General features: G+C 43.6%; 1 protein-coding gene across 1 annotated transcript; it reads right to left on the bottom strand.

Moving 5' to 3' along the window:
* Nucleotides 1-20,457: 20,457 nt before the first annotated feature.
* On the bottom strand, nt 20,458-100,864 carry ELOVL5 (ELOVL fatty acid elongase 5). The gene is made up of 8 exons (XM_036316487.1): nt 100,714-100,864; nt 46,819-46,884; nt 43,444-43,631; nt 28,937-29,014; nt 27,693-27,864; nt 25,623-25,747; nt 23,167-23,301; nt 20,458-22,308 (listed from the first exon to the last, which is right to left on the bottom strand). Exons 2-8 carry the CDS (start codon nt 46,874-46,876, stop codon nt 22,165-22,167), a joined length of 900 nt encoding a protein of 299 aa, XP_036172380.1. The 5' UTR covers nt 46,877-46,884; nt 100,714-100,864; the 3' UTR covers nt 20,458-22,164.
* Between the last annotated feature and the right edge of the window lie 32,261 nt (nt 100,865-133,125).

The following is a 133,125-nucleotide window of genomic DNA, read 5'->3' as shown; positions in this document are numbered from 1 at the left end:
GGGGAATCCTCAGCCCGACCTGTGCCCTCTCACAGTCCGGGACCCCTTGGGGGGATGCCTGAGAGGAGGCAGAGAGGGTCCGGCCACCACCACTGTGCTCGCCAGCCGTGAGCCCGGCTTCTGGCTAAGCAACGGAGTGCACTGACCACCAGGGGCAGCTCATGCATTGAGCATCTGCCCCCTTGTGGTCATTGCGTGTCATAGCAACCAGTCATTCCACCATTTGGCCAATTGCATATTAGCTTTTTATTATATAGGACTAGAGGCCCAGTGCACAAAAATTTGTGCACTCGGGGGGGAGGGGGATCCCTCAGCCCGGCCTGTGCCCTCTTGCAGTTTGGGACCCCTCAGGAGATAACGACCTGCTGGCTTAGGCCTGCTCCCAGGTGGCAGAGGGCAGGCCCAATCCCTAGGTGCAGCCCCTGGTCGGGCTCAGAGCAGGGCCGATTATGGGGTTGGGGCACCGTCCCCTGTCAAACTCAAGGCAGGGTCGATGGGGAGGTTGTGGCACCACCCCCTGTCATGCACAGAGCAGGGCCGATCAGGGGGTTGGAGTGCCGCCACTCTCACACTCAGGGCAGGGCCGATGGGGAGGTTATGGCTCTACCCCGTCACACACAGAGCAGGGCCCGTGGTGGTGGTGGTGGGGGGGGGTAGGGGCGCCACACCCTGTCACACACAGAGCAGGGCCGATCAGGGGGTTGGGGCGCCGCACCCTGTCACACACAGAGCCACAGGGCGATCAGGGGGTTGGGGAGCTCCCCCATTAGGCACAGAGCAGGGCCGATCAGGGGGTTGGGGTGCGTTTCCCTGTCACGAACAGAGCAGGGCGGATAGGGAGGTTGTGGCCCCACCCCTTGTCACACACAGAGCCGCAGGGCGATCAGGGGGTTTGTGCACTGCCCCCTGTCATGCTGATCCCGGTGCCGGGAGGCCTTGCGGCTCCGCTGATCCCAGTGCTGGGAGGCATATTACCCTTTTACTATATAGGGTAGAGGCCTGGTGCATGGGTGGGTGCTGGCTGGTTTGCCCTAAGGGTGTCCTGGATCAGGGTGGGGGTCCCCACTGGGGTGCCTGGCCAGCCTGGATGAGGGAATGATGGCTGTTTGCAGCTGGTCACACACCCTTCAGGGTGGGGGTCCCCACTGGGGTGCTGGCCAGTCTGGGTGAGGGGCTGAGGGCTGTTTTCAGGCTGGGGGTGACTGAAGCTCCCAACCGCTCCTTTTTTTCTTTTTTTTTCTGGGCCAGCTTTAGCTTTGAGGCTTGGCTCCAGCTCTTAGGCCTCTGCTGCTGAAAGTAGGTTTCTGGCCTTTGCTTACAATGTTGCGATCCTGCTGGCTGAAACCCGGCGGACTAAAGCAGGTTTCTGGGGTTTTGTTTAGCTTCTATATTTGTTACATAGTTGCTTAGAGTTGCAGCTCAGAGGCCTGCAGCGGCAGGCGGGGAACGTTGGAGTCCTCCGTCACTGAAGCAAGCAAGCCTCATGTTAGTTTCAAGCTGCCTGGCTGCCGGCCGCCATCTTGGCTGGCAGTTAATTTACATATTGCCCTGATTAGCCAATGGGAAGGGTAGCGGTCATACGCCAATTACCATGTTTCTCTTTTATTAGATAGGAGGATTAGTAGCTCCCTGGGACTTTTGCCAGGAAACCATGGTCTGTACAGTATCAAAGATCAGTATGTTTTCTGAGCCCCATATGTGGAAAATGCAAGCACACTCTTTGCGAGTCAATGGGCTGGTCCTGTTATTTTTTAAGAGGAAGGAAGTGAGCATAGGAGCAGCTGGTGAGTCAGGACATGGGGTGTGGTGCCGGCCTGCTGTTGGGTAACAACGTGAACTTGACAAGCCCTTGCCCTCTCTGGAGTTTCCCATTCTTGTTTGCAAAATGAGACCTGTAGATCACCAGGCTGCATCCCGACAGACTGAAAGTCTGCAACTTCTCAGCTCCTAGAAACATCAAGAAGGGATGCCTGGATAAATCTTTGCTAACGGAAAACAAAACAAAGGAAATAAAGAAGGATGTTTAAGATTTTTTTTTTAAAAAAAGAGCTTTTAGAAGTCAAGAATAGTCTTAAAGGGAAAGATATCTTAATGAGTATGGAGGATGGGAAATATGGGATTGTATTAGTTTCCTCTGGCTGCCTTAACAAAATACCACAAACATGGTGGCTTTAAAAAAAAAAAAAAAAAGTGGTATCTTAAGTTCTGGAGGTCAGAGGTCCAACATGGGTCTCATTGGGCTCAACCAAGGTGTCGGCAGCCGAATTCACTCTGAGGCTCCAGGGGAGAATCCACTTTCTTGCCTTTTCCAATTTCTTTTCTTCAAAAAAAATTTTTATTGTTTAATTTTAGCAAGAAAGGGAAAGAGTGAGTGTGTGAGAGAGGAAATTCAGTTTGTTGTTCCACTTATTCGTGCATTCACTGGCTGCTTCTTGTATGTGCCCTGACCAGGGATTGAACCCAGAACCTCAGTGTATCAGGACGAAGCTCTAACCAACTGAGCTACCCAACCAAGAACGCCTTTTCCAATTTCTAATGGCTCCACACATTCCTTGGCTCACGGTTCCCTTCCTCCACTTTAAAAACCAGTAACATTGCATCTCACTGACCTTTCTTCCCTGTCATGTCTACCTCTCTGACCACAGCTGGGAAAGGTCCTCCCCCCCTTTTAAAAAAAAATTCTCACCAAAGATATTTTTTCCTTTGATTTTTTAGAGACAGTGGAAGGGAGGGAAGAACAAAGAGAGAGAGAAACATTGATGTGAGAGAGACACATCAATTGGTTGCCTCCTGCAAGAGGCTGGAATCTGCAACCCAAGTACATGCCCTTGACCAGGAATTGAACCCATGACCCTTCGGTGCGTAGGCCTATGCTCTAACCATTGCTCAATGGTTATGGCACTCCTCCCTTTTCAAAAAAATCCTTATTGTTGAAAGATTACATATGCCCCATTTTTTCACCCATTAACCCCTTCTAGCCCACCCCTGCCTCCCGCCCCAGGCCTTCAGCATCCTATTGTCTGTCCATTTGTGTGCATATATGCATACAAATTCTTTGTTTGATCTCTTCCTACCCACCTACCCTTCCCTGCCTTCCCTCTGAGGTTCCACAGTCTGTTCCATGCTTCTGTCTCTGGATCTATTTTGTTTATCAGTTTATTTTGTTCATTAGATTCTACATATGAGTGAGATCATGTGATACTTGTCTTTCTCTGACTGGCTTATTTCGCTTAGCATAATGCTCTCCAGGTCCCTCCATGCTGTTGCAAATGGTGAGAGTTCTTTCTTTTTTACAGCAGCGTAGTATTCCATTGTGGAAAGGTACCACAGCTCTTTTATCCACTCACCTGCTGATGGGCACCTGGTCTGTTTCCAAATCTTAGCTATTGTAAATTGCACTGCTAGGTCCTCCCTTTTTAGGGAAGCATGTGATTAGGTTGGGGCCACCCAAATAATCCAGGATTACTCCCCCCTCTCAAAGGCCTTCATTTACCACATCTGCAGGGTCCCCCTTTGCCATGTAAAGTAGCATATTTACAAATATGGGGATAACAATGGGAGTGGGGGCATCATCCTGCCACCATATGATGAGCTCTGTTGTTAAAAGAAGTGCAGGTGTGGAGAAACTAAAGGATGTGATGAAAAATTGAAATTAGCTGTAATAATTCGTGAGGTACAAGGAGGTAGAGAGGGTGGATCTGAAAAAAAAATCTAAGAAAGGAGATAAGTTACAGCAAAAATAGCACAACACTAGTTAATAGTGCGAGAAGCACATGGATCCTTTGCAAAGAGCAGAGCTTACTAGGGTGTTGTTTTGTTTTGTTTTTTTGGTTGTTTTTCTGTTATATATCAGACCATCTCAAAAACGAAACTAAAAATTTAACACACGCCATTTAAAAAGCAAGATTGTATTAGCATTGACTAAGTTGGTCCTGTAGGGCCTCGCTTGACGTTCCGGGGTGGAAGGTGGTGGTGGGAGCCGGATTCCTTGCAGAGCCCCAGAAAATGTTCGCAGGATTTGGCAGGAACCTGGTGAAGGGAGGGCAGCCTCGCCTTTGTTTGGTGGCTCCTGGTTAAAGAACAAAAAGGACTGGGCATTTGCGTCCTTGCCGAGAGTGGGCTTGGGTCCAGGGGAGGCCGGAGCATCAGTCCCAGGGCCAGTAACACGGAAGAACCTGACCCAGGTACAGGGATCCAAGCGAAGGTGCACACTGAGCTGTCGCAGCCTCGGCAGGCTCTTGGCATTTTGGACCAGATCATGCTTTGCCGGGGGGAGCTGTCCCACGCATTGTAGACAGGTTAGCAGCATCCCTGCCTCTTCCCACCTGATGCCAGTAGCACCCCTTCCCCCTGTTGTGACAAACAGAATGTCCCGAGGCATTGTCGAATGTCCCCTGAGGGGGAAATCGTCCCAGTTGAAAACCGCTGGTATAGACAGAGAACAGGTGAGGGGAAGCCGTGAGCCAGCAGGTGGAGCCCAGGAGCCTGGAGAGAGACTCAGCTGCAAGGGCAGGGCAGGAGGGACCCTTTTATGGGCCTTTTGCTGGAGCTCTGGGCTGGCAGGGAGCCAGCAGGATGGGCAGGCCCGTTTGCATGTTGGTCTCTAACTTGGCTGTGGCAGCCTCCAGGTCAGCAGAGCTCAGGTACAGTTTGTTCAGGGGTTGCACCCTGTCTATTGCCCGTTTGTTATGCAAGGCTTCAGAAGGCAGCTCACCTGGGTAGGTGATACGCTTGTTTGCAGGATAAACAGCTTGGGTCCTATATCTTGTTCCACTTCATCTAGGTTAACTGCCAGTGCTGAACACTGCTTTGTAGAGGGGGGAGGAAAGGACTGTGGAGACAAGCCTCCACAGGCCGATACAGGCCGGTGTGTACAAATTAGACAAAGTGCACTCCTGGTGGATGAATTAGAAAAGGTGTCCCTGCCGGTGGGGTTCAGGGGGGTGTGGTCGGGTGCAGGGCTAGGAGAGCAGAGGGCACTCACCTGCAGCTCTGGCCCCGCTCAGCCGGGCGCTCTGAGCACCTGTCGAGCTCACGGGGGCGGTCACACTGCATCTCGCACATCTCGGGAGACAGAGGTTTGCACATGCAAACCTTGGGGTCAGAGGTGCCACTGGAGAGCCCTAGCTAGGAGAGGCCCTCAACTTTCTCACCAGCAAAGTTTCCATGTCAATACAACACGTGGTCAGAAACAAAGGCAACAGGTTCTGTAGGAATGAGTAAAGGGTGGCTTAGCATATTCTAAGGGAGGAAGAGGCAAAATGGTGCTGTTTCCAGCACTGATGGCCCCAGCTGGGCCTCCAGTTTAGGACATGCTGCTCCCCAAGGCAAATCCTGATTTGCTGCGTGCATTCCCGTGGACTCCCTTCGGTGACCCGGGAACACCAGCAATGCTGACCCTCTTCCTAGGTGGCCTGGCTGTCATCCTGCCAAGGACAGAGAATGAGATTCCAAATCAAGAAAACTCATGAGGCTCTGGCCCCAGCTCAGTTGGTTAGAGTGTTGTCCTGATGTGCAAAGGTTTACGGTTCCATCTCCCGTCAGGGCACATACAAGAATCAACCAATGAATGCATAAATAAGTGGAACAACAAGTCAATCTCTCACTCTCTCTTTCTCTCAAAAATCAATAAGACAAACAAACAACCACTCTCACTAAGTGCAGGTGTCCCCTGTTAAAGATGAGACCTTGAAGCAGCGGGCCCGCCCCTGGCATTTGCAGGCCTGGGCAAGAGTATGAATGGAGGCCCACATACCTGATGTCCAATATCTAAGTACAATTTCTTCATCCTTGTACTTGGGTAAATATATCTTCATAGCAACAAAGCTGGGGGGAAAAAGTGAAACCTATGGCTTTATGTAACTGAAAAGTTGGCAAAAAATTTTAAATAGCTGGATTTCACTATTATTGTATATTTGTGTGTGTTCTGTTAACTGGCTGACATGTTTAAATGAGCAATGAAATAAATACATATGCAATTCATGTATAATTATTTACTTATCCATAAAATTAATGTTCCTTGTTTTAATTTCAGCAAAATCACTGCTTATGTTGTTATATTTTCACATAAATTGGGTCCTATTGATGTTAAGGCCAAACAAGATTACCTTTCTTAAGTCTTAGTTTTATTTTTTTAAATTTCAGTTTGGAGAAATATTACCCTATAGAGGCAGCCGTAGTTGAAATTATCAATAAAATTCTTAAAGTAAAACTTTAATTTGGGGAAATGGACCATGAATTTTATATATCAAACATTGTAATTGGATCTCATAGGCTATATTGCCATCACAGACACTTACAAATATTTTCATTTCATCCTAAATCACTATCATGTATATCATGATCTTCAAAATCTCTTCAAACTATATATTTTTAAAAAATCTAGATCCACATAGTATTGTAATGAGATGATGTAATGCTTCACGCATATTATGTGTGCACCTACACATACAAACATTTAAGAGAACCATGAGCCCTGGCCAGTGCAGCTCAGTTGGTTGGACATCATCCTGTGCACCGAAAGGTTGCTGGTTCGATTCCTAGTCAGGGCACATCTCTGGGTTTTGGGCTTGATCCCTGGTCGGGTGGGGTGGGGGAGCCTGCAGGAGGCAGCCAATCCATGTTTTGCTCTTACATTGATGTTTCTCTCTCTCTCCCCCTCTCCCTCCCTCTCTCTCAAAAATTCAATTTAAAAAATTTAAAAATCTGACAAAAGAAAAAAAAGAGTAACATGAACTGTTGTGAATACTGTGCTAATTCATGAGTAATTCCAGGCCATACATTGGAACTTGGAGAGAAACCAGAATCTATTGCCTGCAGGCTATGGGAGAGGAGGTTTTGGAGCGCTAATTCTCTCTCCTCCCTCCCAGGAGCTTCAGCTGCCACAGCCTCCTCCCTCTCCAAGGAGGTGTCTGTACCTCACGTCAGCTCCAGCACACCCTACACACCTTGGTTCACACCTTTGTTAGCTTTGTTTGGAGAACACAGGGCAAAAGGCAGAGGAGTCCTTGGGACCTGAATGATGTTAGTCACTGCCGATGGACAGATACTCAGGGCTGCAAGCTGCATGTGCCCCAGGGCCTTCTAAAGTGGACCCAGGACCCCTGTCCCGTCTGCAGCCAGTTCTGCACTGTTGGTCAAATAAGCATGTAAATAGTACGTAGTTTGTGGGTGAATAGTGCCTCCCAACAGATATGCCCACATCCTAATCCCCAGAACCTGTGCATGTGACCCTGTTTGGGAAAGGGGTCTTTGCAATTATGTTACATTAGGAATCTTGAGTTAAGGTCATTCTGGATTATTCGGGTGGGCCTGGAATACAATGGCAAGTGTCCTTATAAGAGATAGAGGAGAGACAAAGCGAGAAGTGGAGAAGGCCGTGGGAACGTGGAGGCAGAGAGTGGAGTTCTGCAGCCGCAAGCAAAGGAATGCAGGCAGCCCTGGAAGCTGGAAGAGGCAAGGAAGGATTCTCCCCTAGAGCAGTGATGGCAAACCTTTTGAGCTCGGCGTGTCAGCATTTTGAAAAACCCTAACTTAACTCTGGTGCCGTGTCACATATAGAAATTTTTTGATCTTTGCAACCATAGTAAAACAAAGACTTGTATTTTTGATATTTATTTTATATATTTAAATGCCATTTAAAAAACAAAAATCAACCAAAAAAATGAGTTCGCATGTCACCTCTGACACGCATGTCATAGGTTCGCCATCACTGCCCTAGAGCCTTCGGAGGGAGCATTGCCTGCCAACACCTTGACTTCAGACTTCTGGTCCCCTAACTGTGACAGAATCCATTTCTGTTGCTTTAAGCCACCAAATTTGGGGTAATTTGTTATGGCAGCCTTGGGAAACCAGGGCTAATTACAATATTTACTAATAATGTTAAGCACTTTTTGAACTTGACTATGTGCCAGGCACTCTGCTAAGCCCTTTTGATAAGTAGTATCTCATTTAAACCTCACAACAGCCTCATGAGATAGGTGCTGTTCTTATCCTCATTTCACAGATGAGCAAAGTGTGGTTCAAACAAGCCAAGTCGCTTACCCATGGCCATGACTAGGAAGCTGGGATCTGAACCCAGGTCGGCCTGATTCGATCTCCTTTAAGCACCAGAGGCCTCCTGCCCAATCATACACCCAGCTCCACAGAGACCAACCCCGTGTTGGTGGATTCTAGCTGACTGTTACATGTTCTTTGTCCCTTACTTAAAAGGGGGCCCAATTCTTTCAGCAGCCTCTCTCCTGGTCCTTAGAAGTTTCCCACCACCTCTGAAGTGAGATAAGTTACAACCGGCCATTCCTCTGACTGACTCAGTAGGTCCTGGGAACACGTTTCTGTCAGAAGGAACATGTTAGGCACACGCAATCACACATGCTTCTTCGCATCTGCTCCACCTCTGGGTCATTCCGTTTTATTTGCAGATGTTGCCAAGATAAGTCAGAAATCTGGAGAAACTGTGTCCTTGGGGAAGGGCAGCGGTCAGGATGGGGTTTTTTTTCTGCGGATTTTGAATTTGTGTGAAGGCTAGCTCACTGTCCTGGGAGAAAGAGTTAGACGGAAAAGTTTGTTTTCCCAAGTCTTAAAATTCGTTTTCTGAGCTCACTATGTTATCAGAACATCAACTGGACGCTGGCGATGGCCTTCTCTCTTGGAGATTAGAAGGGCTTGGTCTACTTATTTATTTATAATCATATATATATATATATATATATATATATATATATATATATATTATTGATTTCAGAGAGGAAGGGAGAGGGAGAGATAGAAACATCAATGATAAGAGAGAATCATTGATCAGCTGCCTCTTGCATGCCCCACACTGGGGATTAAGCTTGCAACCCAGACATGTGCCCCGACTGGAACCTCCTGGTTCCAACCACTGAGCCACGCCACCTGGCTTTTTATTTATGCACCCGGTGCATGATATTCATGCACAGATAGGGTCCCTAGGCCTGGCTGGTGATCAGGGCCCATCCGAGCCTCCTGGCTGCCAACCGCAGCCTTCCTTCATTCTGGGCCACCCCCTGGTGGTCAGTGCATGTCATAGCGAGTGATTGAACTCCCAGTCTCCTGGTCGGGGACATTTTGCATATTAGCCTTTTACATATAATTTTCCCCCTATAATTTTACATATAGATTCCCCCCCCCCCCAATTACAGTTGACATTCAATATTATAATTGTTGCAGGTGTATAGTATAGTGGTTAGACATTATATAACTTAGAAGTGCTCTCCCATAAGTCTAGTGCCCACCTGGCACCAACCATAGTTATTACAATATTATTGACAATATTCCCCATGTTGTACTTTACATGCTGTGACTATTCTGTACCTTCTTAATCTAGAAGGGCTTGTTCTTACCTGCTGACAAGCCCAAAAACTCTGTGTGGGGTGAGGGACTAGGTCTGGATGTATTGGTTACTTTTATTTTTCTAGCCTTTATTTCCTTTCTTTCAAACAAAATCTACCCCATTTTACAGGTGGAAACATTGAGCCTTGGTGAATCGGAAGGATTTTCTTCAGGAGAACTCGCCGGGCAGACTTCATTGCGAGTACTGTGCCTGCCTCTCAAAGCACCAGTCCATTGAGTGGAAACCAGGGCTGTTACACAATGAGTTTGGAGGCTAATTTTAAAGCAAGTCACATGTCCCTCCTGTTGCTCTGACCCAAATATGACACAGGAATTCGAAGTTGCTCGCAAAGAAGTCCAGAATCAGTCAGGAGGCCCTACAGGGCAATTCGGTTGATTACAGGACTGCAAGCCTCGTTTTTCAGCCACCGCGAGGCTGCTTCACTCGGGACTCCTTTGCTGGTCCAGTTGGGGCACTGCCTGTGAGGCCTGGGACTGACCTGGGGGCATTGTTCTCTGTCCCCAGGTTTCCAGAGCAGTAAGGAGATGGGGATCTAACCTTGCTCACAAAGAGGGCTTTGTACTGTGCTGGCCAATGACAGTTAGCAAGGTTTGAAACCAGGACCAAAGCATCCTCTTTTCTCTTCAGGGGCTGATGGTGAAGGTGCAGGACAGCGGGCTGCTGCCAATCCTCAAGGCAGCCCAGGGCTGAGAAGGCTTAGTGCAGGCAGAAGGCGCTGGCCTCGGAAAGTGGAAGTTTGCCCCGATTTCGCTGCTTCCTGTCCAAGGCTCCTGTCCACAGTCCAGGGGCCCTGGGAGCTCCCCCGCCTCATTTCTCACCAAAGCCTGCTTCTGGAATCTTTCACTCACTTCAAGGAGAACGGACAAACTTCTCTTCCTGGGAGCCTTCACATCTTGAAGACTTAAAGGAAAAGTAATGGTTCTCTGTGCATGTTCAGATGCCAGCGAAGTTAGGTGAGAGGGGTGGGACCCACTCTGGGGGGCAAGGATGCCAGGGGGTGGGCAGGAAAGTCCGGGGAAAGCAGGCTGGGCATTTCAGAAAGAGGCAGAATCATAGAAAGAGGCCTAGTGGCGGATGAGGGGAGCACTGTGAGTTAAGGAGGCAGCAAGCAGAAAAACCTGAACTGAAAACTCATGTTGGAAGTTATCTGCTTTTTCCCTCAAGTAAAAGATTCAAGAAAAGGAAGTATGTATGCAAAACACATTTATACTTCCAGCCATCCAGCCGCCATCCATTCATCCATTATCCATCCATCCACCCAAATGAAATTTTAATTATCATATTCCTGGTACCAGAGAGAGAGAGCCAGGAACAAGACATCTAACGTTTCTCTGTGCATAGAACCATGGAACTTTCTATTTGACTAGTGAGTGAGGCTAACAAAGAAATATATAACGTCATGTGCCTGTTAGTTTTCTGAAAAAGAAAAAGAAAGAAAGAAAGAAAGAAACAGGGTAAGGAGATAAGAGAGTAGATGAAAGTGAAAGGCCGTTGGGGTGGGGAGAGTGTCTGGATGAGGTGATTAGGAAAGACTTCCCAAGCAGGGCTAACAGATTTAGCAAATAAAAATACGGTACCCAGGTAAATTTGAGTTTCAGATAAACGACGAGTACATATTCAGTATAGGTGTGTCCCATGCAATATTTGGGACATACATGTACTAAAAACAATCACCTGACTGAAATGCAAATAGAACTGGGTGTTCTGATCTGATCTTGTGGCTCCTGTGGGGCTCCCCCTCCTCCTGGGAACAAGACGCAGAGTGTTCCAGGAGAGGAAGCCGAAAGTGCAAAGCTTCCCAGGCAGGAACGAGCTTGGCTTGTTCAGGAAGAGCCCTGAGTGGCTGGACGAGAGGGAGGGGAGATGGCATAGATATGGCCCCACAGAGGTGGGTAGTGGCTAGATCACGTGAGGCTCCGGGACAGTGTTGAGAGTTTGCCTTTTATTCTGCCCTGTGGAACTTTGAGGCACACCTTCTGCACTACAACCACTCATTTCCATGAATATTCCAGTTTAGTATTGGTTCCCCCAAAGCAGATACCAGAATTTAGGATGGGCGAGTAGGTGCCCCTGCCCTGGGGGGATGTGAACTGTGTTTCCTTTAAAGTCACCTGACCTTCCTTACCTCCTTCCATCTGATTCACTGTTATCTTCAGTTTTCCTAGCACTGGATAGAGCCTTTTTCACTGTACCAGAAGAAATGAGCTTACAATGCTACTGCGAGAGGAGACTGAGGGATTCAAATTCTTACTAGTGTGTAAATGACTACCAGGAAGTATTTTCAAAGTGAGGAAGAAGAGAGCATGTAGGTCAAGGAAAGATGGGACAATAAAAAAGGGAAATTTGGGGTGCTGATGTCAAGTGCTGGCAACTGGAGCAGTTTGCCTAGTTGTGACCCTAAAGCTGAATGTTGGCTAAATAGAAAACCGGTTCTCCCCCTTTTCTGTGTTGAGATGGCCAGGAATCTCTCATGGAAGAGAGATTCAGAACCAGGCTGGCTGCAAACTGATACTGCCAGATGGCAGAGCAGTCAAAATATTTAGCTGCAAAGCCCACACTGTGTTTGGGAAAAGGCTGAACGTGCATTCCCACCGCAGACCTTAGTGGGCTCCTGTCTGATGATGTTTCCTGGCTCCTCTGCCATTGCCTCAGTGACTCACAGAGTGACTCACAGCTCGTCTCCAGCAGTTTGCTCCTGGCAAGGATATATCTATCAGAACCAGCCTGCCCCCAGCTTTCTAGTAAAAGATCCCCTACGTTGAAAAGAGTTTTGACTGTATTTCTGAGAGAACGGCCCTGCCTTACTTTCCATGCAATGTGGGGTTCTTTGGACCCAATACTAATCCCGTGAGGTGAACAGAAAAGCAGCTATGCCCTCTGTTATAGGTGGGGGAACTGACTGTGAGGGGGATGTCTCACCCAGGTTCCAAGGGGCAGAGCATGAACTTGGACCTTTGACTTGTTACTTCATTTCAAAATTATTTGCCCGGCCGGCGTGGCTCAGTGGTTGAGTGTCGGCCTATGAGCCAGGAGGTCATGGTTTGATTCCCAGTCAGGGCACATGCCCGGGTTTTGGGCTCGATCTTCAGTGTGGGGCATGCAAGTGGCAGCCAATCAATGATTCTCTCTCATCATTGATGTTTCTATCTCTCTCCCTCTCCCTTTTTTCAGACATATATGAATATATTTTAACAGATTGGGCAAAAATGTGGTATGAATGGATTGATAACTTGCTTTTCCATGTAACGGTGTTTTCATGACCACTTTCTCACATCAGCAAAAGTTTTCACGGCATGTTTGATCCACAGCATACTATCTGTTATCCCCTAGAGTGCCGGGGAGCACTATTGCGCTCCTCCTGCAGTGTCCAGTTCTAAGTCTGCTTTTATTAGTGATGATGATATTGCTAAATATGTCAATTCTTGCTGTGAAGATGATGATTTTGTGGAAGATATTGAATATGTAACTTCATTTACTTGCGATTCATAATTTTTTTCCTAAACTGCTGTAAAATCAGCAAAAATGCCTTGGCAATTTTAGCCTAGTTCCTAGGATATTGGTTGGCATTCAAAGGGTTAACCTAACTGTAAGAGGCCAAAGGGAAAGGCCGCACACATTTGAGACATTTCAGGAAGCACTGACTCAAGCAGAGGCCCAAGTCATGTTCCATGAGGAGACGAGGCCAGGGTGCTGATGGGAAAGGGAAGGGGAATAACCATATCAGTAGAAGGCAGGCATTTCTATAGCTGCAGATAAGCCAACACGGTGACGCTAATCCTAAAGAATGTTTTACATTTTCCTGTCCAGTAGTCATCAGTCCAATAGTCAAAATATCTGCGTTCATGTTATCCCTGCAAACCCTGTCCGAAGGTTATTTTGCTGTTTTGAACATTCCAACATTTTCAGGCCTAAGACGTGCAAGGCGGTTCCTCGGGCCGGCAGCTCTGGCTCTGTTACCAAGTGGCTCCGTGTATATTATTGTTCACATACCCTATGAATGATGTGCCCAATGTACTTCACCCACTGGGACTTTCTAGTTGTTACCAGTGTTTAAATGGTAAATATCACCACACCAGGCGGGCTTTGTGATGCTTCTGCTAAGGGAGTTGTCTGGGCCTTGGTTTGAGGAAAATTAAAAGTTGGGGAAGAAACAGAGAAAGTGCATGGGCACGAGTCTGACTATTGTCTGTGGAAGGGAGAGAAGTGAGGCTGCGATTTCAAGTGTCTCCTCTGTGAAGGTCGCTTGCTCCCACTGTGCTCTCATTCCGTTCCTCTCCCTGGGCTTCCATGCTATTCCTCATCGCCTCGCATCCCCCCGCAGCTCCAGCTCCTCTCCACCGGGCCTCGCTTTCCCCGGCAATCCTCCCATTCCTGTCCCTGCTTGGGGACCCACCTTTCAGCATCTTTCTGTGTCTCGACTCAGTGTCTGAAAAGTTATTCCTAAGAGCAGCGAACGAAGAATCCTTGTCACTGCTCAGCCTGTGGGTACACTGCACACCCAGCTCTAACTGCCCTGGGAAGTGGAAGTTCAAAGTCATTAATGGTGGTGTGACCGCTGGGTTTCTTTAATTTTTTTGCTGGACTAAGCTACTGTTCCCCCTATTCCCTCCTCATCAGGCATCATCAGTCTCAGTTCTAATAACAACTTAGAAAAAGTTGGGATGATCATTATCCCCAGGCTATAATTCCAGAAACAAATATGAGAGGTCATAAAATCAACTGAGCGCCTTAAAGAAAAATGTCTGATTTGTTGCAGGATTCCAAGAATGGTTCCCGATGTGGTTCTTCACTTTCACAATGATTTCCGTCTTCCGTTCTAAATCCGAATGGCACAGAGCAGCAGAATTTATACACTGTTCATCAGAGAACAGACAGCTCGTTAATCCTTAACATGGGTGGGATTTCACTGCTCACCATCATACCCTCCATTCCGAAATATACCTGGGTCCGCTTTTCTGAGACGACTAAGATGTCTTATTGATGCACTCAGGGCTACTGAAAAATTGCCCTCCTTGTGTGTGACCATGTTACAGCTTCCCCCTCCAAGAGAGGGTTCATGGAACATCTACACTCATCTCATGCTCATTCACTCACAAATTCATGTTCAAAATATTTGAGACTTTCCTATGTGCCAGGCAAGAGAAAAAGCCCTTGTCTTCCAGGAGGGAGACAAATAAACAAATATTTAACAATTCAAATGTTACAAAGAAAAATAAAGCGAAGTAAAATGGAGTGTGTGTGTGTGTGTGTGTGTGTGTGTGTGTGTGTGTGTTGGGGCGGGGGAGCGATTTGGGGGTGATGTTTTCGATCTGGTAGTTAGGTGGGGTGTAAGTGGGGAACACCATCTGGGGAGGAGCAGCAGGACAGAGGCCTCTAGATGGGAAGGGCCCCAGGAGCCGTCCAGCAGAGGCGAGGGCGGCTGAATGCACTGAGCGAGCGAGGGACAGGGAGGTAGACCTGAGGGGCCCTGGGGCCAGCTGCGGGAGGGCGATGGGTCATGGAAAGATGCAGGACATTATTTGCAGTGAAGCAATTATCTAGAGGTGACTCCAAGGCAGAGGGAAGCTAGTGGCCCCAAGGGGTCCATGCCCTTTCCCGCGTACCCCTCATGACAAGCTGGAAGTATTTAGGGCTTCTGGGGTGAGTCTCTGGGTCCTGCAAAATGGTCACACAGCTGCAGGCCCCCCTCTTGGCGGTTTTACAATTCGGATGAGCTGTTCTGGCTTCCTAGGTCTACTAGGAGGAGACTTTTAATGGAAGCTGACTTTATTCTTGGTATACACAACCTCACATCACCATCAACTGTGACGTGGGGATCATAATTCCTTTTGCGTTCCCCCTGTAGACCATGAGATCTGTATGTATTTTCTCCAATCCCAGAGAACCATGCTGAGTTTTAGGTGAGGAAACTTGACAAGGTCATATTGTGCTGTAGTCAGATTGGGCCGCAGTAATGAGGTACCATAGACTAGTGGCTTATAAAGCATGGACATTTATTTCTCACAATTCTGGCTGAATCTGAGATCAGGTGCCAGCATGCCCGGGTCCTGGTGGGGGTCTCTTCCAGGTTGCAGGCGGCTGACTCCTCATTGAATCCTCACGTGGCACAAAGCAGCGATCGCAAGCTCCTGTGACTCTTATAAGGACTCTACTCCCATTCACCAAGAGCTCCACCCTCATGACCTCCTCTAACCCTAATTACCTCCCCCAAGCCCATCTTTTAATATCATCACACTGGGGGGCAGGGTTTCAACATATAAATTTGAAGGGGACGTGAACATTCGGTACAGGACACATGGTTATTAAGTGATGGTGGGATTTAAACTCAGATCTAACTGGCTGGAAAGCCTGTTTTTCTTACTCTGCACCACAGTGCATAATCCTTCCTGAGTACTTCCGTTCATTCATCAAAACATTTATGGATCAGCTGCTGTGTGTTTCACACTGTGCCGGGCACACATTAGGGATGCGACACAAATAAGAGACAGTTCCTGCCCTCAAGTGTCTTAGAACCGAGTGGGCTGCCTGGAGTCCTACTACATCTCCCAGAATGGAGTGAGGTCATAGTGCAGACACACCCTCCCAACACACACACCGTTTTAGACTTTCTGGAGATTTGCCTTATTCTCATGGAAGAACCTTGCCAGCTGCCAGGCAGGGTGTGCCATCGCCACGCATGAACAGCATCCATTGACCTACTTGCCCTCGGGTGACATTGGTGCTACCATTCACAGTCGAATTTCACTTACATTTGGATCCTTGATTGTCACTTTAAAAAATCATCAGACATAACCCTATGATGACAAGTTAACATGACAGGTTATTAATGTACAAGCCTGCCCGTCACGCATGGGCAATGCAATCGAGGGCAGCAGCAATGGCCAAGTCCCTGAGTGCCCACACAGTCGCCAGAGCCAAGTGCAGGACCCACTCATGCCATGGCGAGGGGCTGTCCCTCGGGTGGAAAACAGTCTCTACATAGCTTCCCGGTGACTTTCTGGAGAAGATGTGACACTTCTAATATCTTACTCAGTTCAAAAAGATGAACTAGCAACTTAAACACATACGTAAAAATTCCACTGTCCTTCCTTATGCCTCAGAATAATCACTAAGATTATTCTCAGTGTCAGTATCCTGGTTGTTTCCTTCAGAATAGTTCCTAGAATTTATAATTATTTTGTTTGTCTTTCAGAATGAGGTTATCTTTTCATCATTGTTTCCCCAGCAACAGTTTACCAGGACTCCTAGGGCAGAGGGCCGGAGCGCTATGTGAACGGTACAGTGAGCGGCCAGGTGGGTCAACCCTTGGACACGTGGCCTTCCACATGACTGGCAACCTTAGCATTTCATGAGGGAGTACGGTTGGTGGAATCGGGCCTTGATGGTTTGCTACAAATAGGCACTTGTCGGATCGGAAACATTGTCAAGGGGAAAGCATACAATTTGTCTTGATTAAAACACTGTCAAATTCATCGATCAGGGAAATCCACATCTATGCCCATTTTTTAGGGTGTTTTATGTTTTCCCTTCTTCGATAAATTTATTGGGGTGACATTGGTTAATACGGTCATACAGGATTCAGGAGTGGGCTTCTATGTTACAAGATCTGTATATTGCACCGTGTGCCCACCACCCAAAGTCAAATCATCTCCTGTCACCATGTATCAGGACCCCTTTCACCCCTCTGGCAACCACCACACTGCTGTTTGTGTTCACGAGTTTCATATGAATGAAATCATATGGTTTTTAGCTTTTTCTGACTAACATTTCACTTAGCATAATGCTCTCAAGGTCCATCCATGTTGTTGCAAATGGCAGTATTTTGTCCTTATGACTGAGCAGTATTCCACTGTGTAGAGCCCATTATGTGAACAAGAATGCCAGTGGTGATATGTGTTAACAACAGGGCTCCAAGTTTTCAGACTTCAAATGCCATGTCTGGTGAGGACGGATTTTCAGAAGGGCCGAGACCCCCTTTGCATCTGCCCGTCAGACAGAGGATTCCCATCGATTCATAACTCAGACGTGAGCCCCACGTCTTGGCACAGTCACCTTCCTGCTCCTCCTTAGCAGGAGGGTATTTGGGCAGGAGGCGTCGCTAAGGATGAGTCTGTGAGGCATAATTACTACTTCCCCCGTGGACTCTGAGCAACATTCTCCTCGTTTCATCAATGAGAACACCCGAATTTCACCCTCTTCCTCTTCACCTCACTTTAAAAAAAAGCAGTTTCCCCATACACTCAATAGTTCAGGGACACGTGCTCGCACTGACTCAGCCTTCAGCACATTGACTCATGCCTGCAATGCTGTTTCCCAAGCAACCTTCTGTCACCAACTACTGAACCCAGACTGGCTTTGCAGGCTCAGATTAAGTCCACGCCTTCACAGAGCTCTTCTCCGTACTTTGCTAGAAGAGTTCTCTCTCCTGGGCCCTTATAGTTGGTTTCTGTCCATCGCATGGCACTCGCCACAAACCATCCGGTGCTGAAGGTGCCTGTGGGCATGTTTGATCCCAATGTAGCAAAGCTCCTGCGGGGCTGAAGCCATTTCTCACAGACCCCGGTTTGCTCCCTACACTTGGCTCAGTCCTTGGTACCAAGAGCTCTCCCAGGGGAGCAGGCACATTCTTCAAAGGTCTGGTCAACTCAAGAACATATATGGGCAACAGAGGGGACAGTAAGCCCCGTTCGAGAGAGTCTGGATGATCTGGGAAAGGGGATATCTGTGTGACTAGACCTCTGCCACCAGAACATCATCAGTGACTGGGTTCCACTCTGCTTGTTCCTGCAGCTTCCAGTTGGGAGCCCAACACGTCTCCCAGGACCTTGGACCACAAGCCTGGTACAGGCATCCCACATAAACTATGGCAAAAATCAGCCCAGGAACCTTCTCCCCTTGGGTGAGTGCCATAAGTAGGTTGGAAGAAAGAGAAGAGCTCCTAAGAATGTCAAGGATGACAAAAATGCATTTTAAATGTTCGGAATGAGAACTAGTGGCTGGTGAGAACAAACAAAGGCAAACACGATCATCCCCCCATCAGACCCTCTTCTCCAAATAAAGAGTGTAGAGAACAGCCAGGTTAGCATCTGAAGTCTCAGGCTGATGAGGGGACAGTAGGAGACATCTGTTTGAAATGAGTTCAGAGGAAACACATCCAGACATGGAAACAACCTGTGGGTGGCGGCTGTATCACTGTCGGAAGTCGGGGAGAAATAACGAAGAGAAGACCAGGGACTGAAGACACCACCCTGTTTTCCAAAGGGGAAATGAAGTAGATTCCGGGCACTCCAGAATGGTGAGTTAATGGTAAACTCTGGCCAAATCTGGAATATAGATGGCAAGCATTTGGACTCCTAACGATTGCTGGTTTCTTTCCAACTCCTGATTCAACAAAGAAAGTGTCACACCAAGCTAACTTCCTTCCCTTTCTGATAGGATTGCTGGAGCAACCAGCCAAGGAAATACCAGTAAAATGCTAGCTGAGAGTGTAGAGACCAGTGAGGTGGATCGAACAGAACTCAATCGTGAAGGTAACAGATTACACTTCAATAGTTTACTCTGTGCTAGAGGAGGTTCCAAGGGTTTTTTGTATCCTTTATCTATTTAATCCTCTATGATGTAGGTAATAACATTATTCTCATTTGGTTGACGAGAACACAGCGGCAAAGTAAAAGCAACGGGTCTCAAGGTCATGCAGGTAGGATTCCAAAACCAGGCAATGTGACCCCCAAGTCCTGCCTCTCACATCAGGCAATCCTGCCTTTCCACATGAATGGCAAGGCTGATAAGGAGGGGAAATGGGAACATCCCTTTTCCATACAGGTGAGCGAACGTGCCCTCTCACTTCCACACAGGAGAGGGGAGAGTGTGGGCACACATCTTGCCTTGCTCTGCCCTCTTACCCACTCACTTCTCTGAGGGGAGGAGGGCGATGTTCTGATTGCCAAGACTGGGCGAGGCCACTGAGCACACTCTCTCGGCACAGTAAGGTCATCAGGGCAGAATTTGACTACAAGGGGAGCTTGTAGTTTAAGTGCGTAAATTCCAGGGCTGATAGTCCAAGTATTTTCATTACCAGTTCATCACCAGACCAGCAATGAGAAGAGAGGCAGGCCATGAACCACCGGTGTGGCTGGCCCAGCCCTGGTAAGCTTATGTAAACAGGGCTATGAGCCAGGGTAGTTAGCCCTATTGTGATCTCATCTTCATCAATCCAGTCGTCTCAGTAAGAGATGAGCTATTTTGATTTCCACTAGTTTGACTTCTATGTCCTGTTTTTTCCATTTGTTCTGGACTTAGGGGAAAGACAGGATATGATTAATCATCACCAGCAAACCTCCAACTGTCCTTTGTACTTTTCAGATAATATCCCAAATACCAGATGCAGTTTCTGATGACATTTTAACCAGTTAACTGCCACGCGTCCAAAACAGAAACCATCCTGCTGGCGTCTATAGACGCTTATGGCGTACAAAGGGTTAACGGTGATATTGACAACTAAAAGGCACTCAGAAGTCCGGGTCAAGCCTACACAGGAGGCTGTGTGGTATGAAGCGGATGGAAGGAAGAGGGGCCCCTCATGTCATCACTCCCATGGTGGACATGGATGGACCCGGAAGTCCACAGTGGGGTGGGCTGGGAGGGGCCAAGATCTGGGACAAGAAATGGTCTTTGGCAAAGAAAGTGATACAGCTTTGGGACCAGGGGCCTCAGTACTTTAGAGTAGGGGTCAGCAAACCAGGTATACTGTCTGGCTCTTTACACTAAAGACATGCTCTGGTCTCGACTTAGGAAAGTAACTTTAACAGCCTGGAGAGTGAGAGAGGGAGTGGGAAGAGAAGGAAGAAAGGAAAAAGGAGTATTCTTAGAGCCAGGACCTTTGTGGGAAAAGGCAGAAAAAGGAATTAGGGAGGAACCACCACCATGCCTTTCTGTGTGGAGATCCCTCCTCCTGTGAGCTGGGCAACGTAACCTTTCACACCAAATTACTGACATCTGTCTGCGTGAGTTCTGCGAAGGTGAAGAGAGTGGATTTCCCCCCAGTCTTTCATAATTGGCAGCATAGAAACAATGTAGAACACAAGCACAGGTAATCAAAAATGTTTTAATGATTAATGTTCGGACCTTTTGCAACAGTGTGGGAATATCCAGATGAGCTAAGCACACTTTGACAGCACACTACCGAATGTTATAGTTTCTGTTTGAAATATGTAAAGACTTTTGCAAACTAGTACCTAGGAAGACACACATTTACAAATATACACGTTCTAGATTTGATCAGGTAAATGTAAACAGATGCTGTGACTCCTTCCAAACAGAAAACCCACAAGACTAATAAGAGAACCACCTGGCTCCCTAAAATACGAATGTGCAAAATTAAAGCATGATATTTACATAAATACCAAACCAACAATTCGTTTATACATTGTCAATGACTTTCTAAGATGGTCACGAGTGGTTCAAGGAATATTTTTTCCTCCAATGGAAAAGGTATTCAAAGACTGACTTCCAACACTTTAAAATGACACACACAATAGTCCGTATCTGTTTGACCACTGCCTCCTCACAGGTGTGAGACATGACTTTACAAGGTACTCTATTCTTTTTAAACAAGCGGTTCTGAACAAACCTTTAGATTCTAAGCAGAAAACACGACAGGTGCTGTTAGATTTACATTAAACAAATGATCTCTGTCCAATTTCCCAGCTCTCTTATGCTACAGCTATCTCTTTAATTTTACCTTACATTTTTCTTTTTTTATGGAAGGTCCTCCCCCCCCCCACCCTTTATTAATTTTGGTAAGCGAGGCACATTTTAAAAGGAAGTTTGTGTCAAAACAGATAGCAGTACAGAAATCAATCTTTGTCTGGACCCTGGCAACCATGGCTCATCTGTGGGAGTCTGTCACATGTTACACAATCAGTCCTCCCACTTGAAAAGTTGATCTCCTCTCTCTCACGAGTGGAAAAAGCAAAATGGGCTCTGTTTCCCGTATAAAAACACTTAGCACTTCAGAAATGACACACGGCCTACTCATCCTACACACTTCCTAAAATCTTGAAGATAAAGAATATATATTTAAGTTTCATCAAGACTGCTTTAGAGCTCCCCCCTTTTTACATTATTAATAGTGGCACTCAAAATAAAAAAATAAGATCTGTTAAAAAGTTAAACTGACTGTTCCACTAGATTTGAGTCTGCCTGATTTAAAGCCAGTATTACAAAACCGAAGGTGCCATCACCTGAAAATGTGTCACACGCTAATTTCATAAACCATGGTCTTTGATTTTTCTAATCAGAGCTATTGAAAATGAATCAAAACTTGAAACGTATCCTAATTCAAACTAGTAAGCTTTGGGCCCTGCTTTTTAAATTTTAAGGCATGTGTGTTTCTCTACTGTAACATTGTACAAATTTACAATCACATGCATGATCTACAGTAAAAATAAAAACACAACAGTTTGGATTACAGTGTTTTCAAATTGTGACTCACAATTCAGCACCTATCATGTTATAACTAATAAGGCAACAGCAGTGTCGTCTACTACAATAACACTCCCTCCGCGCCATGGCGGGGGGTCGGTGAGAGCCCAGAAATGTTAAAAATCTTATGCCTACTTGTCTAAATCTGAATACATTTCCTAGGGGTTTTGAAGTGATGAAAGAGGTCCTACATGAATCACACTATTGTAGGCCGGACTAGTTACAGCAGCTGTTAACGAGCATCGGGCACAACTCATACTGTGCTTACAATCAGACGACTTGGTTGGGAGGTTTGCAACTCTTCCACCTCAATCCTTCCGTTGCTTCCTCGGCTTCACATTGTTTTCCAGGGATGAAAAGTTGTTGGTGTGTCCGTTGGCGGCGGCCAGGGACCCATTCTGGTGGTCCTTCAGGTGCTCTTTCCGCCGGGAGGATCCCTGCTTGTTGTAAGTCTGAAAGACACAGGGCAGATAGCAGCACACGGCCGTGCTATGCGAGGGTGGCGCCCGAACACTAACCTAGTTTCCCTGCAGGTATGTGTGAATCAAGGTACAGGGGAGCACAGGGAAGAGGAATCGTGGCTGAGCTGCCAGGTGGCTGCGAGACACGACCACGTGCTACCGCCCGAGCATCTGTGGCCTCTGTCCTTGCTCCTGACCGCCTGTGCCTGCTCTGGAACAGATACTGCCTACAGGAGCGGGAGCACACGTCATCCAGGGGTGATGGAGGCAGGGGAACCAGCAGTGGCTGCAAAGTGGTCAGACTCCACCGGAGATAATCTGCCCTAAGTGGACCCCTCTGTGAGCAAGAACCTGCATTACATCATGCCCTTGGAAATGAGCTGAGCTCCAAACGAGAAGTGGATGTGCAAGAAAACTGGGACAAAGGGCAGATTTCTATCTATAGCTGATGGACTGTAATGGAAATTTCTTTGGACATTTAATTTAGCTGTGAGGTTCAGAGCAGCGGGGCTGTGAGACTTCTGGCTGAAAATCACCTACCACGTGTCTGCCGCAGGTCTTAAGGGAAGCGACACAGGAACCTGCTGAACAGTTTTGCTTTTCCATATAAATCCCAAACCTCCCTTGCCCAAAACCTAGAACTCGGGAAGTCCGGAACAGATTTAGCATCTTTTACATTAGCAGGGACCCTCCCCTCCCAAAGGCAGGGGCTGCCCTGCCACTGTGACTAAGTTAGTGCCCACTGCCCGGCACACAGCAGGGCATCTACCCGCCCCCCTGAGATGGACAGACAACGGCCTCTGTTGATAAAGCCCCACAGCCCAACTGCCACCGAGGAGGGAGACGTACCTGAATGTAGAAGTTTGTGAAGAGAGTAATCAGGGAAATCATGTATCCGATTTGGAAATATAACCAGCCAAGAGGGAACGAACATGGCCAGATGACCCCGCAGGTGGTCTGTATGATTGTCAGCACAAACTGAATCTGGGGGAAAGAGAGGACACAGTGAGCCTCGGGCACAGCCGTGGACAAGGAGCCATGCCAGACTGGCTCCCTACCCTGCACCCCCCACTTGTGAATTACACTCATCTACCTTTCTGTAGGGACCACCAACACGAAGCAGACACTAAACTCATCCCACACTATTTATCTTTCTGTCTTATGTGCATTCTTCCTCCCCTCCAAGCTACTTAAACCACCTTTCCTGAAATTCAGGGAATAGTTAACAATACTGTCTTGTGCATTTGAAAGTTGCTCAGAGTACTTCTTAAAGTTCTCATCACAAGAAAAAACTCCTGTAACTACACGAGGATGTTAACTGAACATACTATGGTGATCATTTCATAAAACACACATATTATCAAATCATTATGCTGTACACCAAGCATGTCAAACTCGTGGCCCGTGGACCGCATGTCTCGTTTATTTGGCCTGTGTTAGCCTTTGAGTTTCACATGCTTGCTGTACACCTTTAACTTATACAATATTTTATGTCTCAATGAAGCTGGAGACAAAAAGAAAATGTTAAAACAATAACCACCACCAAAATACACACTGAAACTTCAGGGACATAGTAGAGAGAGATGCAAGTTGTTTTTTTTAGGGAGGAAGGGAGTGGGGCGCATGTGTAAAGGGAACCAGTGATGTCACTGCAGAATGTCCAATCCTGCTGGACACGTTCCCTATTCCTTGTCTCTGTTCCCTTTAAGTTTGGTGAAGGCTGACAAGTAGATTTAAACTCTTATCAGGATATAATGCGAAGTCCATAGAATGTTTTTGATGAGTAAGTCTTGAAAAGCATGTAGAAGTGCTTGGGAAACCGAGGCAAGGGTGTTAAAATAAAGTGTGGCTGCTGGAGGAAGCATCTTCAGGAAGAATAATACAGAGGGCGGGGCTCTGCCTGCTGGATTTGGGGCCCAGCTACCAGTGTTCCTAAATAAAAAACTGGTTTCTTCTTTTTCTTCTTCTCCTTTTTAAGGTAAGGACTCTAGGTTGAGTCATAACTAGGAGAAGTGCTCAAAATAAACCTGGGCAAACTGGGTTCGACCTTCTGCCCCAAAGGGCAGAGCCTCCTAGGAGACCAACTTCCCCGGTCGGTTCTTTTAAATTCTGCTCCTGCGGACCTGCAGCTGTGTGGTGCACGCCAATCTCCTCCTCGCTGCTCTTCCAGTGTAATGAGAAAGTGAAGGAACAATTATCCTTCCTGGGGTGGGGGTGCGGGTGGGGGTGGGGGTGAGGAAAAGCTCACAAGGACTGTAGAGCCGCCAGCAGGAAGTGATAATGAAATGCCACACACATCAGCAGCTCAGCTCTCTGAGTTGTTTTCCCAGATTGTTATTTTTAAATTTTGAAAAATCTCTATCAACTTGGAGGGATCTGAACCCGCTTGGTTTCTTTAGAGAACTGTGTTAACAGGCAGGGCCAGGTCCAGGGTTTAACATCCCCCGTCTCCCCGCCCCCCATTGGCTAGTTTGGGCCTATTGCTTCAGGGCCCTTTCCTGCAAAATGGGGATAACATGAGATCAGGCTACCAGAACAATTCATGTCAAACTGCGTGCTTATACTTAGCACGGGTGCCCGACATCGTCGATTCCACAAATGTCAGTATCATTAGTAGCGATCGTATTAATGATGCGTTTGTGGAAGAATTCACGAGGGGAGAGGAATAGGGGTCTATAAGATACTGACAACTAGGGAAGCTTAAGGAAAGGATGGTGAGAAATCAGCAGCAGGTGTGGACAGCTGCTGGTGTCCCGGGCACAGCGAACCCTGGGAGGGCTTCAGAGCACAGCGGGTGTCATTCTCACCCCCAGGCGCTCCATCACCCAGGAGCTGAGAAATCACCGCATCTACCTTAGCAAATATCCTCGCTGCCTACTAAGCTACAAGCTCCCTAGACTCATGCCACTCCACGGCTCCTTCTCAGACTCCTGGGAACACAGGCAGATAGCTTTCACTTTGGACTCTGGATTATAGTTAGAAGACCTAGACAGACACACATATGCACACATGCTTTGTGCACAAACCAAGAACAATGACTGAACTTGAAGTCAGAAAATTAGCTTCTAGTCCTCGTTCTGCAACTCAACGAGCTGTACACCCAAGGGCACCATTGCACCATCGATTAAAATGAAGAAAATTCCCCGCTCTGCCCACTTTTAATTGGAACAAATGAGAAAGGGTGGGAAAGGCATAGTGTGGGTGCTAGTAAACAACAATCACGCCAGGAAGGCAGCAAGAGCACCCCCAGGAAGAGCTCTGTGACCCCCGCAGTGACTGCTGGGGACAGAGGCTGAGTCACTCACCAGCTGCCCCTGAGTGATGTACTTCTTCCACCAGAGGTACGGACGCATGGAAGGGACAGAAGACAGACCGTAGTATGAGTACATGAGGACGTGGATGAAGCTGTTAAGTGTGGCACCAAAATAAGCTGCAGGGACAGAGAGGGTTTGGAGAGGAGGATGCATCAGTGTTTTATACATAACAAGTAATAAAATAAAACCCAAGATTCTTTTTAAATCTGAAAATCAGAGGATTCTGAACAGGGGCCAGCAAACACTGCAGCAGCACTACTCAGGCGTGTGATCGGAATTCAATTTCCACGTGGCCGGGCAGCCATCAGGTGCTCCAAGCCCAGGCTCAGCTGTAGCTTCCAGGTGGGCATCTAACACAGCCGCCACGACAGCACCTGCCCTGCTCCGGCACCTAAAGGCTGTGCCGCCGGAGCCTCACCCATGACTGAGGCAGCTGCTTCTCTCTGCAAGCACAGGCCTCAGGCTGCTGTGCGGAAGGCTTGGGAAGACAGCGATGGGCGCTGTGCTCAGAGCTGGCTGTCCCTGCACATGGCTGAGCGTTGGAGAGGCCTTTGAAGTCGCTTCCTAATTAGTCTCCAGGACTGCAGTACTGAGGCCATATATTTTTATTGCTAATACAGATAAGAGTCCAGTCCTTAGAGATGAAAGGCCCGCCTTTATCATGATTTTTAATTTCCAGTAGGATTTACAAGTTTTTGTTTTGTTTTGTTTTGTTTTGAAGACTCTCTGTCCTCCGCCTCCTCCACAGCAGGCAACCGTCTGGTTTTTCCCGTGCAGTCGGAGGTGAACAAAGCTGGGGTCAGGGAATGAGTCTGTACCCCTGGCTATGACAGCACCTGGCTATGTGACCCTGGACAAGTCACATCCATTCTCTGGTTGTTTCTCATGGGCCAGCTTAAAATCTGTCATCCTATAAGTTCTTGGAAAATGTAAAACACTGTTCAAAGGTAATGAGGTGCTGTTTCTGTGAGAAAGTTGTCAGTTAATCCTCAGCCATAAAGTATCAATGGTGAGAAAAGAAACAAGACTAGTGAGGGTCCTGCACCAACCCTCCTACCGGCTCGGTTTTCTCTTCAGCTGAAAGGAGCTGTACGTGGGAAGTCCTGTCTAGTTCTAAAATTCTGTGACTGTGTGAATCTTGGTGGGCCGACTGAATTAAAGGCAGTGCTATCCCAGGAGAAAAAAAAATATATGAGAATCGGCTTAAAGGTTCCAGTCAAATCTGTCAGTGATGAATAACAGGAATTTTGATCGGGACATTTGTGAGAACTCCCACGCTGAGCCTGAAGGTGACACCTTACTCTTTGACGGTAACAGCGGAGTTCCGATCACAAGCTTTCCAAAGCCACCCACATCCACATCCTGCTCAAAGTGTTTCATGGAACGTGAGGGTCATGACATTAGAATATGTGCGGATTCCCTGATGCAACGCATAGCAAAAGCTCTATTTCATAATTAGCCTGTTCTCTGGCGCTCACTCCAAGGTGTGACTGCATCTTCCGGGCCTGCCCGCCAGTCCAACATCTTCCACGTGGCAGAGAAGTATTAGAAATAGCCTGGATGCCGAAACCGGTTTGGCTCAGTGGATAGAGCGTTGGCCTGCGGACTGAAAGGTCCCAGGTTCGATTCCGGTCAAGGGCATGTACCTGGGTTGCGGGCATATCCCCAGTAGGAGATGTGCAGGAGGTGGCTGATTGATGTTTCTCTCCCATCGATGTTTCTAACTCTCAAAAAAAAAAAAAAAAAAAAAGAAATAGCCTGGAACTGCCGCCCTCATGGCAGAGAACACTGTCCCTGTTTCTTAACATGCCCCGGGCTGGGGATTTACTATTTCACTCCTCCTACCCAAATCAGCACAGACCCTTCACTCAACTAGGAAAAGGTCATGGCTGCGTGCTGAGCGCATGGGCCACACAGACTCTCATTAGAAGCATCCCGGACACAACACGCCAGTGCTTGACCTAGAAATCTACGGAAATGGCTCCTTGCCTACGAGCCTTCATTTCAGTTCGGAGTTTTTGCTCACACCTGTCCCCCAAGCCCCCTCCACGTGAGACTCACAGTGGCCACAGGGGACCCAGTTCATCACGAACCACCAGATGTTCAGCATGGAGGCGTGGTGGTAGACGTGCAGGACCGTGATCTGGTGGTTGTTCTTGCGCAGGATGAAGAAGAAGGTGTCCATGAACTCGATGAGTTTGGAGAAGTAGTACCACCAGAGGACACGGATGATCTAGGACGGTGGTCAGCAAACTCATTAGTCAACAGAGCCAAATATCAACAGTACGACGAATGAAATTTCTTTTGAGAGCCAAATTTTTTAAACTTAAACTATATAGGTAGGTACATTGTTATGAACTTAATTAGGGTACTCCTAAGGCTTAGGAAGAGCCACACTCAAGGGGCCAAAGAGCTGCGTGTGGCTCGCGAGCCGTAGTTTGCCGACCACGGATCTAGGAGGAAGGGCATCCATGTTTCTCTGGGACATCTCCTCTGACACCTTTCCCGACACCCCAGAGCCCCATGCTGCCTCGAAGAAGCCCGAGCCCCCTGCTGGCCCCTGCAGACCGTTGGTTAAAGCCACTTGCTGGTTGCTCAGAAGTGGCTTTATAACCAAAGAGCACGGTGTGGGGAGGTTTGAAGTAACAGCAGGGAAGGTTTTAAAAGGCCCACTGACACCCTTCAAGACTAAAAAACAGGGGGCTTCATAGTTCGAAACACTGGAGTTGGCCTGTCTTCTTTGGAGCCTGCAGAGCCATCGGGACAGAAAAGCCACCTGAGAGGGACTCCTGACTTCAGGGGCTGGCGTGGGGCGGTGACAGGACATGAGGCCAAGAAAAAAAGGAACTGGAACTTCAGTGTCAGGTCCCCGCCCACCTGAATGTGTCACGAGGTGCTCTAAGGAGATGGCCGCCCCTGCAGAGGTCGCTCCAGCCTTTTATGTCAGAACAAACGCAGGGAGGGAGTCAGAATCTGACGGCCGCCACGCAGAGGACGCTCAGAGGAACAAACATTACTCTATGATCCCATTTACATAAATGATGCATAACTATGGGTAAATGCATGCATTTTCCACCTGGAAACTGTTAATAGGACTTACTTTTGCAGAGAAGGAAACTTTAGTTTTCATTTTATACCTTTACATGTTGTTCAAATTTCATTATTATGTGTACATACTGCTTTTTAAGGTTCTCTTAAAAACGTCAACAGGGATGACCCGGACAGTGAGGTTATAAGCCGTTTTGTCTTTTGTGCAATTTTTTAAATTTAAAAAAACAATTTAAAATAAAAAAGAGGGACAGTACCTTCATATCTGCTTCACCCGCGCTGCGTGTACCCTGACAGAAGAAGTTGTAATTGCCTTCCCATACTCCTGTCACCAACTACAAAAAAAAGAAGAAGAAAAACCAATTACCAACACTATCAGAACATTAGAGCCCTGATCAATGAAAGTTCATTAGTTTCAGAATCACTGAAAATTGACCTTGGGCTGGCTGAGGCAAGTTTGCTCTGAGCAAAACACATAATGACAGGGGAGTGTGAATAAAGCTTAAGTTGAAATGACTTGAGCCTCAGTTTCACAAGGGATGGACCGGGTGACAGAAGGAGGAGTGCACCTGGGAGCACTCCTGGCTGCAGTTTTCCAAGCTGCTTCTTTCCAAGCTGACTTCCTCCAGATTCCTTGATTCCTGAGGCCATCACAGCAGCCTGCCAATTCCCAGGCCTCCACAAACCCAACTGCAGGCTCCCAGCCCTGCCCCCAGTGCCTCAGGGTACATCACTACACAGCCTTTTCCTCAGCCACTGCTTCTTAAACCTGTGTCCAACCAGAGTCACTTCAAGGGCATATTACCACACAGATCACTGGCAGGGTTTCTGATCCAGCAGCAGGCCACCTGGGGTGGGCTCTCAGAATTCTTATTTCTAACAAATGCTCACACTTCGGGGAACCACTGCTATAAGTCTAGGGTCATTTAGTCCAGCCTCATCATTGTTGAGGCCGTGTCATCTTCTGGATCCATGCATTAGACCTCTACAGGCTGAGGAAGCTGTGCCCATTCCTCAGAATTCACCTGCCGCAGAGTGGGAAAGAACCCCAGAATTGGGGTGCAAGCTCTAGGTTGCAGCTCACTTTGGGGGCCTCAGTGTCCTCATGTGCACATAGTAAGGACACCTGGCCTAGAAGAGACCCACAGACCCACTCCAACGTTCCAGAGGAAAGGTCTGATTTGACCACCCTGTGCATGTCCACTACTACGTTCTAGACCAGGGGTGGGCAAACTTTTTGACTCGAGGGCCACAATGGGTTCTTAAACTGGACCGGAGGGCCGGAACAAAAGCATGGATGGAGTGTTTGTATGAACTAATATAAATTCAAAGTAAACATCATTACATAAAAGGGTATGGTCTTTTTTTTTTTTTTTTTTTTTTTAGTTTTATTCATTTCAAACGGGCCGGATCCGGCCCACGGGCCGTAGTTTGCCCACGGTTGCTCTAGACAAACACTCTCAAGGTGCTATTCTTTGTCCAGGTAAACTGTAGGTCCCTGCTTCCTTCTAAAGGCTAGGGCAACCTCGAATGTTCCTGGTGATGGTGTTGCTGGTGGCCAGTTGGCACCAGATGGGGAGAAATTTGAGGTGGCCTGCCTTGTGCCTGATCTCATCCCAGTGTCCAACCCAAAGACTGGCCCTGGTGCTCTAGGTGCGTTCCCCAGTCCGGCTGCATAAGCACCGCATGGGAACATATAAGACACGCAAATTCTTGAGCCCACTCCAGACCTTCAGAACGAAAAGTCTGGGGATGGACCATCAAGGCAGGGCCTCCAAGTCCTGGATCACAGAACCTTTCAGAATCTAATATTGTGGTTTACAAAGTGTGGTCCCAAATCAGCAGCAGCAGCAGCGTCACCCAGGAATTTGTTAGAAATCACAAGCCCCACACCACACTTCTCACTGAGTCAGAAGTTTCTGGGTGTGAAGCCCAGCGGTGCGACAACAGGTTGGTTGCTTTCCGAGTGATTGGATGCAGGTAGAGGGTAAGAACCACTAGCCGGAAGCTGTAGTTCCCATTCTAGCTTCATAACTGGATCACCTGGGGAGCTTGTAAGAAGTGCTAACGTCTAGCCTCCTCCAGACCATTAAACCAGAGTCTTGAGGAGCCTTTTACAAAGCTCTCAAGGTAATTCTGATGTGTAACTAGGAGTGGTAACCACTGATTTCGAGCTCCTTAACTTCAAATAAGAAATGACTCGCATCCCAGTGCCTTGAGAAAGATAGAACTGAGAACACAGGACTCCAGAGCCTCCCCCATGCCCCTATCTTTGAGCAGAGTTTAACTGGGGGAGCAGCTCCCCCAGGGAACAAAGGATTGCAAGGGTCTAAAGACACATTGCTAAACCTTCCCCAGTCAGAGCTCAGAAGTAATTCTGGCAGTGGGTGTAGCCACTGAACCCCCTGCTTAGAACCTGACTGTTCCATTCACTTCCTTTTCATTGCTTCCTTCTACTTTGTCATCTTCTATACATAAAAAGCATTAAGAGTTAACACAGTTTTCCATGGACAAAGGTCAACCAGACTTAGAGTACAGGAGGGGAAGCATCATTCTATGATGGAAGCACGGGGATCATAAGGCAGAAGAAGAGTGCCAGGGCCAGGTGGGCAACCTTCTTCATCCAGGAGGCCCAGGACCAGCTAGTCCTTGGTTGTTTTTATTGTAAAAAGACAAGGTTGGACTAAATATCTCTAAAGGTTCCGTTCTAATTTTCTACAGTCTCTCTGTTAAAATTTCTTCATCTGATCTTTCTTCATCTGAAAGACCAGCACCCACAAGGTAATTTATTAGAAGGTATATTATCTTTTTGGTCTTATACAACTCTCTAAAGTTATGGCCAGATAAGCATACTACATGCAGACCTATCAGAAGTCCCAGGAATCAAGATAAAAAGCCCGAGTCCAAAGTGCAGTTGGGAGAAGTCTTACAACTAAGGATAGAAAGGAGAAGCCACATCAAGACTGACAGGAGGGGCAGAGGCATCGAACGGTTGGACTCACACCCACGTGTGGTGGATAAAAATCAGGAGGGATATCTTGACTGCAGAGCCCCCCCCCCCCCCAGAGGAGCAAGGGGTCCCAGTCCCACAACAGCCTCCCCTCTGCCCCATCCCAAGTTTCCAGAGCTGGAAAGAGAAGTCCCCATAACTTTGGGATGTAAAAACCAGCAGGGATTGAGGCTGAGTGAGATGGAAGGCTTCTGGAGTCCCAGGCCGTTCCTCTTAAAGGGCCTGCTCATGGGCTTACTCAGACTCACTCCCTCTGAGCTCCAGCTCTGGGGGGCAGCTTGAAAGGAACTGGAGACAGACAGGGAGGAAGTGAATTGTCTGGCTTCAGGGTGAGAAGCAGAGGGGCAGCTTTCTCCCAGACAGAAGTGCAGACAGAGGCCATTGTTCTTTTGAGCTGGCAGGCAGGCACCATTTCTGAGTCTCCCACCTGGCTTACACTGTTTGCCCACCCTGGTGATTCCCTGAAACCCCACCCACCCAAGCTGTTTCCAGTGGCTTTTCCATACAAATGGCATGTCTTGGCTCATGCTTCAGATTTTCCTAAAATCTCTCAAACACGCATCTGGCCTTGGCGTGTCCAGTACCTCTCGCTAAGTGGCCACAGGCCCAGCACTAGCAGCAGCCAGCCTTGATTTGCAGCTAGGCCTCTCCTGGACACCACCTCCAAGTCCAGCACAAGTAGCAGCCATCTGCAGGACCCATGGCATGCTCTTGCTTGAGCACGCCCATGCCTTGTATCTCTGTTCTTTTTCTCCTAGACTCTAAGGTACCCCACAAGATTTGCAATCGGGAGAGCAGTGGGCAACAGCACCTCATCCAAGCTTACTCCCTGAACCTATCTCCAAAGCCCCCTTTGCTCTCTCTCTCTCTCCTATTGCTTCTTCTATCTTAACAACTTCTTCCCCATAATCCCATTGACACCCCGACCTCAAGCGTGGGCACAAGTCGAGGCGTCTGTTAACTTGAGCAGAAGGCACTCTCTGTCACATGCCTCCTTTCTCTTAAAATGTCCTTCACAAGGAATCCAGGTGGGATTGCCTCGACTCTAAGCTAATTAACCTAAAATCCCATTTGCTCCCCTCATAAATGACAACAAAATAAATCTGCCTAAAACACCTGTTAGAGGCTAAAAAACTCAAAATTAGGTCTTGGGTGATGAACTTCCCAATACTGAGAAGCATAACACAAGTACACAAACCAGAAGCTGCTCACCGCCGAGCCCACCACACATCTACCTCAGAGGATCCTGCAGGCACTCTGCCAGACTTCACTGCAACACTCCCTGGACCGATCACCGCTGCCACTCAACCCAGAGAATTCTGTGTTTAAAACCCTCTGGTGACTCGTCACTGACTTCAGAATGAAACCCTAAATCCTAGGCACAGTATTCAGAAATACACATTCTTCCACAGTGATCCTCCATGCTAATCCTTCTCCCTGGCCAACAGCAGGCCGCACCCACCTCTGTCCTCCAAGCCCACCACCTCTCCTTAGCCATTGCACACGACCAAGGGGAAGAGCACAGATGTGGGCACTAGCCAGAACAAGGCTAACTCCTCGTTGATCCGTTTAGCTGGGTGATCTGGGGAAGGTATTTTAATCTCTTTGGGCCTCAGTTTCCTCACTGTTCAAATAGCATAAAAATAATACTCCTGCCTCTTAAGGCTGGGAAATTAAGGAGATGGAGTGAGCAATGCTTCTCTTATCCCACCTGGAATGCAGGGTAAGCACAATCAATGTAAGCAACGACCATTCCTTTCTTCCTTTCAGCTGGGATGCTCTCTGCAACCACGTACCCCATCTCCAGCTCTAAAAATCCCGTCTACCCTTCAAAGTTCGGTTAAAACTATTTTCTTCATGGCTGCTCCCTTCAGCGCTCCAGCCTGCTGTCCATTCTTCCTCCAAGCTCACTCTGCGTGACTCGTACCTACTTGCTCACATGCTCCCTTTTAAGCCCTAGTTCATGGGTCTGTTTGAAGCAGCTTGCAAGAGCTCAGCAGTGCCTGTGGCTCCCGCCTCCATGGAATCCAGCGCGGGCACTTGTACAGAGGTGCCCAACAAGTCATTAGCGGGACTACTGACAGCAGCTTAAGGTACTGCTCTTGTCCTCCAGATCCAGGTCTGATGTTTTATTTGTAGGGGGAAAAAAAGGCTTTGTTTTTGCTTTTCAAATGGAGGAACTGGAATACAAGAAAGTATCTCAATGAGGTTTGAACGTGACATTTATCTGAATTCTGTTCACAAGATGAAAAGCAGTCTTCAAGAAATATATTGGTGGCATGAAAAGTTCAATTCTGAAATATCCGGGGCTTCAGAAGGGTTAGAATAGCAACACACGAGGACCAGCACCTGAATTAAATTTTACTAATCTAAGAGTCTCAGAGCATCCTCCATAAAGCGGCCAGTATCAGCATCCTCTCCCCCCATTCCCGTCAGAAGGAAACCACACAGTTCTGTGCTTTAAGACCCTGTGGTGACTCATGACTGTGAGTAACAGACCCCAGAGGCTTTCCAAGCAAAGTCCTGGCCTTCCCTCCAGCCCTGCAAGGAGACAATGCTCTAGTCAACATCTCATCTTTCCCTCCAGGGCTCAGGCCGGGCTTCTTTCCAAAGAGCTGCCTTGGTCAGTCCCTGGAAATTCACCGCAGGGGGAGAGGGCCAGGAGGCTGCACAAAGGTGAGGCTTCTGGGAATCAGGTCGGAAGAGGGCAGGACTGTACTCCCATGAAGGAGGCCACAAGGAGCAGCTCCCACTACCTGCCCAGGTCAACTGGACACTGCTGAGCACTCCAGGGGAGCACCACACTCTACCTGGCTTCTCCCAGGTAACTGAGATACAGCAGCATCGCACAAACCACATCTGCTCTCTCCTTCCTCAGAGTAAAGCCAGCGTGAATCAGGCCATAAGCATGCGAAGAGTTACGATTAACGCCCAGCGAGAAGCTTTCTTCTCTCTTTGTGAGACAAACTCAACAACCAAAGATGGTTTCCTGCACCTTCTCAATTAAAGAAAAAGTTAGGCGGGTGCCACAGCTGGGTCTGGGATGACACAGTTCATGAAGTGAGTCATTTCTACTGCTGCCATTTGACTTTTCTCAACTGACACCACATTTAACCACAAAGGAGGTATAACCTTTAGCATGATATCCATTTCTATGGTACCTTCCGGAATGCTACAAAAGCAGCTCCAGGAACAAGGTCATTTGAAACACTTAAAAAATAAGCAGAAAAATGTCATCCTGGGTGGCCCTTCTCAGTCATTCACCCCAAGATGTCAGAGCAGCAAGATAACTCTCCTTTGGTGAGAACGGCTTGATGAGCTGTGTGGTGATTATCCCCTGTGCAGAAACGCAATGAGAGGTAACGAGACAGAGACAAGCCACACTGGCATGCGAATGTATCGAGGGACATTTCTAAGCAATACCACCAAGTGTGTGGGGTTGATAATTTCACAACCTGGCTTCTAGGTGAACTTCCAAGTGTGTATTTTTAGACCTAGTAGAAGCGCATGTTCTTCATAAGGAAACAGGCGAGAGAAGGGTGGCCTGAAGTTATACAGCTTCATGGAAGCACTCCTGGGACCAGCACCCAGGAATCCTGATTTTCAGCACAGATGTTCCTAGCTCCCTTGCCCTTCTCTGAGTGTGAACCCTTAGTGGGCACAGTGGGGCTACTCCACCCGTGAATAATTCTGTGGAAAAGTAGCCCTTTAGCTGCATCTTTATCTTCAGCAGATGCTTGGTTTAAAATTAACCATCAGCTCCTCCAAAATTAAATGTACCTGTTCCCTCCAGTGTTTAGCTGGCCAATCTCGGCAGTGCCGTTACGGAAGAGGGTCGGGTCAAAGCATGTGGTTTTGAATTTCAAACCGTTCATGTCCGGAGCATAAGGATGCGCATTAAGATAACTTTACACCCGTGACCTCCAAGTGTTTCACTCCCCTTATGACGGGGAACACCACTGGGTTAAAGCTGAATGGAATACTCTTGGTTAAGTCATAAGGAGAGGCTCTGTACACTAGAGAATTCTTTAGAACAAAGCACAAAGAAACAGCTTGTCCTCAAGCCCAACCTGGAACAGGTATGTCTGGCATCTCTCCCTGAACTCCAGGCCGGGTCCTCTTTGCTGGCAGTTCTTTTCTTTCTGCTCGGGCCTCCTGAGAGGTGGTTTCAGGCAGGTTGCTTCCACATACCCGGCAAGAAGCACTTATTTTATATTTCACGGGGGTGGTAGTGGCTGGGGAGAGAAAAACCTCAAGCGAGATTTAGCTTTTTGAGGCAGTGCTGCCCAATGGTTTGGATGCCAGGTCCACCCGGGCGCTTTCTCTCTGCAGAAAGGGGGTGATGATAGTGCGATGAACATTAAATGAGTTAGCCCAGCACCTGGCATGAGGCAGGCTCTATAGAAGTCTCTGCTATGAATCTAACCAAATGATAGCAAAATAGCTTCCAACACTCAACAGCCCATGACTAGGTCTGAAGTGGGGCTGCTCCTACTGTGTCCAGAAGCCCCAGCCAGAGCATCCTTTGCATAGAGAGAGACCTCCAGCCCAATGACTGGCTTTCAGCCTTGTTTTGCTTCAGCTGAGGGTTTGCAGATGATGTGCTCCTGTTATACCAGCTGCACAGCCGTGTTAACACAGGTTTGCAGGGTCAGTTTAGAGGAGTCCGGCCGGGCTTTGGACAAACCCCAGCTGCCTCTCTACTGGAAGGCATTCCTGTCTCTTCCCCCGGGTGTGAGGGGTGAGGAGAAGGCCGTGTGGGCCGCATCCTTCTCTCCATTTTCCCCGCTGAATGGCATTCCCTCAGGGCAGGGCCAGGTACACGAAGGGGCAAGCAACTGTGGAGTCTGCCACTCCCTGAGAGGGTTCTTTCTGAGCAAGGAATTTCAGCTGTTAAGGGAACTGAAGAGTGGGAAGCATTTCAGGCAATGCTCAGGCCTCGTAAGTATTCATCTCACCAGATGTTTCAACTTTTCTGTACCTCTCTTAAATGGGAAAAAGCAGAATAATAAATATCTTTTCAAAGGATTTTGGCAAACAAAATACAACTTTTTTTTATAAAACTCAATAATCAATTGCAAGGTCTCTTAAGTGTTTTTCCAAATGTCATTTTCCCACAATAAGGTATCTATTTTAGGAAAGCCTGAAGGGAAAGAAAAACAAGACTGTTTAGAATATAATGTTTCCAAAGCAACTGCTCTGTGGTTCTATGGAGGATGCTCAAAGCCAGAGCCCTGGGGGGAACTCCTGTCAGGTGCCTGGGGAGCTACCCCCACAGTATCCACCCCCCAGTTAGAGAGGCCAGAAAGCACAGGCAGAACACTCATCCCCTCAAATGCTCAGCTTCTTTCATCTTCCCAGTAATGCAGCATCAGAGATCTTCAAAAGAATCCTGGAAAACACTGACGTCTGGTCCTAGCAAGGCGGCAAAAGGAACAAAAGCAAAACCAAACCCCCCGCTATTAACACAAACACAGAAATGCTACATGAATCACCGAAAACGCCACCGGCACTGATGCCTAATTACAAGGTGATGCTTTTTCCCCCAAAAAAATTATTCTGTAAAGAGGAAGTTAGTCCTTTTACTGGTTCACAGGTTGACACTCAACCACTGAGCCATGCCGGCTGGCTGGTTAGTCCTTTTAAAATCTTTCTTTTATTTGGGAAGACACATTTACCTGATATGACCCCAGCAATTGCTAGCCTGAGATGCTTAACAGGATGCCCAACAAACCATTCTACTTTTTTTTAAATGGTAAAGAAATTTAATGTAGATTTAATATTAATTCCCAGAGGCATGGCATCACAGACATAGCTGAAAGAAACCTTTTTAAAGAATATTTTTAAAAGCAATATAGCAAATGGTTCAGTTTGGAGATCACTGTCTTACATCTCTATCATGGAGAAAAACAACAACAATGTTTCATGTTATAGTATGAAAAAAGAATGAGCAATGAACTTTTAGAAAGAAAATATAGTCATTGAAACTAAAAATTAATGAAATAACAGATCAGACAGTTGAAAGTATGAGTGAATTAGAAGAATGCAGAAGAGAGATAGAAAGCTACAAAAAACAAAACAAAAGAGAGGGCATGTGGAGTCTGAGACTGTCCCACACGTGTCTAATGGAGCCCGAGGAGGCACTGGAGATGGAGGGAGAAAGGTGGTCAAGGAGAAGATGCCGAGTACTTTCTCAAATTAATGAAACAAATTCTCAGATTTCAGGCGCACAGTCCCGAATGAGGTAAATAAAAATGGATGACTAAGTGCACTATTTTATTTTTAAATGCAATTTTAAAATACCTGGAAAGAAAACGATGACCTACAAATGTACAAAAATGGAATACATCTTCAGAGTGCTCAGGAAAAACAGACTTAGAATTCTACACCCTGCTAAAATACTGCTCAAGCATAAATACAAATAAAATGATGTCAAATAGAAACTCATAGAATGTATCCTTTACAGAAAAGAACTATTTCAAAAGGCAACTAAACCTCAAAGAATGGATTTCACAGATCAATAGTGAGAGAAAAAAAATCAGTAAGCATTGATTGTGATAATGATGATTGATTAGGACCTTAGGAAAAGGTGGAACTAAACACTTGCTAACAATAAAATGGAGGATGGGGAATCAGAGAATAACTTTTCTAAGCTCCTTGTATTATTTAGGAAAATAGAAATAATCACTTTAGACTCTAATAATTTAAGAATGGATGTTAAGGCCTGACAAGTAGCTTAATGGTTAGAGCATTGGCCCGCATACCACAGGGTCGCAGGTTCCATTCCTGGTCAAGGGCATGTACCTGGGTTGTAGGTTTGATGCCTAGCACCAGTTGGGGTGCATGCCGGAGGCAAACCGATGGATGTCTCTCTATTTCTCTCTCTTTCCTCTCTGTCTGTCTCTTCCCCCTCCCTTTCACTCTCTCTCTAAAAAAAAAAAAAAGAATCAATGGAAAAATATCCTCAGTGAGGATTAACAAAAAATAAAAAATATGGGTAACTAATAGAATTAGAGCGAATAACTTTTAAATCGGTAAAATGAAAAAATATATGAAATTCAAAAAAATGCAAACAAAAAAGGACAAAGAAAATATGTACACACACACACACACACACAAAGATACAAATTATTCCAAATAACTAACATGCTACATGAAAATGGATTAAATTTCCCCACTAAAAGACAGAGACTGTCAGATTGGGTCATTAAACTCTTATATGAGTATCTGGTAAAAACAGAAAAAAACACAATCACATGTGCACAAGGAGACATATCCAAGGATATTCAACATAATTATTAATTGGAAACCTTATGTCCATAAAAAAAAAATCACACAGATAAAATGGTAAAAGGAATTCTAACACTGAAATAACACAGAGAAGTTAAACCAAATATATTAACCTTAAAATTCAACATGGATTCATCTCAAAATATGTCAGCTGAAAAAAGTTATTTGAAAAAGAGTATAAACAGTATACCATTTATGTAAATTTAAAAAACTGTCTCAGAATATACTATATATTATCATGTATACATACATATAGAGTAAGATCATCAAAATATATCCAGAGAAGAAACATATGAACTTTAGAAGAAAGTTAAATGTATTTTGTAATGTTTTCTTTTACAGACAAAAAATTCAAAACAGTAAGAAAATGTTAATATTTGTTAGGTGCATAGATATCATTTATGTGATTTTATTTTCCATATTTTAAAGTAGTTCCAAAATTACAAGTGAATGTGAAAATTGCAAAAGGAAAGAAAGAATAAGTTTTGGATCTGTGCCAATCTAAATACATAGCTGTCAATCACTGTTTTAAAATTACACTTTAAATGTCTGAATGTGTGTGTGTCAGAGAATTCTCTCCCACTACTCATAGCATACACTTCTAACTGCAAGGGAATAAACACATATAAATACTAAAAAAATAATCTTATTTGTAATCTGTGATTTGTCTTTGTGAGATAAAGTAAAACTGTGGTTCTGGCATTTGCTTTCCTCCATCCTAATGCGTAGGACACATTGGGTGGACCAGACCAACAAGAGAAGAAAAGATGCGGAATGAACATTGTCAGGACAGTCATCCGGTAAGCCCGTGATCTGTGTGAGAGGAGGCACATCCACCAGAACCCTTTAATGGAAAAAAAAAGTGTCACGTTCCTTGGGAATGGGGAAGCAAACTACGCTGAAAAACCATGCCTGTAGCTAAGTCCCCTCACAGCTTCACAGAGGAACCAATCCTTGAATCGAGTCCTCAAAAATGAGACAGAGGCTGTCAAACCGAGGTGGGCCTAGGTCAGAAAGGAGGAGAGCATTTTTAAGCGGTAGGGACCAAAGAATGAAAGAGCCTGGTGCTGGAGGGGGCAGGGGCAGTCGAGTAGTGCTGGGCCTAACGGGCAGGTTATGAATGCTCAGTGGTTCCTCCTAAGGAGAGGTTAGCAGGCAGTTCTCTCGGTTCAAAGTCATGTGGGCTGTGCAATACTAACCCCAGCAGCGACTGAAGAGTCGCAGGATCAGTGCAGGGAGCAGGCTGAGCAGGGACTATAACAAATCAAGCACTTAGATCCCCTCTGCTTAGTGGTGATGCTGAGGCAAAGAGAAGACAGCAGACACACCAAAATGGTTCCACATCAGGACAGAGCAGCTGCCTAAGTGGGAACCTCATGGTTGATATGTGCACACAAAGGAGTCAGAAGCTGCTCAGACAGCTTGCTGGGTGGGCCAAGGGAAATGCAAGTCCCGCCCCGTAATTTGGAAAAGCCACAGTTTCGCATTGGGTAGGTGGGGATTCCCAATCTGGGGTTTGGGACAAGGGGAAAGACAAGTAGATAGTTAAAAAAACAAACAAACAAAAACAGTGGGGCATTTATTCAGAGGAAATATGCCCTGACTCTAGAAAGGAACACAAGATTTTTCTGTTTGCTACAGGGGGACTTTTACAAAGCTGAGTTAATGCAAACTAAGTTGTTTCTCTTTTATAACTTCAAATTTTATTTCTGAATAAGAAATAAGATCACCATTGATTGTATCTTAGACAACCCAAGTAAAAGCTAAAAGGCTTGCATAAAGTCCTATACTTTCAATCTAAAACGTCTCACTGTTCAAATATACTTCTAATCAGGGATCTATGACCTCTTTCCTGGAAATAAACACCAAATTCATGAGATAAGTAAAAGTAATGCCACGACTCTCTTCTTAATTTTCTTCCTAACAAATGCATAAACTATGAACAAGTCTACTTTCTTTCTACATTTGAAACTGTTACTCGATGTTAAAACTGTCATGTATTTACTTTCTTCTAGCAATTTTACAGTTTCTGTGATTACCAACCATTTCCTTCTTATCTCTTTTCTGTCAAGATTTCTCCTGGTCTGCTTCAGTTAAGACAACTTTTTTTTATCTTAACCTAGAACTTGCAAAGGCAGCTGTGAATTCACGCCACAGGATTAAATAAACAAAAATATCAATGACTAAACATTTATTTTTCAAATTCTTTGCAGACCCAAATATGTAGATAAGCATGAGGGTGAAGATTAACAGTCATGACCATGTCAATTGTGTGACCACAGGCAAACAACTCTAACTCTTGAGATATTTCTCTGAAACCAGGGCCCGCTGGGCTCCACGACCGCCTCAGCTGGTTCTGTTCTGCAGCTCCCTGGCTGCCCTCCTGCTTTAGTCCCTAGAATATAAGTGCTAAGTACAAAAAGAAAAACCGGTAGCGAAAATGAAACTAAAAATCTTGACAAACGATTTGTTACCATGCTATTTCTGATGAGATTATGTCAGTGCAGAGGGGGGAAAAAGCCAAGTGTAACTATCGTTTAAAAGTTGGAGTACCAGGGCTTATTTCAAACTCAGGCATATCTGACCTGGGTACAGTTTATAGTCTTAATTTGATTTAAGGAATTATTGCCCCCCCCCCTTAGCTATGACTTCTCAATGTATTTTAAATTGTGAGTTCAATTGTTATTTCCCGTCTCTGTATATTGCTTAAATCTCTATAGTCAATGCACAGGCACTGCTCAATGCCTTCTATTGTGCTCATAAAGCTGTCAGAAGAAAATCTATACTTATTAAATGCTTTCACTCATTTATACAAAGCAGCAATTTATGCAGCACTTCCCCCATCTCTTCACCAGGAAATGATCTGTTTAAGAGAGGTTACATGATGAAGCTGCTGCTGTATCTTAGGGTCAGAGAAACATTCAAGGCATCAGGTGCTTAAGTTCTATAAGACTTAATAATCTTACATATTTTTTTTCTCTAGACCACTGCTATATGTAATAGGAAACTCTATAAGAGCTTTCTTAATGAAATAGCTCTAGCATCTATCAATTATGAGAAAGTCAACGGTTCATTCTAAAAAACCTGCCAGCTGGCTGCGGTTTTGTCCCTTGGACACACAGAGTTGGGCACAGTGCTGGGCCCAAGAGTCCCTCCTGTGCACTGGCCCTGCCTCCAGTCCTGCCATCTCCCTCTTGCAGGCTAATTATACTGTCTTTGTTCTAGAATAGGACAGAAACAAAGCAAAAGAGGAGTTGTAAGCATTTGACAGAGTCAAGCATAAAAGTAATGATACGTAGCATCTAGTGTTGTGGTTACAAAATCGTTACCATGGCTTATGAAATACGTGTGGGAGAACAAGACACAGACCTCCCACAGCTACAATACCTCTGATGATCAAATGCAATGTTTCCCAATAGCTTATACACCCATATCCATCCTCATACACAGCCAGCCACACACAGACAGGGAGCCATCACAGCCTGAGGCTGACACAAATTTATTCTTTCTTTAAACACTAATTTTAAGATTTGTATTCAGCACTCCCCTTCCTTCTCCCCTTTATCTTATTCACTACTCCGTGGAGAATTAAAGCCACAATAAAAGGTCAAAAATCTGAACAGGACTGCTTAAAAGTGTCTGTTTGGGGTATGGCTTAATTCTCCATCTCAGAGATGTAGCCATAATTCTGTGTTATAAGACACTTGTGTTGTAAGCCTGAAAAGTGTAGTCCTTCCCCTAAAATTGTGCTTACTACTGGAGGGCAGTCCGCCCGACCTCCTCAGCTTTTAAAGGCTGTATTACTATACTTTGCAAAATAGGAAGGACATAGTATCGATTCTGGTTTGTCTTTCATTTTTATTTAAGCTACATTTGACTTTGAGATCATCAATGTGGTCTCCAACATTCCAGTTATATAGAAGAAATAATTAGGTCTGAACATATGCAAACCACTCAAACCTTAACACAGATCTCCTATCCACTCTTCTTAGCTTTTAAAAAATAATTTGTCAAATCTCAAACCTATTTACAGTTATCAGATCAGGATAGATGCTGACTTACCACAAACACAACCAAACACTGCTAACACCCACTTCCTTCCTCCCCACCTCTAAACAAGAACCATCTATTAAATACTTATAATAAAGTGCTCACAGATCTGTTTTTCACGTTTTGTTCATTTTCCACTCTTTATTCTGCTCGCATAAGAGTATTTCTGAAATATTTATTTTACTTCTAAATATAATACAAAACATGAGAATCAATAGCAAAGGCTTCTATTTTACATATTCCAGAGGGCAAACAACGCTGGCATTTTGAAATATCAATTTTCAAACACACTCAAAGTATATTAATGTACTTGCTCTCCGAGTTCCCCTACCACCTTCTTCATTTAGGAACACAACTCAGGATAGCAACATGAGCAGAGTTAAGTGAGAGAAAGCCCGTGAACCTCGGACCTACCTCACAGAACATATAGAGCGACAGCAAGGTGAGCCCAAGGTTATACACCACTAAAATCCTTCGGCAAGCGAGCGGCTGCCTGTTCTTCATGTATTTGGGCCCCAGCCATACAATTAGTAAGTATATGGTGGAGCAGATGAAAGTAGGTATATAATTGTCCAGAAGAAACCATCCTTTTACTCTGGTATCTGGAAAATAATAAAGGAACAGTAGTTAGTGATCACCACAACCTTTTTCAAATATATAAAAAAAAAATCTCTAACCACAACTGTATAATAGTTTCCTAATACTAATGTTCCTATTGCCAACAGAGCAACAAGAGGAAGCGTTGAGTTTTCGGTCTATGTCATCCAAGATGAAGCTCCCTGGTACACGTTCTGAACAACAATGTGTATATTACTCATGATTTTTGCTAAGTAAAATAATAATTTAAAAAATCCTTTCCAAAAAAGCCTTAAAAAAAAAAAGAGAGAAAGCTAAATTTTCCATTAACTGGATTTATCAACCAGGTTTGTTAAATTATGCATGGGGTAATGAAACCCTAGACACGGCAGTCTTTGAACTCCCAAGTCCTCCATCTCAGCCAAGAGTCAGCAAGCCCTCCCAGCATGCAGACTGAGAGGCAATGTGCCACTTAGCCAGCTTAATGACAGCCACTGATTCGACAGGCAGCATCTGCTGGGAGCGCAGCGGTCACCAGCACAGGGCACGGTGATTTTTTTAAAGTGAGGGTGAAGCAGCAATGACCAGTAAGTGACTATTTAAGGTAATAAGGAACCACGTGAGGAGTAGAGGCTTGAGAAGACCTACATGGTTTCCAGGGAGCTACTTAGTCTAGGAAAGAACTCCCTTGCTCCCACCCCATTTCCTAGGCAGGAATGAGGAGGAAAAGAAAATTAGCTCTAAGTAGCTGCCGGCAGCAATGTGATAACCTTCTCCTGGGATGGGAGTCAACTCCCTGGCAGCCAGATCCCCTAGCTGCTATCCGTCTACTGCAGTGGTTCTCAACCTTCCTAACGCCGCGACCCTTTAATACAGTGCCTCATGTTGTGGTGACCCCCAATTTCATTGTTACAAATTGAACATAATTAAAGCATAGTGATTAATCACAAAAACAATATGTAATTCTATATGTGTTTTCCGATGGTCTTAGGCGACCCCTGTGAAAGGGTCATTCGACCCCCAGGTTGAGAACCGCTGGTCTACTGCAAGATTCAATTTCTTCTTCTGGCCGACACCCAGGAAGCCACCTCTGCAGCCTGTTCCCCTCCGTAGCCTGCCCTGGCGAGCCCCCAAATCCTGTGGCTTCTCCTAGGCCCCCCTCGTCTGGAGCTCAGAAGCACACGAAGGTTTCACATCCTGGATCCTCTGAGTCACGGCAGCTAAAAGAGACAGCCTCTGTCCCTTCTCTACCTCCTGGCTGGACACCTTGCCTTTTCTCTGGTGCTTTTTCCCTTGACCTCATGGGACAAGCCTATGTGTACTGGGAGGACCTGTCAGCCTGCTCTCTTGCAGATACCTAAGTTTTCCCCCAGGCTTCCTGGCTTTCCTCCTTGGCGTCAGAGGGAGAGAGCCTCTCCCCTCTCCCACTAGTTGGGCTAGTGCGGTAGAAGGTGTTACCACCAGTTCTGTAGAATTGGTGGTTCTCAGAAGTCCGTCAGGGAAGTGGCCGGCCCCAGTGAGCTCAGCAAGGGGATTCTTAACACCTTTGTTTTCAGCTGTCAATTCTGAGAAAACAAGTTCCCACTTAGCAACTAACAGATGTTTGCATGTGAGTTATGTTTCAAAACACAAAAAGGATACACACAGAAATCTCCCATTTCCTTTTGCTTGAAGTTCTGTCTACACCTTGCTTTTTAAGTTTTATAACAGATCTTCATCTTTCCATATTAGCCAAGTATCCAACCTCCTTCCATAAAGCCTAGTACTTCCCGGGCAGCTGGGACCTAGCTAATCATGGTCATCCTCACCCACTCTCTGGTGACAGGTGCAGACATGGGCATGTGAAGCAGAGATGGCCACTGAGCTTTGATAAGATGACAGCTGGTGAGGGGCTCTGGGAAGGGTTTCCTTGTTCGTAAACCCATGCAGATGAGATTTCTTCCTCCTCTGCAGCCATCCCACCACAACGGGTGGGGGACCTGTTCTGAGGACAGAGCTGCTGCTGTACTGAGGATGCAAAGTAGAAAATGACAAGAACAGGGATTGCTTAACAGCATTCAGCCCCTGAAATAACTCAGGAGTTGACCTTGTAATGCAAGCTAGTAAGTTTTATTATTGTTTCAGCGAGTGAAAATGGAATTTTGGAGTCCCGTAAAGCTGAAGTGGGGCATTGTCCCAACACAAGCATACAGATGGATCTAACTTTCTTTTCCACGGGCTGCACACAAATGTATTTATATTTAACCTGTCCCCTATGAATGGGCATCTAGGTCATTTCAGTTTTGACAAGCAATGCCTTAAGGAGCATCCTGATGTTCATCTTTGCATAATTGATCAAGATTAGTTGTAGGATAAATTCTTAGGAGTCAAACAGTTGAGTCAAAGGGCATGTGCATTGTAGTTCCAACAGAAGACACAGCGACCCTCCAGAGAGGTTACACCAACTTAGGCTCGCTCTCCACATCCTCACTGTCACAAATGGCATCACACACGATTTCATCTCTGCCTTACGAATAAACTGCTGCTTTCTCCTGAGTTTTAAAAATCATGAGTGAAACCCAGAATCTTTTAAAAGATCTGTTTTAAAATTGCAGTTTCCCTGTAAATTATTTCTGTGAACCTAAAAAGTTCCTTCTTTATAGGTCAGACCCTGAGAAACATTTTTGATGACATTAAAGGAAGGCAATCAAGGAGCTGATTTACTTCCTAAGAGATAATAAAAGATGAAGAGATGGTAAAATGTGAGTGCATGTGTATTTATTTCCTTGTTGACGTGACACAATGTGGAAGGACATTAAAAAGCCCTGACAATGGTCAAAGGGAAAGAGTTTTAAACTGCTAGTGCAATAGTGCATTTTGGAAGCCAGTTTCAGCTGGAGACTCCTAAGAATTGAGGAAAACATACAGGTGATAATGGTGAAATCTTGGCATTTTCAGGCTACAAGCCTGATAGCATAATTTGATTTCTTGCTAAAACAAGCAGAGGGTCACAGGAGCTGTGTCTCTGCTCCAGCAGCCGGAACGTGGCCCCATTTCAGTAACCATCAGAGGACTTCTCCAAGCCCCTTGTTACCCAGGACAAGGCGTTAGTCTTATCATAGAACATGCTAATGTTTTCTAGAATATCATCACACAATATTTGCAAGTGGCTATATCCAGGAAGGGGGTGGAGGGTAGGGAGAGGAAAGGAAGCAAAACCAAAAACCACCTTACCTCGGGGGCCTAGCAATGCCTTGAAATAGGTGCTAAGTGATGCATCAAAATGTTCCATTTTAAAACCTATTAAGAAAAAAAAAAGACATTGATTAAGCTCTACTCAAAATGCTTTTTACGTAGTATATTTCCTAAGAGAACAAATTTTCCAAGAATATGCTATACACAAGGTTAAATTCCCTATGTGAAAATATTTCTTTTAATCTCACAGAAGTAACTTATCTGCTAGTTCTAATTTGAAAATGAAAACGAAAGACACAGTCCCGTGAATTCACTTTAGAAGTGCCAGTCTAAACTTCTCTCAGTCCCATAAAAACACCACGTGAAGCTGAAATCTCAGTGGGGAGGAGTGAAATGGGAGGGGATGGTGGCAGACAGGAGGGGATCCCATGAGGCAAGAACAAGGCAGAGCCAAGAGGACAAAGACAGGAAGTGCTGTATCAAAGGAAGGAATGCCACAGTGAAAAGGTGGTTTTCTCTGCTTGTTACTTTTATTTATTTTTTTAATGCTTCATTCATGCCCACAGTAAAAAATTCTAATATTAAAAATGAAAAGAGGTCCCAGCTGGTTTGGCTCAGTGGATAGAGCCTCGGCCTGAGGACTAAAGGGTCCCAGGTTCGATTCTGGTCAAGGGCACATGCCTGGGTTTCGGGCTAGATCCCCAGTGGGGGGTGTGCAGGAGGCAGCTGATCAAGGATGCCCTCTCATCATTGATGTTTCTGACTCTCTCTCTCCCCCTCTCCCTTCCTCTCTGAAATCAATAAAAATATTTTTTTTTAAAAAGTACAAGTGAAAGATAAATACCACATGATCTCACTCATTTGTGGAATATAAAGAACATTATAAACTGTTGAATAAAAATAGAGGCAAAGAAGCATTGAACAGACTGTCAGACTATAGCGAGAAGGTAGGGGAGGGTTGGGGGGCGGTAAGAAATCAACCGAAGGACTTGTGTGCATGCATATAGGCACAACCATCAGAAGCAAGACACTGGGGGGGTGGGGAGGGGCGGTTAGGGGAGGCGGGGGAAGGTCAATGGGGGAAAAAAAGGAGACATATGTACTACTATTTGTAAGATCTTAAACAATAAAATAAAATTTAAAAAAGGTACAAACAAGAGAATGAATAAATGGAACAAAAAAAATGTATGTGGATAGGCTATCTTTAAAAAAATAAAAATAAAAATGAAAAGAGGTGGTAAAAAAAATCTTATCACTTCCCTCCAACCACAATCCCTGAAGCCCCAATACCAGGAGAAACCTAATGGTGAGATTTTTGGGTATACTTCCCAAGATTTTTCTCTTTTGCACACAAAAGAGGCCATACTAAATGGGTGTTTTTACAACTGTGGATTGTAGATATAGATCATATATTAGTAGATGATCAAGTTAACTTAGTATTAAAAATAATGATAATGAAAGTGAGAATGAATACTGTTTCATAAATCTTTAATGTTATTGTATCATATTTATAAGTAGGACGTACTCAGCTGTGATGTAAAATATATTCTTAATGGGGGCGGGGTGTCACAGAAAAAAAGAAGCTTAGAAAAATACTGTTATACCAAGAAGTATATACAGTAAATCCTCACTTAACATCCTCAATATGAACTATGGCAAAATGAAACCAATTTTACCATGCCTGGGTTTTGATAAAAACAAGAGTTAAGTTCTCATGGCATCTCATCAACATTATAACGAAATTATGTTATTTGAGGACCTGCTGTATATATTACTTGCTTGTTTTCACTTAATAAAACATCTTGAGGATAGTACCAAATCAATAGTTACGTCTCTAACTCCACCTTCCAAGATTTCATAAATCCCTTATTTCCCCCTTATTCATTTCCCCCTTATTCAAGATTGACATTTATAGGGCAGCTAGGCAACTTTTTATACACAAATGGTCTAGATTTCCTATATTAACTATAGGAGACATACATTTTCAACTTTCCTGGCCATTACTCTTATAGAAATAACCACAAACATTTTACCTTCCAAGAGCAAAGGCAAACATCAGTTTTATTAACCCAGCTGTTAATCATTTAATGCTACCTCTCTTCCTTGGCTTGCCACGCTGGAGCATATGTGTTCTTTGGCTAATGTGAGGTTACCTAATGGGCTCTCTCCAGCCCGGCTGTGAGATAAGAGATAGGCGAAGCCATCAACGACACTGCAAGAAGTAGCTACCAGGGTGCTGGTCCGGACGTCTGTCCAGCCCCGGAGGGGACTCAGGGAGGTGACTCACTGTCTCTGTCCATGGCTAGAAACCAAGAAGTCACCACAGAGCCAGCGGTTAGGTATACCACCTTTGTCCCTCAATAGTTACACACTGGGTCACTCGGTCACTTCCGACATTTAAAAAATAAACAGCTCTTTAACATACTGTATTCCTAAGACCATTCTTATCCTGAGCCACGTTCCTCCCTCAGACTGAACCTCTTCAGGGGACAAAAATTCTAGAGCATCTTAAGAAGAATCTGTTAAACTTCACATTTCCTCAGCAGAATTTTTTTTTTTTAAATATATTTTATTGATTTTTTACAGAGAGGAAGGGAGAGAGATAGAGAATCAGAAACATCGATGGGAGAGAAACATCGATCAGCTGCCTCCTGCACATCCCCTACTGGGGATGTGCCCACAACCCAGGTACATGCCCTTGACCGGAATCGAACCCGGGACCCTTCAGTCCGCAGGCCGATGCTCTATCCACTGAGCCAAACCGGTTTTGGCAGCAGAATTTTTCTTAAAACTGTTTCCATGCTTAAATAAGAAATGTTTTATCTATTAAAGGCTGCTTAACCTTATCTATGTTTTCATAATCTATTGAAAATCATCTAGAAAATGCAAGTTTTGGAAGACAACCATCATGTTTTTGTGCAATTGAACTCACTCTGACACAATTTAACTTCGTCTGAGATGGAGTAGGCCCTGCACCTCAATCGAAAGCAAATAGAGGGACTGCTCAAGGAGGAAAGAGGCCATACACGCCATGACTATTGGAAGAACTAACTGCTGATGGACAAGCTGATGGACAGACTCACCCCCTTCTAAGACATTTCAAAGCTGGACCCTGCTATGACTGGATGGGTACACCGCTTACTGGTGGGCCTAACACCCGGGTACTCGGCATGAAGGAGCTGAGAGCAGGCATACCAGGCTGCCGATGATGAAGTGGTTCAGAGCTGGCCTCTCCTCAGACAATCTGGGTTTGAAACTTATTTTCCCACTTACTAGCGATGTGACTTTGGACACGTCATTTAACCTCCTATCATAAAACGGGAGAATTAGTAGTTGCCTCTTAAGGTTAAGAAGGTCAAATAGTGTCCTTAGGCAGTGCCTGGCGTGCAGGAAGCCCACGGTAAAGGCTTCTTACTGTGTGTTTGCCACAGGCTCAACTCCATGATGAATACTGCCCACTACCTGTGGGCACCGGGTTCCTCTGCAGGGGCACTGTTGGCACTCTGTCCCTGGCCCGTCCATGAAATACCACCAGCAAGCCCCAGTTGTTGTGATAACCACCATGTCCACTTCAAGTCCTATCACCCCCAGGAGCACAGCAACAAAGGTGGAGGCGTGCTAACACCTTGGGAGACAGTCTCTAAACAGGAAAGGCGGGGCTAAAATTAGCATGCTAATTAGATACACACATACCAAACACCTACGGCGTACAAGATTGCCAAACCGGAAGAAACACAAAGGAGCATGCCTGGAGACCTCGAACAAACAAGCCGTTCAGGACGCTGTGAGCCAAACACAAAATCCAGTTTGCTAAAGAGTAGCTGTTAGAATGATGCGCACTGAAACAAGCTGCGTATACACCTTTGATACCAAGCTGTAAAAATAAGGTTCACATAACAGTATCCTGGGAGCTAGCACCCGGAAGATCCCTGACAAGGGCAGTCAGGGGCTCATGACGATTTTTAACTAAGAGGCCTTTCAGAGAGCTCTTAGTGGCCAGTTTTGGTTTCCACGCAAGGAAGAAACAGGAAAGCTGGAAACAGGAGCACAGGAATATTTTCAAATGATAGGAAACAGACCGGTAGCGTGGAGTTGGGGAGGAGGGAAAAACATGAGTAGGCTTAAAAATAAAAAAAAAGGCCCCTAAGAAAGTGGTACAAATGACCTGTCATTACCAGGACAATGCCCAGGACAAAGTTGAACTTGAGAAACTAGGCTAACATCACGGCAACAGAAAAACAGCTTGATGAAACATATGGCGAAATTTCAGTCCCAGTGAACTGAACCCAGCAGCAGGCTGCCACAGTGTGGAACTCGGTACTTGGAGGCACTGAAGAATTCTGCTACAACCATCTGTCCTGAATAATCCGGATCTAAACCGGTCTCGAGCAGAGGCCCATGGAAGTGGTAGGTGCAGGAGACTCCTGTCTTGCTCAGACGGAACATCTCCACACAAAAGCACACTCGAGGGGTGGGCGTCAGCAGCAGCACATCTGTCTCACACTGCGTTTCTCTCCGCTGGAGAAGGCTTCTCTCAGGCTTGCAGAACTTTTCACAAACTTGGGAGCACATAAAATAGCTAGTGATCCTGGCCAGTGTGGCTCGGTGGTGAGTGTTGACCCATGAACCAAGAGGTTCGATTCCTGGTCAGGGCACAGGCCAGGGGTTGGGGCTGGACCCCCAGTAGGGGGCGTGCATGAGGCAGCCGATTAATGTTTCTCTCTCATCCTTGATGTTTTTCTCTCTCTCTCCCTTATCCGTCCTCTCTCTAAAAATTAATAAAAAATATATTTTAAAAAAGTCTAGTGAAAGTCTCTGAAAAGACATGAGTGGGAAATATAGTTTTCAGAGAGAGTCGCTGAAAGTCTGCGTTGAAAGGAAGGAGGAAGCCCAGAGCTGGGCTTACTGAGCAGCAGAGTCCTGATCCATGGCTCACAGGCCTGCTTCTGTGCCGGGCTCCGCCGTGTTAAAGGTTTTCCCCAAACTGTGCTCCTACCACGCCCACAACCAGCATGCGCTATAACCTCCTCAGACAGGTTTGTTTTTACACAAGTCACCAAGAGACACCGGCACCAAAGGTTTTCTTCCATCCTTTACTCCACACAATGTCATTTTTGTCTAGCCAGCTACACGTTTCCCACCCCTCGCTCCCGGGTGCACGTTTCTTCATTCACATCACACACTTCCTGGGTGCCTCCTATGTGCCAGGTGCCTTACGAAGGCCCCGAGGGAACAAAAGTCCAGGCTGGGGTGGAAACACACACATACAAAAGGTTATGTAACGTAACTGATGGCGAGAAGAAATAAAGCAGGCTGAGGGGATGGGCTCACAGAGTGGGAATTGCAGTTAGGGAAGGTGACCACAGAGCAGGGACCTGATGCAGAGCACGAGCACCTATCAAGAGAGAGACAGGTGGGTGGCATGGTCCCAAGGTCAGGGTTGCTTGGCATGTTCAAGGACCCCAGGCCAGGCCAGGGGTAGAGGGCAGGCAGCAACTCGGAGAGGCCTGTCCTCCACTCCCTGCCCGGTGCCCCGACCTCGCTCAGAGGTGGTTCACAGATAGCAAGCACGCTGCGTGACTTGCAGAGAGCATGTGGCCACAGGCTGGGAACAGAAGACTGCCAACCCTTAACTGCTCACTGCCACCATCCCCTCTTGCTCCGGCTGCAGACTGCCTGACAGCACTGTGCCCTTTTCCTTCTCGTCTCCCTCGCTGAGCCTATCTGCTGTGCCACAGGCACAGCACAAAAGGTGTCAGCAAATGAATTCTTCACTGCCGGACTGGCCCGGCCCGCCCCGCTGGGTAAACGGGCACTTGCTGAGCGGCCTGTGGGCCGAGCAGCCTGAGGGCCGAGCCACACTGTTTTGTACTTTTCTAAAGGAATGGGGGAGGCACAGGGCCCTGCGAAACCCTTGATACTTTGCCTGTTGGTCTGGAATCATGGGAACAGCATGACCCACTTTGCACAAAATGTCAACCGCACTCCCAGGCCTGCAGCCTGCCTGCCTGCTACAGTGCCCATCTCCCAAGCTGCACGGGGACCAGTGACATCACTTCTCAATAACCTGCGTCACTCTCCAGGCAGCTCGGTGACCTGGGTCAAGTGGGAACACAGCTGCTCTGTGCAACGGTACTAGCAAGGACCAAGCCCAGGAGCTGGGACCATGGAAGAGGAGCTGTGGTCTGAAATGCAGCAAAAGAATAAGCCATTCTCTGATCTGGCTGGTTCCCCACATGCAGACAGGAGCAGGGGTGGTCAGCCCCTCCCAGGAACCAGATCATGCTGACACCAAGCCACGCATGGCGTCCCCACCTCTTTAGCCGGGAGTCTCTGACACCCACTCAACCTATGGGGCTTCCCGGCACTGCAGGCGGTGACAGGGAGTAATAGGATCCATTAAAAAAAGCCCTAATCACAACAGTATCCAAAAGCTATTAACTCACTAGTTCAAGGGCGACACACAGAAAATGATGACTATGAAAACAGGATAAGGGTAGAAAACAGAGGCAGGTAAGTAAATTAGAATTGATTTTAAAGGATTCCTCTTTTATGTACATTTTTCAAAAGCCACTTCACACTATCAAATTCAGGAGTGCTTTGGTAACCATGCAACTGCGTTATAATTGTGCCTCACTGTAAGTCTCTCACTAAGAAAAGCCACTCATTGGGGCCGGTCATTCCCTATATTAGAAGAGAATATGGGCGAGAGTTCAACATGCGGTCACCTAAAGCACGTATTAGTACAGGTGCTAGGAACTTGCCCCGGACACAGAACTAAGTGTTTTAGGGCTGAGGTGAGCATCAGGCCTCCAGTCAAAAGAAACACTGGAACTACCATAGCAAAGATACAGAGACCTGGAAATACTGACGCAAGCAGAACACAAAAGGGCAAAAACCGAATCCCCGAAGAGAGCAGTGCTCATGCGGAAAATCCATCTGTCTATTAGTTAGCTCTCTTCGGGAGTGGCTTGCCCAGGTGAATCATCCGCATGAGGTTAAGCAAGCATTAATGTTCACTTTGATCCAATATCAAACGGAGTCTGCTGGAGGCTTGTGGGGGAAAAGACACTATAATAAGCTTTACAGCTCTCCCCTCCCCCTTCCTTTCCATTTGGCTCCCAAAAGGGACAACAAAATGTGAGAGGACTGGGGGCAGGCACCAAAGGAAGAAGGTTGCTGGGCTTAATGAGAGATGGTGTAGTCAGTTGCTTCCATCACAATTCTCTAGATGAAGTTGAGAATTATTATTATTTAAAATCTTTATTGCTGAAAGTATTACATTTGTCCCCTTCCCTACCCCCCTCCCCCGGCCCCCCACTGGTCCCTTCTAGCCCACCTCTGCCCTCTTCCCCAGGCCTTCACCACCCTATTGTCTGTGTCCATGGGTTATGCATATATGCATAAGTTCTTTGGTAGATCTCATCCCACCTACTCACCCACCCCTGCCTGCCTTCCCTCTGAGATTCCACAGCCTGTTCCATTCCTCTATGTCTCTGGATCTATTTTGTTCAGCAGTTTATTTTGTTCATTAGATTCCACATAAGAGTGAGAGCATGTGATACTTGTCTTTTTCTGGCTGGTTTATTTTGCTTAGCATAATACTCTCCAGGTCCCTCCATGCCATCTCAAAGGTTAAGAGATTTTTTTTTTTTTTTTTTTTTACTGCTGCATAATATTCCATGGTGTAAATGTACCACAGCTTTTTTATCCACTCATCTACTGATGGGCACTTGAAGTTGAGAATTATGACGGGAGCAACATATGAAGTTATCTGCCTTGATAAAAATGCAATAGACTTACAAGTCCAGAAAGCACAAAGAGTATCAAACAAGAGGGCCCAAAGAGGCCCACACCAAGACACATCATAATTAAAATGCCAAGAGTTAAAGACAAAGAGAGAATCTTGAAAGCAAGAGGAAAGTAGTTCCCTACAAGGGAGTGCCCATACATGTCAGCTGATTTCTCAACAGAAACTTTGCAGGCCAGAAGGGAGTGGCAAGAAAAATTCAAAGTGATGAATAGCAAGGACCTACACAACCAAGATTACTCTACCCAGCAAAGCTACCATTCAGAATTGAAGGTCAGATAAAGAGCTTCACAGACAGAAAAAGCTAAAGGAGTTCATCATCACCAAACCAGCATTACATGAAATATTGAAGGGTATTCTTTAAGAAGAGGAAGAAGAAGAAAAAAAAAAGATAAAAAACATGAACAACAAAATGGGAATAAATACACACCTATCAACAATTGAATCTACAAATCAAAATAAATGAACAAGAAATCTAATGTACAAAATAAACTGATGAATAAAATAGAATCAGAGGCATGGAAACATGGAACAGACTGATAAATCTCAGAGGGAAGAGGGTTGGGGGGGGGGGGCGGGAAGAGATTAACTAAAAATCTTACATGCATGTATGCATAACCTATGGACCCAGACAATAGAGTGGTGAAGGTCTGAGGAAGGGTGGGAACTAGGTGGAGGAGGTCAATGGGGGCAGGGAAATGGGGGACATCTGTAATATGCTCAACAACAAAGATTTGAAATAAATAAATAAATAAAAAATACAAAAAATGCTAATGCTAATCATTCTGGCCATTTATACCTGGAGCAGGAGAAAGCTACTTGGCAAATGAAAAGGACTGGGATCTTGAGGCAAATCTGCTTTAAAGAATATCAAGATTAAAAAATAATTATGATAGTAAAGAAAATTAATTTCCTAAACCCACAACTAGGCTATTTGCTGACTCCAAAGCTGAGGGTTAGAGACCTTTAGGTTCTTCTTGCTGCTAAGGCGGTGGTAGAAGGGAGCAGTCAGTTTGCATTGAGAGCCTCCTTCCTGTGCAATCAGTCAAGTCACGTTGCTTTTGGTTTAAAAATGTGTTTACTGCAGACGTGTACCTACTGTTTAGCATAACTTCCTCATCACATCCTCTTTTATGAGTGTATGTTTTGAATTGTCACAGTTCATCTAAAGATAAGTCAGCTGAGCTGGCCTTGCAAGTCACAAGAGGTCAGGATGAAAGTTCCCTCCCTTTTCTGTTTTCTCCGACCATCCATCCTTTTCAACAGTCAGCTTGTGTTAAGCAGGCATGGGAACATTCTCCAGACTGGCTGCCAATAACACAAAAAATTAAATGGCACTTTAACTTGGCAGTCACAACACTGCTCAAATTTAAAAAGGTTTTACTGGGTTGGAGAAAATCAGCTCAAGGATGAGAGAAAATGTTAAAATATAAAACACTGTCCTAAAGACCGTAAGGGAAACATCTAGGGCTGACACACGTTTAGCTATGAAAGTACATTGACAACAGAATCCCTTTAGAATGTCGGCATTTAACCCAAGGGCTCCAGATTAAATCTTGGGTGGAGCGAAGTACCTGCCACGTCAACAGTGGTATGGTCATTCTGACACTCCGGAAATCTAGCCTTATTTTTTCCCCTCATAGAATTCTCATACTTGCTAGCCTCCATTCTAAGGCCATAACAAACTCTTGTTAATAACGATTCCCTGATAAGAGTCATTTTTTCCTGCATAGATCATATATGTAGAGAAAGAACACAGCCCTATTTGGGGCCTTAGATAAGTAACTGCAAAATTTGGGCACCGATAAGCACTATAAGCACTATAACGCACTGCTACAGGATAGCTCCAAGGTCAAAGGAGGCTGACCAACCTCATTCTGGTATAATGAACATTGGGGGGAAATTTTTTAAAATGTTGCAGCAAAAATAAGATTAGACAAGGTCAGAAGATAAGCCCCCACCTCCCACTCCTTGGTTGCATCAGTTAATTAAAAAGTCCTCCACGCTAGCAATCTGGAACTCTAACAATGATATTCTACTCCTGCCTGTGACATAATCCGTAAAGGCATTTTACAAGGTGAAAGAAACACCAAAAGAATAACACACACACACCCTTTAAACATTCAAAAGTATGCTTTATGCTTTCCCTACTCAAAGAGAGGAAGATATATTTTTCTACTTTGGAAGGTAATACATAAATATATGTGGTCTAAGAAACTCAGACGTAGATAATTTTTCAGCAGCACGAAGAGGCAGAGTAACATGATCTTAGGACTGTATTCTTGGGGAATTCTCACAGCTAAAGAACAGAATGTACCATCAAATTCAAAATTCTTCCTCCAGTTCTGAGCAGGGGGAGATAAGGACCCCGCACCCCCATTCACTTAACCAGCAAGCATTTGGAGAGGGGCCCACTGTAGAAAACTGCTCTCGTAGAATTTCATTGCCTTAAAGATGACGACCTAATTTTCATCTGAAACAAGAACGAGAAGCAGTAATGACTTTGCTCAGTTGAAGCACACTGTATTTGGAGAAAAAACAATGTTAATCCACATACAGAATGCTCTTTGCAGGTGGATGAAGGCCAGTTCGCCGCAGATGGACTTAGATCTCAGCTCTCACAAACAGCCTGCTGACAGTAACTAATTAATCCCTCAAGGCTGCAGTGAGACAAGGCAAAAGGTCCACCAAGTGCTGGGATCGTGTCATCCCCTTGACTTGTTTTATTTCTATGCTCCCAAACATCCTCAGAGTCACTGCCCTTCACTCTACCAGTCCTGTGAAAGGCAGCGAGTGACCACCAAATTAACAAAGACCTTATGAGTGCCTACTATGTGCCAGGCTATATACTGTTCATTAGGAAAGCAACAATGACAGGGACAGACATCTCTGCCCCACCTAAAGCAGTAGAAGCAGTGTGCAAAGACACCTGTGGGTCATTCTCTTTTGGGTAGCAGTGGTTAGGAGCACAAGCTCTAGAGCCTGACAGGTTCAAATCCCTGGTCCACAACTTACTGCATGTGTAACAACCTCAGGAAGTTACTTCGCCTTTTCCTGCCCTAATTTACTCATCTGCAAAATAAGTACCCGTAATGAAGTACCTTCCTCGTGTGATTAAATGAGTTGATGTATGTCAAATACTTAGAATAGTGCATGGCACATAATAATTGCTGCAAACATATTTATTTCTATAACTATCATCATTGCAAAGGTCTTTGGCATTGACCAGCTTCACATCCAGTGATTATGAAAGTTTTTTGCTAAGCATTAATCTGAGTTCACTGCAAAATCCACGGGCAATGAAACTTGCCCACACCCACACCTCACAGCTGTTATTCTCCACTTTGGATGGAATCACATAGTGATACTTGTGAATCAGGGATTTTTAAGAGTCACTAGATACATTGCTCTAGAACAGTGATTTTCCTATATATATTTAAAATATAAAAAAATATATTTCCTATCAAAAAACATGTTACCACATATAACCAGCTATTTTGTGTTGGCTGTTGTCATTTTTAATTTCACAATCCAGGGAAAAGAGGTCAGTGCCCCTGGCTAAATAGTTGGGTATTACATGTTTTAAAATTCTTGGGGCACATCGGTTGAAAATCAGTACTCTAGAACGTGAAGGGGATGCTGGTCATTGACTTCTTTGTGAGTAGAAGAGAAGATCAGTATTCATACCAGGACAGTTACCTGATCCGCCTTTTTTATACTCCCGGCACCTAACATATAGTACAGTGATGGCAAACCTATGACACCCGTGTCAGAGGTGACATGCGAACTCATTTTTTTGGTTGATTTTTCTTTGTTAAATGGCATTTAAATATATAAATTAAATATCAAAAATATAAATCTTTGTTTTACTATGGTTGCAAATATTAAAAAATTTCTGTATGTGACACGGCACCAGAGTTAAGTTAGGGTTTTTCAAAATGCTGACATGCCAAGCTCAAAAGGTTCACCATCACTGATATAGTAGATGCCTAATGAGTTTATTCACTTACTGCAGTCAGAGAGGTGGCCAAGTTGACAAAGGTCACAGAGCGTGGGTAGAGACAAAGTTTGAGCCCAGGTCTCCTACCCTATGACCTACCATTCTTAAAATACCCCATTTGTGGCTTTCCAAGAAAGAAAGCATCTTCACACAGTTATTATTAGGAGGATAGTGACAATATGTATTAGTAGTGTTTGAGTTCATATAGCTTATTTTGGGGGGGCAGGGGGCGCCCTTGACTGGAATCGAACCCAGGACCCTTTGGTCTGCAGGCCGCCACTCTATCCATTGAGCCAAACTGGCTAAGCCGAGTTCATACAGCTTTAACCATGAGAGTAAGATACAGAAGTAACTTAATTTTAAATGACACTATCAAGGTAAAAAAGAGAAAGCTCGATTGCATTCACCTATGATGCTTGGTAATAGAGGCCTTAGAAATTAAGACCTACATGGGAAGACGGCGGAAAAGGGTGGCAATCCTCCTTGGCCTCATTTTCTCATGCCCATCATCACTTCCATTATCTCCATCACTGATAAAATTATAGGCTTATTTTTTAAGTGTCATAATTATCAGTTATGCTGTAATTATCTGCTCATTTGTTCACAATCCCCATTAAGCTCTAAGCAATTCTTCTAGGGCAAAACCTCTGATGTTCCCATTTGTATCTCCACAGAGCCGGGATCCAGGCCTGGCAGAGTGCCAATTACTGGTTGGAACCACGAATGAGTGAGTGTAAGAATGCATGCCTTCGTGCCTTTTAGTTCCGTATCTGTCAGCAACTCAAATCACCGAGGTGCTTCAAACAACAGATTTCTAGAAATTCTGATTCAACAGCCTGAAGCCTGAGACGTTCGTCTTTTTGCAAAGTTCCTTGGGTAAAGGAGATGAGCGGCCTTCTTTGGGAACCACTGCTGTAGATGTAAATTTCACTTTGGGACTCAAATAAATTCCCCTGCAGCTCTTGAAGTTATGTCACTTGGACAGTAATCATATACTGATAGCACTACACTCCCAGAGTCTAGACTGGGATGGTGGTCAAAGATAAAACATTTCATTCCTACAAATTCGGTTATAATTCCATTTGTGTTAACGCCACTATCATTTCCTGTCAAACCATCTCTCAAGCTGAAATGCAGCCCCATTAAGTTAGAGACCAGTTCTCCTATCTATCAGGCAACATGTTACACCATACATACCATGTATAACCAGTATGCATTAAGCACTGCAAGCTCTTTCTCCACTCTGGAATGTTGTTGGAAAGAATACCATGTCACAGCAGGAGAGATCCCTAACCTGCCACTTCCAAAACCAGGTGTCAGTGGCCACGTTTGCAACAGCTGAGGGAGGGCGGGGAACATATCTGTCTTGTTCCCTGTAATCCCCAGCAGCTGTTCTTAGTCACAGAAGGAATTTAGTTAAATCATATGAATTGTGTGGTGTGGGGTGCCAGCGAGAGGCTGTCACTTCCAGAAATCGTGGCACACACTTGGCCACAGCCAACTGTACTCCTTGGAAGGAGATAAAGCGCGCAATGGGCAGAAATCTGGACACTGGCTGAGATGTGCATTCTGGCTCAAGCTCTGTTATCATCAGTTCCAAACTGAGCCACTTTCTATTAGCTTCACTACCTGGATTGGAGGATCAAGGTTTCAGCTGAATTTGGTGTCTGTGGAAGCCAGCCTCTAAGCTGGTCCCCAGTGATTCTCTCCTAAACTGAACCAGGGTTGCGTGAGCAACCAACAGAATACAGCAAATGATGGAATCTCACTTCTGGGATCAGGTTATATAAGACATTGTGACTTGCATCTTGGTCAGCAGTATGTTTCTCTGTTCTTAGATCATGGGCTCTGGGGGAAGCCAGCTGCCCCGTTGTGATCGGCCCTATGCCAATGACCACCTGAGTGAGCCTGGAAGCAGGTCCTTTGGTGCAGTCTGCTTCAGGTGACCTCGGCCACAACTGTAACCTCAACGAAGACTCTGAGCCAGAACCACCCGGCAAAACCTCTCTGGACTTTCTGACCCCCAGAACTTGTGTGAGATAATAAATGTTTACTGTTTTAAGCTGCTAAAATTTTGCAGTAATCTGTTACTCAGCCATGGATTACAGACTTAGAAACTAATGAGGTCAGTGAGGGTGGGGAGAGAGGTTCTTAAAACTCAAGTTTCAGAAACTAAGATGGCAGCATAGGTAAACACCGGGAAATTGCCGCCTCACACAACAATTGAAAATTACCGCAAAGGGCAGAGCAAACATCATCCAGAACAACAGGAAGGCTGGCTGAGTGTAAATTCTACAACTAGAAGGAAAGAAAAGCACGCTGAGAGCCAGAGGAGCTGCAGAGGTGAAGTGCAGAGGTACAAGTGCAGAGGTACGGCCGGCTAGCGCGCGAGTAAAGGGGGTGGCACCTGAGGACGCGGCTGTCTTTTTGAATCACAAGCTCCCCACTGCTCTGAACTCCGGTTCCGGGAAGTCTCTGGGGACCCAGGACTCATACGGGGAGAAGCTGGTCTGTCCAGCAGCGGGCGAACTTGAAGGCGGCTTTCCCTCAGAGGTGCTTGCAGCAATTAGCGGGTCACTGAGACCCGCGACTCCGGGCGGAGAATCAGCCATAGCTCCTTGATCCGCCCTTTGATTCCCTGAGACCCCGCCCCACCCAGGCTGCGGCAGAGGCTTTTGCATGTGAATGTACCTAACTGCAGCGAGCCAGGCAGACCCAGAACTTCCAAGAGAAGGCCCAAGGCCCCGCAGCGGCTTGCATTGCTTCACAGCTGAGCCTCTTCGTGGCTCCTGCTGTGTGGCCTCAGGCAGAGGCTGAATTAGCACCTCCTTAGATCCAGGAGCCACTGTACCCAGTGGTCAGAGGGGGACCATCCAGATTGCAACTCCTCAGATCCATAAGGGACACACTCAGGGAGCAGACTCAGTGAGCACCAAAGCCCCACTGAAGCAAGTCTTGCCCCAGAAGGGTGTCTTTAGCACAGAAGTTCTCCCACTTTAGACACAGCTGATTCTCACAGCCAATTGGCCTGGAGGTCAATTCCTCCCGGTGATCCTACAACAACCAAGGCACCAAGAGTGCACCAAGAGTGTCCACCCCAGGTAAGTGGGGAGGCTGAGCTACTGGGCCCTACAGGACACCTGGCGCGCAGGGCCACTCTATCAACACAGGGAAGCTGCCAAAATGCGGAGACAAAGAAACAGGTCACAAATGGCAGAAATGGAGGAAAGCAAACGATTAGATATAGAGTTCAAGGCCACGTTTATAAGGTTTTTCAAGAATTTTATGGAAACCGCCGATAAATTTAATGAATCCCTCAATAAGTATAGTGAGACCATGGAGGACATGAAAAAGGACCAACTAGAAATTAAGCATACACTGACTGAAATAAAGAATAATTTACAGAGATCCAGCAGCAGACAAGAGGATCCCAAAAATCAAGTCAAAGATTTGAAATACAAAGAAACAAAAAATACCCAACCGAAAAAGAAAAAAGAAAAGAGATTCCAAAAATATGAAGATAGTGTAAGGAACCTCTGGGACAACTTCAAGCGTACCAACATCAGAATTATAGGGGTACCAGAAGGAGAGAGAGGGCAAGATATTGAAAACCTTTTTGAAGAAATAATGACAGAAAACTTCCCCTACCTGGTGAAAGAAATGGACTTACAAGTCCAGGAAGCACAGAGAACCCCAAACAAAAGGAATCCAAAGAGGACCACACCAAGACACATCATAATTAAAATGCCAAGAGCAAAAGATAAAGAGAGAATCTTAAAAGCAGCAAGAGAAAGACAGTCAGTTACCTACAAGGGAGTACCCATACGACTGTCAGCTGATTTCTCAACAGAAACCATGCAGGCCAGAAGAGAGTGGCAAGAAATATTCAAAGTGATGAATAGCAAGAACCTGCAACCAAGATTACTTTATCCAGCAAAGCTATCATTCAGAATAGAAGGTCAGATAAAGAGCTTCACGGATAAGAAAAAGCTAAAGGAGTTCATCACCACCAAACCAGCATTATATGAAATGCTGAAAGGTATTCTTTAAGAAGAGGAAGAAGAAAAAGGAACTCTTACCATTTGCCACAGCATGGATGGAACTGGAGAGCGGATAAATACCACATGATCTCACTCATTTGTGGAATATAATGAACAACATAAGCTGATGAACAAGGACTGATCCAGAGACGGAGAGGCATTGATTGGACTGTCGGGACTTGGAGGGAAGGTAGGGGAGGGTGGGGGTAAGGGGGAAAGATCAACCAAAGGACTTATATGCAAGCATATAGGCCTAATCAATGGACATGGACAACGGGGGGGTGAGGGCATGAGCGGGGGTGTGTGGGGGGGTAGAGGGTAACGTGGGGACAAGGACACATATGTAATATCTTAATCAATAAAAAATATATTAAAAAAAAAAAAAAAACTCAAGTTTCCTTTCTCTTGCTAGCTTTCCTTTTGGTTACTTACACATAATCAAGACACCAATTAGAAGCATGGCCCTAAAAAAATAAATGTTCCCCTTTTGATTTCATTGAAACTGAGAAAGAAATAAAAAGGCCTGTTATCTAAAGTATAGAATTTGGTTATAAAACCAATACAACACATTACCAGCCTGAAGCTTAACAAACAAGGGAGCTAACATTTATTATCTATTGTATACCTAGCTTTTCAAAGGCTCAATAAGGAATTATCCTCATTTTATAGTTGAGGAAACTGAAGTTGAGATTTTAAGTAACTTGGTCAAACAAACAAATGGATCCATTTAGTTACCCGCAGGTTTATATGACATATAACCCAACCGTCTTGGTTTATTGGAATTTGGGAGTTTCCCAGGCTGTAAAAAATCAAGGAAAATAAAAAATCAGGAAAGTCCCGGGGACACTGGTTACCCTACTACAGTGATGGCGAACCTATGACACGTGTGTCAGAGGTGACACACGAACTCATTTTTTTGGTTGATTTTTCTTTGTTAAATGGCATATAAATATGTAAAATAAATATCAAAAATATAAGTCTTTGTTTTACTATGGTTGCAAATATCAAAAAATTTCTATATATGACACGGCACCAGAGTTAAGTTAGGGTTTTTCAAAATGCTGACACGCCGAGCTCAGAAGGTTCGCCATCACTGTCCTACTATGTCCAAATATTGTGCTCTTTAAAAGTCACCACATAGTTGATTTTTTTTTTTTTTTTACCACACAGTTGATTTTATTTAAAGCACATTTTAAAGCTATCATTTTGGCAGTTTATAATCTGCAATCAATTTTGAAATGTCACCTATGAAAATGAAAACCACAAGCTTTTCTAGTCTTTATCTCACAAATATCCAAGAAAAACTTTTTTGGTTTTTCTGTGAAAGAGCAAAACAATTGCTGTTGTTATGACACAAACTAGCATGGAAATTTTTCAGTGTAAGAATTTCTGCAAACTTCTGTTTCAAAACAGCGATCCAGTGACAAAGCACTGACAGGTACGCCCCCTGGGCCTCCACTGCTGGCCCGCCCAGCACAGCTGGCTCCAGGGCTGTGGCTGGTAGGGTGGGTTCCCCGCAGAACTGCACACCAGGTCAGGGGCTCCGGCAGGAGGGGCAGACAGGTGCACAATCTTCTCTTCTACAGAAGCCCTGAGACAGCCAGCTAAAGCTACCGGGATCTCCAACATTAGCGGGCGGGCACAAGTGGCCTTCATACCTGCTAGGTTAGGAGGACCAACTATCAGCAAGTTGGCACAGCCCAGATAGCTCTGGCCCTTTGTCTTTTAAAAAGATGCACACAATACCCATCAAGATGGTGATAATCATGAGGACAGACAATAACAACTGCTGGCAAGGATATAGAGCAGCAGTTCTTGGCCTGTGGGTCGTGACCCCTTTGGGGGTCGAATGACCTTTTCACAGGGGTCGCCTAAGAAAACACATATATAATTACATATTGTTTTTGTGATTAATCACTATGCTTTAATTATGTTCAATTTGTAACAATGAAAATACATCCTGCATATCAGATATTGACATTATGATTCATAACAGTAGCAAAATTACAGTTATGAAGTAGCAACGAAAATAATTTTATGGTTGGGTCACAACATGAGGAACTGTATTAAAGGGTCGCGGAATGAGGAAGGTTGAGAACCACTGATATAGAGGGATTGGAATGCTCATACATTGCTGGTGGGATTGCCAAATGGTACACGTAGCACGGAAAACAGTTTGGTGGGTCCTCAAAAGGTGAAAACAAAGCTGGAGGGTGGCAGTGGAAAAGGGTATAGGAGGGATAAATAGTGATGGGGAAAAATAAGCTTTGCAAAAAGAACAGAGCTACCATATGACCCATCAATTCTACTCCTAGGTATACTAGAATACCCAAGAGAAATGAAAACGTATGTCCACATAAAACCGCACACAAATATTCATAGTGGCATCATTTATAATAGCCAAAAAATGGAAACGACCCAACTACCCATTAACTGATGGATGAATAAACAAAATGTAGTACATCCATGCAATAGAATGTTATTCAGCCACAAAAAGGAATGAAGTATGGGTACATGCTACAACATGCACGAACCTTGAAAAGATTATGCTAAGTAAAAGAAGCCAGTCACAAAAAGCACATATTGTATGATTCCATTTATATGAAATATCCATTACAGGCTGATTCACACAGACAGCAAGTACATTAGTGGTTGCCCAGGGTTGGGGGGAGGGGCGATGGAAGTAACTACTGACGTGTATGGAATTTTTGAGGCAATGAAAGTGTTCTGAAATTAGATTCACTTAAAAAATTTAAAAATAAACTTTAAAAATGGAAAGGCTTTAAAATATTGCATGCTCGAGCCCACTTTTAGAAATCCTTACACTAAGAAGATAAAAAGCAGATGTGCATTAAATTGACCTATAAGATTATCATTGGTGGTACAACAGCTGAAAAATGGTGAGGGGGGAAAGGCACCTTTAAATAGCTATCTAAGAGTCATCTGCTGAAATAGATCATGGTACAGACATACACTTAAATATTATACTATCATTAAAGTTTTTGGGCATTTATTCCAGAGAAATGTTCACACAAACACTTGCACACAAATGTTCATAGCAGCTTTATTTCTAATAGTCCCAAACTGCAAACAACCAAAAATGTTCACCAACAGTGATGACTTAACTGTGGTACATGCATACCACAGAACATTGCTCAGCAATGAAAAGGAACACACTACTATACACTTAACAACATGGATGAATCTCCTGAGAATTATGCTGAGTGAAAGCCAACCCATTTATATAACACTAGAGGCCTGGTGCATGGATTCATGCACATTGAAAGGAAATTAATTAGAAGAAATATTTTAGAGGCCAGGGAGGTACCGTGGGAGGTTGGCTCCTGGCATGTCCGACCTGACTCGCCCAGTCCTGATCAGCTGGATGCTAGCAGCAAGCTAACCTACTGGTGGAAGTGTCTGCCCCCTTCATGGTCAGCGGCATTATAGCGACTGGTTGAACAGTCGAATAACAATTGGACACTTAGCATATTAGGCTTTTATTATATAGGATAACATTTTTGAAAAGATAAAATTATAGAGATGGAGAAGAGATTAGTGTTTGCCAGGGTTAACGATGGTATGAAGGCAGGAGGAAAGTGGATGTGGCTATATACGGGCACATGGGATGATAGAACACTGTATCTTGTATCTCGGCTATAACAATGTCCACATTCTAGTTGCGATATCAAACTGCGGTCTGCAGAATGTTACCATCAGGAGAATCTGGGCAAGGGTGCTAGAAATTTCTGTATTTTTTCTCACTACTGCTTATGAATCTAGAATTATCTCAAAATGAAAAGTTACATTTAAAAAAAACTACAGCCCTGACCGGTTTGGCTCAGTGGATAGAGTATCAGCCTGTGGATTGAGGGGTCCCGGGTTCGATTCCAGTCAAGGGCGTGTACCTTGGTTGCAGGCACGTCACCAGTGGGGGGGGGGGGGGTGCAGGAGGCAGCTGATCGATGTTTCTCTCTCATCAATGTTTCTAACTCTCTATCCCTCTCCCTTCCTCTCTGTAAAAAATCAATAAAATTTATTTAAAAAAACAAACTACAAAATTGAGAAACTCAAATCAATGAACACGAATAAGCCTTTGATTTTTAAAAAATTCAACTACCAGCCCCTCCTCCCCGTGACCCAATGATACATGGTTGTGATTTGGGGGCATCTGTAAATACCTGTAAAGGAAGCAGGTTGGGGCTGGAAAGGAACAATCTGAGCTATGACTCCATTCATGAAACATTAACCCTTCATTCACCTGCATGTTGGTGTTTTCACTGCTTACATTTTCCTAGCCGTCTAATTAGCTTCCCAGTAAACAGTTATTCAGACTAGTCAACCAATGGGGAATACTGTTTTGATCTATTTAATGTTCTGATTCACTTCAAGGGATCATATATCTTACACAGGCCAGTCTTCATAGAGCAAGAAAATCATTAAATATATCAAATAACATCTTCCTGAATAAAATTTGATCTTTGATGATTTGGAGACATTTCGGGATCTTGAAGGGTTTCAGCATCAGAATTATGAACGCCAAGTCCTGTTTTACAGAATTGTGGATAAGTAGGCATAGATAATTAAGATAAATCTGTAAATCTGTGTTTCTATGCTCTAAATCTTAAGTTCTTGCAATCAGTTATTCCCTTGCCACTTTCCATTCACATAAATGACATGTAGAAAACTTTAGGTAAATAGTATTGGGTTGTGAGGTTTGAGTTTTTTTTTGTTTTTTTTAAAATATATTTTATTGATTTTTCACAGAGAGGAAGGGAGAGAGATAGAGAGAGTTAGAAACATCGATGAGAGAGAAACATGGATCAGCTGCCTCTTGCACATCCCCCACCGGGGATGTGCCCGCAACCCAGGTACATGCCCTTGACCGGAATCGAACCCGGGACCTCTCAGTCCACAGGCTGACGCTCTATCCACTGAGCCAAACCGGTTTCGGCGAGATTTTTTTTTTATTGAATTTATTGGGGTTGACATTGGTTAATAAAATTATGTAGGCTTCATGTGTACAATTCTATAATACATCATCTGTATATTGCATTGTGTTTACAAGATGTTTTTGATAATAAAAATATTAATAAAAGCTGTCTGCACTATGAAATATAAAAACGGTGCTTTCTTCTATCCTTTGGATCATTTTCTTGTCAATCCGCTGGGACAAACACACACAGCAGTTGAAGCAGCACTTTTATGATATGGAGGAGCCCTGTCATTATGCGACCCACAGTTTACTGGGGTGAGCCATGTGTCTGAGCCACGGTGCTCTGCAGTGGCCTTTGCTGCCTGTCAGCATAAAGGAGCCCCTCCACTCCCACAGCGCTCCAGGCGACAGTGGACACTTTCCAGAAAAGGCTGAGATGACGACTTCTGTAACCCTCGCTGGAAATGGCCCAGCAAGATTAGATCTCTTCCTAGCAATGCTTTTCTTCTTTTCATCAAGTGCTATTTTCAACAAATGTACCCACTGTGTTTAACTCCCCTGACACTACTAAAAGTGAAATACAGTGAATTAGGCCCTAAGGTGATTACATTTTAGTGGAACTGCAAGTATTTTAGCAAGTCATAGTAATGTAACTGAATATTCTGACTGGCAAATAACAAGATTTTCCCTTCATTTCAATTCTCCCCAAGTACCAATATTCAACTCCAAGCTGTCAGGAAAGCCATTTGCCGCAACAAAGTAAAGAAAGGGAAGCCAGTGATCAAATTAACATGAAGCCAATTAGCTGCCTACCTACAGCCAGAACACCAAGGGAGAGACAGGTCCCAAAAAGAAAATGCAGGACACAGTTCAGGAGACAAAAAGAAAATTAGCTATTTGTGTACAGACCTTATAAACGTTCTTTCTTGGAGAAGTCAATCAGGGGAAAATCTTAGGGAAAAGAGTTAGGTTGTAAATGGCACATATCATTGTTTAACAACATGCTTTTACTGAGCAAAAAGTGTGTTTAAGGCATTTGGTAGGTCATCATCCAGATGGAATCCATTTTTTTTAAATAATTTTTTTAATGTTACTTATTGATTTGGGAGAGAGGAAGAGAGAGAAACATCAATTTTTGTTGTTCCACTCATTCCTTGGTTGATTCTTATTTGTACGGGAATTGAGCCCACAACCCTGGCATATCAGGACAACACTCTAACCCATTGAGCCATCCAGCCAGGGTCAGAATCCATATTTTTAGCTCATTTCAAAACATAGAATGCAGCACAAATCCATAACAGCTCAACACACATCCCCCCTCTGAAAGGTAAGAATATTTTATTGGTGGGGGAGGGAGACAGATACAAAATGACACACTTTGATTTGGAAAAGCTTCCTATGCAGAAGCAAAATGAAAACAACTACTTGAAGAAAATTAATGTGACTACATGTTTAAACTGTATTATGTTTTTTCCAGAGATTCTTTTTCATCTACATGGACCATTAATATATATGCCACCAGGTGGGAGAAGGGAAGGGAGAGTGTCTTAAGTCAGCTCAAGCTGCTATACCAAAATACCATGGACTGGGTGGTTTCAACAGAAATTTATTTCTCACAGTTTCGGAGGCTGGGAAGTCCAAGATAAGGTGCCAACAGATTCAGTTCCTGGTGAGGGCTCTCTTCCTGACTTGCAGACAGCCACCTTCTTGCTGTATCCTCAACCTCATGAGGTGAAGAGAGGGGGCTCTGGTCTCTTCCTCCTCCTAGAAGGACACTAATCCTGTCATGGGAGCCCCATTTTCATGACCTTTTCTAAGCCTAATTGCCTCTCAAAGGCCTCACCTCCAAATACCATCACACTGGGGTCAGGGTTTCAACATATGAATGTGGGGATGTACAAACATTCGGTCCATAACAGAGAGGTAGTTCTCCATTTAAGAGATAAAGGGAATGACTCACTGTGTATAGTCTAGAGCAGTGGTCGGCAAACTCATTAGTCAACAGAGTCAAATATCAACAGTACAACGATTGAAATTTCTTTTGAGAGCCAAATTTTTTAAACTTAAACTATATAGGTAGGTACAGTGTTATTAACTTAATTAGGGTACTCCTAAGGCTTAGGAAGAGCCACACTCAAGGGGCCAAAGAGCTGCATGTGGCTCGAGAGCCGCAGTTTGCCGACCACGGGTCTAGAGAAAAGTGCTATTTTTTAAAAACTTTGTCTGTTAAGTGAATCATTTTCATTCATTCACTCAAATTATCAAAATACATAATCTCTACTTTACAAAAGGGTTGTGTTTCCAGATGTTACTGTGTAAAGTAGTCATCTGGCCTTTGGAAAATTCTATTTTCTACTCTGTTTTCTATAGAAATTGTTATATTAGTTCTTAACCTCTTGGGGATTCTACACTAATTATAAAAATCTCTATCCCCAAATGACAAAGAGGCCGGATTAAAACTGACATTTAGAGTCCCTAAATCCTAGAGCCCCTCAGTCCTCAAATTAAGAACTATATCTACATGTGGTTGCTAGATATCCAGGTGAGCCCTAAACTACTTAATTCATAATGAAGTAGTACCTATAGGATTACAGATTCTCATTCTTTATACAAGAAAACAGAATCTACTCTATGTATAATTTGGGCTACACTCCCCTGGGCTCTGACAGAACTCTGTAACATGATCTTTGGTATGCTGCTCAACCTGTACAGACCTCAGTTTCCTGATCTGTAATCATGTGCATAATAACGCCTACACCATATGGGGTTGTGGTGAAGATAAATGAGCGCTCTGACACACCTACCACAATGCATAAGCACCTCAATTCATGGCAGCTCTTTTTCAAATTATCATCAGCAAATATCAGCAACTGTTTGTGGTTTAACCCACTGTGGTAGGCACTGGGGCACTGAAAATCCACAAGACAGAGTCTAGCAAGAGAGAGAGAAGTGATAAATGACTACAACAAAGTGAGGTGCCTTGACAAAGTATGTACAGGGAAAATGGGGGATAAAAAAATAAGTCTTTTTTTACATAGAGACATAGTAACGTTTGAGTTAAGGCTGGCCGGGGGGGCGGGATGGACGGGAGAGAAAAATGATGCTGGAGAAGTGGGTAAGGGCTCTAGTGTTTGATTTTAAACAGGGGAGGGGGCTGAGAGTGGGGTGTGGGGTTGGAGAGAAGGTGTGAACCAGATCAAGTCAGAGAACTACTGCAACAGCCCACATGCAGGATGGAGAACATCTTTAAGGCCATGGCAGGGGAGGGGTGGGCCAGGTGAGGGACAGAAGGAAGTCCAGGCTCCTGGCTTCTCACTCTGCACCCTGGATGGGGTGCTATTTGATGAATCAGGGAGCACAGGGGCAAGCGGGCTGGAATAAGGGAACAAGGAAAGTCCCGACTGTCTAGAAACGAACTGTTCTGCTATTAATCTTATCAATCATAGATCAGTTACACAGTTTCATATATGCCTGTTGGGTTAGGAGGTAGGCCATATATTTTGAACTAGAGGCCTGGTGCCTCGGCCTGGCCTGCGGGATTGGGCCAAAACCAGCTCTCGGACATCCCCCAAGGGGTCCCGGATTACAAGAGGGCTCAGGCCAGGCCGAGGCACCCCATCAGTGCATGATCGGGGCCAGGGAGGGATGTGGGAGGGTGGCCAGCCGGGGAACGGCCGCGGGAAGGCTCCAGGGTGTGTCCAGCCCATCTTGCTCAGTCCCAATCGGCCAAACCCAAGGAGCAAGCTAAACCTACTGGTCAGAGCATCTGCCCCCTGGTGGTCAGTGCATGTCATAGCGAGCAGTTGAGCAGCCTTAGCATATTAGCATATTATGCTTTGATTGGTTGAATGGACAAACAGATGACCAGACACTTAGCATATTAGGCTTTTATTATATAGGATTATTGGAGGGCAAATTAGTGAAAATTCACTGTATTGATATGCTCACTTATAGGGGGACATTTGTTAAATATAAGAAGTTCAAGCCTAAGCTGGGCCATAAGCCACATATTTATTTAGGACTTAGTAGTATATAATCTTGTTGTCCTAAGAAAACATGAAGCCAGCTATGCTCTACCATGAATTACAAACTTGGAGAGGTTGAATTATTACAAATTCCTATTTCCCTTCACTAAATGGGCTGCTAATGACTGAGTGCTACAGGGAAGCTTTCCAAAGTCATTCTATCAGATTAATATCTCTCCAAGAGACTATAATAACCATTTAGAACCTCAGCTAACCCATTTTAAATGATGTTTTTAAAATTTCAAAACCTTTTCTTTGAAGATCATAATGGTTATAATAACTAGCACCCAGTCCTTACTATGTGCCAGTAGTCTTTCTGCTATAAATTTACAAGGATAACTTGCTTAATCCTCATGCCAGTCCTGCTACACATCCCGTTTTCACACAGAAGTACACTGAGGCAGAGAGCAACTAAATCACTTACCCAAAGTCACACCAATGGCATGCAGAGCGACCCAGAGCCTGCTCCTTAAACCACTACACCTACTTGCCTCCCCACGTTACCATAAAATTTTTAAAAAGATGTCTTTTACAAAAAAATCTAGAATGTAGATAAAAGTTTCATTTAAAAAAATTTTTTTTTTAATTTCGAAGAGAAAGGGAGAGGGAAAAAAAGATAGAAACATCAATGATGAGAGGGAATCATTGGTGAGCTGCCTCCTGCATGCCCCCTACTGGGGATTGAACCTGCAACCCAGACATGTGCCCTAACCAGGAATCAAACCATGACTTCCTGGTTCATAGGTTGATACTCAACCACTGAACCACACAGGCTGGGCTGTGAGTTTCATTTTAAAGTAAAAACAAAAAGCAACCGGGAATGTGGCAGAATCCACGTTCCCCTTCTACCATGTACAAGCAGAGTGATCCTGGGCAAGTTAAGCTGTGAAAGCCTCAGTCTCCCCCTCACCTGGAATATTCCTCACCTTGAAATGGGAATGACAATAATTTGAGTTCTGGAGCAATAGTTATAGAAATGCTTTAATTATTCCCCCATTACTAGTCATTTAATCTCATTTTACTATCCTATATAATACAAGGGTAATATGCAAATTGACCCTAACAACCGTTCTGGAACGACCAGAACAACCGCTTGACCAGTCACTATGAGGCGCACTGACCACCTCTTGGTCACATTCCCCGGCCGGCAGGCTCCCATTGCCCGATGGCAAACGGGGAACTGGGGGTGGGTGGCAGGGGATGCAGGTGGCGCCAGGCCAAGGCCCCCTGCCCTGCTGGTCGCCCCACACACAGATGGCAACCTGCAGCAGGGCGGGGCTGGCGAGCAGGTGGGAACAGCTGACCTCTTGGTCCCTCCCCCTGGTTGGCAGGCTCTGATCACCCGATGGTGAACAGGGAAACTGGTTGGTGGCGGGGGGGGGAGGGGAGGGCAAGGCTGGCTGCAGGCAGCTGGAGAAGATGGCCCTAATCTTAGGCCAGGCCTAGGGACTGTACCCGCGCATGAATTTCATGCACTGGGCCTCTAGATCTTAAATAATACTGCAATGAACATCTTCGCATACAAAACTTTAGCTGTGTATTAAATTATTTCTTTGGGTGAGAGTCCCAGACACTGGGCAATTAGGTGAAAGGATGTTAATATATACTGCAATATTTCCTTCCACAACATTTTTACCTACTAATGTTCCCAACAGCAGGGTCTACACCAGCAACAAATATAACTGCACCCTGCCCAGGATTATGTAATCTCATGAAGAAGAAAAAAAATGTTTTCCACTAATTTAGTTTAATATAAAATGCTCTATAAGTATATTAAAAATATAAATCATGCAGGAATCCCAATTGCTGAATAAATAAACATTGAATATATAGACTGAAAATTTGTATAAATAAGGGGTTAATTTTCAAAATTTATAAAGAACTCATACAATTCAACACCAAAAAAATAAAACAATCCAATTAAAAAATGGGCATAAGACCTGAATAGACATTTCTCCAAAGAGGATATACAAATATGGCCAATGGAAAAGATGCTCAATGTCACTAATCATTAGGGAGATGCAAATTAAAACCACAGTGAGGTATCACCTCACACTTGTCAGAATGGTTATCATCAATAAATCAACAAGAGTTTGCAAGGATGTAAATTACACAAAAAAATTAAAAGTAGAACTGCCTTATGACCCAGCAATTCTACTTCAAGAAATCCAAAACACTAATTTGAAAAGATATATGTATCCCTATGTTCATTTTAGCATTATTTATAACAGCCAATATGTGGAAGCAACCCACGTGCCTATCAATAGACTATTGGATAAGGAAGTTGTGGTACATATATACAATGGAATATAACTCATCCATAAAAAAAGGAATGGAATCTTACCATTTTCCACAACAGCAATGGACCTAGAGCAGTGACGGCGAACCTTTTGAGCTCGGCGTGTCAGGATTTTGAAAAACCCTAACTTAACTCTGGTGCCGTGTCATATATAGAAATTTTTTGATATTTGCAACCATAGTAAAACAAAGACTTATATTTTTGATATTTATTTTACATATTTAAATGCCATTTAACAAAGAAAAATCAACCAAAAAAATGAGTTCGCGTGTCACCTCTGACACGCGTGTCATAGGTTCGCCATCACTGGCCTAGAGGGTATTATGCTAAGTGAAATAAGTCAGAGAAAGACAAATACCATATGGTTTCACTTGTATGTAGAAGTTGGGGGGTTAGGGGAGTAGGTGAAAAAGGTGAAGGGATTGAGAAGTACAGACTGGTAGTTACAAAACAGTCACAGGGGTGTAAAGTTCAGCATTGGGAATACAGTCAATGATACGATAATAACTATGTGTGGTGTCAGGTGCGTACTTGAATTTTGGGAGTGGATCACTTTGTAAATTATGTAACTGTCTAACCACTATGCTACACACCTGAAACTAATATAAAATAATTTTCAATGTCAACTGTAATTGAAAAATAAAATTATGAAGAAAATAAAATTTATATAAACAAAATCCATTTGTGGCTAATGCATGGAACAGAAAAATGAGTAATAAATTCTGTGTATCTTCCACTTTCTAAAGGATTAATTTATGAATATAGGCTGGTCTTTGTTAACTTATCACTTATATTAAGAGTATTTCTTTCACTCGGGTTATTAATACAGGTATTCCCCACTTTTAAAAAGTTTGCGTTCTGCCATTTGGCTTTAAAGTAGATCTATTTCACTAGCTGGGAGAAATCTGAAGAGGAGTTACATTTTTATGAAGAAAAGTAAAGTGAAAATAGTGTTCAGGTTTGTTTTGCAGCGAAAGGAACCACACTCAGCATCTCAGCATCAAGGCGCAGCAGCTTTGCTCTGTCTGTGAGCATCTGTGCTGTGTCTCAATTCACTTTGTGCATCTGTTAGCAAGATGTGTCCTGAGGCATCAGTGAAGCCTAAGAGAGCTCGTAAGGGTGTTATGTTCAGCATAAAACAGGACATAATTAAGTGTTTCCATGATGGTGAATGAAATAAAGACATTGTGTGTGCACTGAATTTTGGGTCTGGGAACCAATTTTTTTTTTCCATGTAAATCAGTGATTGCTTCTTTGCTTCACACCATCTCAGCCTACCAAAGGTTTCATAGGAATGCTCCACTTTCGGATATCAAGGGAAACCTACAAATGGGATGGCCTGCATTCCACAAAAATCCCCCAACCAAAGAACTAAGTTTAGATACCAACTTTTAAATACTCAACAGAAGCATTACGTTTTACATAAATAATAATGGTCCTTGAGAGCAAGTATGGATTTTCAAATGCACAGTTCAAGCATTTGCTAAGTACCTATTTTGTCTAGGGTCATGGGCTGTTTTTAAAACACTGAATCGACAAACCCAACCACAAACAAGCCCTGTAAAAGTAAATTCAATTCTATTAAAAGAGGCTCAGAAAACCAACCTTAAAAATACACAAATGTTTTATGAATTTTAGAACTTGAAGAAGACTCAGTTGTTGTTTTTTAACTGTGTACATAATATTTTGCAGAAGATAGGTCAGTTTTGCCAGTCAGTAGCCGAGTCAGCCACATTTGGTTCATGTCATTAGTATAATTGTCAGTAAAGCATCATAAAGCAGCCTGATTTTTCCAATCCCACATGGAGGCACTGAGTGAGCCACTAGAAAAATATCTGACTTGTTCACAGAGAAATTTTATATGTATTTCACAGGTCACACAAATGAGAAATCCCAGAGTCCCCTTGCCTGCACTTTCCAGCTCAGTGACGTAGGACTCAGCAGCTTCACTTTAGAATCAACCAACTCCCACTTGGGTCATAAAACTCTTCATGATGACAAGTGGCCCACTGTCCATGAATTAAGTCACACAGAAAGGAACCAGTAGCACAAGGTTGGGCCACACTGGGATAAGCTACCCAAGGCCTAATAGGATAAAATGGCATTAACTCTGGCCTAACGGTTCCAGCATCAAACAAATCTCGCATCGTTACACAGCAGAATGCCTCACTAATGAGTTAAGAGGATTTCATTGTGAAACCATGGTATTCGTCCTTTACAGAGTCCCCAGCTTCAAGATAACCTCATTCAAAATAGAAAACACAACAATGATAATAATCATAACAACAACTAACATTGAACACTTAGTATGTGCTAAGCATCATATTATGTACTCACATACACTACTTATTCTTCTTGGAAACCCTGTAAAGGGTTATTTTTTCCACTTCATGGAGGAAATAAAGGCTCACATACTAGAAGTTACTGCAGACAATCACTCAGCCTGTACTCGGGGATTCAAACCCTGGCTGTCTGGCCCCAAACCCGGGGCTCTTAGTTGCCTCTTGTAGTGAAATTACACTAAGTTTAACTTTGCTAGGAAGATAAAAAAAAGTGAATCAAACTAGCAACCTACAAATACCTGTAATACACTTCGGGTTCCTAAGTAATAATCTCAGGTTTCCTGAGGAACAAGTTATGCCCCCAGCAACCTAACACCAAGACAATGCGCGTACAACATAGAGTGTCAGTGAGTCAATGGTTACCAGTGGTTACAGTGCCTATGTGACACACACGTGACTTGGTTTTTCTTCCCCTTTCAAATGAATCATTACACAGACTTTGGTGTCCTGTAGACAGCATAAATGAGGCCATATTAATTCTCAGGTAGCAGGCCTGCTAAGAAATTGACATAAAAGCAAATAACAGTGATAAAGTGATTTCAGTGAGGCTGTGACTGAAAAAAACCTCAGTGGGAAACTTCCAGTTTGCGTGTACTGGAGGATAACATGATATGGGATGAGAACTATGTCTACTGTGGCCAGCACCGGTCAGTTTCCAGAGCCAGGATAGAGTAATGAGTTTGCCCATACCCCCTGAAACCATGGATATGCAGCATATAATAAAATCAGCCACAGGTCTGTCTGTCTCTCTCAATATTAACTATATAATTTTATATAATTAAAAATACACAATTTAAAAAAACATGGGTAGGTAGAGTTAATATATAATTGGCCTCTGGTAATGAGCTGGGATAACTATCTAGTCTAGATCAAAACAAAAAGATGAGGAATGAGCTATCATAAAAAATAAGAATTTCTCCATCTCCAAAAAGGATCACAATGGAGAATACATTCGCTTGAGGTCGAGCTTAAGGCAGAACTTTCAGAAATATGCAAAGGCTAGAAAAGGCCTGTGGCTCACTGCCTAAATAAGTCCCACTCCTGTTCAATAACTGGAAGATCAGATTAACCTGAGGCCAAGGACCTTTTTGGACACTGATAACCCTATTCCACGTAGACTGAAAAAGGTAGAAAAGCACTGTGTTAAAGGTCAGCGACTCTCCTGACTTTGCCCCACCCTCCAGGCCTACTTTCCAATGCAGCGGTTCTCAACCTTCCTAATGCCGCGACCCTTTAATAGAGTTCCTCATGTTGTGGTGACCCCCAACCATAAAATTATTTTCGTTGCTACTTCATAACTGTAATGTTGCTACTGTTATGAATCGTAATGTAAATATCTGATATGCAGGATGTATTTTCATTGTTACAAATTGAACATAATTAAAGCATAGTGATTAATCACAAAAACAATATGTAATTTTATATGTGTTTTCCGATGGTCTTAGGCAACCCCTGTGAAAGGGTCGTTCGACCCCCAAAGGGGTCACAACCCACAGGTTGAGAACCGCTGTTCTAATGTGAAAATCCTACCCTATGGTTAGGTTCTTTCAGGTAGGTCAACTCACAACTTATCTTCCAAAATGCCATTTGTTCCACACTCTGTTCCAACTCCTCATGTTTAGATGTCCTATCCAAGGGCAATTTATGGATAAATATGGCATAGTGAACCATTTGGATATTATTCTTTAAAACACAAATTGTAGGTTATGATACCCATTCCTGTATCACAAGTCAAATTATGAGACATATCCAAATGCTGTTTATGTTGTCAATATCTTATCTATCATTTATGAGAAATTATGAAGATTATGAGCCATCTGTAGATATTTTGGCATGCCAACCACTTACAAGCACTCTTCGGATGGAGTGGACCGGACCTGAGAGAGTCTGTAATTGTCTAATGTAATTGGAATCACATATACATAGTGTGGACAAAAAAGGAGTTCTATGGAAGGGAACCTCACAAGGTGACCTAATACATTTCTAACTGGGCAGGCCATGGTGAGTAGTCATGCCCCAAGCATGACTTCCTTAGTAACAGGTTTCTTTGCCTTAAGCAAACCCTGTCCATTGTTCCTGTGCATCTAGATGGTTGATGCGACTTTGAAATAACCACCCTCAAGAGCAAATAAAACTCTCATAAAAATTCTTTACAGGTTTGGTCGTTATTTCTGTTGACAACAGAGTTACCAATACCACAATAGCACCCAGTAAAAGTGAGGGAGAGCCAAAAGGGCGAGGGCTGTGGAGGGAGGGAGAGATGTGGAGCTGGGACATCCAGAGGCTACTCCAGAGAAGCGGGGCTTGAACTGACACTAAAAGTCTAGTGGAAAGGGGGAGGCCAAGGAATGCAGGAAGGTATCCCAGTTCCTCGGAGTGGAGGTGGGAGTGGGCTGCCGTGCTCTGTGAAGAACTGAGATCCTGGGCGGGTGGGCCTGTGAAATGTTTCAAATTCTCGCTTAACTTTATCAAGAAACCATATAATCGATTGGCACATGATTACCACTCCGCTTTCACTAGAAAACCAAGTCAGCAATGATTTGAAGCACAATAAAATACGCGAAAGCTCTGCAAATATTTGCTAAATGAATTGCTTCTGAGCAGTGACCAGGGAAGACTTTGCACGAGTGACATGTGGCCAGGTGATTAAGGATTTTGCAAGGCGGAATGTTGATGAGCATTTCAAGCTGAAGGCACAGCATGAAAAAAGGCTTGAAGGCATGAAAGGATACAGCAGGGAACCAGAGCAATGCAGTCATCTCTTAGTCTGCTGATGCTATCTCCCGAGCACCTTATAAATATCCACTTCTTCCTACCACCATCCCAGACCAGGGCACCATTTTCTTTCACATGGGCTCCCAGCTGGCTTTCCAGCAGCCACTCTTGTCCCCTCCTAGGTATCTCTATACTGCACCAGAGTGATCTTTCTATACCCACCAGAAGTGATTGGGCCACTTCTGCCTGAAGTCTTTCAACTGTGTTCTCTTACTCTCTGGATACAACCTAAAATCCCTTACTTGGCCTAGAACCCCTTTCGTACACTGGCTCGTACTTGCTTCCAGCCTCCCTGGAAGCCTGGTCTGTCCATCTGCAGTGGGCAGCTATGGGTGACCCTGATCTACAAACAGAACAGATGGGCTCATGTGGGCTTCCGGTGGGCTCATGTTTCCACATGCAAACTCTAACGTGAGAACCCCAATTTACCCCATGTTGAAATAGGACATTCCTCCACCTCTCAATACAAGTTCCTCCCCTCCCACTCACTCCTCCTCCCCAAGTCCCTCCTGGCAGTCAATTTGCTCTTGGAGATACCAGCACCAGATCCAGACCTTTACTGCCCTACTCTCCCAGCTCTGGCTCCTGGGGATGTTTCCCTGCTCAGACTAGACCTCCTGGTCAACCATGTCACAAATACTCCACCTCTGTGGAGTCTTGGTCTAAGGTAAATACAGCTGGATGAAGTTTTGCTGAGATTCAGGCTGCCAATATGAATGCCTTAAAACTCCCTCTCCTTAAAATGTCACGTCACTTTCTATATGCTACAACTCAGTGAACCTTGAAAACATTGCACTAAGTGGAAGAAACCAAATACAAAAGTTACATACTGTATACTTCTATTGACATGAAACATGCAGAATAGGCAAATACACAGACAGAAAGATTAGTGGTTGCCTGGAGGCTGCAGGGGAGAGGAGGACAGAGAGTAACTGGGAATGGGCACAGTGTGATGAAAATGTTTTGGAATTAGAAGCAATAGAAGCAATCCACAACATTGTGGATGAACTAAGTGTCACTGAATTGACCACTTTGAAATACATTTTATATCATGTGACTTTCACTTCAAAACAATTCAAACACTCTTTAAAAAGTCAACCCTTCCCTCCCAGTTCAGAGAGTAGCTTTCCATTCTCCCACTCTGAAACGTTTCCCCATTTATCTCTCTAGCCCCCCAGCTGTGTAAGGCCAACGAAATCATTTGGTCTGGGCCTGCCAAGGCATTAGAGGTGAGTAATTTAGATGTTTGACTAAATATAGCAGGCTAACTTCTAAGTTGATAATTTTGTATGGCCTGTGAATGATGGTATAAATATCCAAATGGCCCTTGGAAGAAAAAACGTTCCCCACCCCTGCTAGGATGTTTTTTTTCTGCTGAAAAATCTGTTCAAATCTCCCCAGCCTAAAATATCTTCCCTTAATCCTGTTTTCCCCTCGAATCTCATCTAGAACTGTCTCAAGCGCTATGTCATAAAAAGCAGTCAATATCAACAGCCTCCACATTTCCAGCTCCAATATTCCTTTCTAGTTCCATTTCTGGCGATAAGCTGAAATCTAGAGATAGTGAAACCTACCTGCTACACTTCTAAAATTGAGAGATTCTTGTAAAAATGAATGGATGAACCTGCATGAAATTCAGGCCAAGAATGAGACGGGCATGAGTCTTTTAGACACTGCCAGAAACCCTTAGGGCTGCAGTATCCAATAACTGGGACAGGAGCCACATGAGGCTAATTGAAATGTAAATTAATTAAAATTAAACTAAAGCTCAGTTCCTCAGTTGCACAAACCACATTTCAAGTGCTCAGTAACTACCTATGGCCAGTGACTATTATATTTGACAGGGCAAAATATGTCCTAAAGAAAAATCTCAGTATCTAGAAACACAGTAGCTCAGTGCGTATTAGAACCTGAGATCCTAAACATCTTGACAGAATTCCCTATAGTGAACCAAAGGGGAGTATTTACTAATCCCTAAAGCACAGCTCTATATGATCAGACATTATACAAAAAAGGCCAGAGGAATCTTTTTGTAACATATCTATATATATATAAAAGCCTAAGCAACTGACTGATGAATGACCGGTTGACCGGTCACTATGACGCACACTGACCACCAGAGGGCAGATGCTCAACGCAGGAGCTGCCCCCTGCTGGTTAGTGCACTCCCACAGTCAACCTCCCATGGCCGACTGGCCCCATGGCCCTGATCGGGGCAGCCAGCCAACCTCCCACAGCCCCAATCCTTGATCGCCAGCCAGGCCAAGGGACTCCACCCGTGCACGAATTCGTGCACTGGGCCTCTAGTGAAATGATAAAGGTTAAATAGTTAAATAGAACAAGGCAGAGAGTGGGACAGGATGCAGCAAATTTTTATTAAAGCAAAGCACTGCCCAAAATCAACAATAAAAAAAGGTCAAGGAGTATTTACCAAACAGGCATGAACAAAAAAGGAAGCAGCTATTTTTAAAACTATTCTTAAGAACAGCCAATCTGAAGGCCCAAATAGTAAAATGGATAGCCAGCAAAGAGAATGGGATAAATAAAAAAAAATAAAATGAACATCTAAAATGCTGTTTATGCTACTCCAAGACCTCAGTCTGGTACTCACTCCTTTCTGGTTTGCATTTTTATTTTATAAACAGACCACTACAGTCCTCCAACAGAACATCCACGCAAGCAACCAGTGTTGTTAGAAGTCATGAGTTTACTCTTAAATGTCATCCTACCTATGCAGGGGACCCTGCAGATAACACGTACTTGATAAAATGGCAAAACCAGCCACCTGATGAAGTCCAAGTATGAAGGTGGCATTTAGAGATCCTGTGGCATAAATCAAAAATTTCGTCAGGTAGAAGGACACAGAAGGCAATAGCTGCTAAAGAAGAAGAAGAAAGATCTTTTCACAGCTAAGCAGAATGGTGATCCTTATTTAAAAATACAATAAATAGGATCTGGTTAGAACAGAGGTTCTTAAAGTGCAGCCTTAACAACCGAGAGTCCTTGGACTGTTTTCAGAGGTTCCATAAGATCAACACTATTTTTGTAATACTACTAAGAGATTCCTTTTCCAGTATCATCGCTCTCATCATTGTAAAGTGTCCCAGGGGCTACATGGTGTGTGATCTCAAAAGACTGAATGCAGAAGCGGATGTGAGGATCCAACAGTCTTTCATTAAGCCAGATACATAATAGATTGTCCAAAATGTCAATGCCTGTTTTCACGAATTCTTTTTTGTTTTAGAAAATATATTTTTCATAAACATATAGGTTGTGTTATCATATAATGGGCTAATTATTATTTTTAGATGTATTATCATTAAAATTTTTTATTTTAAAATAATGTAAACGTAATTTTTAATAGAGTAGAAATACCAATCCACATAAACAAAAGCTGAGGCTCTCAATTTTTGGTAAAAAGTTTGAGAGCTGCTGCATTAAAAAAAAAGATTATGTACAGAATTCTTCCCCTCCATAGGGTTTTACTTCTAAAAATACATTATAAATTTAGCTTCCCAACTTAAAGGCAAATATCCCAAACATATTAGTACTTCAAAAAGAGAGCGTCTTGATACTTAACTTTAGGAGTTAAATTTAACTTGGAGTATAGAGTATAAAAAATGAACACTTAAATCCTTGAAATACGTTGATATACAGTCATTTTTGAAAGCAAGGTAACAATAACAAACAAAACTTAGAAGAAGTATTTTACTCTATGAAATACTTAAGTTCTTCCAGGTTCCCCCACAAACTCAACTTATATGTAGTATGTTATTACGAGAAACTCAACACTGATGAAACAGGTTGAGCTGTGTTCACATGACTATATGAACATAAAAACTCCGAAAGCTCCTTTAGCCAAAGCATGATACTCCCCTCTTCCCAAATGAGGCTACTCCTCGTGGAAACATTTAATCGCCAAAAACTAAAATTTTAAGCCATACATAATGAGAGACACAAGTTTCCTGTGGCTAACTCACACTAGGTAGAGCTTCAGAGAAAATGTATTCCCTCATCAAACCTACACAAAAGCTGAAGTGCTTGCTTACTTATACACAGAGAAAGAGAACACTAGCTCAGATCAAGTCAAAAATGCATATTCCTGATTTCAACTTGCCACAACAAAGCACCTCTTAGAAACCACACTTTCCATTTGCCGTCGATCACCTCAGCTGTCCAATTTTCATCAGGTCCCAGTCTCTCTGACTCATTTTGCTAATTAGCAATGTGTGAAAAGTTTCTTAAAAATTCCTAAGGTAGCCTCCCCCGATGCAAAGCCAGCTTCCCCTGCAGGCTGCAGCCCCAGCCACTATCTACACCTCCTTCCTTCCTCTAAATGGGGTGTCTGCTGCTGGTGTGGCCCTGACACTGCACAGGAATACCATCACCAGAAGGAAAGCAGAGGAAGAAAAGCAGGTCAGCAAAAGTGACAGCGAAAGACACAGACAGAAGGAATATGAATACAAGAGAAAGAAAATTACATGATACTCCCTCCTCCTCCCAAATAACTGAGTGACATTTCACCTCTCCGAGTATGACTGCCATCGTTTTGAAGCTAATTCCTTTGAAAGAGAGCAGTGTCAGTGAGAACACATCCTGTGAAGCTTAACATGTACTCACTATAAAGCTACGTTACACAGGCCCGTCTGTCAGGGAGACTCTCGATGCTTTCAAACCAGAGCTCAGAGCACTCACCTTGTGGTCACAGACAGAGCAGGTATCTGCAGGGTTCTCTCTACAAACAGTAGAGTTGAAATATAATAATGGGCACTGACGTACAGGGCTAACACCTCCTCCCTCTCCTTCTAACATGGCTTAATCGTGTGGCACTCAGTTTATGCGTTCTGGATGTTTGGGGGGGCTTTGTCTTACAGCAGTGGTTCTCAACCTTCTGGCCCTTTAAATACAGTTCCTCATGTTGTGACCCAACCATAAAATTATTTTCGTTGCTACTTCATAACTGTAATGTTCTACTGTTATGAATCATAATGCAAATATCTGATATGCAGGATGGTCTTAAGCGACCCCTGTGAAAGGGTCGTTCGACCGCCAAAGGGGTCGTGACCCACAGGTTGAGAACCGCTGTCTTACAGGGCTACTGATTTATGTAAATGACAACCCAGAATTCTGCACACATGAATCTTATTTTAATCAAATCAAAGGGAAGGGAGAACAGAAAGTTAGCTGGTCAAGTTAGAATGAATGGGATCTCTTGTTTCAGTCTTATTTCCTTGCCTGGAGAAGGAAATACAAGCAACTCATTGAAACTGAAAGTGAATTTCACGTGTAGTTTATGGAAATCATGACTTTATTAGTATTAATCATACCTCATATCTCTACTGGCTTTAAAATTATTTAAAGTATATTCCGTATAGTCTTCATTAAAAAATCTTTTCAAACCCAGCCGAGTGACTCAGTTGATTGAGCATCGTTCTGTACACCGAAAGGTTGCTGGTTCGATTCTGGTTCAGGGGCAGGGGTTCGATCTCCACTTGGGCCGCGAACAGAAGGTACAATGTTTCTCTCTCACAGCTCATTAGCTCTCTTTTTCTCTCTCTCTACCTTTCCTTCTCTCCCTCCTTTTAAGCATGTCCTCAGGTGAGAATTAAAATAGAAAAAAAAAAACTCTTTTCACTTGTAAGTTTCAACAATGCCATCCAGTAAAAGGGCAGTGACTAAAGAAAGATAAACATCACACACTGACAATGTGGTGCCACAGGGAAAAAAAAATCTCTCAAGTCATTACATTCAACACAGTTGCTTTGAAATGGTTTCTCTCCCATTTCTCAAGAATTAAGGCTAGAATTTCAATCATTACAACCAGGTTTATTATGAAGAACAAAGGAATTCAGAAACCAAGAACTTCCAGGATGTAACCATGTCTAAAACAAGTCTATATATAGTTTGATGGCAAGTTGGTATGTTAAAAACAGATGTGGAAGTGTTATAGCAAACAGCATCCATTTCCCTTTTCCCAGCACAAGCCAAGTTTTGCTTAAGGCTCCATCCCCTCTGACTCACTGGGTGAGACCTGACAGTGTCAGGACTGAGAGGGAGGGGCATACGACCCTGAGTGGCCGGCTGGGTGACAGAGAACATCAGAGGCAGACAGCTTCTGGGAACAGGACCTGAAACACAAGATAAAATATGCAAAGGAGGGACGGGGTTACAGAATTATGTTATTTAGTTTATTTAAATATGCTAGTTATTTATTTAGTATTATTCATTAAAATAATTTTTAAGGGTATACAGAATTTGCCCTGGTCAGATAGTGCATTTGATTAGAGTGTTGTCTCAATATACCAAGGTTTCAGGTTTGATCTCTGGTCATGGCACATACAAGAAACAATCAATGAATGCATAAATAAGTGGAACAACAAAATCAATGTTTCTCAAAAATCAATCAATAAATGAATTTCTTTTTTTTAAAAAGGGTATACATAATTCAAATGGCAGCAAAGGTAATTTAGGTAAAACACTAGGAAAAACTTCTTAATATTAAGGACTGTGGCATCTTGTATTCCTAATAAGGGTTGCTGAGGCTTTTTGCTGGAGAAATTTGAAGGGTATAGCTACTTCATGAGCAATGACACCTGATCCCGTATCTCCAATCCCAATCTCAAAGGCCCATTTCTATCTGATCTCTCTCCACCTACATACATTTAAGTCCTCCTGAACTCAAACTCAACAAGTCAAAATCTGAATTCAGCACACTCCCTTCACAACCTTCTCTTCCTTCTGGCTCCCTTATTTCTGTGACTAACCCCACAGCCTTCCCAGGAATCCAGTCCTGAAAGCACGCATGCTCCATCTCTCGCTCTGTACTGGACACGGGGCCACCGAGGTTTCAGGTCCTGTTGATGGTGCTCCAGTGTCAGTGGCCCCCAATTCTACCTCCACCCAACCCTCTCCAGTCTCATCCTCATCACCTCTTTCCCAGAATTGTCTTCTAGGGACTTCTTGGTCTCCAGAACTTCCTCCTATCCAATCCAACTCATAAATGATCTGTCATATTGATGTCTCAAAGCACAGCTCTCACTCACTCTGCAAACAAATACTGACCACTGCATGAGTTCTCTAAGGCTGCTCTAACAAATTACCACAAACCAGTGGCTGAAAACAACACCTTTACCTTACTTTCAGATCAGAATTCCCAAACGAGTGTCGCTGGACTAAAATCGAGATGCCAGCAGGGCTGCGCTCCTATTTGCAGGCTCTACAGGAAAATCTCTTCCTTGCCTTTTCTGGAGGCTGCCTGCTTTTCTTGGTTTATGGCCCCTCTGTCCATCTTCAAAGTCAGCAACACTGGGCCACTCTCTTCATGCTGCCTTCTTTCTAGTCTCTTCTGCCTCCCTCTTCCACATTTCAGGACCCTGGAGATCACACTGAGCCTACCTGGATAATCCAAGATGCTCTCCCTTCAGTAGCATTATCTTCCTTGACACACCCTAGTGCTTAGGGTGCTCCAACTGCAGAACTCAGGAGCACCAAACCAGCTGGGCTTCTCCCCCACATCCATTCTCACACAGCCTGCTCGATCTAGCAGGCCTCTCCACGCTCCTGTCCAGATTATACATACTTATCCTTTAAGGCCCAGAGCCAGCGCCACCCACCCTCAGGATCTTCTGCCTTCTCTGAATGCCCACAATGCCCTGTTCCCCCAAACTGGCACATTTAACAGCAACAAGGTAAGAATTTAGGCAGAAAAATGGTTTCTGGTGCTGCTCTATAGCCATCTGTGAGAGCCTGGGCAAGCCACTTCACATCTCAGCCTTGGTCTCATCATCTGTTGAGTGAAAAGGCTGACCAATTGCTAAAATCTTCCCCCAGGTCTTAAACTCTCTGAAATTGAGATGACTTTTAATCACTTCCTTTGATCCCCGAAAGCAACTACGCAGCCAAGGCCACTTTCAAGTCAACTAATAAATGCTCTCCCTTCCTAATGGATCTTCCCTGCCTCCAGTCTTGTCTTGCTTCCCACCCCCTAAAAAGCATCTTTCTAGGTTACTCCCCTCCTCAAAACCAGTTAAAGGCTCTTAGGAAAATGTCCAAAGTCCTCAATGTGACCCCTAGGACCCACAGGATCAGGGTCTGTTTCCTCCTTTGATTTTCCTCATTGACTTTCTCACGGTTCCTCACATACTCCTTCCACCCCCCAGCTACCTGCCCCCTTCACCTCAGAGCTTTTCCTTGAACTCTCCTCTTTCCACCAGATTCCTGCTTATTCTCCAGGCAACCTTTCCTGACCTCCCAATCTGATTTAGGCGTGCTTCCGTGGCAACTGGACTTCTGCAGCTCTGTCCTCCAACGTCCACGTGGGTGGTGGGTGGTGGGTGGTGGGTGGAACTGTTAGCAACAACTGGTGGCTGATGCCCAAATTCTGTAACAGGACTTTTCAGTTGCCCACAACCACCCAGAATCAAGATGAGATTTCCCAGCCTTTTTTTGCAGCTCCATGTTTAAGCCCCGGCCAAGGAGACATAAAGAATTGTATGGGGCAGTTTCTGGGAACTTCCCCTAAGAGAAAACACGAGTCAATTCTCTGCCCTTTGTACTTTCTTTGCCTCTTCCTCTCACCTGCCGCCTGGAGGATGGCACTGCACTCTAAACCTGCCATACATTGAGCTAGAAGGAGCCTAAGGTTGGTCATACCAGCTCTGGACCTTCCACCATCCCCACCCCAGCCTTTTATAGGAGATAGAAACTTCAACCTTGTTTTAAGATCCCATTATTGGAGCCACTATTACACCAATAATTACCTGTTGGCTCAAGTACATATCTCACCTCTTCAACTGGATTACAATCTCTTTGCCAATAGTTGTAATGTCCCTGCAAGATCCATGCTCCTTAGCAGAGAGCGCACACAGAAACCCTTAACAGTGAGTGAATGTGAATGATCAATGAATTAGTGACCACGTGTCTAATGAAGCGAGTAGGTAGACTCTGTCCAACCTATATGGTCTGTTTCCAACTGGGCTTAATGTTGTGGCTAACCAAAATATCATGGAAAAGTTCACGCTTTTCCTTGCTTGGGCACAGTGCTACCAGTGTGGTGAACTACTGGCATATTCTACCTGAATGCTCTACAAGGAAATATGCAAATAAGCGCCTTTAAAATAAAAGCATGAGTCATCTCTGCTCCTGGGCATGTGGGATGTCTAGCAATGTGCATAGCCTGAAGGCTGTTGCTGCTCTACTCTGGAGGGGAGAATGGCAACACTGGGCAGGGAAGCTGGCCCTCCAGAGTCCCGGGCTCAGGTGGACTCCCCATTCATGAAATATTATATAGTCTCAGGCTATCAAGGTACACTCACCTTCACAGAGCCATTAGCACAGATTACTGAATGGATTACACTTGAATGGTACATATTTAGAGAGATATACATGCAAATAATTGCTAGGTATCTACTATATGCCAAATGGTATATAGGAACCGACAATACAGAGATTAACATGGCAGACACCGACAAAGAGAAAAGCACTAGTCATTCTCACTTTAAGAAGGATGAAACTGAGGCACAAGGTTAGGTATTGAACCAGGCTACATAAGTAGGAAGGGGAAGAACATCTAATTCGGTCTGAAGGATCAAAGGTCCTAGGATGTGAGTGTTCGACCATGAAGAACAGGACTTTTCCCATTAAGTTTGCTTTGCTTTTGTGTTTTTGTTTTTGGTGGGAGCAACTGGTGAGGAAGCATCCAAATATGTGTGGAATAGATATGGGAGCAGACAAGGTACATTTGGGGAAATAAAGTCTGTGGTGTGCTCAGAGTTAAAAGTGCAGGCGGGAAAGTGGCAAGAAATGAAGCTGGATCAAGGATGGCCCCAAAGAGAGAGTAAATGAAGTTTACAGGGTGGAGTGAAATGATCCTATTAACATGTCAGAAGACCACTGTGATGACAGATTAGGGACCAGAACACAGGGAAACAGAAGGGTGCCAGGGAGAAACTGCTATCTTCAAGGGACTGATTTGCCTCTAGGGGCAGACAGAGGAAGGGGAAGGGGGTGACAGAGAGGGACGGAGAAGCCTGAATGGACAAAAGTGGTGCGTGCCGGTGGAGGGAGTGGGAGAAGGATGTGGCTGATGGGAGGGAGAAGGACCCGAGTACTGCTGCTGGCTTGAAGGCTTGGGAAAACTGGTGGATGGTGGTGCTCCTGACCATGTTGGCCAACAGGAGAAAGAGATTTGCAGGGCATCCAGGTGACCCTCACTGATGGAAGTTATGAGACTGGAGTTTAAAGGAAAGAAGTGTTAGAAATAAATCTCTGAGATGGATAATGGGTGGGCGGATACCTGAATTCAACTAGGTCACCCACTGAAATCGGTCTTCCACATAAACAAATGGAAGAATATACCATGTTCATGGATTGGAAGAATCAACATCATTAAAATGTCCATACTACCCAAAGCAATCTATAGGTTCAATGCAATCCTCATTAAAATACCAATGGCATACTTCAAAGACCTAGAACAAACTCTCCAAAAATTCATCTGGAATCAAAAAAGATCCCGAATAGCTGCAGCAATCCTGAGAAAGAACAAAGTTGGAGGGATCACAATACCAGATATCAAGCTGTAGTACAAAGCCACTGTTCTCAAAACTGCCTGGTACTGGCACAAAAACAGACATATAAACCAATGGAACAGAACAGAGAACCCAGAGATCGACCCACGCCATTATGCTCAATTAATAGTAATATTTGACAAAGGAGGCAAGAGCATACAATGGAGTCAATACAGTCTCTTCAATAAATGGCGATGGGAAAATTGGACGGATACATGCAAAAAAATGAAACTAGACCACCAACTTACACCATACACAAAAATAAACTCAAAATGGATAAAGGACTTAACGTAAGACGGGAAACCATAAAAATCCTAAAAGAAGCCATAGGCAGCAAAATAGCAGACATATGTCATAGCAATTTCTTTACTGATACATCTCCTAGGGCCGCATGCGGCTCTTTGGCCCCTTGAGTGTGGCTCTTCCTAAACCTTAGGAGTACCCTAATTAAGTTAGTAACAATGTACCTACCTATATAGTTTAAGTTTAAAAAATTTGGCTCTCAAAAGAAATTTCAATCATTGTACTGTTGATATTTGGCTCTGTTGACTAATGAGTTTGCCGACCACTGTCCTAGGGCAATAGAAACTAAGGAGAAAATAAACAAACGGGACTACATCAAAATATAAAAGCTTCTGCACAGTGAAAGAAACCATCATCAAAACAAGAAAACCCACTGCATAGGAGAACAAATTTGCCAATATCATCTCCGATAAGGGTTTAATCTCCAACATTTATAGGGAACTCATACAACAAAAAGAAGATAAACAATCTAATCAAAAAATGGGCAAAGGACCTAAGTAGACACTTTTCAAAAGAAGACATACAGAAGGCCATGAGACATATGAAAACATGCTTAAAGTCACTAATCATCGGAGAGATGCAAATCAAAACAACGAGGTGCCATCTCACACCTGTCAAAATGGCTATCATCAACAAATCAACAGATGACAAGTGGCGGAGAAAATGCAGAGAAAAAGGAACCCTCTTGCTCTGCTGGTGGGAATGCAGACTGGTGCAGCCACTGTGGAAAACAGTATGGTGTTTCCTCAAAAAATTAAAAATAGCCCTAGCTGGTTTGGCTCAGTAGATAGTGTGTCAGCCTGCAGACTGAAGGGTCCCAGGTTTGATTCCAGTCCAGGGCACATAACCGGGTTGCGGGCTCAATCTCCAGTAGGGGGCATGCAGGAGGTAGCCAATCAATGATTCTCTCTCATCATCGATGTTTCTCTCTCTTCCCTCTCTCTCTCTCTCCCTCTTCCTTCCTCTCTGAAATCAATAAAAATATATTTTAAAAAATTAAAAATAGAACTTCCATTTGACGCAGTAATCCCACTTCTAGGAATATATCCCAAGAAAACAGAAACACCAATCAGAAAGGATATATGCACTCCTATGTTCATAGCAGCACAATTACAATAGCTAAGATTTGGAAACAGCCTAAGTGCCCATCAGCTGATGAGTGGATTAGAAAACTCTGGTACATCTACACAATGGAATACTATGCTGCTGTAAAAAAAAAAAAATTATTACCATTTGCAACAGCATGGATGGAACTGGAGAGCATTATGCTATGTGAAATAAGCCAGTCAGAGAAAGATAAATATCACATGATCTCACTCATTTGTGGAATATAATGAACAACATAAACTGATGAACAAAAATAGAACCAGAGTCTTAGAAGCACTGAACAGACTGTCCAACCTATGAGGGAAGGTGGGGGTTGAGGGGGTAAGAGATCAACCAAAGGACTTGTATGCATGCATATGAACATAACCAATGGACACAGACAGGTGGGGTTGGAGGGTGAGAGTATGTGCTGGCGGGGGAGGGGGGTGGCCGGGGAGTGGTCAATGGGGGAAAAAGAAGATCTATGTAATACTTTAAACAATAAAGAATTTAAACTTTTTTAAAAAGGAAAGAAATTGGTCTTCCAACAGTACCTTGAATACTATTCAACTAAATCTTAAATTCTGGAAAGCCCTTTAAAATATACCAGTCCAATCCACCTCCCCCCAATCACCCCCCCCTCCGAAAAAGAGAAAAAAATTTAAAATTAAAAAAAAAAAGATAGAAAATAAATTAAAAGAGAAAAAAATAAAATATGCCAGTCCTATTTCTTAAAAAGATGAGAAACTCAAGCATGCAGCTCTGTGCCAGGGCTCAGTGAAAATCACGTTCCTCACTGTGCAATGCACTCATCTTACTTTGGGGTCACTGAGCCTATTCCAAACCACATTTCCTTGCCAAGTAAACAAAAAAGAGCTGCTCTGAAAATGAAGCACAGTATTTATAGCATCCTCTTGGGGACAGGGAAGTCCTGAGATACTATCTTGCAGGGGCCCTGTTCTTTGGAGAAACCCTGACCTGTTTCACAGGGCAGCCACCTTCTTGGTTGAAGCAAACTTGTAGAGAAGACAGTCAATGTGAAAGCACTGGCCATAGGCTTCAAGATCCCAAGCATGCCTCTACCGGGTCCCTTCAAGACCTGAAAGAGGCTGAGCTCCACTTCAATCATAGTCCTGGCATTAAATTAGACCGGAATTACAAATAGCTGGGAGAGAAACATTTAAGAGGTGTTTAAGCAACATCTTCTGCTATATGCAGTTAGTAATTCTTATCTGATTGCCATCTCTTAGCTGATGTGATTACCTGAATATTCAAAATAAATTATCATGTTCTCCAGGCTCACTCATACAAAATATACAAAGGCAGTGTTGTTGCCTTGGTAGAAATTAAAAGAGGGTGGAGAAACATAAATTCAAACCTGTGGAATATAAATAAGGTATGTGACATAAAAACACATTTATTTTTTTAAACTGAATCTAAATACCTACATTTTATAAATGTTGTTTGAGTGTGGGGGTGAGTGAGGAGAGGGAGAGGCAGAGTTAAATGTATTTAAAAAAAAAAAAAAAAAAAAAGCCTGCTACACCATGGCATTTTTTAAAAATATTTTTTTATTTATTTCAGAAATTAAGGGAGAGGGAGAGAGAGATAGAAACATCAATGATGAGAGAGAATCACTGATCGGCTGCCTCCTGCACGCCCCACACTGGGGATCTAGCTGGCAACCCGGGCATGTGCCTGACAGGGAATCGAACCACAACCTCGAGGTTCATAGATCAACTCTCAACCACTGAGCCATGCCAGCAAGGCTACACTGTGGCATTTTTAAAAGCAAGCACAATCTAATAATCATTTATTCATCTATTCCCTAGAGTGTATCTATAGAAGTTGTTTTATCACCTGTCATATTCCATGTTAATATGTAAGCCATTCTGTGCATTTTGTGATTCTCTTATTTCAGGAATTATGGTATTCACAGCCAACATAATGCTGTCAGACCTAGTGACCACACCCAGATATATAATAAAGACGTGCTTAACAGAGTCTAATAACCCAAGAGAACTGAAGGTGGTGGAAAACATGTCTATCTTCAGTCTGAACAAGTGGCCCTTAGTGGGACCTGTGTCAGATGACCTAGTAGATGTTTTCAAAATATACATGACTTACACCTCCACCCAAGGGAAATCAGACGGTCAGACAGAGGCTCCCTGGAGGATTTGGGTGCCCATCCCTCCCAGGCCACACCTTTGAGATCTTACCACTCTGTAAATCAAACCCAGGCGAGGCCAGGTAAAGAAACCGATGCCAGATGTCCTTGGCCAGTCATGCTAGTCCAGCCAATTGGCAACTGTGCTTTGAACACTGATTTCTTACACCAATAATTATAGAGCTCTTCTGCGTTTGCACTTCTGATTATATCAAAAGGGCAAAATCTCTAAAAATGGAGTCAGGAAAAAAACAAAAAGGTCACCTTTTCAAGGACTGATCATAAAGGTTATTCCCCTATTAGCTTACTTTTCCCTAATGGTTAGTTACTGTCAAAAGTTCTATATTGAATATATTGTCAACATCCAGAATGTAATGATAAGTAAGAAGCTCAGCTTTGTTTCCTCCAGCTGTGTATCAAGAGCTGCAAATGCAAAGATTACTATTTAGGTCCAACCGCGTGCAGCATGCCAAGGTGGTAACGAGCAGACTGCAGGCAGCCTGCCTGAGTTTGAATCCTGACTCTGCTACCTGCTGGCTGTGGAGCCTTAAACAAGTCACTTAACTTTCTGTGCCTTATAGTTTCCTCATCTGCAAAACTGAGGTACCGACCTCAGGGGGTTTGTGAGGCCAAAATAAATATACATAGAGGGCCTTAGAAAAATGCCCGGTATGTGGTATTGAGCAACTGTATTATTCAGTACCCACAGATCAGCCTCATTCTTCTCATAAATTGCAAAGTATTCCACTGCCCAGCTGTAGTGTAATTTACTCTTCTGAAGGACATTTACTCTACTCTTTTGATCTTTTGCTGTTATGGACAATGCTTCAGTGAACATCTTATACAATAGAGGGGTCTCTTTACCATGATCATCAAATTAAGTCAGTTCCCTAGATAACTTTCATGTGTAATACTGATGGTTTGAATACCCTCCATAGTAGGCACAGGTAAAATCACTTCCAAGTTCTACAGAGAAGTCTCAAACAGGTGGAATAACTCCTTGCCAGAGCCAACAGAGCCAGAGGTGGCAGATTAGGAACCCTATCCAGATGTGTAGCCACTAACCTGAAAGGTACTTTCTTCAACCTGCTTCCTACAGCTTTGCTTAAATAAATAAATTTTAAAAAAGCACAGTAGATGCTCTTATCAATGAACCTCAGATCCGCAGAAGAGATAAATATTCAGAATTTTCATAAAAAGTAAACTCAAATTTTTACAGAGGCATGTATCAGCTCACAAATTGGGCAGACGGAGATGTCAAATTTAAGTATTTAAGTAATTTAAATATTAAAGTAATTTCTTTCTTCTGCCAAAGACTGAAGCAGAGGTGCCCTGAACACTACCCATAGGGACAAACACCACACTGCCAACCCCCCAGGGAAACAAATTAATAATTATTGAATTTGGTATCATGAGAACTATTCTTTGGGGAAAGAAAAATTCATAACAATTACTTCGTAGTACTGTTTGCTGGGCCAAGAAAAAAGGGGAATAGGTAATCTGGGGGTCAGAATAACTCATAAAATAAAGGCCAGTTCTCCAACATGACTTTATGAGGTCTGTTTAGTATGGGCTTATGAAAGATTCTTTCTGACAGGGGGAAGTTGTTGACAACGGGGAAAGGAAAGGGCAAGGTAGAACTTCATAGAGATGGAACCTGTAACTGGCATGTGCTAACAGTAGGGTGCTGACGCAGTATAAGGATTATCGTTAGAAATTGCAGTTATGTTTCAAGAAATGGTTATTCCCCTAACAGAGAAAAGGTGACAGTACCAGCACTAAAAATCCGAAAAGAACTATTTCCTAAATCTCAGTTAGCAAGACTAAACACATTACACACAGCTGTACTTCAAACAATAATGGTGGGGGGGGGAGGACGAGGAAGGGTGGGAATTGTGTTTTTTGAACACTCACCATGCACGAATATTTTAACCAAGGCACACAAGTCTAAAAGTGAATGCCTACAAATCAAATAAAAATTTTCCCATGGACAAACATGCTAGCGGGAGGCCAGTAGGAACCAAATAGTTTAGTAATAATAAAATGTATGGATTGAAATTGGGGTTGGGGGCATGGATGGATGGATGGATGGATGGGAGTTCCTATTACAGTAACTCAAAATGAGGCCAGGTTATCTTCCTAAACAAGTCACTTTGCTCGGCCAAAACATCTCCCGAGGTTATGTTTAACCACTTAAAGAGAAAACTGTAGTGATTCTGACATCTACCTTTCTAAGACCTAAGTGATCTCAACGTTCAGTCCCTATCCTTGGTCAAACTGAAACAAAGGATTTGATTTGTTCTTGGCAAAGGGAAAAGAAAAAATTTACTTCTGAAAGGGCCTTGGAAGTCACGTTGGTTTAAATCTTGTATTTTTAAAGAAAAAGAGGCCAATGCCCAGAGTTGATTTTCTTATGGTTGGTGGCAAGTTGGAACAAGAAACCATGGCAGCTAGGTTCTATACAAGGGAGAGGCATCCTACCTTAAACAACCAGGCCTTCCAAAATTCTCACATTACTTGAGTTGCAATCAAAAAAGAAATGTGCATGTGCTTTCTTACAATCCTGTAGCATGAGGCAACGTTTATTTTAACACCTATTATGTGAGCTGAGGTAACCTAGCTGATGGAAGGAGCCCAGAAGACTTGGTTCTTACTCGTGGATCCACCAGCAACTGGCTGTGTGAGCTTTAGCAATACTGGGACCTGCCTTTTCTCACTAGTGATACTTCATTAGAAGGTGGAAAGCATCCTAGTTACAGTAATATTAAAATGTGGAAAATGCTTGTAGTGATTTGAAGATGCACTGATTATAAGTGCATCTCTACCCAGATATGCTAAAACATGAAAAACTGTCTGAAAATGAATGAAATGTGGTGGAAACATGTACTTGCAGAAGGGCAACAACAAAAAGGTAGCCAACAGAGGCTGCAAAGAGGAGGAATTGAGACTCAAGAGGAAGAAATGATTTGTGTGGACATGTATCTGGACTGTTAGGATATTTCCACCTAATTACAAAGCTTCCTCATCCTCCCTTTATGATACCATGTGTCTTCTACCACCCAATCTTAAGAGTGCCCTTCCTCTTGTTGGCCCTGAAATCCAACTGGTCTCCAGGTCACACAGACCTTATCCAAGCAACAAGCTAGTTCAATTAGCTCTCTCCAGTCTGTGTTCATGGCCATGGCTCAAAGTGGGGCTTCATCAGAGCCTCCCAGCGGGCTAGGAGATATGACAACCTGGCTGGAATGCTTTGTGACCTTGGGCAAGTGTCTCTGAGCCTCCATTTCCTCACCTGTAAAGTGGAAATGCTCATAGTAACAATCATTAGTCATTGAGACAAATCCATGTAAACAGTGCTCAGTGCTGGGTCTGACACATAATAATAGCTCAATAAAAGTTAACCATTATTATTATCACCAACAACTTGCCTTTCTAATTTTTTCTTCCATTTCTGCCCTCTCTATCAGTTTCTGCCAACTGGACTACCTGCCTTTTGCTCAATAATTCTACACTTGTTTACTCTCCAAACTCCCTCTCTCAAAGAATGCCTGTCCTCTATCTCTAGACGTAAGATTCCTCTATGAAATGTAAGCCTAAATTCAAATGTTGGCTCAATTCTATTTAGTTTGATCCAATTGTTTCTTTACTACTAACATTCTTTGAGGCCTTTACTGCCACCGCTGTGGCTCACTTCTCCCATGTCCACACAGGCCCTTCCTTAAGATGTAATAGCAGCCAGGTAGATGAGGTGATATGTTTTTTTTATTATTGATTTCAAAGAGGAAGGGAGAGAAAACCATCAATGATGAGAGAGAATCATTGATTGGCTGCCTCCTGCATGCTCCCCACTGGAGGGGATCAAGCCCGCAACCCAGGCATGTGCCCTTGGCCAGAATCAAACCTGGGACTCTTTAGTCTGCAGGCCCACACTATCCACTGAGCCAAAACGCCTAGGGCGAGGTGATATTTAAATCCACTTCCTCAGTTCTGGGATGGAGCCCAGGTTATCATATTTATCTTGCTCTAGTTATTAACTTCTTCAGGTAAACATGGTGTAAGTCAATCACCTATAGGCCAAGGACCTTCTTTGAAAGTGGAAGGTAGTTCCCACATGAGAACATGGTAACAGGAGGGTCTAAACTGTTGTTGGAAGTCATCTTGCAAAATCAGACTATGAATATAACAACACTGGAGAACACTACAGAGTAACAAGAACAAGTTCTGCCTTAGGACTTTTTGGGTCAGGTGCTCATTTAAGCCCATCTGAGTTGGGTTGTCTGTCTCCTGCACAAAAAGCACCCTAACCAATTCTAGAGTACGAGGCACTGATGTTTCTAATGTGGATAGCTCTGTCATAAAGCTTTATCAGGTATAATTAGACAAGTCCTCCAGTAATCTGCTACCGACCTCCTTTCAGCCCAAGGTGCAGATTAGGTATGGGTATAAAAGGATTAAAGTGTAAGCTAATTCAGAAAGCCCTTTGAAGTCTTTCAACTTTGTATACAACCTCTCCTGCAATCAATCAATCTCTCTCTCTCTCTCTCTCTCTCTCTCTCTCTCTCTCTCTCTCTCTCACACACACACACACACACACACACACACACACACACACAACACACACACACACACCATATTCAGTAACTGACAAGTTAATGAATAAAAAGAATGAATAAAATATGGGCTAAAAGGAAGGGAATAGATTTTAGGCAGATCTGAATGATGACAAATTGTTAATCTTGGATGGCTTGAAGATGGTCCTTTAAATATGGGGTTAGATTTGTAAGTTACAGAGTAACAGAGTTACATAAATGGCACATAGTTCACTGAACAAATTCTAGGAGTGCAAGGATAGACAAAGGAGCAGGTAGGTATAATGAGAGAGAGAGAGAGAGAGAGAGAGAGAGAGAGAGAGAGAGAGAGAGAGAGGAGGGAGAGAGAGAGAGATGAATTTGGAAAAATCACTTGGCACTTCTAGGCCTTAGTTCTCATTCTTTAAGGTAAGGATAACACTTTTAACAGGATGGCATAAGAATTATGTATGGAAAACAACTATTTAAAGGACGGTACTCACACCAAAATTATCTAAAACTGAATGTATGTAAAGACTTAGTTATGGGTAACTAATGGAAAGATGCTCCCATCAGGAACAGAAGAGTTGGTAGGCAACAGAGGAGGAACCCAAATTCAAAATAATTACAAAATTTCTCAGGGGAGAGGAAGAATGTGGTGGAATAAGAAAGAAGTAAAACCATTACTCGCACTCTTTACCGTCTACTTAGGCATCAGAGTTACCCTAAAGGAAGGTTACCAGGTTTACCTTGATTTGTATAATTCAAGTGGGAAATAAGACACCCAAGGACTGATATGCTCACCTACAGCAGCAAGAGGGCAACCAGTAATTATGCCGAGAGCGAACCAGGTGGTGATGAAAAAAAACGATCCCTGAAAAGTCCTTGCAAATGTCAAACATCCAAAAATCAAGGTCTCTAATAAAAAACAAAAACTCTACTCATCCCAGGGAATGAGATAACTTACCTCATTTTCAAAAGTGACTTCATAGGGATACTGAAATTTGTGTTCATGAAAACCTAGTTTTGAATATTCTCCCAGTTATTTGAGATTCTCGGATATCATTGTTGGCCACATCCCCTAAACCTCACTTCCCCTTCCCCAAGAAGAAGAAAAAAAAATGGAGAAGGAAACACTTGGCAGACCCATGTTAGGCTCTTTCACTTGTATCATCTCTTGAAATCAACAATTCTGTAACATGACACCCCATTTAGAGACAGACAAGGAAACTGAATTGGGGATGAGGACAGTCTGAAGTTATGAGGTATTTTTCTTAAAAACCTGACAAACTTCTCAGCAAAGTTCTACTCTATATTCTGTAAAATTAGTCATTGTAACCATCAACAACATTTTCCCTTTTTCCGTTAGAAATGGAAAAGAAAAGGAAATGCAAGAGAAAACACTACAGAAAAATTCCTGGCAACAAGCTATGACCTGGGGGTAGGAATCTCAAAGGGACACGAGTGAGGTTTCTCTTTCAAGTGTGGAGCTTTCCTGGAGAATCCGAGGCAGCGAGGCCGCGGCAAGCTGACCACAGAGTGATCCACCTCCCCCGCTACCACAGATGGAAAGTAAAAGTGATCCTCCACAGGCATGGCGTGCAGAGCCGACCGCGTGCGTATCTGTAGATTCTGCACCAAATGCTGTTGGCTGGGACGTTCAGGAAAAACAAGTGCAAACCAACAGGTTATCTACCAAGCGATTAGGGGAACAGTTACAACGCCTAACAAGCAACACCAGCTCTTCCGTACAACCCTATACAGCACTTCCTGCCACGGATCCCGCTATTAAAGAATTAAGGCTGCTTGCTCCGCACCATTCTCCCGCCGGCTCCCCAGCCCAGCTCACACGTCGTGCACTGTATTCATCCATATGCACCCCCAGGCCAAAGTTGGCCAACTGCATTCTTTAAATTTGCAATCAAGAAGCTGGAAGATAAGCTGAACAACGACCGTGAGGAGGGGAAACCACCACCCTTAAAGTGCAATAAATAGCACAGAACGGATGCAGGATACAATCTGAAAGAACAACTCTTGCTCCAGGCATGACTCCCTCCACCCCAAGGCGGGTGGGTGGACTCGGGGAGTCCCGGGGAGCAAGAGGGTGAGTCTTACTCACAAGGAAACTGTAAAAGAGCACTTTTCCTTACAATTCGCAATAGACGTTACGCAAGGGCTTCCCCCAGCCCAGAGCCACTCCCGCCACCCTCTTCGCCGCCCGCTCCCGCCTCTCCAGCACCCCAACTCCTTAAAGGGCCGCCGGGTACCTCTCGAGTCCCCGCCCCCTCGCATTCGCACTGGCCTCATCCCTCCCCGAATTATCTGGTTTTAATAAACACCAAAGTGGTCCGGGGCTAACAGGCTCCCCCCCACCCCCCGGGGAGGTGGGGGCAGAGGCAAGACAGGAGAGTCCCCTGCACTGGCACTGCCCGCTCAGCGCGGGGCGAAGGCGGGCACGCCCTGGGTCTCGGTGCCGATCAGACTAGCGATCCCCGATCCTTGAAGACTCTCCGAACTTACCCAGGTTTTGTTCTTCCCAAAGAAAGCTCTCTCTTTCAGAAGGCGCCTCCCTGGACCTCCCTCCCGCGAGTTCATCCCGACCCGGCGGGCGGATCGGAGCGCACCAGCCCATCCATCCCGCCTCCGGGCTGGGCACCGTGTGTGCTCCCGCGGCGCCTCTAAGTGTACAAAACTACCCGCCTGCTGCTTCCACACGCGGAGCCGGTGAGCCAGAAGCACGGTGGAACCCCCCGAGGCGCCCGCACAGCTCTCCCCGCGCCCGCCGTCCGTCCTGGGGGGCCGGCCTGGGGCCCCCGGAGCTGGCCGGGCTGGCGGGCGCGGGCCACCCGGGCGCCTAAGCCTCCCCGGCGGAGCGCGGGCCGCGCCGGCAGCTGTCGCTCCGCACGAGGTTCAGGACCTAACGGCGGTTCGCAGCCTTCTCGTCCCGGCCACAAGCTCGCGCGAGTGTCATGGCCGAGAGGCGGCCCCAGGCGAAGTTTCCTGGCGCTGTCGGCTTACCTCTCCGCTCCAGGCGCCACAGCAGCTCGGAGAAGCGGCGAGGAGGCGGCGGGAGCGGCCGTGGCCAGCCGGAGCCGAGGACGACGTGGGACGGAGGCACCGCTCGCCCAGCACAGCGGCGATGGGAAGAGGAAGGCGCCGGGTAGCTACAATCAGAACGTGGGCTGACCGTGACGTCACAATGGCGCGGCCAGCCAATCGGAGCCCGGAGGCTGAATCAAGCGCTATGATGTCATGCGGCCCCGGAGCCAATCGCGAGACAATAGAACTTTCGTGATTGTAAATTCGAGACTCGCCCCCAGTGGGGAGCCCAGGCCCCGGTCGGTCCCCTTTGGTTCACGTGTCTCTAGGCAATTTTATCCCTTTTCTTCCTAATAAGCCTGCGTGGGACGCAGAGCCTGCGCAATAGCGGCTGTGAGGTTCCCGATGCCCTGAACTCTGATTCACTCCATGCCAGGCATGGTCGTGCGGTTGCGTTTGGGCGACAGAAACCCCCTCTCGTAGCCTTCCCTGGTACGGTTCTGAAAGGGATCTAGCTCTCCTTGGTTTTAGCTAAAAGGGTTAAATGCCTGCGGAGACCTCCGCAAGTAAGGTCTGCAGTTGAACAAGATAAGACAATAACAAAAACCACTCAGAACTGGTGTTTATAGCTTCACTCCCTTATGGATAGATTTACCCTGGTTTTTCTCAGGGATTCTGATGCCGTTTCTACGCCAGAAATTATTCCAAAGATTTGTAAAAGGAAGAACCGTGGTGGACTAAGTGACATCTTTTCAGCTATAGAAAGTTAAGCACTTAAGACAAAATGCTTTGTGCTCAGGGCACAAATAGGAGACCCTTGCTGTTTTTCATTGATATTTGGATAATTTGAGGTTTTTATCATCCTTGTATCCCACACTTTCGCCATATTAAGTCCCAGAAATAAGAGTCTTTCTCCTTGTGCCCTCTTGCTACATTTCTACTACTCCATGTAGTTGGATCCAACTTAGTTAAGCATTTAATGTAGAAAAAAATAATTTTATTTTTACATTTACAAGGTAATGTTTATCATGTGCCAGCTGTGTTTCAGGCCCTGGGCCTTTGCAGTAGGAAAGCAGTTGTACAAACTATATACAAATCAGATCATTTAAACATACACAAATGAGATTTTTAGCAGACAATTGCCATTTGACTCTGCAAACATTGAGTGACTTCAGTTTGTTAGGTACTATGCTAGGTGTTAGAAATAAAAAAATCTCAAGGACCCCCCTCTGCCTGTAAAATGACACTGTCAGGAAACAATTACTGTGCAGAGTGGTAAATGCTACAGTGGAAGCCAAGATACACAGATTAAGAATTTTTTGCCAACAGCCCAAGGCCAGAGCTGGTTCAGCTCTGTGTTGCCTTTCTAAGTTCTATCCGTCCAGGTTTTAAAAATTTCAAATTTAAGTTGACATTCCAAAAATCTCAAATTTTATGTCACACTCAATTGTTTTTATTGTGCTCAACCATCCAAAAGTTTAAGCCCCTACTACCAAAATATCTATATTTCAAATTATGGACTATGTCAGTGATTTTCAGCCAATGTGTTGCAATAATTTTTTTAAACATACGATACCTGACTACTTAGGGGCACTGACCTCATTTCCCCTAGACTGTCAAATAAAATAATGACAATTGGCCATACAACAACAGCCGGGGTGTGAATGCCATGTCTTGAACCATAAATATATAGGTCATATAATAGAGTTGCATCTTATTAGTCACATTGCATAATAAGGGTGTGTCTGACTAGTTAATTATTGGTACTAGAAATCTTTATATACAAAAATAGGCACCTGATATTTTTTAAAAGTTACTGTGGAGACAAAAAAAAACCATTAAAATCTTAGAGGAATCCACAGGCAGCAAAATAGCAGATATATGCTGAAGCAATATCTTTACCAATACAGCTCCCAGGGCAATGGAAACTAAAGAGAAAATACACAAATGGGACTACATCAAAATAAAAAGCTTCTGCACAGTGAAAGAAGCCATCAACAAGAAAACCCACTGCATGGGAGAACATATTTGCCAATGTTATCTCCGATAAGGGTTTAATCTCCAATATTTACAGGGAACTCATACAACTTAACAAAAGGAAGATAAACAACCCAATCAAAAAATGGGCAATGGACCTAAATAGATACTTTTCGAAAGAGGACATACAGAAGGCCAAGAGACATATGAAAACATGCTTAAAGTCACTAATCATCCAAGAGATGTAAATCAAAATGACAGTGAGGTACCATCTCATACCTGTCAGAATGGCTATCATCAACAAATCAACAAACGACAAGTGCTGGAGAGGATGTGGAGAAAAAGGAACCCTCATGCACTGCTGGTGGGAATGCAGACTGGTGCAGCCACTGTGGAGAACAGTATGGAGTTTCCTCAAAAAACTAAAAATGGAACTCCCATTTGATCCAGTGATCCCACTTCTAGAAATATATCCCAAGAAACTAGAAACACCAACCAGAAAGGATATATGCACCCCTATGTTCATAGCAGCACATTTTACAATAGTTAAGATTTGGAATTAGCCTAAGTGCCCATCAGCAGATGAGTGGATTAGAAAACAGTGGTACATCTACACAATGGAATACTACATTGCTATAAAAAGGAAGGAACTCTTACCATTTGCAACAGCATGGATGGATCTGGAGAGCATTATGCAAAGCAAAATCAGTAAGTCAGAGAAAGATAAATATCACATGATCTTACTCATTTGTGGATTATAATGAACAATATAAACTGATGAACAAAAACAAATCCAGAAACAGAGAAGCATTGATCAGATGCTCAAACCTCAGAGGGAAGGTAGGAGAGGGTGAGGGTAAGGGGGAGAGATCCACCAAAGGACTTGTATGCATGCATATAAGCATAACCAATGGACACAGACACCAGGGGGATGAGGGCATGAGTGGGGGAGGGGAGCAATGGGGAATAAGGAAACATATGAATACCTTAATAAATAAATAAATAAATAAACAAACAAACAAATAAATAAATAAATAAAATTTAAAAAAATAATAATCAATGGAAAAACATCTTGGCTGAGGGTTAAGATAAATAAATAAAAGTGGAACAGTTGAAGACTCTAAAAAAAAGTTACTGTGCAGCAAAAAGGGTAGGTAATTACTATTAATTTTTCTTGGTCAATCAAAATTACACCTATTTTTGTCAGATCTGCAAAAAATATATTTTTTGTTGTGCCACAGAATTTTAGTAATTAGTTTATGTGTGCCATGAGATGAAGAAGGTTGAAAAATCACTGACATATAACTGTCAAGTCATACATTAAATTTTAAATATTTTTCTTATTTTAAAATAAAAGTAAATATAAAGTTCTAATATTTTATTCCTGTCCCCCAAAGGATGCATTTTCACATGTCCCTTGATAGCTCTTAGTTGATCTGTGTATCTTGGTTTCCATTATAGCATTTTCCACTCAGCACTGTAGTTGTTTCCTGACTGTACCTCTTGTTCAGTCAATGGAGTGCTTGTACCCCAACTTTAAAGACCACTGCTTTATATTATAAAGCATTGGAGGGGGATATGTTATATTTTGCTGGTTATTTATCTGTAGATCTTACTACAGTCCCTGGTATATAATAACAGCTTAATAAATATGTTTTGAACTAGAGGCCCGGTGCACAAAATTCATGCACTGAGGGGGGGAGGTTGGTGTCCCTCAGCCCAGCCTGCACCCTCTCCAATCTGGGACCCCCTGGGGGATGTCCAACTGCCAGTTATCGCTCTCACAATCTGGGACTGCTGGCTCCCAACTGCTTGCCTGCCTGCCTGCCTGCCTGATCACCCCCTAACCCAGGGATGGGCAAACTTTTTGACTCGAGGGCCACAATGGGTTCTTAAACTGGACCGGAGGGCCGGAACAAAAGCATGGATGGAGTGTTTGTGTGAACTAATATAAATTCAAAGTAAACATCATTACATAAAAGGGTATGGTCTTTTTTTTTTTTAGTTTTATTCATTTCAAATGGGCCAGATCCGGTCTGCGGGCCGTAGTTTGCCCATGGCTGCCCTAACCACTTCCCTGCCGGCCTGATTGATGCCTAACTACTCCCCTGCTTGCCCGATCACTCCCAACTTTCCTCCCCTGCCGGCCTGGTCACCACCAACTGCCACCCCCTGCCGGCCATCTTATGGCAGCCATCTTGTGATGACATGGGTGTGGCCATCTTATGACCACATGGGGTTGCCATCCTGTGACCACATGGGGGCGGCTATCTTGTGCGAGGGCGTGATGGTCAATTTGTGTATTATCTCTTTATTATATAGGATAAGTGAACTCTTATTTCCCCTCCCCATTATCATCATCATTCTGGTGCTTCCATTTTCTGCTCCAGAATTCCAACCCTCTCATGATAATCATGTCCCAGAACTATTGACTCCTCTCAAACCTAAGTTAGTAAGATCATGTTCTCATTCTCCCCCAACAAAAGATGTAGGGTTCCCAATACATATATGTTAGGAGGAATTTCCCCCCACCCCCACAACTCATCTTATACCCAACAGTGTAAATTAATTACCGTGACTACTGGACAAATTGCTCCATATTGTAGCACCATTACATTCATGATAAAGCTACAAGAGAAGCAGAACTGAAATGACTCCTCAACTTCACTCGAAATAAATCAAAAGAATGCCTAGGACTCATTGCCTAGGACTCAATGCCAGTGTTCAAGGAAAGTGTTTTAGTTGGCATCAGAATCAGATTCTTGGCCTTTTGGGGTCTAGACACTGTGCTGGAGTCATCTCAGTCCTTATAACAACTGTAGTGAAAATGAACCCAGTTAGGATGCAATAATAAAACCCTGTAACTCTTGTCCATTTCTTTATAGCATCCATATGGTAGAGCGCCCCCCCCCCCCCCGAAGTGATTGTTGAATCATCTTCATTTTCTTCCTACTTCTGTTCCTCCTCCTGCTGTCCTTTATTAAACTCTGGTAGCGTTTTTCCTTCTGCCCTTAGTTTTCATCAGTGGTCCCAAATCGCCTCCCACCACATACTTCCAAGTATATTAGAAAGTTGCTTCACTGTCACTCTTGAGAAAGAAAGAAAGTATTTAACATCCTGGGAAATTTATTCTATTGTTATTGCATTTGTAGATGGATTAAGAAATACAATTGAAAGTTTCATTAGAATGTAATTCTAATTAGTGACTCTTGCTTCATTTAAGGATGAAATACTGTATGTGCTTAGGAAGTATTTGCATGACATGATGAAACCTATCTCTTGTGATAAGATATATGCTTGTGTTGACTGACAGATCTCAGAGGGGAGAATGGACAAGAAGAGATTAACTAAAGAATTTATATGCATATATGCATAGCCCAATAAAAAATAAATTTTAAAAAGGAAAAATTAAAAACTGAAAAAAAGAAGATATAGGCCTGTGCTTACCTCTGGGCATTTGAAAGTTGACTAACATATAGGCCAAGGATAAACTAGTGAGTATTTTTGTTTGTTTACTTAATCCTCACCTGAGGACATGCTTAGAGAGAGGAAGGAAGAGAGAGCAACATTTATCCTTCCTGGTGATCAAATCCTCAACCCAGACATGTGCCCTGACTGGAACCAAACTGCAACTCTTCAGCATACCGCCATCTGAGCAAATATAATCTAATTTATGCTGAGAATGCTACTATGCAGCCACCATTAATTTCTTTTTTTCTTTTCTTTTTTCTCTCTTTCCTGTGTTCTTGCTTTTTTTTTCTCATTTTCTAGTTTGTATATTTTGTTATCGTTACCAGGGGTTCCCATTGGCCTGGCTTGTCTTTGCTGGAGGCAGATGGAGAGTAAAGGTAGTCTCCTTTCCTCCTCAGACCTTGGAGCCCATTCCACACGGCCCTGGTAACCTTGCTGCTACTCCTCTTCATCGCTTTTCAGTAGTATGTGCTGCGGTTTATCTCTACAGCTGTCCTTGACTGTTCTTGTCGGTGGATGGGAACTACTTGAAGGCACTGCGCATGCCTGGTCTGCCATGTTGTTTTCCCAGTGGCTAGCGGAACCTCTGTCAAACAGCAGGTGCTCATAAATACCAGCTGAATGAATGAACAGTTTAAACTATTTCTGGATTTTCTAATCTTTTCTTTTGCAGCCTTTAGTACTCTATCCAGGAACAACTGGGCTATAAGAGGAATCCGTACCCTCAGTGCTCTCTATTTTAATTTACTTGCTAGGTGATATTATCAACCCCCTTTCATGGCTTTGGATTCTATCTATATTCTGCTGATTCCCAAATGTATTTCTCCAACTCAGACCTTTCTCCTGAATTCCAGATTTGTACTTTACTGCCTATTAATGACTTCTCTTCTTGGATGTCCAAAAGGCATCTCAAGATGAAAATAATAAAACACGAACTCTTGATTTTCCCCCCACACCTGTTCCTTTCATGGTCTTCCCAGCTCTGTAAATGACAACTCCATTCATCCAGTTTCCCAAACCAAACACCTTAGAGTTATGTTTAGCTCCCCTCTTTCTCTCATGTCCTACATCCATGCATCAGCCAAATCCAGCCTGCTCAATCTTCAAAACATATCCAGAATCCGTTAACTTTTCATGGTTCTTACCAAATCATGAGTTTGAGTCACTATTAGTTGTCCAGAATTTTGTAATAGCCTTCTTCCTCAACCTTTACTTCTGCTTTTGCCTCCAACCCAGCAGCCAGAATGATCCTCTTAAAAGCAAAGCCAGATCATGTCACTTGTTGGCTTAAAGCCATCCATCAACCTCTCATCTCAGTAAGAGTACAAATCAAAACCCTTACAGTGGCCTACAAGGTCCTTCATGACTTAGCACCTTACCATTTCTCTGACCTTCTAAAGCTGTTCTGCCTTCCACCCACAATGGCCTCCTTTTTAGTCCTTGAGTCCACCAAGCACTAGACTTGTTTCAGGGTCTTTGCACTTAATCTTCCCCAATGCATAGATTAATCCATCCAGAAAGCGCCAAGGCTTATACCCGTGGTTGACTTTGATCTCCATAAATGTCATCCTCTTAAGGAGTTCTCCTTGATCATTCTCTAAATTTGCAGTATCTCCTTTCTTGCCTCCCACATTCTGGAAACCTTTTACTCTGCTTTATGTTGCTCCTTAGCATTTATCACTGCCTGACATCCTATAGGCTTGTTTACTGTTGTTTATCACCTCCCCAACTTAAGCTCATTGAGGGCACAGACTTTGCAACACTGGCACCCGCTCCCTGCCCCCCCCGCCCCCGCCTGCCCCAGTACTTGCCTGGCACCTGGAAGAGCTCAATAAATATTTATCCAACGGCTAATAAAATGAACACATGAATGGAAAAATTGAAATGCAAATCAGTAAGATGTGCTTTTACTAGGAACCACTTAGCCACAAATTCAGTCTAAGAGAAAGAAAATACCAATTACAATAATTTAAAAATTAGTATTTATGGGTATTATTTTTCTGTACCCCATTAAAGTCAAGATAGTATTTTTTTTCTGCCACTTTTCTGAAATGTTAACATCTGAAAAATTAACGTGGTCCAAAGAATAGTTAACATTTTTTTTAATAGTTAACATTTTAAAAGTGCTATACTTCCTGCAAGACTATAAGTACAGTCATCATGAAGGAGAAATAGTTGTCTTAAATTGGTATGAATGTGGGATATCTTACTCTTCTATAAATGTAGCAGTTATCTTGAATATTAAGCACTTTCTCTTGCAATAGAAACTGTCATATTTATTTCAAGATGAATCAAATTTAGTACTAATTTTTTCTCTTTTTATTACTCAGAAATTTCTAAGGCCTTTCCCAATACATTCTCATTTTATGCTTTCAGCAACATAATGAGATGGCAAGAGTTAAGTGGCATGCCCAAGGTTGCAGAGCCAGTTAGTGCAGAATTAAGACTGAATTCAAGTCTCAGTCCTCAACTTCTTCAGGGCTTAGCTATGTTAAACATAAGATATTAAACCAGGACAGATTCTCAATGTGTCTTAACCTTGCTGATTATCAAAAGATAAATTTCATAATTGATTTGCATCCTATAACATATTAAAGAGTTAAAGCCCAGCCAGAATGGTTCAATGAATCAACAAAAGCTTGTTGGTTCAATTCCTGGTCAGGGCACATGACTGGGTTTTAGGTTTGATTCTCAGTTGGGGCATGTACGAAAGGCAACTGATAGATGTTTCTCTCTCACCTTGATGTTTCTTTCTCTCTCTCTCCCTACCTCTCCCTAAGCATGGCCTGGGGTGAGGAATAAGAAAAAAAAAAAAGGGCTAAAGATTTCTAGGAAGTAGAAACCAAACTTCTAACCAAAAAGGATGTGCAAAGCAGAGTAGTATTGTGGTTTTTGTTGTTGAGAAGTATGTTCTATATGATTTTGGAGAAGATGATATAATACAGGTATACTTTGGCTAATTCTATTATTTATGAAACAAGCTCTCCAAATATTACCTGTAGTGATTTAGTCATTCTAGGTCATGTGATGTTTTAGTTATATGCATACTGTGTCATAAAGTGCCTTGCTTCTACATAGTCTTAATCTATATCTAATTTTTCATTTTTTTCCATCTCCCCCTTCACTTTTTACTTCTCTAAATATGACCTAGAACAGAACATTTCTTTCCTATTCTCTCCATAACCAGAGCACTCTGTTTTATCATTTATAATATTAATATTATACCTATTTGCTTATACTTTTCCCCAACTCAAGGCCGGAAAGTGCTATGGGAATTCAGATGTAAATGATGAGAAAAGGGGATTGGAGTAGTAGGGCCTTTGCCAAGGATATAGTGAAGTATGGTAGCGATCATCTCAGGTAGAAACTATAGTTTAACTTTAACCCTGCTGTTTGGCTTCTGTACTTATTTGCTTTGTTTAACAATAGAAAAGTTATTTTGATTCTCTGAATTATATAAATCATCCCATTCGATTAAATACCCTATTGATTGTAATGTAAAATCCCATTTGTAGTGGTCATACTGGTCTTAGAAAGCACATTTTCCTTTACCTGGGAAGGACAGCACAGTTCTCCCAAGGTCAGAGGGCTCCAGTTAACATGTCCCTGTTGACTCAGTGTTCCGGAGACCCAAAACTGTAATTTAGATAACATACTGCTTCTGCTTCTGTAAACTGCTTTTTTGCAAACTAAGTTCCTCATTCCAAACCTTGAGATGTAATTAATACCTTTGTGATCTTTGCCTATATAAGTCTGGTTTTGCCACCATCTTATCACTATGAGATTTGGGAAAGCAAAATGGCCCCTCATAGTCCCAGATTGCAATAAATGTGACTCTTTAATTAGACTTCTTGAGGCATCCTTCTGTGATTCGCGGGGTACATTACAACAATAGCTCTACAGAAAACTGCTCGTCTCTCCCTTTTTGAGCCTCAACTTAAAAGTCACCTTTTCTCATCGGTCTTTCCTATCATGCTCGCTTAAAGCAATTTCTCCTCTTTACTTACCCTTCCTCAGCCACTAGTCTGTACTTATTTTACAGCATTTCTCACATTCTGTAATTCTTTTACTTATTGGTATCCCTACTTCCCCAATCATTTAAACTTCAGGATTGCACAAAACAAGTCTGCCCTTGTTCACTGGGTGTGCAGGCATAAAGTCTACGCGCAATAGATATTTCTTGAATGACCGAATATAAAATGTTAAGTCATAAAAGAGTCCTTGGTGTAGGGATGAAAAAAAGCTGCGTGTCCAAACGTGAATGTCCAGACAAGGATTGCAATGCTAGCTCTTCCAATGAGCGGGGCCATCTTTGCATTCCGAGCACCCAGTAGGGATCTCAGAGATGCGAGAAGCTGGCTTTCGCCTCCCGGCCGCTCCCACCCTCCATCTGGACAGACGCCCCTCCAGGGCCCGCAGCACTTCTCGGCCTCCACACCCGCGCGGGGCCGTCCGGCGACCCCCTCCGCCACTAGCGGGGCCAGGGGACCATTTGCCGCCTGCGCCGCAGGGCGGAGCCGCCTCCCCCGCCCCTCGGGCGTTCTCCCCCGGCCCGCACCCTCCGCGTCCCCCCCTCCTCCCCCGCCGCGGTCACCCCATTCATCCCGCGGCCGCACCCGCCAATCACCATGCACGAGCGACGCGGCATCTGGCGATGGGGCGGGGCCTCGCGGGCGCGCTCGCCCCTTCCCCGCCCCGAGCTCGCCCCGGGCAGGGTTATTCCCGGGCAATGACCGGAGCTCGTCCTCGCGCTGACCCCGCCGGGGACTAGAGATGGGGATGGGGGAGGCGCTCAGCCAGGGGGAGGAGAGCTGTGCGATCCTGATGGCGGAGTCCCGGGATCGGCGGGTGGCCGCGGCCTTGGGGGGAGATTGGAAGTGGCCTTGGCTCGCGGTGGTCCCACGCCCCTCGGATGCAGAGCTCAGAGCATCCAGATCCTCGCGTAGGACCTTGTCAGTCCCGGGCCGCGCGGCTGGAGATGAGGCAGCAAGAAATGATGTCTCCCTGGGCAGCCCAGCCCAGGTCTGCTGCTGGGGAAGGGCCTCTGGAGAGAAGCCTTAAATCGTTACTCAGCTTTCACAGTCGTTCAGAATTCGTGAATCAGCCCTGCACTGTATATTTTGTTAATGCTCGTCCAGGCTGCTGAGAGAGAGGGTAAAATAAAAGGCTGCTCCTGTTGATGTTAAAATCATATTAACGTTTTGTATCATAAATCGTGTGATATTGAAAATATTTACCTTAGTATGTTTCATAAATGGACTCCCCCCCCCCCCCCTTCCGAGATAGTTTCCATAATGTCTTCTTCACTAGGAGGAATAAGAGGAACCCTAGTAGCTTTTCTATTGGCGGCAAAGGTCACGTGCTACTTCCTCCCACCACCCACACGCCCCCCCCCAAAAGTCCTAAAGGCACAGAAAGCAGTTTGACCATAACTCAGGCTAGATATTTTCCCTTCTCATTTAATCCTCCCAACCCATCTGCAGATGGAGGCATTATCACCCAGAATGTCAAAACAGGCTCAGAGATAAATCCGGCCAAGGTCACAATTTGTAAGTGACAAAGTTTGGGCCCTCTCTCACCCCACCTTCTCCGCCCCCCCCCCCCCCCCCCATCATGAAATTTCAATCCACAGTAAACGGAAGGTGGAAAGGAATCCAATGCTTTTGCAGTCCTTAGCTAAGGATGGTGAGTAGCCAAGTGCAAGCACCTCTTGGAGATGGGTTTGAATTTCTTGAGAACTCTGTTAAGGGCATAGTTTTCATGCCAGGACTTTGAAGGGTAGGAGGAGAGTTCCTTGAAGCCCTGAAATGCTGGGTCACTTATGGGCTGATGCCTTTCATAACCCTAGCCTGACCTGAAACAAAACCCCTTTTCGTAATTCAGTATTACCAGCCCACGTGCTGGAGGGCTGCCCAAGGCTTATTCAAGGACTCCAGTCTTTGTGTCGAGCAGAGTACAGAAAAGTTGGATCAAAGACAGAGTTAATTAGGTCACGGAATGCTTTTGCGGGAGAGAAAGTAGCAAGCTATAAGCAGACTTAACTCAATCCGATTGAACAGATTGGCCCAGTGTATCTGCTCCAAGGATAGGCGAGATATCTTTCCTGCACGCTGGAAAAGATTGCAGTTGGGGTGAAGTGCATTAGATAGTCAAGTGTGTGAAGAACAGTAAAGGAAGGCAGACTCTAAAATGACAATAAATAGAAAGCAAGAGTGATGGTGGATGCGATGAACTTTGACGCAGCGGTGTGGGTCTAGATCAGTGGTTCCCAACGTGGGGCACACACCCCACAGGGGGGCAATTTGATTTTTAAGGGGGGCAATTCGAGAATGAGTTATTAACAGTGAATGTTTTGCATTTCTTATGGTTCTAGGGGCCTCATATACAGTATGTAAATATATATTGTGACATATTTATACATTTCAGTTTTCTATTATGTTTTGAAACTTTATTTGCTATTTTTTCATATCACTTCATATTATTATTTTTTAAACAATTTCTTAGTGATTTCTTCCTCAGTACTTCCACTGTCCTTTCGTTCTTTTATTTTTCTCTTTCATGGATAGCATGTTCTTTGGAAGCTTGTTTAGACCAAGTTAATGGCCTTTCCTCCACAAGAATAGTTCACTTTTTGAATAATAAGAATTATATGTCACGGGGGGCGGTGAGGGGTGGGAGGGGGTATCAACATTTTAGAGATACTTAGGTGGGGCATGGCCAAAACAGTGGTTGGGAACCACTGGTCCAGATGCAGAGGCAGGAAAGGAGGTCCCTTAAGACTCCAAGCTGAGGAGTCAGGGCTTTTCTCTGCCAAGCAGCCAGAGTGGTCTTTAAAAAGAAATGCCAACCCAACACCTTAAACATCTTTTAATAGCCTTCCCATGGCACTTGCTACAAAATCCCAAATCCACATAAGATGTGAAGAGCTACAAGAGCTGGTCCTGCTGACCTGCTTACCTCCTCTGGGGCACCGCCGTCTACGCTGGCATTTACTGCTCACCTCTTTGCTTCTCAGAGATAAAAGCTTTCTCACCCGAGACTTTTTACACATGCTGTCCCTTCCGCCCCCTTTTCATTTCACCACCATGTCTGCCCCCTTCTGTCCCCCTTCCCCCAGTTCATCTGTCCTTCCACCTCAGCTTCAGTTGCTCCCTCTGAGAAGCTTCCCTTCTAAATAAAGGCCACTACCAGAGCTCTCGTTGGACCCTTTTCTCTCCCCCCCCCCCCCGCCCACCCCCCACACTTTTCATATCTGTGAGACACTGTGTGGTCATCTTTTTCATACCTGCCTGTCCTGCTATTGCACCCTTTCCCCCCATCGGGCTTCTAACAGTCTACAGTATATTTCACTTGTGCAGTTACTTGTTTTTAGTCTGCTGTCCCCACCGTTTTGGAGCTCCACGAAACATAATTTTGCTCGCCGTTACATCCAGGGGTAGCACAATGCTTGGCACATGGCCAGCGTTCCATATAGATGTGTTGAATTGATGTTCAGGATCAGTTGATGTAGAGTACATTTTGGGGAATAGTGGGAGGCAGGCTGAGTACGGGAGGATGGAGCCTGACTATGGGGGGCCAGAGAGAGACATTTCTACCCAGTAGGTTAGCCCTGCCCTGGGCAATATGGAAGCCTCTAACCCAGTGGTTCTCAACCTTCTGGCCCTTTAAATACAGTTCCTCATGTTGTGACCCAACCATAAAATTATTTTCGTTGCTACTTCATAACTGTAATGTTGCTACTGTTATGAATCGTAATGTAAATATCTGATATGCAGGATGGTCTTGGGCAACCCCTATGAAAGGGTCGTTCGACCGCCAAAGGGGTCGCGACCCACAGGTTGAGAACCACTGCTCACCACATGTGGGCATTGAGCACTTGAAATGTAACTAAGGAACTGAATCTTAAATTTGATTTAATTTTAATTAATTTACACATTCTAAAGTATAGTTGGAACATGATATGTAAATCTGCTTTTCCAACTATAAATTTTATGAAATCTAAATACAGATCAAGAATTTTGGTGAATATCATTTGAATTGAGAAGTACTGTATGTACAATGGATTTTAAAGTCTGTAACATATCTCTTTTTTTTCTATTGATTACATGTTGAAATGATAATATTTTGGATATATTGGGTTAAGTAAAATATATTTTTAGAAATAATTTGACTAATTCTAGGTTTATACCCAAAGAATTGAAAGCAGGGACTAAAACAGGTGCTCGTACACCAATGTTCACAGCAGCATTATTCACAATAGCCAAAAGGTGGTAACACCCAAATATCCATCAACAGATAAATCAATCAATAAAATGCGGTGTGTATGTATAAAATGAAACATTATTTAGCCTTAAAAAGGAATGAAATTCTGACATGCTATGACATAGATGAACCTTGAAAACATTATGCTAAGTGAAATATAAGGCAGTCACAGAAGGACAAATAATTGTATAATTTCACTTATATGAAATATCTAGTATAGGCAAATTCGTAGAGATAGAAAATAGGATAGAGATTACCAGGAGCCGGTGGGAGGGAGGGGAATGGGGAGTTACTGTTTATGGGCACAGAGTTTCTGTGTGGGATGATGAAAAGCTCTGGAAATGGATAATGGTGATGCTTGCACAGCATTACGAATGTACTTAATGCCACTGAACTGTACACTTAAAAATTGTTAAAATGTGAATTTTATCACAATATGTTTGTTTTTCACTCGAGAATATTTTTTTCATTGATTTTTAGAGAGAGTGGAAGGGAGTGGGGATGGGGAGAGAGAAAGAGAGAAAGAGAGAGAGAAATATTGATGTGAAAGAGATACGTCAATTGCAATCAATTACTGCCACGCAGGTACTGACTCTTGCTCCCTTCACGTACCCCAATCAGGCCGGAGTATCATGCCCTTGACTGGGAATCGAACCTGAGACCCTTTGGTATGCAGGCCGACGGTCCAACCATTGAGCCTCACTGGCCAGGGCCAGAATATGTCTTTTTAAGAAATTAATTCCATTTATTACCTTTTGTTTTTTTCATTGCATCTACTGAAAAATTTAAAATTATACATGTGGCTTTTTCATTCTATTCCCATTGGACAGCACTGGTTTGGGCAATTGGGAACCCTGAGAGAGAGGGTGAGGAATTGTCTGTGATGAAGGTTTCCCTAATGTCTGTGGCACTGGGAGGGCAAGAGGATAGCAGATGGTGGGAAACCCAAGAATTTAGGATTCGGTGGAATAAATTTTGGAGAAAAAGGCATGTGAGGAAAAGCCTGGGTAGGCGTGGCGAAGGCACAGTAACATTCAATCTGGGAAGGGTTTTATTTTCAGCTGAAGTGAGAATGTTCTAGAGATAGTGTGTTCTCTACTGTAATGGAATACCTTGGCAGTAAGCCCAGCACCGTGTTCCTTAATGGTTGTGGGATCAAATGAGCTCCATGTGTGAAAGAGCCTGCTAATCTGAGATGAGAGGCACAGGTGTGGTGAGAGGCACAGGTAACCTCGATCACAAGGACGGGATTTTCCACTGTGTTCGTGGCGATACTTTCCATCAGAAGCTCTAGCTTTGGGACGTTTCTACCAGTGCCACACATCTTGTCTTTTATACCGAACTCTGAAAAGGCTCATCTGTTATGACTCTCCGATCCAACTATAGAAACCCACTTCTCCAAAATTGCACCGTTATCGCTTTAAGAATGTTGCGCTTGGAGAACGATTGTCTTCACGTGTTCAGCATCGTCTTGCTATTTGTGAGGTTTCCCACCAGCCAGAAGCCAAGCAGGTACTGACTCAACCTCAGGGATGTGCGCTGGGCCCAAGGACAAAGGTATGTGAGAAGGTGCGGGGACAATGGCGAGAGACAAATTCAACTTAGTCTGTCGCTCAGGGAAGCCAGTGTGAGATTTGTGATGCAGGGCTGATCTTGTGGGTTCTCGGGGATTTGAGCCCCACTGGGCACCTGCCCCCGCCCCAGCACATCCTTACTGCCCTCCAAACAGTCTAGGTAACAGACATGTCTTTGGCCTTGCCCCAGATTAAGAATGGTCAAGGCTGGAACCAGAAAACCTGGTCCACCCTGCTCAGAATGATTATGCTTCTCCATAATTAAAACTTCACCTAAGTTCACCAGAGAAAAACCTATGTATATACACCCAGAATATGTTTAATATTCTACAAAAAAGTGCAGGGACATTCTCTGCCCGAATGAAATCAGAAGCACAATAGAACTGCTAAAAAGTTTGCACCAAATAAGTTTTTATTCTATTTCTGTTTATTGCTATTTTAGATTAGTGTAGCTTGGTGTTATTTTATTTTATTTTATTTTTAAGAAAAAGATCCCCATAAAGCCTGAGCTCTGACCCTTCCAATAGTTATCAGAAGTCAGTTTCTGGACCAGCTGTCTACAGCGTTGTTGCTGGTGTGGGATGAAGGAGTATGGGATTTAAATACATCTAAATTCCTTCATCCTAGACTTGGTGTAAACAGTATCTTCAGTGGGGCTTTACCCTTAGCTCCTCCTGTGATGGCCACATCTTGGCTAGGACTGCATAACGTTTCAGAAATCACAAGTAATTAAGTTAGTAAACTGTTCGTTTTTGTCAGTTCTGAGAAGAAAGCGATTTCTGGGTTCCACAGTCTCTAAGGCTTCCATGGCTATGTTTGCTATCGACAAAGTAAGGATTAGAAATAGTTTTCTGAGAGTAAAGAAGATCCACTTAGGCCTGAATCTCTTAAGTAACAATTGATTTAACTTGACTTGATAATGATTCCAGTCTCCACAACGTCCCTCTTCACTGGGAAATTCGAGCACTGCAGATTCCCAGGAAAGGGAGAGGCATGGGGAAAAAGTCCTCATCTAAGAAATGCTTTAATTGCCCAAGATGAACTATTAAGGCGTGGCTCCAAAGAGGAGACTTTTAAAAACTACTATTTTATAAATTAGCAAGCTCCTTGATTCATTACTTTTTGCCTGTAATGCCAGCAAATGCATTTCAGCTACAGGTGCTAAGGGATTAAAACAGTGGTTCTCAACCTTGGCTGCCCATTAGAATCACCTGGGAATCTTTTTAAAATCCTGATTTCTGGGCCTCTGTGCAGCCAAGGTTGAGAACCACTGGATTAAGAGATACCTAAATATTGTCATCTAGCAACACCTGTGTCACATAAATATCCAAGTTCTTTATTCTTCTGGATGGCTCTGGGAGAACCACATGGTGTTATACGTAATGCGATTATGATGTCTGCCCACTAAATTGTCATGGTGTGAACATTTCTGGGTTCTAAATTTGTGGTAGCAATTACTGTAGGTTTTTTTTTTTATGAGAGAGTTTAATGGTTATGGTTCTGTATTATGTCTTGTCCCCTTGTCCTCTGACAAATCTAAGCTAGTGTCCAAAAGCCACACAGGTGCTGACTCACTAACATTAATTAGAAGTCTTTGTGGGAAGGGCAGAAACCACTCCCTTGGGCTTTTTCTGTTTTCTGAAGTGCTCATCGACTCCCAAGTCCACATCTTGCTTTGTCTGAATGAGTACAGATTTTAACCATTTAACTACCACGTGTCCAAAACGGAAACCATCCCCACACGCCACAATATTTTGAATTTAATTTAAAAAATCAATTTGCAATGAATATTATAAAAATAAACATATTACAATTCGGGTGTTCTTGAATATTTCAGCTGAAAATTCTCACGAAAAATGATTTTAAAGTTGACCAGGGCTGCCACTTAGGGAAAACATTTTTTTTTTTTTTTAATAGACGCACGTGGCGTGTGGGGAAGGCCCGCCACTTGCATCTACAGACACTTATGGTGTACAATGGGTTAAAATCATCTAAGCAACATTACAGCCCCCCAAATAAAAGGGAGACAATAATTTGCTCTCCATATTCTGGATGAACAAATCAGACTACTCCTTCACACTGATTTTGCAGCTTTCTTGTCCACTTGAATATACATCTTTTACACAGTTGTGCAGTTTGGGTTCTGCTATTTTTAATAACTTAATAGTTAATTATAATGTTTCTCCATGTTGCTACATTATGTTTTTTCTTCCTTTTTATTGAATTTATTGGGGTGACACTGGTTAACAAAATTATACAGGTTTCAGGCGCACAATTGCACAACACATCATCTGTATACTGTATTGCGTGTTCACCACCCTAAGTCAAGTCATCACAATTGATCCTCCCTATACCCTCCTTCAACCCCCAATCAGCTACAAAATCTTTTTTTTAAATGCCTATTAAATGACTGCACCACAGCCTAAGGCAGTGGTCGGCAAACTCATTAGTCAACAGAGCCAAATATCAACAGTACAACGATTGAAATTTCTTTTGAGAGACAAATTTTTAAAATTTAAACTATATAGGTAGGTACAGTGTTATGAACTTAATTAGGGTACTCCTAAGGCTTAGGAAGAGCCACACTCAAGGGGCCAAAGAGCCACATGTGGCTCACGAGCCACAGTTTGCCAACCACAGGCCTAAGGTATTGGCGCTTAACACAAATTTCAAGGCCTTGAATCTAAAGCTCAGTAATTTCTATTGACTAAGTTCTGCTTCACCACAAGCATTCTCCCTGAGGTCCCAGGACATTGCATAACTTTGGAGCTCCTCCACTTCTAGATAGGAATGTCATGATTTCCCACAGTAAATAGTGTTGCAATAAATATCTTCATGAACACAAATATATTTTTTCATCCTCTTTGAATAGTTTCTTTTATTATTATTACTAGAGGCCTGATGCATGAAATTTGTGCAAGAGTAGGCCTTCACAGCCGTGGCGGCTGCCTCGATCCCACAGCTGCAGCCCCGGCTTCATCCAGACAGTCATCTGGAAGGACATACGGACAGCTGTTCGGTCAATTTGCATATTATGCTTTTATTATTATAGATTATTATTTGTTATGTCATAATCCTAAGTGAAATGAACCAAATATGCCTAATTGTAATCTACTTTCCTGACTTTCTTATATTCTTTTCCCGTATTAATCAACAAGTAGTTCCAACAATAGTAAACCCGATTTTAGCTACATTTTAAATTCTAGATATGAGACAGCTAATAGTTTAAATCTAGGGAAGTTAACAGATAAAATATAAACTTCTCCCGTACTCTGCCTGGTTGACTGACTAGGCCAGGGAAGAAGGCTGTAGGGGTGTGAGGAGGATCTGTAGCCACCCTTGGGGAGCTGACCAGTGGAGTAGTCTTGACTGATGTTAGTGAACATTCTTCATACTTAGAGACAACTTCACATTCATTATCTGATTATGTCCTCGCAACCCTGCGAGTAGGTTTGATTATGCTCCCTGTATTCATGAAGAAACCAAGACTCAAGGTGGCTAAGCAATCTGCCCAAAGCAGCTGGTCCCTGAGAGTGGAAGATTTCCTGCCTCTTCTGTTTTGCGCTGCCTCGCATCCTACCCTGGGATCTGTTCATCGGAGCACTTTTCTTACTATAACGCTCAGAGAGTTTTCCTTCTCTGTCTAAGTTTGTTTCTGTTTTTAAAAGTTAGACAATTGCAGCCCAACCAGGTCAATTTAAAAAACAGCAATAAGCAACACTTAGCTGTAAGGTATGACTGCATCAGGTACTGTGGGGAATACAGCTATGTGAGGGCATAGGGCCTCTAGGAACTTTCAAGTTTAAGAGGCCAGGGGTTGTAGAGGGTTTAGTCTCCTTTCTTCCATGATGGTTGGGGAAACTGAGGCCTAGCATCGAGGATTCCCCACTCAAGTTATTTCAAATGATCCCTCTGTGCTGGACTATGAGCTCCGCAAGTGCAGGGCACAGCTTTCTATGCCTATCGATGTCCCCAGGTTTCGTGTACATGGGTAGAAGTGAGAAGAGGAAAGAGAAACTTCAGGTACAGAGTGGGCACACATTAAGTGAATCTTAACAGGTATTTATTTCGTTTCTACTATGTGGCAGGCACTGTTCTAGGCACTTGAGAGACCAGGGAACAAAATAGACAAAAAAATTCCTGCCCTTCCAGAGTTAAAAGTGTATAATCACATTTTCACATTCCAGGAGTTTGATACCTATATGGTATAGGTCTATATTAGGGTAATGTTGAGCGTGTCTGCTTCTGGCTTTAGTTCTTCTGTACTCTTACTGCTAAAGAAATGCATGATTGCTGATAGGTAAAGAACTTTCAGGTGCCTTTTACCTTTTATACTAGAGTCCAGTGATGGCGAACCTATGACACGCGTGTCAGAGGTGACACGCGAACTCATTTTTTTGGTTGATTTTTCTTTGTTAAATGGCATTTAAATATATCAAATAAATATCAAAAATATAAGTCTTTGTTTTACTATGGTTGCAAAGATCAAAAAATTTCTATATGTGACACAGCACCAGAGTTAAGTTAGGGTTTTTCAAAATGCTGACACGCCGAGCTCAAAAGGTTCGCCATCACTGCACTAGACTCTGCATGAATCTGAGCTTCATAATAAAATTTTTGAAATTTTAGGGAACTGTCGAGGCAAAGACATAGTGATGAAAGTGTGTACAATGTTGGGAGCTGGTGAATGGCCCATGCGGTCAGAATGTGGGGCTTGTGGACCTGGTTAGCTAGAAATTAGGCAGAGAGTTGGCTCGAGATTAGGGTAGAGGGCCTTGGGAGAAGCCCGTTAGTTTTGGGGTAACAGAATGCTTTGAGGTTTTTGAGGAAGAAAACAATTAACATCTTACCCGTATTAGGAAGGTTCCCCTGGTAGTGGTGAGGATGCACCAGATGGGGGAAAGACAAGTTAGGAGGATCTTATACAGAGCCTGTTACGAAATGCTAAACCTATAGTAAGATAGAAAAAACAAGAAGAGAAAAGTGAAACTCCAGGAGTAGAAACAACAGATCTACATTGGCCAATGAAGGAGAGAATTCGAGGAGGTAATAGAGAGGTATCTGGGAGACTGTTGGTGAAGTTAAAATGCAGGGCAATGAGCAGGCTTTTGAGTGATGGATGTGCATGTTATAATTAAGGCAATTTTTGATATTTTGCATCACTTATCTAGGACAGCATATTGTTTATGCCAAGTAATTATATTCAATTCAACTCAATACATATTTCCAGAATTTCTACCACTTCCCAGCTGTTAGAGATCAAACAAAGATGGGTAAGATAAATCCTGCCTTAAATAGCTTTCAGCCTCATGAAGGAAATAATAATAGGCAACAATAATAAAAGGCAAAATACAGTATTCTGTAAGAGGGGTACAAAAGCCATCAAGACACAAAGAATGAAAAGAATATAGTCCTTTAGGAGATAATTAGAATGGTTAGAATACGATAGGAAAGCTATTTTTTAAATTACAAATATTTGTGAATGCCAAAAATATCCATTAAAATAATTAAATTCTGAAACATCTAATATAGACTCAATGGGCTCTCAAGTGTAGTGAATGTACTATGAAAATCATAGTGCATTTCTTCTAAGTGGATGGCACAAAATTCGTGAGTGAAAATCCAAGCTTGTAATCGGCTAAGAAAAAGAGATTGGTAAAGACGGTTTGGGATATTTCAACTTAATGTAGTATGTATCTATAGACGGGAGCTATGCACACTTTGGCGATTTTTTGCTACTGCTACCAGACAATTTGATTGAAGTATGAGTGTCTAGGGCTAGGCTTTCTTTCGGCCGGTCTGTTCCCAGGCGACTTCCTGAGGCACAGTAGTGGACTTTGTAAACACTTGGGTGAACCACTTTTGAAGCTCATAGATTTTTCAGTACTATTTTCCTGAGTTTATTTGATAAAAAACAAATATATGTTTTCTTCCAAAACTGCCAATAATAAATCCTTCAGTAAGGGGCATGTGAAAACCAGGTTGTGCCACAAACTGGTTGATAACTGTCTCCTTCCCCATGCGTGGGTGTCTCTGGAAGTTCATGCCTGGTTGAGTCCAGTGCAGTTGCAAATAGTGTCCTTTTAAATTTTCCTTAAAATATTCAACCATTGCCCTAGCCAGTTTGGCTCAGAGCGTCAGCCATAGGACTGAGGGTCCTGGGTTCGATTCTGATCAAGGCACGTACCTTGGTTGCAGGTTTGATCCAGGCCCTGGTCGGGGTACGTGTGGGAGGCAACCAATCGATGTGTCTCTCTCACATCGATGTTTCTAGCTCTCTGTCTCCCCCACTCCCTTCCACTCTCTAAAAATCAATGCAAAAATATCCTCCGATGAGGATTAACAACAACAAAAAATATTCAACCATTGCCTCAGAGGAGGCAAACCCTTCAGTGCGTATCAAGTACTACATTAGCTCCTGCTCTTTCTGAGCAAGAATGTGTTTCAAAGTATGTGCTTTCTTCTCCTTGTCCCTTTGTAGACTTTCCCCTTTTCTTTGCATAGTAACAAGTTGCTTCTGATCTTCCAGCTGGGCAATATTTTTTCACGTTTCTAGTATCAGAAGAGTGAGGAGTATTGTGCATGATTCCATTGGCCCTTTTTCTTTGTTGTAGATAATGAACCTGTTTTATTTTCAGAGTCTTTGTTTTATTTAATCACTGTGCTGGCTTCAGCTGGTACTGATCCTTAAATGCAGACTGAGAAAGAGCCAGAGGGGTGATTCTGTGTTCTCTTACTAGAGAGAACAAGTCATTGTTTCCAGTTGGAGTGTAATCTGACCACCAAACAGGAACACCTGTACTTGCTTGCCTTTGTCTCAGGCCTGGGAGAGTTATTGGAACCACCCACAGACTGACAGCATCTCTCAGCCAAAGGCTTTGCTGGTCTCAGGTAGGGTGCTAGAGGCAGCCTCAGCTGAGGATCACACTCAGGTCTCTATAGCAGGGATTGCTGATTATGTCAGCTTTAAAAAAAATGTATCTTTATTGTTAAAGTATTATATATGTCCCCCTTTTTTTCCCCCCGTTGATCCCTTCCACCCTGCATCTGCCTTCCCCCCAGGCCTTTACCACACTACTACCTGTGTCCATAGGAGGTTATGCATCTATGCATATACATTCTTAAGTGCCCCCCCTTACCTCAGAAATTCCTCAGTCTATTCCATGCTTCTATGTCTCTGGATCTATTTTGTTCATCAGTTTATTTTGTTCATTAGATTCCATGTATCATGTGCTATTGTCTTTCTGGGACTGGCTTACATCACTTAGCATTCTATTCTCCAGGTTAAGTCTGCTTTTCAATGTTCGATGGTTCCAGCTTTTGTGTAGAGAGTCTGTTTAGTTAAAAAAAAGTCCCGCTGTCTTTTTGTATGTGTTTTTGCCTATAAAGATAATATAGAATTATTGTAGAAAACTTGAATTGTAGAATGCTAAAGTTTGAAGACAATAATTCAAACTACCCATTATACCGAAACTCACTATCAATGTTTTATTTTATTGCCTTCCTGTCTTTTAGTTTATAAGAACACAATTTATACATATATGCATTAGTTAGGAATATATATGTATATATACACACATACATACACATATACACATCTATATATATATATATATATATATATATTATAGCTTCTCACTTTAATTTTGAATAACAACTTTGGTAGTTTTTGTGTTTGGACAACAAATCCTTTGCACCCAGGTCACTGCCTTTGGAGTTGGCTTTGTTTCCCTGTTACACATTTACTGGACAGAAACAAACCCTTGTTTCTGGTCATTATGGGACCTTTGGCCACATTTCATTCATAACAGCAAATGCCCGGGATGGGGAATTATACCACTTTCCCAGTACTGATTAGAGTATCTCAGTGCATATGCTTTTATTTTAACAGCCTAGTGCCATGGTCGGCAAACTGGGGCTCTCGAGCCACATGCGGCTCTTTGTTCCCTTGACCGTGGCTCTTCCTAAGCCTTAGGAGTACCCTAATTAAGTTAATAACAATGTACCTACCTATATAGTTTAAGTTTAAAAAATTTGGCTCTCAAAAGAAATTTCAATCGTTGTACTGTTGATATTTGGCTCTGTTGACTAATGAGTTTGCTGACCATTGGCCTAGTGTATATAATTTGGTTACTCTTATGCAAAGCAGGATAGGACGAAGCAATCCTAGGTTGTGCCAGGAGCTGTGTAAATATCACCAGACTTAAACCTGCCTGTGGCCATTTCCTTAAACATATCCATACAATCATCTGTGCAGGCCTTAAAAATGATTTTCAGAGAATTTATCTTCCTTTGGTCATAAGCTCAGCATTTCTAATTGCTGCAGCCATCTGTATATAAACCTAGTGGTCTCTAGGGTCCTGATTAGCTGCAGCTGTGAGTGGAGACAAGTGCATTTAGGAATCATAAATTAAGAGAGGGAATCACCTACCATCTCCTCTACATTTTTTCTTTTTTAAAACTACATGGCCATGTCAATGGAGACCAGACTTGAAACTTCAGCTGTGTTTCTGGAAACCATCTGTAAGCAGCCACTACAATACGTTTTTGCCAGGTTCAGCTGGGAGGAGAGAAACGTTTCTGAGCTTTGCTGACTTTCTGTGGAATTCACTAAGCAAGGTGGGTCAGTCATTACAGACCCACCTTGTATCTGAAGTATCTGAAAATTCAGAAAAGACTCCATTTTTTTTTTAATTTTTTTTGGTCTTAGTCCTTAAGAATAGACTAACTGGCTGAAACTGTCAACTACCACCATTGCCAGATCCATATCCCATGTCAACTCAATTGCCAATTGTAGATAGAATGTACTTTCACAGTTAATTTAGGCAGATAAGCCTATGTATGTGTTTTAAATTTCTTGTTTTAATCACTTTTGTTTTTCTGTGTAGTGTTGGCTCAAAGTGCTTCAATTTCTGACAAAGAAAGCTGATATAACCAAGAATAGCAAATATCCATGTTTTCTAAATTTGTAAATTTTCTGAGTTAGAATGCCTCACTAGAGTTTGAAGCTGTGACTTGTGACCTGCAGTATGGTTAACCAAGGGGGCTTAGACGATGCAGGTGTAAGCGTTTCAGTTTAAGAGAACCTATAGCATGTGGATTCCAGAGCTCTTTAACTGTAGAAGGTTCTGAAGAAGAGTAGCAAAAACAAACTATTAACCAATAGTATTAGCCAAATTAATTGAACATGTCAACACACTGGGTTCTGTGTTAACCACTGGAATGTGTTATCGTGTTTCACCTTCATCAGAGCCCTATAAGGTGGTTAGAGGGATGGTCTCCATTCTGTAGACCACAGAGAGGTTAATGGCTTTCTCAAGGCCATGGAGCCAGTAATGACTGTGTCAAGACTGAAAATCAGGTCAGCTTGACTATAAACACATGCTGTTCAGCTGTAAGCTTTGTGCATTACTTCTTGGTGATTAGCCCTTACATCTTGGCAAATCAAAGGCTAAACTCATTGAAAGTTTTGTAGAGCAACATTAAGTCAAGATTTCAAGTAGAGGGTTTGAGCCTCCTCCTGCTATTATTCTGTTTGCTTCTCAATTTGGGATTCTGCTGGCACAAAAATACAAAAATTGATGTCCTTTAGTTTTAGGGAGTGCATACTTTTCTTATCATTTAAATAATATAAAAAACAATATAGGTAAATCTCATGTATGCTAAAATCCTGAATGAAATATTAGTACATAGAATAAAAGACTACATGAAAGTCTCAATGGGCCCTGAACAGGGAGCTGAGTTGGTTAGAGAGTTGTCCTGATATGTCAAGGTTGGCGGTTCAGTCCCTGGGCAGGGTGCATACAAGAAATCAATCTCTCTCTCTCTCTCACCCACCCTCACCCCCCTCCCTCCTCCCTTCCTTTTTCTCTAAAATCAATTACAAATTGCAATGGGATTTAAAATATTGGTAAATAAAATCTAGCAACACAATTCAACAGAGAAGAAATGCAGAAATAATTGTAAAGTGGGATTAGTATTATATAATCAGCCATACCAATAGATTAAGGAACATATTATAATCATCCTATTAAATGCTAAAAAGGCATTTAAAAAAATCAACATCCATTTTTGATAATTAATAAGGTATAGATTAATATATCCTTCACTTGACAAAGATTTGTATATTCCAAAGAAAACACCATATAACATTTAATAATGAAACATAAGAACATTAATTTTTTCTGTGAAAATTAACTAAAAAAGACAAGGATGTGTATTATTACACTCTACTGGGAACACAGTGCTGGAACTTTCATTCATAGCCTAGCTCCTTGTCTGGCAAACAGTAGAAACTCAATTTATTGTTGAATGAAAGAATCAATAGCAGATGAAGTAAGTGGTTCTGTTTTGGAATAAGGAGTCAAAAGTATCACTGTTTGTAGATACTGTAGTATTATTCCAAGAGAATCAACTGAAAGGTTACTAGAAGCAATAGGAACATTCAGAATGGTAGTTGCTTTCAGAATGAATACATAAAAATATAAACCACTTAGAAAGTGTAATGGAAGGAATGACCCCTTGCAGTCTAACAGAACTAACTAAAATATACCTGTCCCATGTGAAGGAACACTTACAATTCTGCTGAAAATGTTAAAAATGTATACATTCTATTCTTAGATAGCAATAGTCTTAGATAGCTCCAGTTCTAAATTAATCTACACAGTAATAGAATCCTATAAAAATGCCAACAGGATTTTCAAAACCACCCAGTTGATTAAAAAGTTTGACAGTACTCAAAATCAGCAATGGATTTGGGGACGTAGTACCCACTAATGTACTAGGTTAATTATGTGAAAACTTGAAAGAGCAATTTGTCAATACCTATCACAATACAAAATGCATATATCCCTTGATCCAATTTCACTTTAGAAATTGACCCTCCAGGGGATTCCCAAAGTGCACAAAGTTCAATATGTATATAACTATACATATGTATGCATGAGAAGGGTATTTATGTATGTATGTTTGTACAAGGATTGTTTTTTGTATCATTGATTCTTTTATTGCTTAAACAATGACGGCCAACATTGGTTACATTTCATGAATATCTCACATGCATATGAACACACACAGGATTTTATCTGTACCTGAGAATTCTTCCCAAAAAAACACCTTCTAGGGTAGCTGTTTTATTTTTTGAAAAAAGGAGGGCTTATTTTTCCTTTTCATGTATAACTTAGCTCAGATCCTCTAGAAAGCAGAGCCCGAGGCAGAGATCAAGAGCTGATACTTTACTTGGAATGTGCAAGTTTCAGGACTTGAGGGTGAGTGAGAGAGGGAAGCAGGCTAAGGAGAACTGTGAAGCAAGGCTGGTTCCTCCTGGGCTGCTATTTCACAACAAACTGTGAAGAGACTCCCCAGGGGGCTGGGTGGGCAGGCTCAGCGCTGGACTTACCTCGAGGAGTTTCCAGGAAGTACTGGCTAGTCCACAGGAGACATGGTGGGGGGAATTGTCTTAGCAGTGCTACTCATCTCAATTCTTATGAAGGTTTTCTCCACTAGTCCTTATTGACGAAGGACTCCCTTCACTGCTGGGCTGGCTCCCCAGTGGCTATCCCAAAAGCCAAATCCCATACCCCAAAGTCTGGTGCTTTGAGTCTGAAAGTGGAGGCCAACCTGGTGGGTGGTTTCAGCCTAGAGAAAGAATAAAAGGAGGCAATTAAGAGACTCAGAGAAGACATGCAGGGTCTGCACCCAGTGCAAACGCAGCCACAGGCATGTTTGTGTTGCTGCTGACTTCAGTGGGCGCTCTGGCCAATCTCAGAAATGACTTCATAGCTGAAGGGCCCTGAGAAATAATATTTTGACCTAGAAATCAGTGGAGAAGCCAGGTCTGTGAAGACACGGTCCGTCCCAGTGGTGCTCAACTTTCCTAATGCTGCGACCCTTTAATACAGTTCCTCATGTTGTGGTAACCCCCAACCATAAAATTATTTTTGCTGCTACTTCATAACTATAATTTTGCTACTGTTATGAATCGTAATGTAAATATCTGATATGCTATTGTTAACGTAAAAAAACATTGAAACCTGTAAAGAATTTTTGGTGAGTTTATTTGAGCCAAACTGTCGACATATGCCAGGAAGAAGAACCTCAACGAATTGAGATAATGCACCGGAGAATGGTGGGGTTACATCCGTATTTATACATTGCAATCAAAGGAGGAACATAGGTGGGTTAAATGAAATTCATTGGTGACAGATTAAGGAGGAGGGATAAGCAAAGCAGGGAAACCCCTGGGATTGGATAAAAAGTAAAATGATGGACACATACTTAGGTGGGTGGAGGAACAATTAACATGATGATGAAGGAATTTGTGGTATCTGTCCTGGGGCCCAGCACATTTGGTTGTGCCCCAGGGGCTCCAGATAAAGGGAAGTCACAAGTTACCCAGACATTTCAAGGGTATGTTATCATAGATGCAAAAGGACAGATAGGCTCAGTTAAGGTAAAGGTTGACCTTGTCAGTGAAGACACTGGCCTAGGACGTAACTGCCCACCATAACTGCTTTTAGTTAAAGTTTAATTTCAGACCATCCTTTGTGGTTACTTTAGGTCTCTGAGTTTGCAAGACTGCCATGCAGGCCTCCCCTGAGCTTGTCAGGTCAGCATGTGGCCCCTTTCGTCCAAACTATACTCTGTGTTTTCCAGTGGTCGCGAGCCACAGGTTGAGAACTCTAGGAGTATTGAGCCTCAGCAAGGTCAGGTCAGCATGCACCTACTGAGCACCATGGTCTCTCCTCAGATGCTCCGAACATCAGTAACTCTGCTGACACCCAGAACTGCAGGCAGTTGCTGTTTGCAGCCCTGGTTGCAATAGCAAAAAGCTGGGAACCATCTGTTTAGATAAATTAGAGAACGCCAAACAAGAGAATTCCACACAAGGGTTGAAAAGAGAATGAGGTATCTCTTGATGTTCTGACACAGCAATGTATTTGTCTTTTAAAGGAAATTTAAAAAGAAGGATACATATGTTATGAGAGTCCATTTGGAAGGGAGATAATGCTATGTATGCTTGTACCTGCATTAAAATTTCTCTAAGGGTATAGAAATACCGGTTGAAAAATATTGTGAACGTGAAATCTCTGAGGAGAGGAACCAGGAGGAGAGCTTTACTTTTTATAGTATGCATATCTATTTGAATTGTTTTTAATGCGCATATTTTTAAAGAAAAAGTAAAATAAAACATTGTATTTATAGTTAACAATACTGTATTATATACTTAATCTTTTTATAGGGTAGATCTCATGGGTACTTACCACAATAAAAAATATTTTTAAGTAAAATAAAAAAAAAGAATAAGTGAGACATGGTTGAGGTAGAAGCTATTAAAAATACAGAAAGAGGAGAAACCAAGATGGCGGCATAGGTTAACGCCGGAGATCGCTGCCTCAAACAACCACTTCAGAGATATAACTAAAGGACAGAACGGACACCACCCAGAACCACGGGAAGGCTGGCTGAGTGGAAATTCTACAACTAGGAGGAAAGAGAATATCATACCCAGACTCAGAGGAGGCGCAGTGCTGAAGTGAAATACTCAGGTGCGGAGTGTGCGCGCGGAGCAGGCTGGCGGCGGAGGGCGCGGTTGTTGTTTTCAATCGGGAGGGAGTTTCAGACTCTGAGCTCCAGATCCGGGCGAGTCTCTGGGGACCCAGACTCAAACGGGAGAAACGGGACTGTCTGGCTTCGGTCGGAACTCGAAGGCAGCTTTCTCTCCGAGGTTTGCAGCCATTGCTGGGGCTCTGAGAGGCAGAGCCCCTGGGGAAGGAACTGAGAGTCGCCATAACTGCTCGTTCCGCCCCGCCCTGTAGATCCCCGGGACCCGTCTTGCCCAAGCCCTGCACAGAACCATTTGCCGGATAGCCTCAGGCAAACGCTAGATTAGCACCGCCCTAGAGATCCAGCACAGAAGCCCTCCCACTACAGACACAGCAGACTCTCATAGCCAGTTAGCCTGGAGGTCAAATCACCCCGGTATTGCCGACATCAATCAAGGCTTAAAGGCAACAAGACTGCGGACAAAGACCACTAGGGGGTGCACCAAGAAAGCATAAAAAATGCGGAGACAAAGAAACAGGACAAAACTGTCAATGGAGGATATTGAGTTCAGAACCACACTTTTAAGGTCTCTTAAGAACTGTCTAGAAGCTGCCGATAAACTTAGTAAGGCCCTCGAAAAGACTGGTGAGACCGCCGATAAATGTAGTGAGATCCTCAAGAAATCTAATGAGACCCTCGATGTTGTGATAAAGAACCAACTAGAAATTAAGCATACACTGACTGAAATAAACAATATTATACAGACACCCAACAGCAGACCAGAGGAGCGCAAGAATCAAGTCAAAGATTCGAAATGCGAAGAAGCAAAAAACACCCAACTGGAAAAGCAAAATGAAAAAAGAATCCGAAAATATGAAGATAGTGTAAGGAGCCTCTGGGACAGCTTCAAGCGCACCAACATCAGAATTATAGGGGTGCCAGAGGATGAGAGAGAGCAAGATATTGAAAACCTATTTAAAGAAATAATGACAGAAAACTTCCCCCACCTGGTGAAAGAAATAGACCTACAGGTCCAGGAAGCGCAGAGAACCCCAAACAAAAGGAATCCAAAGAGGACCACACCAAGACACATCATAATTAAAATGCCAAGAGCAAAAGACAAAGAGAGAATCTTAAAAGCAGCAAGAGAAAGAAACCCAGTTACCTACAAGGGAATACCCATACGACTGTCAGCTGATTTCTCAACAGAAACTTTGCAGGCCAGAAGGGAATGGCAAGAAATATTCAAAGTGATGAATACCAAGAACCTACAACCAAGATTACTTTATCCAGCAAAGCTATCATTCAGAATGGAAGGTCAGATAAAGAGCTTCACAGATAAGGAAAAGCTAAAGGAGTTCATCACCACCAAACCAGTATTATATGAAATGCTGAAAGGTATCCTTTAAGAAGAGGAAGAAGAAAAAAAAAGGTAAAGATACAAATTATGAACAACAAATATGCATCTATCAACAAGTGAATCCAAGAATCAAGTGAATAAATAATCTGGTGATCATAATAGAATCAGGGACATAGAAAGGGAATGGACTGACTATTCTTGGGGGGGAAAGGGGTGTGGGAGATGCGGGAAGAGACTGGACAAAAATCGTGCACCTATGGAAGAGGACAGTGGGTGGGGAGTGAGGGCGGAGGGTGGGGCGGGAGCTGGGAGGAGGGGAGTTATGGGGGGAAAAAAAAGAGGAACAAATGTAATAATCTGAACAATAAAGATTTAATTAAAAAAAAAATACAGAAAGTGTAAGGAGGGTGCTACTTCTCCAAATCCGATGGCACAATTAATATTTTGTGTGGTTCCTTCTAGTATACTTTCTGTGCACATACATACATACATACATAATTATAATTTAGATGAGATTATATTTTGTCGAGTCAGCATTTTTCCAGGTATAAAAAAACTATAAGACAGCATTTATGATGACTATGTAATATTCTATTTTGTGGCTATTCCATCATTTATTTACTCGTTCATTTCTTCACGGACCTTCAGAGCTCTTTGTGGCTCTCACCACACTGCAGTGTTTTCCTCCTAAGATGGGGAGGATGGCCTTGGCCTTGGGGACCACCCGACGGTGCTTTCTATACATGCGAGCATCCTCTTAGCCCTTCCTGATTGCCACTGTAAAATAGTGTTGCCTCTCATCACTCTCCAGTGCCTCACAGAGCTTTATATTAACTTTGTGATTGCAGTCAATAGTGGAAGTGTAGTATTTTTGGTTCCTAGCATTGTTGTCCCCTGACCAGGCCGTAGGTCTTTGTTTATTGTCTGTCTCCCGACCTGGACTGCAAGACCCACAGGTGGCAGGGCCTTTGTGGGGTTTTGTCTGCTGCGTCCACTGCGCCTAGGTCAGCGTCGGCACAAGGCAAGTTGGCAGTAAAAGGGAGCATGCAAGAGGGGCATCGCCATGGCTCCTGGTTCTCTTTCCTATTCAGTTCCTAAGTATAAATATTCCTAAGCAGCCCTGTAGAATCAGTATGATTCCCACTGTTTGCTCTTAGAATGACCAAATGTTAGACCTAGATAGGGACCCTGTGATCGAATCCATCCTTTTACAGATAAAAGAATAATTTAGGTTCATACAATAGTAAGGGGTGAAACATAAAGGTGCCAAGGAATGAAAGCACTTAACTCAAAAAATTTACAATCTAGATGGAAAGCGAAGATTAAGACACAAAGAAATGGTAAACAGTTTGAGGCGATATATCATTATTTGGCAAATTGTGTGTGTCATTCCATGTCTACCTTTAAGGATTTTATAATCTCATAAAAGACTAAACGAGTGATGTATTTACAGTGTTGAATAAAGACGAAAGCAATGAGGATTGCAACAGGGCAATGAACTTTGGGAGCAGACTGGAAGGACGGACTTGTTTTGTTTGGAAAAGTCGAGATGGTTTCTCAGAGGAAGGAATGCTTAAGCTGGTATGGGAGTGTATGCAAAGCGTGCTGGTCAGAGGTGGGGGTTGGGGGGTGGGGGTCTAGGGATGAAGGCATTAGAGGCAGAGGGAACTATGCAAGTAAAGGTATGGAGAAATGGAAGTGCTTGGCTGATTTAAAATGGTAACTCTCCCACGCTTAGAAGACACAAGGAGAGGGATACAGGTGATGAGGGCTGGCCAGAGAGGGGAGGAGTGATGTGTGGTGAGGCAGAGAGGGTCTTGGGCCAGATGTGCCTCTGTGCTGAGGGTTTGGATATTATTAGTGAAGTAAAGGGGAGACACTGAGGGTTGTCAGCAGGGATATGATAAGATAGGATCTGTGTCTTAGAGGATTGAGGGGGTGAAGAGGAGAAATAAAAACAATGACGCAAGAAACTTGCAGTTGATGGTTACAGCATAAGTTCATGGAGATCTGAGATAGGGACTCCTTGGAAATGATGTAGAGATGGTTTTAGAGATGTCAGAGGTAAATTCAGTGGAAGGACTTGGAAACTTACAAAAATCCTGGGAGGATTTATAGGTGAGATAAATGCAAACTGTGCTATAAGATTAGGAGAGTCTCTAGGTCAAGCATGTCAAACTCAAAGGCTAGCATGGGCCAAAT

This window comes from Myotis myotis, unplaced genomic scaffold, assembly GCF_014108235.1.
Source record: "Myotis myotis isolate mMyoMyo1 unplaced genomic scaffold, mMyoMyo1.p scaffold_m19_p_7, whole genome shotgun sequence".
NCBI lineage: Eukaryota > Metazoa > Chordata > Mammalia > Chiroptera > Vespertilionidae > Myotis > Myotis myotis.
This window is presented reverse-complemented; position numbering and strand designations above follow the sequence as displayed.

What these genes read in the sequence shown, in the direction of transcription:
- ELOVL5 (XM_036316487.1), bottom strand. Translation starts at nt 46,876, where the DNA reads ATGGAACATTTTGATGCATCACTTAGCACCTATTTCAAGGCATTGCTA. An exon ending in CGCTCTATATGTTCTGTGAG is followed by an intron (nt 29,015 to 43,443) that starts GTAGGTCCGAGG and finishes TTTTTTTTGTAG; the next exon opens with TTGGTGACAGGAGTATGGGA. An exon ending in CGGGTGAAGCAGATATGAAG is followed by an intron (nt 27,865 to 28,936) that starts GTACTGTCCCTC and finishes CCACCGTCCTAG; the next exon opens with ATCATCCGTGTCCTCTGGTG.